Source organism: Phoenix dactylifera, chromosome 15 (genome assembly GCF_009389715.1).
Source record: "Phoenix dactylifera cultivar Barhee BC4 chromosome 15, palm_55x_up_171113_PBpolish2nd_filt_p, whole genome shotgun sequence".
NCBI lineage: Eukaryota > Viridiplantae > Streptophyta > Magnoliopsida > Arecales > Arecaceae > Phoenix > Phoenix dactylifera.
In genome coordinates this window covers 5,448,018-5,558,523 of record NC_052406.1, presented here as the reverse complement: position 1 = coordinate 5,558,523, position 110,506 = coordinate 5,448,018, and the positions used below count along the sequence as shown (strand labels likewise).

At 39.0% G+C, this 110,506-nt stretch overlaps 8 protein-coding genes across 19 annotated transcripts; 4 read left to right on the top strand and 4 right to left on the bottom strand.

The window, feature by feature from the left end:
- The first annotated feature begins 1,734 nt into the window (after positions 1-1,734).
- Positions 1,735-14,349, top strand: LOC103712012 (SUN domain-containing protein 4-like). Of its 2 annotated transcripts, none has more exons than XM_039134192.1 (5): positions 1,735-2,074; positions 3,960-4,147; positions 5,189-6,483; positions 6,581-6,666; positions 7,323-8,973. In XM_039134192.1, the coding sequence occupies exons 2-5, from the start codon at positions 3,982-3,984 to the stop codon at positions 7,549-7,551; spliced, it is 1,776 nt and encodes a 591-aa protein (XP_038990120.1). In that variant the 5' UTR covers positions 1,735-2,074; positions 3,960-3,981; the 3' UTR covers positions 7,552-8,973. The 2 variants fall into 2 exon arrangements, with proteins under 2 accessions (XP_038990120.1, XP_038990121.1); XM_039134193.1 differs by lacking the exon at positions 7,323-8,973 and adding an exon at positions 11,549-14,349 and having other exon boundaries at positions 1,737-2,074.
- Positions 14,350-16,728: 2,379 nt separating this feature from the next.
- Positions 16,729-33,134, top strand: LOC103711990 (peptidyl-prolyl cis-trans isomerase CYP40-like). 3 transcript variants are annotated; one of them, XR_604872.4, is made up of 10 exons: positions 16,729-17,044; positions 21,368-21,868; positions 22,187-22,274; positions 22,405-22,457; positions 25,122-25,226; positions 32,082-32,157; positions 32,242-32,279; positions 32,362-32,442; positions 32,553-32,626; positions 32,739-33,134. XR_604872.4 is itself a non-coding variant. In XM_008798353.4 (9 exons), the coding sequence occupies exons 1-9, from the start codon at positions 16,850-16,852 to the stop codon at positions 32,754-32,756; spliced, it is 1,155 nt and encodes a 384-aa protein (XP_008796575.1). In that variant the 5' UTR covers positions 16,729-16,849; the 3' UTR covers positions 32,757-33,134. The 3 variants fall into 3 exon arrangements, 1 of the variants encoding a protein (XP_008796575.1); XR_005515121.1 differs by having other exon boundaries at positions 32,553-32,647; XM_008798353.4 differs by lacking the exon at positions 32,553-32,626.
- A 4,310-nt stretch (positions 33,135-37,444) lies between these two features.
- Positions 37,445-38,642, bottom strand: LOC103711992 (protein MIZU-KUSSEI 1). Its single transcript, XM_008798354.4, has one exon. The coding sequence runs from the start codon at positions 38,350-38,352 to the stop codon at positions 37,690-37,692; it is 663 nt and encodes a 220-aa protein (XP_008796576.2). The 5' UTR covers positions 38,353-38,642; the 3' UTR covers positions 37,445-37,689.
- Positions 38,643-44,191: 5,549 nt separating this feature from the next.
- Positions 44,192-50,573, top strand: LOC103712011 (pentatricopeptide repeat-containing protein At1g52620). 4 transcript variants are annotated; one of them, XM_026806553.2, is made up of 5 exons: positions 44,192-47,069; positions 47,596-47,735; positions 48,948-48,977; positions 49,418-49,491; positions 50,052-50,573. In XM_026806553.2, the coding sequence occupies exon 1, from the start codon at positions 44,206-44,208 to the stop codon at positions 46,759-46,761; it is 2,556 nt and encodes an 851-aa protein (XP_026662354.2). In that variant the 5' UTR covers positions 44,192-44,205; the 3' UTR covers positions 46,762-47,069; positions 47,596-47,735; positions 48,948-48,977; positions 49,418-49,491; positions 50,052-50,573. The 4 variants fall into 4 exon arrangements, with proteins under 4 accessions (XP_026662354.2, XP_008796595.2, XP_017699492.2 ...); XM_008798373.4 differs by lacking the exon at positions 48,948-48,977; XM_017844003.3 differs by having other exon boundaries at positions 48,948-49,491.
- A 2,399-nt stretch (positions 50,574-52,972) lies between these two features.
- Positions 52,973-68,616, top strand: LOC103711989 (uncharacterized protein At4g29660). 2 transcript variants are annotated; one of them, XM_008798351.4, is made up of 5 exons: positions 52,973-53,088; positions 59,038-59,239; positions 60,917-61,689; positions 62,397-63,223; positions 67,849-68,616. In XM_008798351.4, the coding sequence occupies exons 2-3, from the start codon at positions 59,057-59,059 to the stop codon at positions 61,016-61,018; spliced, it is 285 nt and encodes a 94-aa protein (XP_008796573.1). In that variant the 5' UTR covers positions 52,973-53,088; positions 59,038-59,056; the 3' UTR covers positions 61,019-61,689; positions 62,397-63,223; positions 67,849-68,616. The 2 variants fall into 2 exon arrangements, with proteins under 2 accessions (XP_008796573.1, XP_008796574.1); XM_008798352.4 differs by lacking the exon at positions 52,973-53,088 and adding an exon at positions 54,791-56,424.
- A 645-nt stretch (positions 68,617-69,261) lies between these two features.
- On the bottom strand, positions 69,262-74,146 carry LOC103711987 (3-oxoacyl-[acyl-carrier-protein] reductase FabG). Of its 2 annotated transcripts, none has more exons than XM_008798350.4 (5): positions 73,570-74,146; positions 73,222-73,481; positions 73,001-73,094; positions 72,810-72,911; positions 69,262-72,034 (listed from the first exon to the last, which is right to left on the bottom strand). In XM_008798350.4, exons 1-5 carry the CDS (start codon positions 73,703-73,705, stop codon positions 72,009-72,011), a joined length of 618 nt encoding a protein of 205 aa, XP_008796572.2. In that variant the 5' UTR covers positions 73,706-74,146; the 3' UTR covers positions 69,262-72,008. The 2 variants fall into 2 exon arrangements, with proteins under 2 accessions (XP_008796572.2, XP_008796571.2); XM_008798349.4 differs by having other exon boundaries at positions 72,800-72,911; positions 73,570-74,038.
- Positions 74,147-81,073: 6,927 nt separating this feature from the next.
- Positions 81,074-82,642, bottom strand: LOC103711986. Its single transcript, XM_017844010.3, has one exon. It carries the CDS (start codon positions 82,484-82,486, stop codon positions 81,293-81,295), a length of 1,194 nt encoding a protein of 397 aa, XP_017699499.2. The 5' UTR covers positions 82,487-82,642; the 3' UTR covers positions 81,074-81,292.
- An 8,020-nt stretch (positions 82,643-90,662) lies between these two features.
- On the bottom strand, positions 90,663-95,276 carry LOC103712010. 4 transcript variants are annotated; one of them, XM_039134187.1, is made up of 11 exons: positions 95,069-95,276; positions 94,739-94,863; positions 94,052-94,168; positions 93,803-93,919; positions 93,178-93,660; positions 92,705-93,063; positions 92,510-92,609; positions 92,044-92,103; positions 91,807-91,890; positions 91,613-91,732; positions 90,663-91,108 (listed from the first exon to the last, which is right to left on the bottom strand). In XM_039134187.1, the coding sequence occupies exons 1-11, from the start codon at positions 95,079-95,081 to the stop codon at positions 90,752-90,754; spliced, it is 1,935 nt and encodes a 644-aa protein (XP_038990115.1). In that variant the 5' UTR covers positions 95,082-95,276; the 3' UTR covers positions 90,663-90,751. The 4 variants fall into 4 exon arrangements, with proteins under 4 accessions (XP_038990115.1, XP_038990116.1, XP_017699495.2 ...); XM_039134188.1 differs by having other exon boundaries at positions 91,613-91,729; XM_017844006.2 differs by having other exon boundaries at positions 95,128-95,276.
- Positions 95,277-110,506: the final 15,230 nt, after the last annotated feature.

Here is a 110,506-nt window from a genome sequence, read left to right as displayed (position 1 = left end):
ACCTATTCTCTTTCCAAGGAGCCTATTCTCCTTATTTGAGAGGAAAACAACAGGGAATAAGGTTTTTTTGATTAAAAAGCTAGTGAACTCGAAGTTCAATAAAGAATGTTATATTGTCGAGCACTTGAACATGGTTTAAAGCATGATGAACTAGATAGCTACAATAAATATGGCCTTGGATGATGATCTGCAAGCTTTAATACTCTTGAGTTGTCCTTTGGATAGTTAGAAGATATTGGGAGTTAGAATCAAGTGACCAGTAGCTTGCTCAAGGAAGAAGCAAAAAGGAAGTGAGCTAACATTGATTCGCAAGTACATGTCCCCAAAAAAATTATGAGCGGAAGTAAGGGTAGAGAACTACATGGTTATGATAGATCCAAGGAACGGTTAGATTCAAGAGAGAAGATAAAGTATTTCTATTGTGGCAAGGAAGGGCATATAAAGAAAAATTGTCTTCCTAAATGGAAAGAACAAGACAAGGATGAGAAGAAAGATGTTGAGAAGAATACCACACAACTACCATGTCGGATAATTTGGCTGCTCTCTCCTTTAGACAAGAAGATTTGTTTGCATGCGGTAGACTAGGACATAGAGTGGGTAGAATAACATGGTCATTTCATATTACACACAGTCTAAAGAGGATCTCTTTAAGGGCTCGTTTGGTTCGCGGGAAGCATTTTCCCTCCTAGGAATATGATTTCTGGAAAACAAATTCCTAAGAAGAGGATGCCTAGGAAAGTACTTTTGGCATGTTTGGTTGACTATGGGAAAGTGACAAATTTCCAAAGTGCTTATGTTTGGTTGGCCATCCACTTTCCTAGGAAAGTTATGTATAATTCCTATTATGCCCTTAATAAAAATTAGGTTTTTAATATCTCTTTAATGCTTCTTTAATGCTGAAGGGTCTTTTTGGAAAAAAGTAAAAATGGAGTAATTCCTGCCTCATGGGAAAGTAACTTTCCCATGTTTCTCATGGGAAAGACTTTTCCATGAAATGTGGGAATCATATTTCCATGGGAATTCAACTTTTCCTTCTCTCTCCTTTGAAAACTCCAACCAAACAAGAGGCATCTCATTACTTTTCCGTTGACTACATTTTTTTCCCTTCTTTTCCCGCGAACCAAACGAGCCCTAAGGGACTTTGGCATCCTGAAGATGGGGAATACCAGCTACTCCAAGAGGAGGTGATGTTTGCATAGAAACTAATTGATGTAGGCCAAAAATGTACTGCCCTATAGCAGCAAGATCTTGGTCTCCCTCGCATAAAATTTAGTGACCAAAGAAGTCATTGGAGAAAGAAAATTGGTCAAGTATCATCAGTTTGAAATAAGGTTATATTAGCATAGAAAATTGGTCAACCTCCATTGTAAATATATATTAGCATATAATACTTTTATATTAGCTATAAGATTGTACAAGATAAAAAGATGCATTAATGATATTATTAATGTGGTATCCAAGCGGAGAAGACAGAGCTCCATATAAATGATACTATTAATGATATTATTAATATAAAATTTCTACTAGTTATCCAAAATAAAAAAATATATTAATAATATTATTAATATGGATGTCTTTTAAAATTAAAAAAAAACGATGGGATGTTTTCTTACCGAACAAATCGGCATCGCGGATCAAAGAAGTAACCATCGGAGGTGGACCCTGGCCGGCGTTAATTGCTTCCCGTCCTTGAGCGATGCGCCGATTTGCCGTTGGTGGCCCCGTTTCCAGCTAAGGGGGGCGCATGGCCGCGCACGCTCTTCCGCGTATTCCGTGAACATTCTCCCCGAATCGGCGTTTATTGTCTCGTGGGCCCGCAGGTTTATATACGCCGACTTGCCAAGGCGGACGAGCTCGACTGTTGCAAAAATTTCAATTTCCATGCCCCTCTCATTCTGAAGCCTCACTCCTCCTCCTACCGATCGTCTCCTCTTCCCCCTCTCCATTCCTCGCTCGAACTTTCATCATCCGCCACTCAACGATCCCAGCTTCGATCCGATCTTGGTCTGTGGAGGCAATCCGTCTTCGCCCCGGAGCCGATGCGATCTCGGCTAGGTGCTCCGATCCGCCGCCGGTGAGTTCGTTAACGGTTCTCACGTCGGAACCCGAACCCCGTCCGTACCCTTGTTTGAGGCCTCTGTCTCTCTCACCCTTCTTCTCTTTTGCCCTGATCTCAAGATCTTTGCCTCACCCTTGAGTTCTGATGCGATAGCTGCTTTATTTTTACGATCATTTTCTTTTATTTTTCCTGATTGATTTGAGATCAGGAATGTATTAAATCTCAGAGAATTTATAATTCTTTTCTTTTTGAGACGGATTCTCTCCTTGTTTTTGAATTTCAGATGCTGATATAGGCGATATTTTTTGGGGATTTTGGGCTTTTTGATTGAGATCTAGAGGAGTAATACTTGCTTGTTTAGGTAATCTATGGCATTGTTTTCTTTAATTTGATTCGAATCTTGTAGTTCAGATTAGAATATTTGAATTGTTGGAAATAGATAATTTTTTGAGATCGGCAATTTTACTAATGAATTTATTTTTTTAAATTTAAAATCTATTGATATATTTAATTTATACTCTACAAAAAAAACAATATAAAATAGATACATAGAACTATAAAGAAGAGGATGAATGATAACTACATTCGTCAATAGAAAATAGTTTACTGTTATTTGACCCAGTTACTGTTTCTAGTATGTATAACATGTTAAGCAAAAGCTCTAACCAAAAACCAACACAACGACTGTAGATAAAAGAAAAGTCACAGGAGAAATAATAATAACAAGATAAAATGAAAACAAACCTGAGCTTTTTCACTTTATTGGAACTTCGGATGGGGTTATACAGCAGCCAAAACCACATCGCCTCTTCCCATTTTTGGGTTATGCCCTTTACTCCATGATGGTTGCTAAGCTATGGATATTTTCAAGTACAAAACCAACAAATAAATAATACAAGGTCATGATTGGATTAAAAAAAGGAGAGAGAATAAAAGATATTAGAAAGGGCTAAAGATTTTTTTTTTCACAAAAATACTAAACTAGGTTGCCCGTCTCTTCTTCCACCAAAACACAAACACCCAAGCTCTTTCCCAGTATATATATATATATCATATTTTTCCCTGGTTCTTCATTGAGAAAGAACCAGTCAATCTTTCTGCCCATGAACCAAATGGCAAGCTCTATAGGTGAGCACGATATTTGTGGATCATGAATATTGAATTGACAATAACGATTTAAATAGAAAAGTTTCAACTAACTAAGAAACAAATATGTGGAGTGGCCACAGCTATTGCCGAAAAAAATGCTTGGTTGCAAAGCACAGGTGCGATCGAAATGGTTACCAATGATACAGAGTAACTCACTCTCTCACATATCTAATATTTCTGAAAGCCGGAGGGCAACTGCCACCTTAGCTCTGTCCATGCATAGATGACCAGTGGAAATGGATGATAACAGCCATCTGTTTTATTTTTATAATGTCTGGTATAATGGGATAACAACTAAATAGCAATTGTCATTTTACAGCTTGTACGTATATGTATAACATAACAAGAGGTTACCAAAACTGTTCTAATGCAAATGCAATTATAACCTTATAAAAGGTGTTAGTTTAAACCTTGGTTGTTACTAGATATATTGAAGGTGATCATGAATAAAGAAGTTGCGGTCAATAAGGTAGGGATCATCAAACCACCGAACCATCCAATGTAAATACAGTTGACGGTGCTGGTTTTCCAGTTGCAGAAGCGACCCCATAGGATTGTACTTTTGCATCTCTTTGTAGATTTATTTATTTACTAACTATCCTTTATTAGGAAAAAGATGGTAAACTTTATTCATCCTTTTCCTTACATTTCTCTTTCCCCCACTGATCACCTTTATGTATTCTGGATTTGGAAATTGAATTCAGTTCTAGTTCTTTTCTTATTTTATTGGATTTATGTTTCTCATATACAGCAGTGGACCGCATCAATGAGCAATGCAGAGATCGCGTAGAGCTCTTCTGCAAAGAAGAGCTGCTTTGGAGAAGAATGTCATTGCAGGGAGGAAAAGCCTCTACAAGGTGTCTTTGTCTGTGGTTATCCTTTCATGGGTGCTCTTGTTCCTTCTCAATTCCTTGATCAGCAATGGCAATGGCTATAAAGGTAATGCTCTCTCTCTCTAGATTGTGGAATAAATGCTAGAACTTAGGAAAAGAAAAAAGAAAGTGATGATGAAAAGTAGAGCTCTTTTTCATATGAATTCATGTTTGCTTTTTTGCATCAATAAGTCCGTTTTCTTGTTTATCAAAACATTAAGTCTGTTTTCTTTTTTCTTGTTTTATTATTCTGTTCATTTTGTTCTGCCTGGCTTATCAGCTGTTGTCAGATCCTTTTTAATTGTATATTTTTCTTGATTGCATCAATGGCTTAAAATTTTGTTTCCTATTTGTGTCTTTTATTTAGGATTTTGTCTCATTCTCATTTTAACCTACTGTTGTTGCATGTATTTTTGATATTGTGGTAAGCATCAAAATAATACTTTATCACATGATGGATGTCATATATTAGATAAACACTTCAATGATTTTCATTCAAACCTTGCATGAATTTGATATTTCTCATCTTTTTCTTTCCTTCTTTGCATTAGTGAATATCAAAAAAAACTTTTGAGAACAAAGAGGCCATTTTCCTTTCAATCGTGATTTTTGGATAGAGAAACTTATCTACTATGACTCTTCTTTTCATTCTCTCTTACTGGTTTGGTAGCTGTTTATGGTGTCAGATACATTGTTTTAATTCTTGAATTTTCTGCAGAAATTGATATAGATATACATTCCTTTGATTTGTTTTGGTGCTTTAATAGTTATATTTTGGGCTTTCTTTTTGTTCTTGTGGATTTCAAGTCACTTTTATGATCACAATTGGATGAGTGAATCACATTTGAGATTCGCACATGGGCCATTGAAATTAAATTTATTGTCAATGCATAATTCGTACATATTCATGATTCACACAAACAATCATATTCACCCATGTTATGTATTTCTTCAGTAGTGCTTGAAAATAATAACAGTTTTCTGCCCAAAATAACTTCACAAAGGTGGACTGACAAAGGAAAGAAGGGAGTTGAATTCTGATATTTGGATTTTGGTTCCCTTCCTTTACTGTTTGTGTGTATTAAATCATTCTTGCAATGGAATGCAGATGGAATGGGTGCTGTTGTTGGTGTATTTAGCTGGTATGAAGCTCCCCCAGATCCAGATGATGGCACAGACTCTAGGGACAGGTGGGCACAATCAGATGCCAATTCCGATAACAATGTTCAGGAAAGCCCCATTTCAGAGAGCGAGTCTGTAGGGAGTAGCATAGAAGTTTTAGTTAATAAAGATGATAGAGTATATTTATCAACTTTTGGAAAAGAACAGGGAGCTGAATCAGACATCAACATGGACAAGGAAGCTCCTCTAAAAAGTGATAGATTATCCCGTATTGCTCCTCCTGGTCTTGATGAGTTTAAAAGCAAAGCCATCACTGTAAAAGAGAAGCCTATTTCCAGCCAAGCAGGCAGTGTCATTCCCCGAGTCGAGCCTGGCGGGACAGAGTATAATTATGCCTCTGCTATTAAGGGTGCCAAGGTCTTAGATTTTAACAAGGAAGCTAAAGGTGCTTCCAGCATCTTAGACAAAGATAAGGACATGTATCTCCGAAATCCAGGCTCTGCAGAGAAATTTGTTGTTATAGAGCTTTCAGAAGAAACATTAGTTGATACCATTGAACTAGCAAATTTTGAGCACTACTCTTCTAATTTAAAAGATTTTGAACTGCTGAGTAGTTTAATTTATCCAACTGACAACTGGGTCAATCTTGGTAATTTTACTGCTGTGAATGTGAAACATGCCCAGAGGTTTTCTCTTCCAGAATCAAAGTGGGCGAGGTATCTAAAACTCAATTTGCTCAGCCATTATGGTTCAGAGTTCTACTGTACACTAAGTGTGGTGGAGGTGTATGGAGTGAATGCTGTTGAGAGGATGCTGGAGGATCTGATCTCTGTTGATCATAGACGGTTGGAGCCTGAAGAACGTAATGCTGAACAAATACCACTGCAAGAACCAGCTCATAGAGATGATACCTATGAAGAACTTACTACAGGAATTGATGATGAATCACCATTTGAAAGTCCAAAGACAAAACAGGAGTCATCGAAAAACAATGTGCCTGATCCAGTTGTTAAGACAAGGCCGCCACAATTTGATCAAAAAAAGGAGACAAAGCCACTGCAAGTTGGAAGGATGCCTGGAGATGCTGTTCTCAGAGTACTAATGCAGAAAGTCCATTCCCTCGACATGAATTTTTCTGTTTTGGAGCAGTACCTCAAGGAGTTGAACAGCAGATATGGACACATCTTTAAAGACTTTGATGATGATATTGCTGAGAAGGATCAGCTTCTGGAGAAAATCAAATTAGAGATAGAGAATCTTCAAAACAGTAAAGATGGTTTTGTACGTCAAATTTTCAATCTCATAGTTTTTTTTGGTGATTTGTTTAAATTTTAGCTATTCATTTTTTTTAATCTGAACTTGCATTCCTTGAATTCAGGCCAATAACATTGGAGAGCTGCTCACGTGGAAAATCCTTGTTTCCTCTCAATTGGACCAGGTGGTCAGAGATAGTGCAATGCTCAGGTTTGATTAATTCCTTGTTCTCTTTGGTGTTCATACTTCATACACATCTAGTATTGTTACTGGTTCTTTTTTTTTTTTTGTCATTTTCGTCAAGTAGGTTCCAAATCTTCACACATATAAGAAGCACATGCCAAACTTGTATGAACCAGCCTGCATTTTTTAGGGTCATTACATGCATATAATGTTAGTGGGAGGGTAGTATGTTTCTCAAAACAGGCACATCTATTCAGTTGTTTAGGGCTGTTCTAGTTGAGTGGAGAAGACAAGTCCACTGATAAACTTTGATTATGCCCCGCTAAAAGTATAGAACTATGGATCTTTTTATTAGATATAAGTTACTTGATTAATATCACTTTGGTTTTCTGGACTTGTAAGAGCCCTGGTGCCCCAATTGGAGAATGTTCTTTCTCATTTGGAAATAGGAAATCAGCCAGCTTGCTTATTACTGGCTTTTAACCTTCTATGAGTACATGTGTAGGACTATTGTAACCTTGAGCAGAAAAATCTGTCCCTCACATGATGCCCGGTACTGAAAAAGTTTGAACAAATGTACAGTAAAATAAATGAATCTTTGGTGTTATTATCAAACTGACAGTAAAATAAATCAATTCTTGGTGACAAATATACAGTATTCACAAGTTTCTGCTAATATGCAGATTAGAGATTGAAAGGGTTCGAGACCGTCAGTTTGACATGGAGAACAGGTGTCTCACCGTGATATTCATAAGTTTTGTATTTGGGTGTTTAACGGCTGCAAGGTTGGTTATAGGTATGCTTTCAAGTGTTTGTAAAATACATCATTCTGAAAAGTTTTGTAGGACAAGCTCTTGTTGGCTCATCTTGCTTCTGAGCGGTAGCATTATAGCTTCCATCCTGGTGTTATAATAATCGTATGCAATAAATTTTCATATAATATCAGCAAGGCATTACTCTCTAATGAGGTTTCATTTGGAACAAACTTTTGTGAGGCCTCTATAATCTTTGATTGAGGTTACTGGAAACCAGCATCACCAACCTTGCTGACCTAACTATTCTCTTTAAACGAAGAATTAAAAGACATAACTTACATTGTGGCATATAAGCCTACAAATATATAATGGGAGATTGGGAATGCGATAAAGATTTTTAAGAGGTTTTAAGAGAGAGCGCAAGCTGAATTTTATACCATTGCTTTTGGTAGGTGATGAGCCCCAGGGGAAAGAGTGGAGTAAGAAAATCTCATAAGATGCACCAATGCCAAAATTGCAAAATGCTACAATATGGTCATCATTTATGATCCCATTGCATATTTTCATAGATTTGTCATCCTACATGGTGCCATAAAATAATAGCAACCTTGAATATATTATTTCTTTATAGACCCATTAAATAGGGAATTCTTCCTTTACTCAAGCTAAGGGCCTGTTTGGTTGCCCGTAGTTGAGCATCCAAACTCAGTTCAGGCTAGAGGAGTCTACTTGAGGTGTTTGATTGGTCTGAAATGGAGATGAACTGAGTTCTGTGTGGCCCAATTTAAGGGAGAAAAAGCGTGAAGTGGTTTCAGTCCGGGGGAGCTGAAGCCACTTCAGTGATTTAGGCTCCTGCTTGGTCCACTTACACCAACCAAACAGGACCTAAGTCTGTAGATTCTAAAATATAAAGACTCTTTGGAGATGTGAATCTCAACTTATTTGTTCAAAATTAGCATAGAGCAAAGCAACAAAATTGATTTTTGTTAGCAAAAAAGAAAAGGAATCAGTAATTAATCTAGTAGCTCATGGTATAGATTTTTTTCAATATACACTGGTCAGGCTGCTTTGAAACTCATGTCAAATGTGTTCTTGGGCAGTTATGCCTGCAGGCTCTCAAGTCGAGAAAAAGAAAACGTCAAAATAAATAAATTTTGAGCATAAAATCTTTGATATCATTCTAGTTACACCTGGTGTAACTTTTATAGAGTTACACCTTTTTTGAATTGGGTTATGGGGATCCAATATAGATGATCCACGTTGTTGGATGTGATTGACTATCTCTAACTGCTTAAACAACAAAATTATGTCATTTGGAGACCTTTAGCTTATGCATCAAGTGGTCAAAAAATTGGATAGTTTAAATAACACGCAAAAATTGACGACTTGATGCCTAGGCTAGGGGTCTCCAAATCAGTGCATAAGCAGTTTAGAAGTAGTAGTTGCATCCAAAAGCTTGGATCACTGATGTGGGATCCATGTCATTTACTAATATGTATGCATGCATGTAAGCATGGATGTATGTATGCATGCATGTATTCATGGATGGATGGATGGATGGATGCATGGATGGATGCATGGATGCATGCATGCATGTATGGATGAATGGATAGATGGATGAATGCATGGATGTAGGCATGCATGCATATATGCATCTATGTTTGTACATGTGCATATGTACATATGCATGTATGTATATATAGATGGATGGACCGTTCAATCATTAGATTATTAGATATATAGGTAGATAGACAAACAGACAGATAGAGAAATTGCTGCCGGTTTATTAGGAAGATTCAAAACTATAGGCATTAGGATTTAGCACCAACAGGTAGATAGATGGATATACATGGATGGATCGTTTGATCATTAGATTATCAGATATATAGATAGCTAGAGAAACAGACAAATATAGATATTCCTACTGGTTTATTAGGAAGACTCAAAACTATAGGCATTAAGATTTAGCACCAGTCGTTCCAAAAATATGCACTGAATTAATGTTGAATTAAAAGGTCCACTGTTTGTATGTCCACAAAATTATGGAGGGTTGTCATCAGATAATTGGACATTATGAATCATTCGATTTGCTTAAGTGATACCAATGTACATCTCAATTATAGACAAAGTGCATATATCCATTTGATCTACATAGGTCATTGGATGAGTGAGGATTTGCGCAGAGCTGCACCTATACAAAACTATGATTATAAACAAGTTGGCCATGGTCCGAGTCCTTAGCTGCCGGTACTTGGATATCTGCATACCTGTGGGAGCATCACTGGAGATCCTTCATGTTCAAATTTTGGTTGAGGATGTACAAGGAGAGAGAGTAGAGGAAAATCTTGTTTCTCAGTGTTAACAATGAAAAGAAAGAAAATTTAGTCCATCATTTAGAAGGGGATGGGGCACTTTTGACAGCCACTGCATGCTAAAGGAGCTTTTGTTTGCTTCAAGTGCTCTGCTCTTCAGATCATTCACAACATCACATCAAATCTCTGTTGAGAGATTGGACTAAGGTGTCCCTGATAAATGAAAGAGCTTCAGCCTGTGCTTTAGAGTGTTCTCATTATCGGTGGATCCATGGTAGAGCACCTGCCTGTGGATGTTGATGTCTTCTACCCGGCTAGATGGTTATATTGTTTGTCGGATGTATCTACTGCCATTGTATTCTTCATTCTTTAGTTGATCGATGGGGGCCTCTCTCTCTCTCTAGATAGATGGACAGACAGATAGGAAAAAGAAGAATGAAGAAATAAATATACCAACCCAAATGGCATGAGGTATTATTTTTCCATCAACCTAGTGGAAGGTTCGCAGCACTTCTTACAGCCACCGAGTAAACCATCCCCGGGACCTGACAACTTTTTTTTGACTGTCCCAAAGCTCTAATACTGAAACAGGCCTCTCCAAAAAAGTTAGTTGCTGATGGAATCCAGTGACAACCCTATCCTCAGTGGTGAGATCGCAAATTCAACTCATACGTAGCAATACCACCATATTCTAGGTATATGGCTCCAAAATCCAAATGTATGCCAGTATCCCATGATAAATAACATGAGACCGCCTGATTGGGAGACTATTTAATGACCTTGAGCAATGCTATTTGCACAAACATACTTCAATAGAAGTTCAAACAAAAGAACATTTAATGACCTCAAGCAATCATTTGGCTGAGGGATTGGAATGATGAGAGCAACAAGTTTGAGTACCAACAGTGGGTCTTGAAGCCTTCCTTTTCCCTCAATTTCCCCCTCAGGTTTGTTGAAGCTATATTACAAACTTGGATTCAAAAATTTAGTTTTAGTAAGTCCACAAAAATACATGATCAGAGAAAGCTAATATAAGTTATATAGACCAACCTTGCAAGGAGTCAATGTCCAAAGAATTTCAGCAACATAATGCATGAGAGACACAAGTTCCTGAGACAAATATGCATTCAGATTCCATATCTGTATGTGCTAAACTTCTGAATGCAACAAGAATTAGGATCAATCAAGGATCTACCATGTCAATATTAAGTGAAAGAAGAACATTTATGGATGACCTTGAGGAACGAAATAAGCTCATATCTGAAAAAACTAAGTGAAGGGATCAAGCATAATCCAAGTCTCATTAGTGATCGAACGTCATTATTTGGCTCAACCAAGAACTGCACACATTGTTGCATTGCTGCTTTCCTGACTCGTGTTTTTTTGCATGCTTGCAAGGCTGAAATAATAATGCCAAAAAAATAGCATGGTTATAACTGGCTGCCATAATATGATGATGACACAGTGAACTTGATGATTACCAAAGATGTGTGGACAACAAATTTTTCACAAAAATGGTGGACCAAAGAATTCTAAATTGGTGGTTCGATAGCAAATATGTAGCAGAAAAGGAACAGGAAAATAAGGGGAGGAACCTAGTTTTCTATGTGCCCAATTGTGAAAATAGTACTGTAAACAGTGAATCTGCATATAGTCTGTTAGCTCGTGCTTTGTTATCAAAGTGGCCTTCCTCTTCAGGTATAGACTGCATAAATTCATCGTCTCATATTAAAATGGCCGGAGGCCTGTTGTTTATTACAACATTACTGAATAATACCAGGGTTCTGCAAAAGTATTCAATTATTTTTCTTCGATTTATCAGATTTTTTTTTCATGCAACAGGATGGAGTAGCATTGTATGAGTTAAATAAACCAAGATAGCACCATCTGAGCAGCTCGCCGACTTGTAGTGAGTGTAGGATGAGCATCAGATGATACTGGATTTTTGAATGCAAGAAAAATAGAATGAGGCAATGCTGCATCTACAAGTTCTGCAGATAAAAAACAATTTTAACAAGTAATATTTCAACCTATACTATAAATCTATAATTAGGCAGTGCAGACATGAAGTACCGATAGATCACAGGATGTAGAGAACCATTGTTCTCTTTTGAAAACTAGCATCATTTCTACATGTCTGTTTGCCGGATAATGACTGTGGATATGCTTCTCAATAAAAGTTGTTCAATTTGCCTGCCATGGTTTTGAATCTCGCCCACATTAACATGGTACTTAGAGATAATTTTTGATGTAATGGTGATTAGAGAGCGAGGGTGACGCAGTCGGCTGATCTGGTTGAATTGTTCTGTTTGAGAGATCAATTCAAACATATAACCCATATTTCTGTCTTGAGGTGAGACTCAGAATATTTTAAAAAAATTCAGTCTGATGCCGTGGAGTGAATTCCTACCACTTGCAGATGTTCAGCACTCATGGGGGATTGCATGAATGGCCGTGTTTGCAAGAGAAGAAGGCATTGATAGATCTTATATCCTGTATGAAATGCCCTCCCACTGCATGAATGGCTGTGTTTGCAAGAGAGGAAGGCATTGATTGCTGCAATATTCTGTATGAATGCCCTCCCACTGTTGGCTGGTGTACTTTTGTCTCCTGTACTCGAGCTGAGCCAAGTTTCAGCATGGTTGGACGACTAGGGGTTCCTTTATAATTGGTCGATATCTCTCCTAGTGAGTTATGGGGACAGCCCCATAGCAGTCCAGCTCAAGATGAAAGATTTATGACTCGCCTGAGCCTTTCATTGGTTGAAGAGAGTGGGGTAGGGTTGGTGGCAGATTGGTGGCCCTACGTTACCTACTGCCCCTAACACGCTACCAATGGGCTGCCTATTTCGCCTCCTATATTGGTATACCATCTCTAAAATGGAACGGGTGATAGGAGGACTGGGGGCAAGTTGTTCCGAGTAACAAGAGCATAGTTGATTTAGGAGGATTTTACTTTGGCCACTACGAGTAAGGCTGGATAGAGTTTAGAAGCAAGATCCGCCATATCAGAAAATTGAGTCGTGCCCAAAACTTCCGAAGGCCGCAACTTGGTGGTACGACGTTTGATTGACATGGTCGTTTTTTTTTTTTTAAATCGGGCAATTGTCAAGATCTTCTACATGATGCTACGCCTTTTAGAGAGCGAGGCCCCTAGTGATCGAGTACAAATTCTATCGTTTGAGATTTAAAACGGACCGGTCAAATCAAAAATTTCTTTTTCGGGTAAGACTTTAGTCGAACGTACATCTTTATCCAAGAAGAATTAGAAGATAGAGTTAATGTAGAAGTCAAGATCTACTTCTTCCATAATTTTAGCTTTTTGTAGAAGATTTCTACTAATGATATCTATTTTAGAAAATAAAGTCCTATTAAGATTAAAAAGGGGCATCCGACCCAAATCATATAAAGGCAGACTTCACTATTATAAATATAGATTATGTATTTTGATTTTTTAATCATTAATAAAAGAAAATGAGACTTAGGCCCTACTTTCGTAATTCTTCCATCTTGTTCTAGTTTTATTATGAAGATTCGAGTTGAACGACTTGAAGAAAATCTTTCTCTGATTGGATCAATAATGAGCCAAATAGCGACAACACGAAATCTGTGAGGGATTCCATGAGCTAGCCCAAGTATCAATCATTTGGAGCTAGACCATGGGATTTACTAGCATCTGGGTGATATCCAGACAGTGCCTTGCAATGAAGCCCCGGTTGGGTTACTGTTAATGCTGCAAGTTGAGCGCCTTTCTGAAATGCTAAGAGCTGTTGTATCAAAAAGTGCGGTCAGCATTGGCTCTATTTTTTTCCCCCGAGTGGAGGAAGACTGAAGTTCACATTACAGGCCTTGTAATTAGAATGGTCTCTCAGAAACAGATCAGTGGGCTTTGTTAGACAGGCACAGGCACTACAATATTCTATTCAAATCTTGACACCAGCATTGACAAGAAAGCTTTTTTTTTTTTGGATGAAGCATTGACAAGAAAGTTACAATGCTTGGTGACGTCTCTTGTAGATATGACCACCCTTGAGAAAGTGCCGGTATGATAGATTGGTCAGGTATAGTTCTACCATCACTGAATCAATGGTCACAGGGGCTTCTTGACATAAAGTCATGTTTATACTTTGTAGCAGATATCATTTGATGTAGAGAAAGCTTCTTCATCACCATATATGCACAACAAAGAAGCTGTCTGTAGACTGGGTGATGGTCTCCTTAATTATAAGAGGGTGGATCTGACAAGTGATGCTTGAAATAATAGAAGGAAAAATCCGAGGTCATGAAAAATCCCAGGCGTTAAAGGGGAGAATGGCAATGACATTGCTTGTGGAAAACAGGCCAACAAATAAACAAATGGGTTGAAGAGAAAGGGAAAGAGGTCCTACTCGAGATAAGGTACCCAAGTCCAGATATTGCAAATGAATGGAGAACCACCATTTCAATGAAAGGAGGGATTTGACCAAGGGCATCGCCTAGTTCACCAAGTACAATGCAAGGAAGTCAGAAAGTGTGTTTTTTATTTTCTTTGTTACCATTGAGACAAGTAGATATCTTAAAAGCAAAGAAGTAAATGTTATTTGAATTCATTTGTAGTATTTGATGTTCTCCTTTCCAAGTGAACTCACCATTGTTGTTTGTTGACATGCTATGTATTTATTGTTTTTGAAACTTTGAGCAACGAATTCACCATTCTTAGAACGAAAAAAATTTCGTCATATAAACAGAGCATATTGCTTGCTATCAGTAGACTCCGTCATGTGCATCGAGTTTTGGTCAGCGGCTATGGTTTTAGGAAAGGCAGCGCAACTTTACTTGAATGGTGCACCAAGACGTGAGTGGCAGGCTGGTGGAACCCAAGATGTGAGGCTGAGAGGTGGTATGCCTTCTCATCCGCAGAAGATTATGCTGTTTATGAATGACCCCACAGTGGAAACTTTCGATTGAAATTGTAAGCCATGAAATCAAAGCTATATAATATTGTTCAAGGTCAATAATGGTGCATGGTTTCATGCACGTATAAATTTAGAAGTCATCAGAGGGGGTACTGTTTTTTTATCCTACTTTTCTATTGGGGGGGGGGGGGGGGGGGGGGGGAAGGACCCTCCAGGGTAGGGGCGGAGGTGAATAAATGAATGAATAAAGATAGTATCCTCTTGGAAGGCGAATAGTGCTGCCGACTATATTGCACTTATGTTGCGCACCATTCAGAAAAGTTTCTCTAGAAGAGTCTTGAGTTTGTTTCTTCCTCCTTCCATCGACACTTTTTTTTTTTTTATCTTTCCGGATATACTCATGTTGGTGTGGGTTACCATTGTATCAAAAAAAAAAAGAAAAAAAAAAAGAGGATGCAAACCATAGAAACTGTTAACAAATTTGTAGCTTCTTTTGATCTTAGATTTGACGGTAAGCTTCCACCTTTTGCTGCACTAAAGAAAATATAAGAATGAAGATTTCTTATTAGGAGAGAGAGAGAAATGAGTGGTTGAGATTTGTTTAGAGCCTTTAGCTTTATGTTTAAGTAACTGTTAATGCCCCACAAGCCAATGACATGCACCCGGGTACTCCTCCCTCTTAATATCTACCCCGTAGATAGATATTTATAAGGATGGTGCATGCAAACTTTCTTGCATGTCCTTTCTCCATTTCCAACACCATATATTTTAGAGTGCCCAATACATTGGTTTCTTATTTTATCTTAAAAAATATTATGTAATAAATCTAATTATTATCTTTAGAATGAGTTATATTTATCGTGGCACGTATAATACCGTGACTAAATTGCATTTTTTTATTGCCGATCATTATGATGAGATACTTAAATAAATCGTACGGTTTTATTTTTTTAATATTTTATTTTTTAACTTTTAAAGCTATACTCATATTAGATTTATATTATTCATCCATTTTAACGCGCACACAAATAGAAAACCTAATCAGTAAATTACTTTTGCCAGTTTCATTCTGAAAGAGTACTAGAATTGCACAATAGCCCAGCAAACACGTTCTTCCTAATAAACAATATGCAGAGTTAGAGACTTGGATCTCCGTCTCTTACCAAGAAGGAAAAAAAAAACAAAAAATATCATATTTCATAGTGACAATGCTTATCCAACTAATCTATAATAAGACCAAACAAACTTCTAATAATTAACACCTTTCAAACTCGCATTGTATATAAGGATGCCACCTTCGTAAACCAAATGCCACGCAGGACCGTCCAAAAGTGCAACCCACCATCGATCGCAGCCCTGGACGCCACTCTCTGACACCCCAACGACCAATCCGGAAGGAGCCAAAAAAATCTTGTCCTCGCTGACTCATCACATCCAGTAAACAAACCCAGAAATGAAGAGCAGATAACATAATTAATCACACCCACGCAAGGAGTTGAGAGCACAATAACCCACCAAATGCCGCACTAGGGTTTGCGCACGCGTTATTTTATTATTATTATTATCATTATTGCTGCTGCTAAAGAGTGCGAGTCATACTGCATGGTACAAACATATTCAATAAAATCAGCAAACAAAATATCACGGAGTGCCTTAAGCAGCTCCTCCTCTCGAATATATAAAATACCATCAGAATGGCTGGCCACGTAAGTAGCTACTCAACCTATTGCCCCATTGGTCTCTTTAAATACATGCTTGGTCTATAAGACCTCCTCATTCTTATCCATCGTTCAGATGTCTCGAATCAAGAAATGATCTCCATACTGCTCGGGCTATTCTAGATTGAATTGATTACTGTGGCTGAGTCATTTTTTAGTATAATTAAGCTGGCCTGCAGGGCACATTGTGTATGGTGAAGATCTGCACAGGTAACTTGTAACTCAGTACCGATGGTGTCAAGATAGCTCATATGCGCCCACGTTTGGGCCAACATTCCACACCATTAATCCCCATCCAGTCTCGCAATAAATTGGGAAAAAAATTTAAAAAGAATTTATTTATGTCAACATATTATTAACCCATCGTGGGCATTATTAAAGGAAGGGGGGGAGTTTCGATTTGAATGTAAAGCGCTTCTCCTAAGGAGGCCACTGGTGCGCTCCAACGGAGAAGAAAATTTGAGGGAGATTAGGGTTTCTGAGGGCGGTTTATTGGGGGGGAAGAGAGAGAGAGTGAGTGAGTGTAGAGAGATGGAGGGAGGGGAGGAGAAGAGGGCGGCGAATCCGCGGTGCTACATGGATATCAGCATCGGAGGGGAGATGGAAGGGAGGATCGTGGTGGAGCTCTATGACGGGGTGGCGCCGAGGACGGCGGAGAACTTCAGGGCGCTGTGCACCGGGGAGAAAGGCATCGGGCCTAATACCGGCGTGCCGCTCCACTACAAGGTACCTCCTGTCGCTGTGTTTCTGGCTTGTTCGATTGTTTTTCTTTTATTTGCCCTTGGAGTTGGAGGAATTGTGGGGCGAAAGGCGGCTTCTTGTTCTGGTGTTTGAGGGTATCAGAGTCTTTTCCTTGGTTTTGGTCTTGGGTTCTTGTCCTCATGGGCTTGGTGTTGTCCTCACCTGGGGTTGTCCGCAGAGGAACATTCAGTCGTTGTGCATATCTTTTGTTGTTGTTTTTTTTTTGGTTCAATTATTTAGAAAGCGACTCAAGCGAGTCGACTGGTAATAAGAATCTTTAGGTGTCTCGTGCTATATAATATAGATGCTGGAACAACCAGTTTTCTACTGAGTCGACTTGCGTCACGAGTCGACCGAGTTGGAAGTTTGATGGTCTGGATGTGGGAAAAAGAAAAAGTATACATTGGCCATCTTTGTTGTTCTTTCAAAGTCTTAAAAAGATGAAAAAAAAAGATATTCTTGTGAGCATCTTACCATTTTCTTCCTATGCTTATGTTCTTGTCATGTTTAAATTTAAAAAATGAATTATTATTAAATGCATATTGCTTATTTATTTAGTAATAGTGTGGTTTGTGCCTATGAGACATGCAACCAATATGCACGCGGGTGTGCATATATAAATATATATATAGAGAGAGAGACCGGCATCCCCTGGCTTTTCCACCGTCTGGGCTAATATATATAGGGTTTGTATCAAGAGGAGTGCTACTGTTGCTGACAATATTATTTTGAAGGCGAACATGTTTTGCACATTGTGGAACTTATCTTTAGTAATGACCCTATTTCCCTTTGGCAATAGTTATTTGAATTTGATTAATGATTATTATTTTGTTCCCATCATTTCAAATTCTCAATGAAATGGTAGCGACTGTGCTACTGTTTTACTCAAAGAATAGCAATTATTTTGTACTCAAGTGTATGACTTCTGTGATAGTCCTAGTCAAGATGATTGCTGCTATTTATGTCACGCCTCGAACCTAGCACTCGGGTCCGGTACGCAACCAGCCGCATGAGCCCTAGAATAGTGCCCTAAAGATCATGCAAGGCCTAAGATGAACAAAAATTTAATAAATCCATAATTAATTAATTAATTTAAATAGACAAATCCAACATGTCCAGATAATCAAATTTGTTCAATTATAAGAACTTTCATTATTCATCGGTATCAATTAAATTATCTAACTAATTGATGACTCTGACACTCGCACTCCGCGCCCAACCCATCCATGCCTATACATCCTGCAACTCTGAAAAGGGAAAGAAGAAGGGAGGTGAGCTTTACAGTCTAGTAAGAATTCCTACACATCCATACCAATACAATAATAATATGAATTTGAAAACCACAAGAAATCGATGCACATATCATGAAATCATAAACCGGATATCAAGAGCCTCAAATAATCAATATAAGTATGTACGTCAAACATCAATAAAAATCTAGCCACACAAGAATAATATTGCGTATGATAGCTCATAAATCTTCATTACTGTTTTCAATGCTTTTTCTTTCAACTTGATCTGGATCAATTATTTTTCTAACTTTGGGCCACATTCCGGTCACGTTTTCAGCCCGTGACGGGGCAAACCAATAGTGTCACACTTAGAGCCTGTGACGGGCAAACCAATATTGTCACACTTAGAGCTTGTGATGAGCAAACCAATAGTATCACACTTAGCGCTTGTGATGGGCAAACCAATAGTGTCATACTTAGAGCCTGTGATAGACAAACGAATATTGTCACATTTAGAGCCTGTGACGGGCAAACTAATAGTGTCACACTTAGAGCCTATGACGGGTAAACCAATATTGTCACACTTAGAGCCTGTGACAGGCAAACCCATATTGTCACACTTAGAGCCTGTGACGGACAAACCAATAGTAACAAGACGACCCAAAGTCAATGTTTATTTACTCAATTTCACATCCACACATCAATCCTTTTTATTAATTTTCAGCTTTAGATTAACCACGGTCACGTTTCCAGCCCGCGACGGGCAATCAAATAATATCAAAGTTAGTCTATAGCACCACATCCATAAATTCAATTATGCAGGTGTAGGTTATGCGCATGCATGCATCCATTATGATACCAACCATAAGTGAATACGATCAAAATATAATTTAATATAAAATTATTCTTGCTTCTTACTTATCTGGATCATCGAATATCATACATAAACAGGTGTAAAAATATTTATATCATACAGGATTGGCGTACAAAGATTCTTACATTTTGTTGAAAAACTCAGACAGACTAATCATCCGCCCTCACAACGATCTATGAATTGAGATGCGCAGAACCCCGCTCAACATCCTCTTGTTCAACATATTGTTTTCCTACAGAACCAAGTCATCATTAAAAATTATCCAAGATATATGACCAGAACCCTCAAAACAATGATCTCCCCGGATCCAAGTTTAGAGAGAGAGAACCCCAACTAGAGAGAGAATCTAGAGCAAAAAATAATTCGGATAGAGAGAGAAAGTCTAGAGAGAGAAATTAAGAGAGAGGAGAGAAGAAATATGAGAAGAAGAAGAGAGTTGTGAGGCCCTCTCTTCTTCCCGAATAGGTGCTCGGCAGCGGCAGCTGCCTATGGTCAGCGACCCCTGGCGGCCGACGACCCATAGTGTCGCTGGCGGCACCGGGCCCATAAGATGAATAGGGGTTATGACCCCTTAAACCGTGGAACAAAGGCATCCCGTGGCCGGGACCTTGGCCATGGCCTCAGGCCACCGAGAGGAACTGGGGGAAGGGAGCCTCCGACCACCGAGAAGAGCAAGGGGAAGGCCCCGGCGACATGCGTCGGTGACGAATAGAGATTGAAGAAGACTTAGCTTCTGAAAACGGGGGATAACAGAGCTTCCCAAGCACTCTGTCCAAATCCGGCGACCTTCGGCCGGTCCATAGGCTCCAAAGAAACCAGAGAAACGAGAGAGAGGGTAGCTCAGGTCGTACCTCGGTCCTACGACGATTCGGCGAGGTTTTCCGGCGAGGAATCGAGGTGAAGGCTCGGAAAGGAATACTTGAAATCGGTGGCACCTTCTGGCGGTTCTAGTGGTGGAAATCAGAGGAGAAGAAAGGGAGATTTATAGGCGTGATCCTAGAGTTCGAATCGAACTCGGATCGGCCCTTGGGAGCTCTCGCCTCCGCCGGATTCGGGGGAGGAAGAAGACTCCCAGTCGGGGTCTTCTTCCCCTGTTTTCCCCCTTGGACAAGCGTGGATAGCCCTCGGGCCTGGCCCCTCCGGGCTGGCCCACATGCCCACAGGCGGGCTAGTCAGCGGTCGGGCTAGGCTTGGCCCCCTTCGGGCCGGTCCATGAGCCCTATTTTTTTTTTTTTTTGAGGTATTACAATTTATTTAGAAAAACAAATGAAAGTGTTATGTTGGAAATTAAGGTCTGATTTTCAGTTAGGGAAATTAAGGCAATTCCTACACCTGTCAGATAATCTGATGGTTAGTTACCTTATTGGAAGATATGAGAGGCTTTAATCTGCATCAGGACTCAGGATATTTTGAGGTCTTCAATATCCAATAGGCTAGACGAATGTATACCCATTCTCCCAATGCCCAATAGGTGAGGTATGCGATCCCCTTTGCTCTCCAATCCTGTGTAGAACTTGTTGATCTCACATTCCTTTCCATCTTAAACATACTGTTTTGTTTGTGGCACAATTGTGATTTGACATGCTTCACATTGGTTGTTTTTCCACTTAATACTTTGCATAGTGATGGAGTGGGGAGAGCAATGTGATAATGATCTGAATTTGTTTTAACTTCAAATTATTGACTGATCTCTTTTGGAGAAACTTGGATGGAGGTAGTGGGAAAAGCCCCTTACTGTTTTGTAGGTCTTGGTCTTCAATAGGAACTAATTTTGATGTGGGATCCACGAAGCTGATACTTAATTGATGATATGATGCTTGTTGTGGCTACGCTGGTTTTAATATTGTTTTTTCTCTATTCTTGGTCAACCATATCGAAACCCATTTTAGTTAGAACATGATGACAAGCAAAGTTTTTTTAACTTAGTCCCTCTGTCCTATTGGAAGGCGAAACTGATCTACATTCTTTATATCATTTGAAGAATTTTTTTTTGATTCCATAGTCAAAACATTTCTTTGATAAATTGAACTGAGTTAACATGCAGTTCTCCATTGAACTTTTTTTTCCTCAACTTGATCTATTGTATAATAATGAAAACAACAAAATGCGCATGACTGAACTCTACTGTCTTGCTGCTCTTCTGATTTATACAACAGTATAAAGCTATTTGGAGTATATGATACTTTTAACTGCTCATTTCAGGGTACATGTTTTCATCGTGTTATCAAAGGTTTTATGATACAAGGTGGAGATATATCCATGGGTGATGGAACTGGAGGAGAATCCATATATGGACTAAAATTTGAGGATGAGAACTTTTTATTGAAACATGAAAGAAAAGGAATGCTATCAATGGCCAATTCTGGCCCCAACACCAATGGCTCTCAGTTCTTTATTACTACCACTAGAACATCTCATCTAGATGGAAAACATGTTGTGTTTGGCAAGGTGGTTAAAGGTATGGGAATCATTTGGGCAGTTGAGCATACTCCTGTTGGAGATGGTGATTATCCCATTGTTGATGTAATAATTGCGGATTGTGGAGAACTTTCTGAAGGGGCTGATGATGGAGTTTCAGATTTTTTCAAAGATGGTGATATGTATCCAGATTGGCCCAACGACCTTGATGAGAAGCCAAGCAAGGTCTCATGGTGGATGAATGCTGTGGACTCTGCTAAGGCTTTTGGAAATGACTACTTCAAGGTGATTTTCTTAAACCTTGATCTCTGTTCGTGCTGCTATTTATTTTCTTTAATTGGATTATGTAGAATGTTCAGTTTTTAGATTTTGTTTTCATCATATTTGCTTTAATTGGTTTTCCAATGTGAAAGTAATTTAATGTGTTTTTATTTCTTACCCTTTTATATATATGTACATCTTACTATCTTCTGATTGTCTATGTCATCCTTGTATTGTTTCAAAAGAGTGGTACTTGTGTTGAAGGTTCTCTATCTTGTTTCACTTGGTTTTGTTAGATATCAGATTACTCATTCCGAATTTAAAATCTTTTGCTTCAAGCAGAAACAGGACTTTAAGATGGCTCTTAGAAAGTACCGTAAGGGTCTGCGCTACTTGGATGTTTGCTGGGACAAAGAAGAGATTGATGAAGGCAAGCATTATTTGCAATAATTGTAGTTGTTATCTACACATATATACGTACGTAGGCATGTACATACTTATGCATGCATGTATTTGGCAGTAATCTCTTTCTCTCTCTCCATCTTTTTGTGGTTTTGCAGAGAAGAGCTTGTTGTTGCGGAAGACAAAGTCTATTCTACTCACAAATAGCTCTGTAAGCCTTCGTAGTTTTTCACATAGATTTTTTTTACATGCTTATATTTATAATTCTGAATTGATTATTCAAAATGGAACATCCCTACTGTGTTAATCTGAGTAAGTTCCTTGACATCTAATGACCTTAAGCTCTATAAGAAAGTAGTATCCAATCTATATAGGGTTTACCTTTATGCATCAAAGTATTCATAGAGTTTTATAGATTACTCTCCAAGTAACATTAATGGCATTAACATCTTATGCATTGGTTTTGAATTGCTGACCACTTACTATGGGCAAGAGGGAATTGTCATGTACTTTAGGAGGCTAATTGGCGGTTAGACACTGTTTTGACCTACATGAGTTTGAAACAAATAGAAGTATTGATTTTAGTTGTGATGACCAACACTCAAAGCTTTGATTAATTTCATATATGCTTATTCAGCCCATGATGTGAATAAAGTTCGAAAGTTCTGGGAATCTACAGTTTTCATGTCATTTTTCACCAAAGAATTATTGAGATAAAAAAGCATTTCGTCAGATGAACAGGTCCACCCTTTTTATAGTTTGAATTTTGCTGATACAGTGAATCTAGTGGCAAGCATATATTTTGTTCTTTCTGCAAGTGTCACACTAATTAATGATTGTACTAACTCACAAAATTTTCATTGTAGGAATGTCTTTATGATATTTCTTGATCTTGCTGTTAAACTAGAAATTGTCTTTATGGTTAAACAATCTTAGCTCATGTAACCGGAGAGCAATCACAAGTTCTTTCTCACTTTGAAAAGAATCTAAATGTAACTGAAGTAACATGTGCCTCTTTTCTTTATTGTACTACTTTCATCAAGGCTGTCTTTTCTCACTCTTCATGCACTACAATATGTATCTTTAAGATTTTTAAACTTGATCTAGCATAGTATTTTTGATTTCCTTTCTTCTTTTCAGCCAATATATCACGTAGATAATTGAAAGCCAAGGAGTCAACCTTGTTTAACTTTTCCTGCATCCTTGTTATCTCTTTTGGATATTTCAAGATCCTTTTTTGTTTTCATCTCTCTTTAGATTCTCGTTTCCTTGACTGTCTTTTGAATGCCAGTTACCTTTAGGTTCTGTAAGGATTCTCTGCAATATATGTTGATGTAAGTTGCCATCCGAATCTAACATCATATATGGTGCACCTTTTAAGCTCCATTTCCATCCTTAATTTTTCTCTTACTCAGCTTATGTAGGGACTGATTTCTATTGGGGTTGACTGACCTAAATCAATGCAATGCTAAGCAACTCTAACCTCTGGGCCCTGTCATTACTTCATTCATTACTTGCTGTAATAAATATTAGGGTAACATCCCACAAAACCCTAATCCTGTTCCAGATAGAGTGACATGGTGGTGGAAGAGGGAGAGAACCCAAGCATGCTACCTTAGTTTATTGCTTGCTCCACTGTCTGTCAGGCATTGTCCACAGATTGCTTCCTGGTGCTCAGTTGTCAATTCTAGAGGAGAGAATATGGGTTGAAGAGGCTTTATCTGAGAGCAGAATATGAGGAACGAGAGTATATATATTGGGATTCCGGTTGTTCTAAATCTAGACTTGGCCTCTCTGTTCAACCTAGTCAATCCAATGGTACTCATACTAAATTATCGTTTTTTAAAGTTAATGCGCGACTTGTTGGAATTTAGGTTTATTTGTTGATAAGTCTTAATTCTGTGTATGTACGTTTGGAAAAGAGAGCACTATGGATTTATTATCAGCGCACATAAATTACAATTGTCAAAATAAACCAATACCAATAAGCTTAATGTTGATTGATATTGCACCCATCTCAATGCAAATGATTGCAAGCATGATTGCCCTACCAACACACTGCAATTTTCTGTCCTTGTAGACATGTGTCACCTTCTGATCTTGCAACTGCATCTTGTGGTGATGAAGTTTTTTGTGCCTTGGAGGTTTTTATTGTTATCTGATTATGTCCTCAAGATGCTAACAAATATGAAGTTTTTTGTGCCGGGGTGGAGGCTTTCATCATTATCTTGTTATGTCCTCAAGATGCTAACAATTCTGGTCCCGTAGAAACTGAAGCATGTAAAATACCAAACATCTCCTCCATAACATCCCCAGTCCATTTCGGTCAAGCTAGTTCAGCATGTTTTGGGTCTTGCCAGCGCAAACAACACCGGCTGATCCTGCTATCCCCCATGGGTTTTTTTGAAAATATTTATCTTTTAGAGCAAAAAAGAGCTACCCATAAATGATGTCTAGGAAGTTATTTTTGAAGGTCCTTCTGAATACAATTGCCAAGGTGGCCCAATTATGATAGGTAAGGAATACCTTAATCAGGACTATAAAGCTGATATTAGTGTTTTCTTTGGTTTGCTTCTGAGCAAGACAAGGGAATGCTGCTCAGCTGCAGCTTTGCTTACATATTTTCTGGTCTTAGATTGACCACCAGGTTCTACCAGGAAATTCATGACCAATATAACTAATTTATTTAGTTGAACGGCTGGAAGTGCTCATTTAACTGTCCTAGCTAAATATTTGCCTTCTTAGTTAATCGCATAAAATTGCAATCAATTTATTAAGGGGTGCATTCTGTTTATGTGGCTTCTTGGTAACTACAAATGTTTTGCAAGTTTAGTTCTAACAAATTGCTTTTATTTTCTTAAACTCTATGTTTCAGGCATGCAAATTGAAATTAGGAAATTCCAAGGGTGCCTTATTAGATGCTGACTTTGCATTGCGCGAAAGAGAGGGTAATGCCAAAGCATATTACCGCCAAGGCCAGGTTATTATCCTCGATCTGATGACTATTATATAGATTGAAGAAATGATATCTTTCTTCAGTCTGAGATTGTTTTGGTGGACTGAGCCTTATTTTGCACAATATTTAGAACCAGTGTTGTTGTAATATATCATCTTTTTTAAGTTAATACAATATTTATTTCCTACTTTCATGGGAAAGATTGTTTTGCAGGATTTTTGGACATCTTCTTTGGCTGCCATATCGAGGACAAATGATATAGGCCCCATTTGGGGGAGCTTTTGGAGGGCCAAAAAGCACTTTCTGGTCTCCAAAAGCACTTTTGGATGAAAAATGGCGTTTGGTAAAAATTTCGGAAAGCTGTTTTAGCTTTTTCAGAATGCTAAAAACAGCTTTTGGGAGAAGCTCCATTTTGGAGCTTTTCGAAAAAGCTGTTTTGAGTTTTGTTGAAAAGCTATTTTTTTTACCAAAATACCCATAATAAAATATAACAATTACATACTTTGTCCCTTTATAAACCTAAAAATCTGCTGGAGCCCTAACAAAGAACTCTAGCCATGGATCAGACTCCCTTCCGTGCAAGGAAAGGTATTCTTGTTAATATATTGTATTAAATAATTTAATATTATGTTATATTATGAAAAATTAATGTACGCTAATAATTATAATATTTTGTATCTTTATTATTGTATTATACTATAAATATAATATTATATTACATTATATCATAATACATTGATACGTTATGTTAAATAATTTAATATTATATTAAATTATTATGCTATAGTATACAATGTTATATTACTACATTATAATAATATTATATTATATTACAATAATTTTATATTATATCATATATTTATGTATTAATATATATTATGTTTTATTATGCTCTGTTGTATAATACTAATGCAATATTTTTTATGGTAATTTTGTTATACAAAAATACTTTCTTGGTTTGTTTACCAAACACATGTTAAAATGCCATAGCACTTTAGAAATGTAGTTACCAAACAGTAAACAGCTTTTTATAAAAGCTCTACTTCAAAAAGCTCTACTTCCAACAGCTCTATCTCTAAAAGTTTTACTACCAACAGCTCCCCCAAACAGGGTCATATTACTCCTAAGATATGGATTTCTCGTATCTACTTACTATAGTTGTCGCAAAGAAATTTTTGTAATGGTTTTTATGATTTGCCCAATGTATGTGCTACACTTCTATTGTAATCTAGAAATTATGGTATGTCGAACCGGCCCGAACTGCCCGGTTCGACCTGTACCGAGCCGATCCAGTAGAAAACCGGGTCGGTTTGTCTATTAAAGGTTTTGGCCCCAAACCGGCCGAAACGGATTTCGAACCGATCGGAACCGGCCATAAGTGGACCGAACTGGCCGAAATCGTTCGGAACCGGCTGATTTCGTTCAAACTCGATGCAAACCGGAGTCGACCCAGTTCAGATTGGGCCCCCTCCCCCTTCCTTTCTTTTGTTAAAAGGGGTTGGGAAGGCTTTCGGCCTTCCTAACATCTTCTTCTCTGTTTGGTTTAGACTTTAGTCTAAATGGCTCCCCTTTCCTCCTAATTTGTAAAATCATACCGATTCAGCGTGATTGAAGAAAGATTCGAGTCTAAATAAGTTATGCTTCCTCTCTCCTATCTCATTTTTTTTATTTTTTTGGCTCCAAAAAATAGCTCAAAATTTACAAAATAAGGAGAGATCGTGCCAAAATTTTTGATTGGGAATTGATTTCATGCTATGTTGTAGATCTATGGATGATCTATACGATGACATAAAATTTTTTATTTTTTAGATCATTTATAATTTTTAAAATTTAAAATATATTTTTGGATTAAAAAATAAAAAATAGATATATATATATAATTTTTTTTAAAAAAATAGTAAAATTAAAAATATATTTAGGAACATGCAAACAACTCTTTAGCAAAATTTGGTGTTCATTTATTCAAGTTTTGATACAATCATGTCTCGAGTCGGAACTATTGGAACTGTAACTGGTGCAACACAAAGTTCAAGGAAGGAGGGATAAGCAGGCTGAAGCAGCACTTAGTTGGTGATTACCTCGACGTATTTGTGTCGAAAATGTCCACAAGAGGTTCGTTAGCTGATGAAAAAGCACTTCACTTATTTCAGAGCAGCGAGTGAGAGGGTTCCAAAAAGAAGGTGGAGGACTCTTGAGCTGTAGAACCACTTTTCTATCACTTTAGGAAGTCAGAGGAGATGTCTGCTCTAGATGATAAGGAGGTATAGGTTCAGGCTGCTATGCAGACGAGCCTGGATGATCAGTGGTAACAAGATAAGGTGGCCAGGCATAGGGCACAATTTAGACCCTCATACTACGAGTCGGGCTCTGGTTCTACGAGCAACAGGGCAAATCTAGAGTTTAGAACAACCTCCTCGGTTAAGAAGGTCGTCAGTAGAGGCGGTGGCCGTATTGCATCTATGCTAGAGGCTTTTAGTAGCAAAAAGAAGTCATCCAGGAAGATTCTACCAGGAGCCACCATCCATGATTTAGATCCACATGCCTTTTTCGGTAGGAATTCGAAGCAGCAGAGGGTTGACACAATATTAAAAAATGATAAGAAGGATATGTGGCGAGCTATTGGATTCTGGTTTCACTTCAGCTACATTCCAGTGAATGTGGCAGACAATACGTACTATAGGTTGCCATATTTTTCATACAGGCTGTCAGTCTCGGTGTAGATCCTCGAGGACCGAAGGACATGTACGGTCAACTTTTAGACAATAATAAGGAGCTAAAGAAGTGGATTACCTCATACAAGAGTAAGTGGCCTGCATATGGACTGACGATGATGGGTGATTGTTGGGCTGGTCCTATCAGGCAGAGCATTATCAACTTCTTGACGTATTGTGATACAAGGATTTTCTTCCACAAGTCAGTTAATTCTTCCGATCAGGTGCACGACGCCACGTGCATCCTCATATTGATGGAGGTGATTGATTAGGTAGAAGAGGAGAATGTCGTGCAGGTCATCACTGATAGTGGACCATAATATAAGGCATCCAGAAAAATCTTGATAGAGTGGTGACCAGATTTTCTGGACTCTATGTGCTGCACATTGTATCGATCTCATGTTGATGGTCATTGCATAGATTTGTAAGGTGTAACGAACAATGGAGATAGCTCAAACCATCACCAGATATATTTATAATAGTACATGAGTCCTTGTATTGATAAAGAGTTATGTAGGGGGAGAGATTTTTGATATCAGAAGTCACACGATTTGCTACCACTTGGGTTGCACTTGATAGCCTTCTTGAGTGGAAAACAGCCCTACGTCAGATGTTTGTTAGTCTTGAGTAGCAGAAAAATACATTTACGAGGGTCAGCACTGGAGGAAGTATTGTCGAGGACTTGGTGATAAGGTAGACATTCTGGCAGCGGATCAAGAAGATAGTGAAGGCTATCATACCATTGTATGAAGTGCTTTAGGTCGTGGACAGCGAGAGATACTCCCAGATGGGCTTCTTGTATCATATGATGGAGAGGGCAAAGATTTAGATCAAGAAGGTACATCTGACTTATGTCTAGGAGTACATTGATATTATTAAGTGGCGGTGGGACTACTAGATGGATAGGGACTTGCATCTAGTAGATAAGTAAGAACATCGAAAATTAGACTGCTTCTGTACTTGTATAATTTTACTAAGACAATAACGAACTTTATCTGCACTATACTATCTGAACCCAAAGTTTCAGCATACCATAACTGAAAGCGATATCGATGATGAACTTCTATTCGCTCTGCGTAATGTGATTTAAAAGATGGAGCCTGATCCAAAAGTCGCAGCTATATGTCTAAAAGAGATAAGTTAACTTAAGTGACATGTGTAAGTTAATTGGTATTTTCAATTATTAACATATTATAATATGGTTCTTTTTACAGACCAAAATATTTAGAGAGGACATCGACAGCTTTGGAGTCTCGATAGCTGTCGTACGTAAGAAAAGTATAAATCCAGATGTAGTACACATCAGGAGGATATTTACTTGACGTTAGATGGTTACTAATATGATACGATCTTATACGTAATTTTTCTCAATATTTTTGCAGTTGAATAGTGGATTCATTTTGGTTTGTCTGCAAAAAATTTTAAGCGACTAGTTATCCAGATTCTCTTCCAGATGGTCTTCTCGAGTGGCTGTGAGCATAATTAGTCCACCTTTGCTATCATCCACAACAAACAGAGGAACTATTTGACACAAAAGTGTCTCAAAATCTTGTATATGTTCACTATAATATGAGGTCGAGGTTGAAGTGCATTCAGAAGAAAGTAGAGCTAAAGTACACAGATTCGATCAGTAGTGCTTTCATTGATGATGAGGATGATCCTATGATCGGATGGTTTGTGGGTCAGTAGCAAAAATCGGAGCTTGATGAGCGATGATCACCTTCACGATCGGCCAGTTTCATAGCCAGTGACGCTAGGGCCGATGCAGGGCAATGGATAGAGAGCAATATTCCATACATCTTTTCAGCTGATCAGCCACAGCCACGGAGAGCCGGTCACCATGACTCCTTGTTCGAGATATTTTCTTAGAGATATGATCGAGAGATGCTTAGACGAGGCCACTACACTACCCGATCGATTTGGTTAGGAGGGCGACATACATCCTTCCAACATAGCCTAGTAGGAAAGGGTACGAAGGGTAAGTAGGCAGCGAGTGGCACGAAGGGTAAGCAGGCAGCGAGTGGCACGAAGGGTAAGCAGGCAGCGAGTGGCACGAAGGGTAAGCAGGCAGCGAGTGACACGAAGGATAAGCAGACAGCGAGTGGCACGAAAGGTAAGTAGGCAGTTGCCAACACACCAAAAAAGGAAAACAAAAGGCACATGCAATCCTAATGGAGAGTGTGGAGGAGCCAGTTCACTCAGATTCAGAGATCAGAAGTAGCAGTTCTGCTGGTCATGGTTCTATTAACCAACAGAGAGTGGAGGATATGAGACCATCGTTTATGAGATACAGCTGTAGGGTGGTCTTTGATTCACAGATGAGTTTCAGTTTACACATGCTACACAGGATACGGACCACGATACACAATTTGGTAAAACTCGTGAGGATACGATTGCATATAGAAGATGGACTCCTCGAGATTATTCAGGCAGACACGATGCAACTGTAGATGACCTCACACGTGAAGTAGAATCCATAAACGTATCATATTTCGGGCCATATACTGGATCCTATTATCTGCAGTCACATGCAGCCTATGACCCATACGAATATGGATATGAATATGGTGCATGGTCTGCTGTACCGGTCGGTACGGGCCGGTACCGGCCGATACATATCGGTACCGGACCCTACCGGTACGGTACAGCTACAAATTTCGGTACCGAACCGTACCGGCCCGTACCGACCGGTACCGACGCGTACCGGCCCGTACCGACCGGTACCGACGCGTACCGGCCCGTACCGACCGGTACCGACCCATACCGACTCGGTACCAGCCCGTCCCGAATCGGTACCGGCCCGAACCGACCAGTCCGTACCGGCTCCAATTTTTTTTTGCTTTTAACCCCATCGGTACAGTACCGGTTCGGCTCGGTTTGGTTCGGTACCGTATCGGTACCGATGCCCACCGGTACGTCGGTACAGTCGGTACCGCGTACCATTATGGTGTGTCTAAAATATCTTTTGGTAGCTACTATCCGACGCAATCCGAAGCATCTTATAGGTCGGATTTTGTTGTCGGCTTATTCGTATGGGCCCTTTCACAATCATTTTATCAGCCATTTTATCGGTTAGAGGATACCTCTCAGAGCTACAACTTCAGCAAAAGATCCAAAAGTGCTTATAATCTAAAGCGTGTTCCTTATAAGATGAACATACAAGACTACAACGTCGCTTGGTTAGAAGGGTGAGCTGATCTGCCTCCTGACTATGCTAATAATTCGGATATCTACGAGAGGCTTCGCCACTTAACGAGATTTTAGATATTAGTATGTATGTTATACTTTAAATATATGTAATTAATTGTATTATTTTATATTTTTTACCTCATTACTTGATTTGAGGATATTTCATGTAGCTTCTTGTAGTGTGCAACATCTCACTAATCATTTTATATTTTTATCATTTAAAAACAATAAGATGCATCATTTAGGTTAAACCGGGATCATAAAAACATCAAAATATATATATATATAAAATCAAATTAGACTTAAAATTATTGAAAAAGTTGAAAAGATTGATTATTAATTAATTGAATTTAAAAAACTCAAAAAAGAAAGGGGCATGCCAGTTCGGAACTGGCACGCCCAAGCGTACCGTATGTTGGTATAGTACCGAACAGCTACTATACCAACCCGTTCGCTGATCGGTATGGGCCTCGGAACTGGTTCGGCAGATCTTGCTAGAAATAAATATTTTTGTCAATAGCAGCACTCCGCCTGTAAGTCAACACCTTGTTTTTGCAATGAAAACATGGTCCGATATTTGTGAGAGAATCAGGGATTGGCTCACACCAAAATTTGACCTGGACATGAACCTGATAAGTCCCAATGCAACTCGATACATTTTGTTTTTTTTTTCTTGTTTTGGATCCTGATTCACACCAGATCTCTGCTGTTGTTGGGATATGGTTCGTATATGATGCAGCACATTCATGCATCTGACAATGACAGATTGCAGACTGCCATGATATCTTGTTTTTCATGTACATGTAGTTAAATTTAAGAGACTTCACTCAACAGACTACTGCACTTGGTTGTGGATGGTTATCATGTTTCTCATGATTTTCTGGATGCTTTTTTTTTCATTATTATTTTGTTTCTGCTGCTGTTTTTGTTTGTTTGCAAGTCATGGATGGCGTAAGTTATTCCTTTGTAAATTGATCAGGCACACATGTCACTTAATGATGTGGATGCTGCAGTGGAAAGTTTCAAGAAGGCACTAGAGTTAGAGCCAAATGATGGTTTGGGCTTTTCTTTAATTTGTTTACTTTCAGTTGGATATATGCAATTGATAAGCTGTTGATTTGATTTGCGGTATTTATTAGGAGGCATAAAGAAAGAGCTTGCTGCTGCAAAGAAGAAGGTGAGAATAATATTATCAAGTGCACTTCATTCCAGTGTGCTGATAATTCTAGATATATATGAATATTTAAAACTGTTCGCAGATTGCTGATAGACGGGATCAAGAACGAAAGGCTTATTCCAGAATGTTCCAAGTCTCAGTAAAATCAGATGCAAATAATGAGGTTGTGATATCTTGATTCCTTAAGTTCAGAAAAAAGCTTCTTAATATTCTTAGGTGTACAAGTATTTGCAGTAGCAGACTTCGTGTCTTTGGGTGTTTTCTTCTTTGCAGGGGAGACGTTGCTGAAAAAATTCAGGTCTAAAAAATTTAGTGGAAATCTTTTGACAAGTGTGTAGATATATCAGGTTCTCATTTAACATAGAAAGGTTCCGGTATTTATTGTTTCATTCGCTAAAGTTGCTTTGCATTATTTGATACAACTAGAAGATCATACCTTTTTTTTGGTGTTTACTGCAGGTATATAATTGGGACTGAAGAAAAAAAAAAGTCCCGATCCCTTGAGATGGATGTATACAGAAAAGGATAAAGAAGTTTAAGCCATTTTTTCTCAAAAATAGTTGGTGTTGCATCAGGATATTGTAGTAATAGGCTGTTTAGATGAGGGATGTTTAGACTACTACAAATATTCCATTTGGCTCTCCACATAAACTCTCATACTTTTTATGAATTGGATGATTTATTCTTGACATTTTACTCATTCCTTTGACTTATCTATCTCACCTTTTTTCCTAATCCTTTATATTACTGGTAGATTTTATAATTCTCACCTAGCTGGGTTTAATGCTTCCACAAAGCTTAAGCTTTTGTAATTTTGTATGGCATATTTATGGTTCTCAACTGCTTTTCTTGGTTGCTCCGATCTTGTGCCTTCGCAGTCATGTCTCTCTTGATTGATTTGTTGTTGCCCATTTTTGCAGTTCTAAATGAGGTGCTTCCAGGGCAGTTCACCGTTTTCCCAGCACGTAATATCTATCAGATAATTTTCTGAGTTCCAATCCTGTCCCTTGCATATCAACCCTTTTGATGCTGTTCAAGTTTTTATATATGCTTGTGACTGGAAATGGGGTTTGGAACTTACAAGATGGCAGTAACTGCAGTCTTTTTTAAAACTGAAAGGCAGTAGATGCAGTCATACACGCACAACGCACACATAGATAAAAAATTAAAGTTAGACATTAATTATATAATATATGGATAACTTTAGTTGGTTCTCCAGTCATAAGTTTGGTGTAAGTAGCACTTTTGAATAATGTGTTAGTTCTATTTCTAGCCATTATCTTGACCTCCATAAATATTGTATACCATCTGCAACAGTTTTAAAACTCATTGTTACAAAGTCCATCTTCTGTTGCGGCTATAAAGAACCATTGCCATGCATAAACTTCTAACAACATATACAAGTAGCAGCAGCAATATTATATACTTGTGAGTTGTGACAGTTCTTAAAACCAACAGTATTAGCTATCATTTACTCTAATGGTTACAGGGTTACCATCCGCAACGAAAACTTTCAGTATAATTCATGAACAACCGCCATAATATTTATATACTTTCATGGCAGCTTTTTTAAAATAGTCATTATAAAGTACTATTTTTTTTGCAGCAAGTAGAGGGTACCATTGTTATGTAACATTTTTTTTTTAAGTATGTAACAATTATAAGCAACGGCTGGAAGTTTGGTGGTTACCGGTCCGACCGTGATCGCCCGTCAAATCTCTAACCCCTGCATCTTGCATCAATGTCCAACTTCTCCCTTCTCGTCTTCGATCCCTCCGCAACCATCCTCTACGTGTATCGCCTCCATCCCCCCTCATGCAAATTTATATGTATTGTTTCACGATCGAATTGAATCATGAGCTCAGCAGTGGATCGAATTGATTCATGAGCTCAGCAGTGGATCTTATCCAATCAATAATTAGTACCAAATATGGCCTCATGCCTCATCTAGCCCATTTGCCATTACCTTATTATGCTTTGGCTTGACCTCCTTCATAACCCATTGCCTCAACGACCATTCTTACTGCATTACGCACCAGCTATGGATAGACTTTCAACCCATTACCCAAATTGATTCGCTACCTTTGGTCCAGGAAGAGGGTATGGCTCCGGCATTTCATCGAGCATTTTTTTTCTTTTCCATTGTCCGATCAGTAAAGTCTGGCCATAGGATCACCATCTGATGCAGCGTCTCCTCAGAATTCTATCCCTCGTTTTTCTTGGCCTACTGAGGAGGATAAAGGTATGGGGCTACCCCTATCAGGGAAATCTTCTTGTTCATTGGCTCAATTTAGGTTGATCGAGTTGTTGTCCATGGCGGCTTGTCGGGTGAACTGTTCAGGTCAACAAGTCAAGCAAGTTTTCATAAATCACGAAATATAACCCCATTCGTTATTGCTGGGGGGCAATAGGACTGGATTCACTTAATTGACCCGCCCGAGTCTCAAAAACATTAGCCTTTGTAACCCTTCTCCAACTACCATCTCCTTCAAGAACTACTTCCATACTCAGAGAGGAGACACTCAATGAGGTCCAGCGGATTTGTACGCATAACATCCTAGTTGACAAGGCAATTAAACTCGCTAGCTTTATCCTTGCCTTGCCAGCTAATCCATCTAGGCACAACTTGTAGATGGCCATGTAATTTCAAGGCAATGCGAAGATGACAACATTAAGGGCACATTTCGTTCCTGACCGAAATTGAAATCAAAATCAGAATTGGAATCGGATTGGATTAGAATGGAAATAGGAATAGCCATATCCTCCTACATGTTTGGTTTGTGACTAGAATCGGAATGAAATTTGAGTACTAGGGAAAAGTAGGGTTGGGTTTGGGGCATTTCTTTTTTTTTTTTTGGAATCGAAATTGGAATGGGACTCCCTCCAACCAAACAGTTGGAATAAAAGTTATTCATTCTTATTTCCATTCTAGGGTCCACCTCCTCTCAACCAAATGTGCCCTAAGAATAGTGAGACACCTTTCGAAAGAAAGTTCCTCTTCCAAGGTGCATGCTAGCGCTCTATGCCGCCACGAGGGGATGAGATGGTCCCTCCTTGTAAGTTTGTGATTGCTAAGGTAGTCCCAAGTACATAGAAGGACTAAGTTTGCGGTGTAGTAGTTTAGCAAGTGAGACCACTTCATCTCTCTCTATGTTGACGTAGAACTTTGAGATTGGACATGATTCCGAAGCTCACGAGATATCTCTTAAATAGCAACTAGGTAAGGTTAGAATGCCGCAATTTATGCGACTGGATCGCAACTTGCTTTAATCTTCATGTGATGTCTGGCGCTTTTTTTCTCGAACGTTTGGTGATCGAAGGCAATGATGGAGGTTGGCCAAGGGGCCGACTGGTTATGGGGGATGGCTGCTCCCGAGGAGAGTTGAGACCAACTCCTTGTGGTTGGTGATGGGCTAGGCACCCTCCTGGCAGCCGGTGTGGACCAACTACAAGATATCGGAGGAGCTGAGCACCTCCAATGACACTTCATGGAGGCCCTCGATTTGCTATCGGAATGTGTTAAGACATCTAGAAAAACATGGAGCTCAACGATGGTGATTGTGCGAAGCCTTGGCCGGAAAGTACCAGCAGAGTGGATTGCCTGGAGTTGCGATTCAAGGAAAAGTTGGACTACAATGTTGAATCTTTTTCGATGGCGGAGGAACCCCACACCTTCCACTTCAAGAACGAAGATAATAGGAACACGACGCTAGCCAATGGTCCTTAGCTGGTGGCGGGCCAGCATTAAAATGAATAAATAATGTGATTGCACGTGCAAGGTCCATGGATGTAAAATTAAGCTCGTATTATACTATTCCTAAAGGCATGCAACAATGGAAGCATCATCATGGAATGGTATAATTATGCTTTTCTTTAGGATGAAAACCCTAGGTGCAGTCAGGACCAAATGGCAGGCAATACAATTCCCATGCCGGGTACTTTCTTTTAAATCAGCTTTTACAAGCATAATACATAGGGCATGATGGCCCATTTTCTTTGCAGGATGGTCCCTCGAAAAAGAGACGGGGCCTCAAGGCCAGGCCCACTTGATGGTAGACCCCTACCTAAGTTCATACTTTTCTAACGTACCATGCTAATGTGAGCTGGATCTAGCCTACTTGATGCTGATTGATGGATAGACTTCTTTTCCGTATCCATTGTGAGGGAAATCTAAGGCCCATTCTTCTTTGGAGTTTGTTGATACGCTTTCATCAGCCCTACGAGTGCTTCCCTTGATGTGGAGCCTCCACATGCCCATCAGCTTAAGGTGGGCCCCCCTGGGCCACTACTCGGCCCAAAAAGCATTGAAGGCATGGGTGATCCCGTGCTGTTTCTTGCGTACAAACTCTTGTACATTATAGAGGGGACCATTTAAAATACACGAAAACCGGCTAACGTGCCATAGAGTCGGTGGAAGCAATCAGATGTTTGCTGTTTTGTTCCCCCACGCTTTTGACAAGGTCATCCGGTTCTTCCCTACCATCATAAAGCCGACCTCCTGCTATGTCCTTAGATGTCCAATGCACTGAATGGAGCTGCTCTCATTTTGCGACATGCACTTTATCTTGGAATATCTTAAACATCTTATAGTGAGAATCATTCAAATTGCATCTCTTAAACAATTTGTGTGTATCTAATGTAACATACATGCTACAAACTCTTTATATAAGTGTTTTTTTTTTCCTTTCCAAAAAAAATTAAAGGAGGTGCATGCATAGCTCCCCCAAACTTCATCAAGAACTTTATAAAAGATTGTTAAACTAATAATAGCAAAATGAGATCCGTATAGGTAACTCAAGTGGTAGTATATATAAGTAGCCAAACATGATAAGGTTTTACCTAACTTGAAAGATACAGTGAGGGACCAGCTTCAAGGAAATCATTAATTTTGCAGTTGTTCTCCTAGAGAATTCATGAGAAGGTATCACAAGACCAAGCTTCAAGGAAATCATTAATTCTGAAGAAAGTAAAAAAAAATAAAAATATTTAGTGCAAGGAGGTACTTTTGCACAGGCATCACAAACACAACTTCTAACACTCATTGAGGACTAGAAGTGCCATCAGATCATGGATTCATGGATATAATTATCAGGACCCTTACCATGCCTAAGTTCTTCAAAATCCCATAAGTTTGATCACAAATTGTTTTTTTTTAGGTTAAATCATCATCCAATCAATGTTAAAATATTATTCAAAATGGGAATACTAGTAGGCTGTCTTCAACTGCTCTCCGCAGTTCCCACCACCATTGTGGCATCCATCATAACCGGCAAGTTATCCACAGTCTGTATAAAGTTAAAAGGTTGCAGAAAGCAAGTAAAAGATGGAAGAGAGGGACTGGAAGAGAATTTTCTCTACAAAGACAAAGAGACCTATGTACACACAAGAAGCAGAGAAAGCAATAGTAATTTCACTTGACCCTCACAAGAAAGATGCTCAACTCCGGCCCGCCGGTGCCGTCGGGGTTGATCATATACATCGCCTCGGAGTCCTTCGATCCCACCACCCTCTCGAATCGGGCTCTCATGTAGGTCAGCTCCCCCTCTGCCGTCTCCTTCTCGCATGGCAAGACCCCTGCACCCATGGAGACGCCCCTGAGAAGCTGCATGACATGTCGCTCGTCGTCGGAGGTATGCTTCCTCCTTATCGAGTATCCCGACTTCCGGCCATTGCAGTAAACAGCCCAGACGTATTCCTCCGTGAGCTTCTTCTTGTGGGTCCTCGTCTCGCTCTCGAGCGCAATCTTCACCAATCCGGATGCCATTTCTTTGTGGAGAGAGCTCGTGAGCATGGGGAGCTCTATAAGAAAGATGGGTGGAGACCTGGGGTCTTCTTGAATGGCTAAGCTCACCCTTCCTCTCCTATATCCAAATAACGTAATGGTGGTAGCCTTGTCGGAGAGCAATCCTTTGCTTGGCCTGCCTAAGAGCGCAACCATCTTGCAACCAGAGGTAAGCATGGGAAGCAGCTTGAACATCCGAAAGATACCCCCTCCGCCCATCTTGGTCCGACGGTCTTCGGTGGTGTGCCGGAGCAACGACACCAACCCCGGCGTCTCCATTACTGGTGGCATTGGTGGAGAGTATGGTCTCAAGACTTTGGCTTGGAAGGTGGTGGTTGGGAAGCTGACAGAGGGAAAGGTGGGGAGTTAATTTGATTCAAGTGTTTTCTCGAAGCAAGAGAGGGCCTTCGGTCCCAAGTTATATTGGGTGGGAGGGAGAGGAGGAGGTCGGAAGGTGGTTGCCTTGGGAATCTTTTTCCTCTTTTCAGAGTGGGGGAGGGGCACTTCCCTGGTTGGGTTTGATCCAACCAAGGTTAGTGATGGAAATATTGGGAGAATAGGATAAGGCGTGGGAGGCCGGACCACTTCGGAAAACAGAGGGAAGAGGAAAAGGGACCCTTCGCGCTTTGCTAGTTTGGCATGTGCCTCTCTGATCATTACATGGGTGTTGCCATAATGGGCTTCGTGCCTGGCCTTCCATCCATCCACCAAACTAATAATTGAGGCCATCTTTTCTCAAAAATCTATTTCCATTTCATGGCGTTAAGTAGCTTTTGTCCCAAGTCATTCTCCTCTTGTGATTCAGATAAAGCACAGCAATCCATGTTCACTGTTGTGCTGATGCTGCAACAGTTCATCTTTAGAAGAAAGTGGAGCAAGAAAAATATGAACTTGAACTTAATTTCCATTACTGCTGATGGATCTTATCTAGGTTTGGAATCACATGAAAGTTAAATTTTAGCTCCCAACCTTTTGCCATCATGAGAGATTGCTTTAATGGTGGATAGGAGAGTTGTTATGATCCACAGTCCTCCATGTATTGCAGTGTTGTTGTGCTACAATGAACGCCACCGAAGCCATTAATGACCATTGCAATGACTATAATGACTGCTATTCTCCTCAAAATTGCGCTTTTAGATTAATATTAAAATAATAATTATATTAGCTGTTATAATATTAAAAACTCTTCCGTAACCTCAACTGTTCATTATTTCTACCCCATCTTGCAACCCAATCAGCAACTGCATTAACCTTTCGGTGAAGTAGAGATATATGGAACCCTTCAGAATGACTACTTGGTCAATAAAACTTCTTTGAGTGGAAATGCCATATCAGCTGGCCAGGAAGTACTTCTAATTAAATTGACATTGCATCAAGTCTCAGAGGAGGTCCACAATCATTAAAATGGCTGTTGGAACATTATGGCAGCTGCTATTTAAACCTTGGTTCTAAGAATTATGCATCTTAAGAATGCTCTCCCATCTGCTAGAAGACCATCTATTAAGATTGCAAAAGATTGCTACCTGAACTGGTTCCCTTGAGGTGCTAAGAGCCCCTTTGAGCAGAGCAAAACAGCTGACTGTAGCAGGACAACTCCAGAAACTTGTGACATTTTATAGACTCTTCAAGAGGTCTCAAAACTCAAGTGCAAATCATGAAAAAATTTTGTGTGAATCATGCAGAGATGCTGTGTTCAGGAAGCAATACCCTGGTGCTTATATATGGCAAGTAATTCGTCGAGAGAAGATGTCAAAGAGGATGCACCATTATTAACTTAGCCTCTGGCAATTAGTGTTTCTCGCCGAAATTGTTTAATGTGCTTTGATCATACTATTGTTCACTATGGAGTTGGTATGTGCCATATTCCAAAACTGGATAAGCTAGATACATAGATGCCAAGTCAAAAATCACTGTAAAGTAAGGATGCCACAATCTGAATTGAATCCTAATGTGATCTGGTGACATGATAGAAAATGATCCATCAGGACAAGCCAAATTGATGCGACAGAGACTAGCTCGATCGTTATGGTAGATTGTGATTAAGCCTGTTAATTAATTGGAACATAAATAGTAGCGATCATCTAATGTCATCGTTCGTGCTGCCTGTCAATAATGCAAGTAGCTAGCACTTAAAGATTAATTGCTGCCCAAAAATCTCTTTAGGTATTGTTGTCGAATTGTTCTAGTGGACAACGAGGGAACACAAAGTTAAACATTGTTTCGTAAGTTCTCTGTCAGACGACAATGGAGCAAGAAAGTGAGCTGTTAAGCATAAACCTTTGAGTGGGCATGACTCATTGTCTCAGATCACTTTGCCTTGCATTCACATTTGAGGGACACATCTTATTGACGGGTCTCTCTTTTAGGTCTGTTTGCTATCAATCACCAGTTCATCTGATTTACATGCTAGGTATTTGACTGGATTTGTAATTGTTAGTTCATGCACTAAGGCTTCTCTCATACTACAAGATGCATCTGAATTGACATGGTTTTACCTGCTTTCACTTCCATTTTCTTCTTAACATTCTCATGCGTCAGATTCATTAGGCTTAAAAATCATTAAAATGGACTTTTCTTGAGCAAAAAGAATGTAGTGGACAAAGATATCTCATCTATGGCTGAGCACTTGCAGTGATAGGTTTGTTTCTCCTTCCCGTTCTACTTTGCCTGGCGTGGGTTCTTTAAATTGGGAACATCACATGAAGAAGGCTCCAGATGAGAAAGACTTAACAAGATTTTGTTTCATGAGTGGCTCTTAATATGGGGCCACCACCTGATAAGAGGGAGCAAGCTTGCGTAGTGATGAAGCTCACTGGAAAACTGCTATCAGATCGAAGATGCGACTCTGCAGTGGCCCCAAAACCATGTGATGCTTTCCCCTCTCTTTAAAGGGTTTGCCCTCCTTGCTGTCCCACTGCTTCCTTCTTTTTGAAATCTTTGGCCATGGTCATGTACTAAGGTTAAACTTTCCACTGCTTGGTGGTGTAAATGAGAAACACTTCAAGTTATGATGACACTCTCTGCTTATGTCTTGCTTAGATTATATTTGTTGCACCGCTGGGTCTTCCACATTACTGATCATAGTTGCCAATATGGATAACAGATGGAGAGAAAGATATATTAGCAGTGAGTGAAAATTATGGATTATAAAGTCATATGGATATTTCCTTAAAAAAAGTTATAAGAAAGATGAAATGGTCAGCTAAAAAAATGTCAAAATAAACTTTCTTTCATAAAAATGTCAGATAAATTTGTGGAAATGATCGGAAGGTGTCGAAGTGTATATTTAGACGACACTGCTAATAAACTCAAAATGGAAATACTTAGAGCAAATCTATTTACATTAGACCGTATTAGTGCTTAGGCCTAGAATTGCAATAAGGGCTCCCCATCTTCTTTTGTTTTCAGAAAAAAAGGAAAAGAAGAGGAAAAAAGAGACCAGATGATAGACAATGACCATAACCACTAAACCTTGTCCTAATTATTTAGTTTCAATTAATTAAACTGCACCTCTCTCTCTCTCTCTCTCTGTGTGTGTGTGTGTGTGTGTGTGTGTGTGTGTAAATAAAATAATATGAGTGAAGACACAAAAATGTGCCTTCGGAATAGCAAATACTTAGGGACTGGCATGTTGAAGAAGCTGTAATTCTGGCTTTGATGCATAGATACTTGAAGCATTTATGCTTATTATTGCTTGGATATAGAAAATGACTAGCTTGGATATTTGAGCTCAATTTCACAAGAGTAGAAAGGAGATTGTTTTGATCGCTACTTGACTTGGAATCAAAATTACCGTGCCTAAAGCACGAAATTTGGACCCCAGATTATCCTAAAAGCAAACCAAAATCCCTCGAAGTCGAAATTGACGAGACTAAAACTGCTCGAAAGTCTGGTTTTACTCATTGAATTTAAACCCAATATAAACCCACCTCTAGTTGGACTTGACCTGACCAATCCAGGCTAGCTAATTGTTGCGCAAGTCTGATTCATGCTGTCCCACTTACAATTGCTTGGCCTTGGTAAGTGATTTTTAAAGCCTTTCGCAGAAAAGCAACATCAAGCATAAGCTCAACTGTGGTATCCTTCATAGATGCTTGTTAAGTTCTTCAGCTTATGTGGTGTTTCCATGAATTCCTGTTGAGTAATTGATTGGTAATCAATTTGCAGTTTGCTTTTCTTATGCCTGCCTCTGCAAATCCTGTCAATCTGTTGCTGTAATTGCATTTCCAATTACACCCAGAAATTTTGTCTGCTCATACTCAGCTTTTCTGCCATGCTGATGTTTAGAACAACTTCATATCAGGAGTTGATTTCTTAGAGCAATATTTTGTTGCATGCAATGTCGCATTCCGCGAAAATAATGAGATATTGGGCATCCTTTTCATTTGTTTTATTTGCTTGGCAGGAGCAAGAGTGGTTTGTAGTGCATCATGGTGGTGTCCTGAGAGAACTGTGCAAGCTTGCTGCCCCAACAGGATCAATCAATGGGGGCATACAGAACACATGGGGAGACATAAATAATCTTCAAGAAATATATGAAGCCATTCCCCCAAGGAAGAAATACGGCATCACATATAGTAATATATTTGACAATGTTATGTTGCTCAATCTCATTTCAACAAGAGTTATATGACCAAGATCTGTATTTCTTTGATCTGAGAATAGCTACATTTATGTGCGATTTTTTCCTTTACTATTCCGGTGATTGGAATTTCCACAATGTTTGTCTCCTTTCATTTGGGAATGGCTATTCTGGCTCGGAGTGCTATTGTCTTCACCACCTGTAATATTACCTGCAATAGTAATATTTTTTGGTTAGTCTTTTTAGGTAAGGACATGGATGTTACATACATTATTTTTTTGTCGGTGTTCATTCTTTTGTTTCTCTCTTAGAAAAAGTTGCAATATGGTGTACTAATTAGAGACAAGTGCTGGTTACGTATGTTGTATTTCAGAGGTGTATGGATAAGTCCTTTTGAGCTGAGCCACATCAGATCTTCAATGCATGGGAGAGGTGTGTCACTCAAAGCCTCTTTCGTATATCATAATTTTATTTAATAGTAGAGCTTAAAATAAGTATCCAGAGCTTTCAATGCAACTTTGTTCTCTCCCTCTTGCGTGGTATGGGATAGGGATCAGATTTTCCATGCTTTTTTTTTTAAACACACACACACACACATTATATGTATATACATGAATACATACATACATACATATGTACATACACACACACATATATATATATGTATATATATGTATGTGTGTGTGTATGTATGTATGTATGCATGTATGTGTACACATATAAATATATAATGACCTCTCTATGCATGTTAGGCTTTCTTCACTAGACAATAAATATCCTCTCCTAATTGACATATATATATATATATATATATATATATATATATATATAGGGTGATGGCTATCCACTTTTCACCCATATTAATGCAGGACAGAAAAAGAAGGAGAGGAGGGAAGAGAAGAGAAGAGGAAAAGAAGTTAGAGGGAAAGAACATTTTAATATTTCATATTATTGAAGCTCAACAATATAAATTGTATTCTCAATTATATAATAATGAATTTATAAAGATAATCCAAAATTTTAGTAAGATTCCGTATAAAATAAAATATTAAAATTCTCATAAAATTCTAATTCTTGAAGCCACATAAAAAATAAAAATTTCTAATTTCTATATTTACACCTAATAGAAGTGCACTCCTCCATCATATGCAAATACTTATTTTAGATTTTTTTCGTGGAACTAATTATCTTAGAAAAGTTATTTAGATAAGTTTTCATATGAAAAAGAATACAAGTAATCACGAGAACAAGAGATAGAAGTTTCCTTTTGAATATCTTATAAATTCATATAAGGACTAAGATGAATACTCAAGATATATTAATTCAAATCAGAATGAAGTTGGCGCATTTACCTTTTTTTTTTTTATAATCTAGTTCTTATCTTTGATTTGGCTCATTCTATCATGCTTTCTCATTTTTTGTTAGTAGATTTTAAATTTTCTTCATTGAGATGCGTGAAAGAATCAGAGAAATCATCTACTTAATCCAAATCACCTTCAACGATGAGAAAAAAATAAAACAAGCAATAACTTGAATAAATTACTTGATGGCTCATAACAAATATGAGATTCTCGGAGGTGGTTAATATACACAAGCGGCAGCTGCTGCTGCTCTTCTCTCGCTCATTCAGTCCTCCGTGCCCAAACTTGTTTCATATGTCCAAACTCTTTCTTCTCCCTCCCATCAAAAAGCCCCGCCAAAACCCCTTCAAATTTTTCCTCAGCTCCCGCCTCCGCCGCGTCGCCGACTCGATCGCCCAAATCCTTCGCACCCGCGAGACCAATCCCCACTGGGAGCGAGCCCTCGACGATGCCTTCTCCCTCGAGGAAGAAGAAGAGGAAGCGATTGCTCCCGTCCTCGCGCGCCTCCCCGACCCCGACTCCGCCCTCGCCTTCTTCGACTGGGCCCGCCGACGCCGCCCGCCGTGGGCCGACCCGCCGGACTCCCTATCCTATTCGACGCTCCTCCGGATCCTGGCCAAAGCCCGCCGGTTTCCGGAGATTGAGCTCGTGCTTCAGACCATGAGGAGCGAGGAACGAACCCCGACTCGGGAGGCCTTGGGCGCTCTCGTCGCCGCATATTCTGATTCTGGACTTGAAGAGGAGGCTTTGGATGTCTACAGAACTATGAGAGATCAGCTTGGTTCTTTTCCTGATGTGTCTGACTGCAATTGTTTGCTCAAGTTGCTTGTAGAGCGGCGCCATTGTGATCTGGCCCGTCAGGTGTATGATGAAATGCTTAAGCGAGATGGTGGGGCGGATAACTACAGCACGGGTATAATGGTCAGGGGTTTGTGTATTGAAGGGAGGATGGACGAGGCCAAGAACTTGATTGAACATAGATGGGGAGCCGGGTGTACCCCGAATGTCGTCTTCTATAACACTCTTCTTGATGGGTATTGCAGGAATGGTGACATGAAGAGGGGCTTAGAGCTTTTTAGGGAGATGAAATTGAAGGGATTCCTGCCGACATTGGTATCTTATGGTATTGTTATTAATGGGTTCTGCAAGAAGGGGAACTTTGTCGAGATAAATAAATTTTTTTCGGAGATGAAAGCACGGGGATTGTGGCCGAATGTGCAAATTTACAATAATGTGATTGATGCTTGGTGTAAGCATGGCTCAGTTGTTAAGGCAAAAGCAGTTCTGAGGCAGATGATTGGAAGTGGGTGTGAACCGGATATTGTAACATATAATATTTTAATTTCTGGGCTTTGTCAGGGTGGAAATGTTGGAGAGGCTGAGCTTCTTCTGAGGGAGGCCATTAAGAGGAGGTTGGATCTGAATAAATTTAGTTATACTCCTATCATTCATGGGTATTGCCAAAATGGGGAGGTTGCTATGGCATCGAATTTGTTCATTGAGATGATGGAGAAAGGACATAAGCCTGACCTGGTAATTTATGCAGCTCTAATTCATGGACTTGTTCTCATGCAGGAGATAAATGATGCATTGGCAATTCGAGAGAAGATGATAGAGAAGGGAGTAACTCTAGATGCTGGAATTCACAATATTCTAATAAGTGGACTTTGCAAGAAAGGGATGCTTGCCTCTGCCAAAAAGCTGCTTGCTGAGATGCTCGATCAAAATATCCTCCCAGATGAGTTTGTTTATGCTACATTGATTGATGGGTTCATCAGAAATGAGGATTTGAGCGAGGCAAAGAAGGTGTTTGAGTTCATGGGACAGAAGGGCATTAGACATGGGGTTGTTGGCTACAATGCTATGATCAAAGGGTATTGTAAATTTGGAATGATGAATGATGCAATTTTATGCATCAATAGCATGAGGAGGGATGGATATTGCCCAGATGAATTCACATATACCACAGTTATAGATGGCTATGCGAAACAAAGTGATTTGGATGGGGCTTTAAGTGTATTTGGTGACATGATGAAGCGGAGATGCAAACCAAATGTAGTCACATATTCTGCTTTAATCAATGGGTATTGTCGAAAAGGGGATATTGATACTGCAGAAATTCTCTTTAATAATATGCAGTCTCATGGTCTTATTCCTAATGTTGTCACGTATAGTATTCTGATTGGCAGCTTTTGTAAAAATAAACAAATCACCAGAGCTGTTGCATTCTTTGAAGAAATGTTATCTAATAAATGCCCTCCTAATGATGTTACATTCCATTATTTAATTAATGGTCTTATTAATAGTACTCCATATCTTGATTCCACTTGTGCTACTGATCTTCAAGGCAACAGCAAGATTGCATTCTTAGACATCTTTGTGAATATGATATCTGATGGATGGGATCGCAGGAGTGCAGCATATAATGCTATAATTTTCTGTCTTTGCAAACATCAAATGGTCACAAAGGCATTGGAGTTGAGAGGCAAGATGGTTGCCAAAGGCTGTTTGCCCAATTCCATCACATTTCTTTTCCTTCTCCATGGAATTTGTGCAGAAGGAAAGTCAGCAGAGTGGAAGAGCATTCTTTCTTGCCATTTTCAGCAGAATGAACTTGAGATAGCTTTTAAATACACAAGATTGTTAGATCAACACTTACATAATGGAACAACTTCTAAGGCCTCTTGGATTTTGCAATCATTGCTTGAAGAGAGCATACATTTACTGGGAATGGAACACGGAGCTGCTAGTCGTTGACACCAAGCTATCAACACTTCTATTGAGATAACAAGTGTCATTGTTCTGATGCAGAGTAAAGAACACTGCTATGAAAAAAGTTGCTTTTGCAGTATAAAATCTTTTGGAAAAAAAAACCGAAATAAGAGGGGCGGCAAGGATTAGTTCATTTTTTGTTGCTTCTAAGCCTAAAAATAGAGCTATGGTGGTATGGCATGTTACCAGGATTGTACCTCCTTGCCTTATTTCTCATCATCATGGAAAATATGAAGGCAATATGAAGCAATACATCATGGACTATGTAGTTTGTGGCAATTCTACAATATGAGGTAAATGCATTATTTCTCAGACACTTAAGGCAAATGTGAAGCAATACATCATGGACTATGTAGTTTGTGCCGAATCTACAATATGAGCTAAATTAGTTAACCTCATATTACTATTTTCTAAATAGATGCACAACAGCACAAGTCATATTACTCTTGGTTTTATGACAAACACTACAATTCAATAGCATTTTCCAAGGCATGGTTTAAAAAATTGCCGACAAGGGACAGTATGGCAGATAATATACTGTTCTAGCTTGAAACTAGCACTAGTGTAGGAGCCAGTATGTTGAAATAGCTGTATTAGTATGGAGCCATACCTGTGTATGTAGGTCCATATCGGTGCACACTAGCAGTACCATACCAGTGTACTGGTCGGTACTAAAAGTTTTTCAATTATTTAGAATCTTTCAGTTTCGATATGTAGTTCCGATACTGTATTGTTTCGAGGAGACAAACAGTACAGAATTCAGCATTGATCTTTAAAACCTTGTTCCAAGGACTATCATTATTCTAACAAATTTTGCAGGTGAACATAGTTAGCGAGCAAATTGAGAAGTCAATATCTGCAAATCCTATTAAATGAAGCTGGTTTGAACAGCATTATTATGTGGACTATGGAAAAAGGACAGAATAGTTCCAAACTATGTGATGGGAGTGGGCACCATGGTGAGAAATCTATGTATTTGCAAGATATTGATTAGTATGATAGACTTTTCATTTATAATATCTTGTACTTGGCTAAGTTATTCGCATAAATGCTATGTCTACTAAGCTATCAAAGTATGCCAATCAAATCCAAACATAAATAAATTTGTCTTAAAGTGCACTATTTACAATTTTACACCTTGAGTAAGTTGCATCATTTTTGATCATTCTATTCAGCTAAAAAAATATGGGTTTGATGCTGGCAAAACTCATCATCTTCTTGATAGTGAGGAAACTACATTGAGACTCTAGATTTGCATTAGTGGCATGTGTAAAGGAATGACAAGCTAAGTTTAATGTATTGTTATTGGTACCAGAATCTGTAAATTTTAAATTGACCGCACCAAGTTCTATTGTATTGAGCCAAGTGCTTGGATGCACTAGCACAAAATGTTGCAAAATTTTTAAGACGTTAAGCTGAAGTTGCATCAAGATAGGTCATGAAGCCTCTCTTTCTTGTTAGAACTAGTGGAAGACCTAATCTACTGCATCTATTGTTAGTTGAGAATTACAAAGGCATCTACGAATCCCAGCATTAAGAATGCATGCAATGAAAAATGAGAAGCATGACCTAAGTATCATGCAAGGTTTGCCGAACCCAAAATGGCCACAACATATTGTTATGTACTGTACCTAATGCAGATATGCTTTATCATTAAGTGGTACTGAATATGACAACAACATGTGCCAAATCAATTGAAAGATGGGTTGAAAAAGCTCGGAATAGTTAAGACTTCAGAAGAAGTTTCCCTCTTTTATTGATTTACTTTTAATGTTGCAGAACTGGAGCATTTAAAGAACATTCTTTCATAATGAAATCTTTCATCCCAGTTATGCAGGTATACATATAAGTGATGATAAAATTATAGGATATAATAGATTATATTAACTATTTAAGCTCATGAGGGAGGAAAAAAAGATAAAAAATATACAATCTTAAATATATAATAAAGTGGATATCAATTTAATGTTACTTAAATTTCCATGAATTTCTAAAGAATGTCTTTTCTTAGCCTGATTAATTAGTTTAGAACAAGAATAGGTATACTTATGAATTGAAACCAAAAACTATAAACATAAAACCATATTTATTTGTTAAAAACTTCAATTGACACTGTCAGATAAGTTTTATTCTGCATATCTGTTTGACAGTTTCACTTGTTTCTTATACAGAATTGTGGTGGAAGGATTTTGAGAAGAAGGGTAACCTTTTACACAGGTTTTTCTGTTTTTGTTTAAGAATCAACTTTATTAAATGTTCCACCACAATATAATCATTGTGCTTCAATGGACATTTTACAGCCCAATATTTTGAGCCCCAAGATGCTACTGAATATGTGAAACATTGGTAACACAAGCAAATATATATGTTGGTTGATATGGCATTGTATAAATGATATGTCAAGCCCTTGGCAATTGGCAAGTCGATATTAGGAAGGGGGAGTTCTTTGTGATGATTCCTCTCTTTTACTAATATGGAAATTTTCAGGCATTGAACCAATGTATTTCAAATCTGCAGGACCGAAATATTCTTTTTTTTGGTTTAATTACTATAGCTTGGGACTTCAGTAGATGCTTGAGAAATGTTAATCTTTCTTAGAGCTGATTATTTTCCTCGTTGTTTCCTGTGGAATCAAATAAAGGCTGACAAGGAATCAGGCAATAAGGAATTGGATTTGCAGCTTACTGATGCTTATTTTCTGATGATTATGTGGAGGTGAGGATGCAAAGTTTGTCAATAAATTTTCGAGCATCTAAGTGCTGGGATTTTGCCTATTGCTAATGACCTCTTCCAAACTACTTGAACTTCAGTCTTGATTGCAGCTTCCTGCATACGTGCCTGATCATGAGTTTTGATACTATAAAGCTATATTATTTTTCCAGTCACATGTGTATGTCTGATTTTCAGCATTTCCAATTTGGTAGCGAATTTGATAAGCAGGTTCTGTCTGATTGCCAATCTATGGTAGATGACTGAAGTTATAGGCTGGTTGTAAATCTATAGATAACTTTACAGTTATAAGCCTAGAACAAATGCTAAAACAATTGATTTTCTTCGTTCTTGAAATTCTACTAGACTGATTATATAATTTCCAGATATCTGGGTTTTTATATCATGTTTAATTGGACAAATGATCTGTTAGTTGATCATGAACTAGCAAATTTGTAGCAGTACACAGCAGCTAATTATATGGGTTCTTTGCCAGAACTAATTTGCATGTAATACATGGTTTTTCGTTAATAGTCATCTGATGGATACAATTTTTCCAATGCCAGGATGAAGTTGAAGAAGCTGATCTTGAAACATATGGCAGTGGTGATGAGGATGATGGTGATGCTTCTGCAGAAGGGTTCTGAGTTCCGAAAGGAATGTTTGTAGGGTACACCCGAGTTGGTGCTGCCTCATAACTTGTTAGCAAACTAGCACATGATGCATATTGCTTGCTCATGTGAGCAACTGAGTGAATAAAATAAAATCCCAACTGTTAAATAGCTCGTCTTGCTAACTCATGGGGCAAACCATAAGCATGGTACTTGGATCCACAATGTTGAAGATGCCAAACTAGAGAAGAGGGACGTCTCTCTAGTAGAATTTTCAATATCCAATCTTTAGCTTTGTTGATTCTGTTGCAAAGCATGCCGTATTTGTGGCTTCTAGCGATTGTTGTCTACTTTTATCTTATTTTCCTATAGCAAATGTCTGTAATGTCACCTACAGAATCGTTGTCTCCTGTCTAGCTTCCGGATTGATATTTTTATTTATTTTTGGATATGATAAATTCAAGATCATTTTAATTCTATAACGAGGCATGGAAATCTAATTCCATTGGATTTATTTTGACAGTGATACTGTTTGGAAGTATCATAGGTGGTTGTTGCTTCTACTAGTTCTTGCAAGCTAATAAACGTTTAAAATCATAGTGCGGTATTTTTTGCAGGTATTTTTGTGCTCTTGATGTAAGGCAAACATTCGCTTTTCTTTATCGAAAAAGTGTTTTTGCTTCTTCTTCTTCTAATTATTATTATATAAACAACTGAGTTATAATCACTTCAATCAGTATAGGACCAATATCTTCGCAAAAATTCTTCTACTCCAATATTGAAATTTATGATTAAATTAATCTTTTATTCCATCTATTGTTATTGGCCAAGATATTCAACCTGATATCCTGGTAATTTTGTTACCAGTTGTCCACCACCTGGATAGCTGAGATACCGAAGAACCTCAAAGCATGCGCATGAGTCACCGGGCTGTACATATACGAGGCAAAATGACCATAATTACAATGTTCTCTGAATCATTAATGAAATTTATGATTAAATCGATCTTTTATTCTGTCTATAGCTATTGGCCAAGATATTCTACCTGATATCCTGTTAATTTTTGTACCAGTAGTCCGCCACCTGGATAGCTGAGTACCGAAGGATCTGTAAACCATATGGACGTGTCACCAGGCTATACATATCAGAGGCAAAATGACTATGATTACAATATTCTCTGAATCGTTAAATAATTCTTAAATATTCTAGATTTTCTCATGGTTCAATGATTTTTTTGAACCATCTCCAAAAACAAATAAGCTTCAGAGCTACTCAATTATTCTTGAATTATACATAAATTTTGCAATCTAATTGCTAGTAATTCATGACAAATTTAATAAATTTTATGTTTACAAATTAATGATACCATATATTATTTTTAGGAGTGATGCTTTCTGCCATTATTTGTTATCCTTGGCTCTTCTATATTAAAAATTAAATAGATAAATGCATAAATAAATCAGAAAGCTTATATTTTTCAGTTTTATTATTCTGTTATTAATCTTTGGTTATTCGAACTTTTGATGAACTTGTCAAATTTTCTCCAAATTCCAAATCATCATCTCTAGCTAAATCAATTGTTATCTTAGATTACAGTTTTAATATGTCAACTGAGATTTCTTTTATTATTTCTATTGCTATGTTGTAATGCATATTTCAGATTTTAGAAATTTAAATTAATGTTGAAAACAGTGACGTGGGTTTATAATGAAATAACAATTCCTAGGCTGAATCTAGCCTGAAATTAAGCTCGGAATCAAGCCCGAGGCCCCATCGGAGCCTAAATCTAACTAGACCCTAAGCTAGTTTGAGTTTGGACTCGGACCGAGCGGCGCTTCGGTTTTGGTTGGTGAACCCGAGCCGGAACCAAGCCGTTCGCCCGATCGGATCCATCCGTGATTTCCCCCCGATCGGTCGATCCTCAGCCCTTCAATTTCCATTCCTAATTTCCCTCGGCTTTGAGACCCTTCTATCCTTCGGCTCGCCGCCGCCGCCTCCGCCTGTCCAGTCCCCGCTTACTTCTTTCCAACCCGAATCCGGCATCTGAGGTAATAGAGAGATCTTTTATAAAAAGTGGGGGAAAAACTGAGAGTTATAGTCCAAGATAGAGTAAAAAAAAATTTGTGAGCTGCAGTACTATAGAAGTGAGGATGGCTAAGTAGTTGTTGCTTTTGCATCACTTTCCCACCACCCCGATCAATGAATTGGTTTCTCTAGAGAGCATAACCAAATTTTCAAATGCAACTCAACCCTTCAACATTCAGTCTACCTCCCAGCAACTCAAGCTGATGATCTTTGTCATAGAATGGCCAACCTTTCTAATATTCACCATCCATTGGCTGACGTGACCAAGGAAATAGATGCCATAACTACTTCCACCGATGATCTAGAAGTCAAGATTTCTTCCTTTGAAGAAGAAGTTAAGCTTGCCCTGGATGCATGTATGTCAGTCCAGGATAAATTGCAAGCCTAGAAGGACTAGATAGCATTCCTTGAAGTCGAGTGCCTGACATCTACAAAGAAGTACAACTCCTGGAAGAAGAGTAAGCGAAGCTGGAATACAATAATAATAATCTTTGGTTGGAGATGCAACTAGAGATGCATGCAACCAAACAGCCTGTTGTTTGACATGTAACCAATCCAAATTAGCTAACTCTAGGACTCGGATTTCAAATTTATGCAGAAATACCATTGTCCATTAGATGGGCCTTACGTGACATGTGGGTCTTGTGTTGGGTCCGGTCGGGACAGCAGGACTGATTCAGGACTCCGTGCAACCTGGCCAAATGGGTTTGCTGTGTTCAGGCTCGGGATTCGGGTCGGGTCCGACGATCAGGGTTATTTTGGTAATTTCGACCTGCCTGAGTATATCTTCTTATACACCCGGGTCGCCCACCGACGCGTTGTTGCTGGAAGCGAGCTTCTGCTCTTGCGGCGTCGTTCCCCTTCGCCATCTTCTTTCCTCTCCTATCAATCCTTGAAATCGCCGAAGGTATTCTCTCTTCTTCTTCTTCTCCTCTCGGTTATGTCTATCAGCAATAGGCTATTCTATTTTTTTTCCTTTTACCCCTTTCCCTCTCTAGTCGGTGATATTAGGGTTTAGGGATTCTCATTGAAAGGGTTTTAGGGTTCTGTGGCTTTTCCTAAACGAACTGGATTCTAGGTTAGGTCTTGGTAGATCCTGTTGGTTGTCTAAAGTGGAAGGGTTTGCTTCCATCTAGGGTTGCTCTCTGGTACTTGGGTTCGCCAGGGGAATTCGGTTTTTTTTTTCTTTTTATGCTCTCTATTTAGATATTTATATGATCTTGTTTCATCTTGAAGTTTTATTTGTGGATAATATGTTCGGATGCAAGCTTAAGCTTATTATGAAATAGAGTACTAAAAATGCTTTTTTACTTGTGAATTAAAATTCTAAAACTAACGCTTTATGTTTTTATTGTTTTCCAGCTAAGCGTGTAGAAGTGACTGTGTGTAAGGACTTTGCTAGTTTCAATTACTCTTTATGGTTGTGTTACATGGTGATTTTTAACATAATAGATAGCTATGACTGATTGATGAGTTCATGATATAAAAACCTCTCCTTTTTAATGGTAGCTTGCTGGACCTGAACATTACACGCCTCAGAGTCATAGAGGAGAAGGTCGTGGTCCATGAGCTGCTAGATTGATTCCACGCTAAGAAACATGCACATGCTCAACTACATGGTCTTATTCTTCATTTCTATAATAAAATTTAACCAAGTGAAGATCCTATCAACTTATCCATGTCAGATAACGTGAATACGAAGTTGAATGATCGTCCATACAAATTCAGCTCTAACAACTGCCTGATGTCCTGAATTTCTACGTATCAGAAAATCTTCTATGGTTTCAAAAAACTTGCAATTTGCAGGCACTTTGGTTGGGAATATATCCTCAGCTATTACCCCCCATTGCATGAATACGTACATATATGTAATTATTTTTTCTAGAACTTGACATTTAGCGAACATGAGGCAGTGAAAAAGTGCACTTTTGTCAACAATGGATCACTATTTTCCCAATTATGGTCAGATTTATCCTACTTATAATGAACCAGTTGTATATGAAATGCCCATCTTGTGTCCAACACTAACAAACATCCTGAGTAAAATAAGGGGGGCTCCTCAGCGGTCCTGGATACTAGCAATAGCATAATCTGGAGCTACTTTATAGACCTTGAAAGAAGTGCTGAAAGGCTGTAAGCGAACGCGTTGTGTCTGATTATGACCATACTTGCATTATACTTGCTCACACTGAGGATTAGAATAATCTTTGAGAGTAGCTGGTTGCATTTATCTCCCAATCCTAGGGTAGATTACTTGCCTGATGGGGACATCAGAGCCCTTCATCCAGATGATCCTGAGCCTCCGGATTGAGCCAGACTCGTTTATTTGCATATTTATTTTATTTATTTTATTTCTGGGCTTGTTTGCATTTTAGGGCTTATTTGTGTTATTTGTGGGTTTATTAGGATTTATTTCTGTGTAAGGGGATTTATGCAAATTGTGTATTTTGGCCCTATATATAGGGATCTATTTTCATGATTAGGGTTTAATGAAAGTTTAAGAAATTTTCTCCCCCACGTATCCTCCTCCTCTCTTCTTCTCTTCTCCTTCTTCTCCTCCTCTTCCTCCTCTTCTCCCTCTTCTTCTGGAATAGGTTCTACATCAACTTGGTATCAGAGCCTCGGCTTTGCCACTGCTGCCAAAGCCACGATCCAGCGTTCCCTTTTTTTTTCCCTCTTTCTCGGTGTTCACCAGGCCCTCCCTCCCCTCTGTCGGTTTTCACCAGAGAAAAAAAAAAGGAATCTCTCTCTTTCTCTCTCGGTTCAAACCAGAGGAGAAAGGAAAACCCCTTTGCAGGTACCCTGTTCCCGTGGCCACCCGTCACCGCGCTCGCGGCCACCGCTTCTATCCCTCACCGCCGACAACACCAGCGCCGCCGCTTTGATTCGCTGCCGGAGGTCACCGTGACCCCACGGAAACCCGCCGTCCTGGCGTCAACCGTGTGGCAACCGTCCTGACGGAGGAAGTTTTCGGCCGCGACCCCTGTGGCCACCGTCCGTGGCCAGATCCGGGAGTGGGACACCGCTCTTCCTCTCCGTCGCCGTCCTAACGCCTCCCTCCGCCGCTACAACCCGAGTCGCCCGCGTCTGCCGCCAATCGCCTGCATCGGGCCCACAGAGGAGACCGCCGCCGGGAAACCCGAGATCGGCTGCCACCGTTGCCGCCGAGCCGCGGCCGCGACCTCCGCCCCGCCTGCAGCCGCCGCCGTGAAGATCGACGCCCTCCCGAATTCGTCGGGAGGTTGAAGAAAGAATCAGGGTAACGGGTAAGTTCTCAACCCGTTAACCCACAACCCGGTAACCCGGGTCCAAAAAAAAAACCGTGCACGTGAACTGCACGTGCTGACGTTAACGGGTATCGGAGCGGGTTGCGTTCTAAAAACCCGAATCCGATGACCCGAACCCGAAAGGGTTCCAAAAAAAAAAAGCAAAAAGGAAAGGGTACCTGTTCATCTTCCCCGATCGTCTGCCCGCCGCTGTTGTCGTCGCCCCGCCGCCGCTGCCGCTGTCGTGGCTCCTCCGCCGCCGTCTTCGCCGAACCGCTGAGGTGTCGCCGCTCCCTCACGGTGCTTCCCCGTCGCCGAGCGCCGTCGTCTCCGAGCCCCTCCTTCTCCTCCGTCGTCCACCGCCCGAGCCGCCGGTGCCCGAGCCGACGCCACCATCCCGCCGGGGCCCGAGCCGACGCCACCATCCTGCCGGGGCTCGAGCTGACGCCGACGGCCTCCTCATACATCCCCTCCCATTTTCCTCACCACCGGCCGACTCCACAGGCCGCACGCCGCCCTCCTTCCGCCGCCCACTCCTCCTCACGGTCCGACTGCCCCGCCGTGTACCTCTCCCCATCTTTTGCACCGCTGCCGCACCCCTCCACCACTCACCACCGCCTCCTCATCCACAGCTCACCGCCCTCCCTTTCCCCCTCATCCCTTTTCTTCTTCGCCCATTGCAACTCACCCGAGCACCTCTCTATCGACCCCAGACAGGCCCCTTTTGGGCCGGGCCACCCACTGCCTCCTCACAGGCCCAAGCCAGCAGGCCCTAACTACAGAGGCCTGATCCCATCTCACAAACTCAGCAGGTCCACTCTCCTCCATTTTACAAGCCCAGCAGACTAGCCAAAGTGCTGTGATCAGATCCAAATAGAAGCCAATTGAAGCCAATTGAAAAGATCCATCAGCTGCAACCGCGCACCGATCGTCGCCCAGCCCACGAGCACACATCCTGGTCGCCTACTTCACGACAGGTAATAAGGTTTCTACTTTTTTTGGGCTTGTTTATTTAATTATGTTATGGTTCTCTTGCATGATAGCCACATTTTGAAAACTTACTTTTGTTGTCAAAATTTAGAACATAGAACCCCTACTTTCAAACCCATTCTATTCGCCTTTTTAAAATCTAGATATTAAATTAGCACACCTTAGTAACAGGACGTTTCTCGATATTATTCGATCAGATTACTTTAGGATCAGAACAACTGTACTACTTGATTGCAATCTAACTTCTTAAATTGAATAATCTTAATCCTTAATTCTGAATAACCGAAGTAAAAATCAGCAACATTTAAATTTAAAGTTATTATTATGAAGACTTGCTGATTTCTGAAATCATAATAGATTGCATTAGTAGGTTGTCCTGCATCAAATTTGGTCCTACATTATAGTTATTAGGGTTTCATTAGTGACACTGCATTTCACATCATCACCCAGTGTCATCATTGCATGCCAACCTGTAGTGATATGAAGTACTATCTCAGTCAACCTAAAACCCCTGTAGCTACCATGAATTTCGACATTTTGAGGTCTATCAAGGAACAGATCATTGCCATGCGGGCTGGATACAAGGAATTCACACAAGAGATCCATGAGCTCATGCAAAATTCTAGAACCCCTACACCGCTAACCCCTGTTGCAGCCCAACCTAAAATCGGTTTAGTTGCACCACCTGTAATCCTTCCCCATTTTCTTGGGCACCAAATCCAATGCTCAAGATGTCAACAATTCGACCACATAGCATCCCAATGTTCCATTAGGACCTACCTGATTACTGAACCAGAAGCTAGGAGCCAAGAGGTCGAATATGTCGAAAAAGTCTATGAACCAAATATAGAAAACTATGAAGAAGACTTTGAAGACGAACCTATAGAATTAGATTTTGTTCAAAACGATTTGCCAAGAAAACTATTGATCTAAGTACAACCAAGCCACTTCACATCACTACTGTGGAAGAGGTAGTGATAGATATTGAGAGCCAGCCACCTGAATTGGCACTTGTAGCTAGAGATACCCATGTGGAGTCCAATCTTGAACATTCCCCTATAGTAGTTTCCCTTCTAGAGGAGTTTAATGATGTAGTCCCTGATGATCTTTCGGATGCACTTTCTCCGATGCGTGATATCCAACATGCAATTGATCTAGTTTCCGGAGTATTTCTGCCTAACCTTCCACATCATAGGCTCAACCCAAATGCATATGCTAGGACCTTGGATTTAATATTATCGACAGTTGAATTTGCATATCATAGTTCGGTTAACAAGTCCATAGGTATGAGTCCATTCGAAGTGGTGCATGATTACAAACCTAGGCAACCCATAGACTTATTTTTCATGTCTCATCAGTATAGAGTCGTTGAGTCTGCATAATCAATTGCATCACATCCATATTCATTGCATCAAGAAATCAGCAATTGTAGTCACTTAAATAACTTAAAATATAAATCCCTTGCTGATTTATACAAACGTTATAAAGAGTTAAGTGAAAAAGATTACGTCATGATAAGAATTAGGCTTGAACGATTTTCTTCAGATACGTTTAAGAAATTGCAAACTTGTAGTGCAGAACCGTTCAAAATCTTAAAGAAAATTAGTTCGAATGCATATGTTGTGGATCTTCCTGATGACTATGGGATTAGTGCGACATTTAATATTGAAGATTTAGTCCCATACAAAAAGATAATATTCATGCCTTCTGACCCCTTTATTGATATACCTGCCCATGTTGGACACCCTGACCTATTACCTGCTGTTGAGCCACCACCTCCCAAATTTCATGCACGCAGAGAACAAATAGAACATATATTGGATGAGCAGGTTATTTCAACCAGGAACGGTGGTTACGAACGTTACCTTGTTCGGTGGAAAGGTCGACCAAAGTCTGATGTAACGTGGATTTACAGAGCACAGTTGCAGCGCCTTGACCCCGATCTTCTGGAGCAGTACGACAGCCAGCCAGACTTGTACTCGATGGGGTCGAGTTTTTCTCACCCGGGAGGAGTTGATGGGGACATCAGAGCCCTTCATCCAGATGATCCTGAGCCCCCGGATTGAGCCAGACTCGTTTATTTGCATATTTATTTTATTTATTTTATTTCTGGGCTTGTTTGCATTTTAGGGCTTATTTGTGTTATTTGTAGGTTTATTAGGATTTATTTCTGTGTAAGAGGATTTATGCAAATTGTGTATTTTGGCCCTATATATAGGGATCTATTTTCATGATTAGGGTTTAATGAAAGTTTAAGAAATTTTCTCCCCCACGTATCCTCCTCCTCTCTTCTTCTCTTCTCCTTCTCCTCCTCCTCTTCCTCCTTCTCTTCTCCCTCTTCTTCTGGAATAGGTTCTACATCATTGCCACCTCGAGATCTCAACCATGGTTACAATTTAACTCAGTTACCTCATCGTTTCCACGCCCCCCCCCCCCCCCCCCCCCCCCCCCCCCCGTTTTTGGCACAGAAGAGAACTTAGAGAAGTCCTGGATTTCCATCTCTTGGTCGATCGTGGAATTCGAATCACTAATCCATTTAGGGTATAAACGGCGAGTGGGCAGGTTGCCTAAAACTTTCATCTTTCTTTGATTCTTTGAAGGAATTCTTTCTTTCCACGGATGACAACTAGATTTTGGAGGTGGTATGCCGATAGGCTGTTCTACAAGTGGGAAAAGACTGTTCTTTGGGATATGGTGGAGCCCTACAGGCGCCCGAGATCCTTCACACCTCTTATAACGGTCTATGCAGCTGCCTTCTACACTGGCGTTGTAGGATCCGCAATAACGGAGCAACTGTATAAGGTACACACGAACTCATGCAGTCCTCATTTGTTTGCCCCTGCCTCTAGTTCGTCAATTTCTGATTTTTTTTTTTTGGCTTAAAGATTTACTCTAGATGGTGCTTAAGATGATAAACGATCATTTGTTTCTTGATTTTTATGTAATTTGAAAGAATTTAATTTAAAGGCTATACTCCATGTTCAAGTGTTATCTTTTTGTACTTCTTGATGAAAGAAATAATGGTCTGTGCATTGAAAGGGATTGTCTTCTTGTATATGATGTGTAGAGTAATGAGGAGACTAGTTCTCTACTATAATTTAGTTTTTGGAACTTCATGCTATTTTTCTTGTAATGAACAATTCCTACCTGAGACTTCTCCTCGTTCTTTGTACTTCGAGGTCACTATATTGAAGCAATTCAGATGTGTCTGTAATTATGTTTCTTGCTTTGCATATTTTTCATAAGAGCATAGGTTCCTAAATGCATAAGTTGATGCAGCATAAACGTGACATGCAGGTGCTCTTTCTCAAAAAAAGAAAGAAAGATACATGAGCTCATATCAAACAAATTCTTCTGCTTTTGATTCAATGAACCAGTTTATTATCTTGTACGATCCTAAAGTGTTGAAAGTAAGTGATTCTGAGAAGAAAGTTGAGGGGCATGTCAATCTTGAATTTTCCTCCGTATAACTTTCTTCATTGAAAGGTCATTTCTAGAATGATAGAGAAGAAGTATGCTTGTTACATATCAATTAATTTGATTTTCAGTTAAAAAAACACATTTTTATCTGTTTTGTTTTTTTTCCCTTTTTTTTTAAGGGGGGGGTGTGGTACAGTAGGAGGGCTATGGTTTTCCTGATGTCAGATAATGGCTATGGTGGCTGGGTAGTTTCTGAACTGGTGGAAGGGGGCATTTGAAGAAGGGGAGTGATTAGGGTAGATGCCACAAGAAGATTGCAAGGGATTGCCACCCCATTAATAGACGGCTGATATCTCCATTCCATGGGAAGTTACATTTTAGTCATTTTCACTATTCTTATCAAGAGGAATATGTTGATGCATGCCTGGTGTGAAAGGAGATCGGTGCCCCACCAGTGACTTCGCAGAGAAAGGAGTATTGGAAACTTATTGGTTGTTTTGTTTTGCCTCTCTTCCTGATGTCCCTAGTCAAGTTTTTCTGTGAAAACAAGTAGACTTTTTCTTCATATAAACATGGTAATTGGCAGACTGCTTGATCTTGTGTAGTGACAGTGTAGATGTTCTTTTGCAATGAGAAAAACAAGTGAAAGAAAATAGACAGAAAGAAAAGCAAAATTCTGTTGCTTTCCCAGTTTTGTGATATTTATTGTTGTGTCGATTGTTAGGAACAAAAATAGACATGGTTCTGTTGGCATATGCATTAAAAAGTTGCCTTAATTTATCCATGATATGTTTATAATGGCTGCCTTGATCCAAAGCTGATGTGAAAAGTCAGAATTGGCCTATGGAATCTTCGTTGTTGATAGGAATGGAGTATATCGAAGGCCAGCTGCATTATAGCTAATTATCTGCCTGTATACCCTAGATATGTCTTAAAATAACTTTGCTGCATCGTATATGTTCCCTGATGTCTTACTATGGCTGTTAACAAAAGTTTCAGCTAACCTTTAGGTCCTAGGTTTTAACTTTGTTTCTTCTTCTTCATGATGTTGTTGAACAGGAAAAATATTGGGAAGATCATCCAGGTGAAGCAGTACCTATTATGAAGCCAAAATTCTATTGGGGCCCTTGGAGGATAATGCAGGGAGATGTTCCAAAATAGTAAATGTTGTGGGAGAGCTGAAGTTCACCTTGATATCTAATGTGATCCCCTTTAAATGATAGAAGCCGATTGCAGTTGCAATATGGGAAACTACATTTTATTAAAATTGTCAAAAAAAAGGGTATTATGAGTCTTTTGTTTTCTCTTTGCTGATATGAAAATAATGGTTAACTACATTTTTTGAAAATTGTCAAGGCCCTTGTCTTCATTTTTTTCTGATTGTCTGTATTGTTCGGAGCAATCTCTCCTTTCTATGATGACTGGTATTACCCATGTTTTGGATGGACATGCTGCTTTCTCCACCCTTGCTAATGCTCGGATCATGGGATTGATTTTTAATGGGAATTCCAGGGATCTTGTAAGTTAACTAGGAGCAACAGAACCAATATTGGTAAATTATTATATTATGGAGCACTTTAGTATGCTGAGCAGCATTATTTGATATAGAGGTGAAAGATGTATCCAAGAATTGGACTTCTGATTATCTGTGGGCAAAGAGTGGTGCAATTGTGAACAGTTAAGTCTCCAGTGAAAAAATCTTGGTGGAATTTAGAGCTGAAAGTTGGGGAGGTTGAGACACGCCTGAACATACCAATGGAGGCAGTACTTTCAATTATTTGACTCTAGTGATGCCTCAACGTACCCACAGTGCTATCCGATTGTCCTAGCAGGTATTTAATGCAGCTTCAATGTAAATTGAGAAACCTATTCTATTAACATTAAGTTTGTCATTGCAGGACTCAACTGCTTATGTTTTCTTCATTTCTTGATGAATGACCAGTAGGGTGCAATATTGTCAAGCAATTAAGAGGGCATTTGATTATTCTTGCTTTTTCAGCTTGTTTGCTCAAATTTTCTCCATCTGTATGCTAACATGTTCTCAAAAAGTTCATCATATCCCTGCATCATTTTTCCATTTTACTGAATAAAAATATATTGTCTCAAAGATGAACTGCAGAGGGGGATGGGTACAAAATTTAAGTTAGCTGTATTGCATTTCAGGATCCAGTTTGTGAAGATATTGCTGAAGCTTATCAGATTCTTGAAATTCTTTTTATGATAAATGCATGTGTCTTGTATCTCATCCACCTAGTTTTCAAGTTCTTGGAACCCCCACCTGATAAATTCTTGTATCTCATTCTAGTGGATGCATCTCCCTCTATCTCCCAATTCCCCTTCAAGTTCAAACCCCGACCTGCACCATCCACGGCCCCCAAAATTCTTCAGGCAATAGATCAAAGAAAATTATAAAGATCACAAAGGGCGTCTCTTGGCTATCAGTTTGATGAGGGCTCCACTTTGTTGAATTTCATATTCTTTTCCCTGATACTTTCTTATCTCAGTTTATAATTTAGCCTTATTCTTCTATAATCTGCAGATGAATTCATCAACTATATTTGGCACTCAAATATAGGAGGCCAATTGAACCAGGGATATTGTCGCTAAAAGAGATGTGTCATCGTGGATGTGCAAACTTTGACTTACAATCATTGCAGCTCCCAGAAATCACATTTTTTACACGGGCATCCTCCTCCGCCTCCGACGCCGACCTCCACTCCCCCCACCGCTCCTTCCCCTCCGTCCTCCTCCTGGTCGTCGCTGACCACCACCTCATCTTCTTGGATGCCTGCGTTCGCTCCCCACGCCGCCGCCAACCCCGTCTCCTACCTCTGCGACAGCCGCCTCTATCACCACCTTGCCTCCTCCGACATCCTCCACGACCCCGCCCCCCCCCTCCGCGGCGGGCTCCACCTCCGCCCCTTCCTCGCCGGCGACTCCTCCTTCCCCTTCCTCCCCTTTCTCCTCCGGCTCCTTCTCCTCCTCCTCCCCCAACCCCAACCCCGTCCATGACGCCTTTGACGCCGCCCTCGCCAAGCCCGTGCCATCTCCGTCGAGCTGGCGTCGCCCTCCTCAAGGGCCAGTGGAAGATCCTCCGCAACTTCAACGTCATGCTCGACCATGCCGCGCAGACCATCGTCGCTTGCGTCGTGCTGCACAACATGTGCCAGATTGCCGGGGAGCCCGAGGACGAGGGCAAGTACCTGTGGCAGGATCCGACGGAGGCCCCGCAGCCCGCCTAGCCGCTGGAGAGTGAGCGGTCTCTGTATTACCTTGGGGAGAGCCTGCGGCAAGCCTTGGTGGGTGATCTCTAGGAGAAGCAGCAGAGGTTGTCGGGGACGAGGTCACATCAGGATGTCAACTGAGGTGAGATGAAGGCTTTTCCACTTGTAGTTGATTTCAATTTACTTACTTGAATTTCTAGCTAACAATGCTAGGATACGGTTTTGGGTTTTGTTTGTAGGTTGTTGTGTTGAAAACTGTAGTGGACATTCCCATTTTCATCACTGGAAATAGTTGTTTGCAATTTTTTAGTTGTATATGAGCTGTAGGTTAATTGTATATGAGCTGTATTGTTAGCTGTATTCTTAGCTGTATATGAGCTGTATATGAACTGTACAGAGCCACCTTCTACTGTAAAAAGTAGGCTATGGCACTATTTGAGGTGTGGAATTAAGAGCAAATACTTCTCTCCTTTGATATTCTCTCCTCCCCTCTCTACATCTCTCTCTCCTCTCCTTTCTCACTTCACACAATTACATGCCAATGCTTCAATGTGGTTGAAAGTGTTCAAATTTTCCTTTTTTGGTTGATGTAAAAGACAACAACATGAATGGACATTCTTCATATTGTATGGACATTAGGTGCTTTGTGATACCTTTTATAATGAATGGATTAATGCTATCAGGATTCTCAAGGTTGACAGGTAACAACAGTGGACTCAAAGTTGTGCTGAACATTAGCATTTAAATATGAATGTATCTTAGGCTTTTAGAAAGAACCAGAGGTGATGGCTCTGTAAATAACTCCATGAGTAACTGAACATCTGAGCAGGAGTCTTTCTACCATTAGTATCGATTTACATATAAAGATTGAATTGTGATACAAAGGAACAAACTGACCAAGCATCATTTATTTTTAAGGGGAAAAAAACTAAACACTTTGTGAAACATGAGAGCTAATAGTGTTCTCTCGGGCTGAAGCTTGGTACTGCTGTTGATATTAATGGTCGTAAAGATCAGACTAGGACCAAACAATTTATCTATTCCATGTCTGTAAATTATAACCAACTTTAGCATTACTACTAGTCTAGACTAGATGACATGAAAAATTTCCAGAAATAAGTCATCCTTCAACTCCATTAGTTTCCATGCATTGGTCCCTTTTATCACAGCGGTCATGATAAAATCATGACAATCCATTTCATTATGAAAGAATCTGAGAAGGCCTGTTTAACAATATCTTGTGTGCCTTGCAACTCTCTGAAACTTCAGTTCATCTCTTATTTTTATTACAATTACATTTCTTCTGCTGTATACCAGTTTCTCCCCTAGCAGCGCTGGTGTAACATTATGGACCTACTCAAATTGGATTGTAGTGTAGCCTCCTGTTGATTAAAATATGAGGAGGCTAACAAATCAGACTATTAGCATTATTTTGAGATTTTATATGCTAGCTGTCTGTAAATCTTTGTGCATGTAGTTTTAGGCAATGCAGATTTTGATTAGGAATGATTAGTGATGGGTTTCTAGGGCTCCATTGGGGGGTAGGGAATGCATGCAAAATTGATACGCTGGCCCTTATTGGTTCGTAAAAGGGTTTATTTAGGGACCAAGGATTGGTTTGATGGCCAATCTGAGAGAACAACTGGTAACATAAGATAGCAAAAACCAGAAAAGGGGAATGACAACAAGAATAGAAGAAAAAGAAAGCATTTAGAGAGGAGAGTAGGAGATAAAAGAAAGAAGTGACGGTGAAACCTTAAGGAAAACAAACTGCAAATTTTCTTACATGACATTGGACCTCTATTGTGTATAGAATAGACGAGCAAAGTACCTCTCAAGGACTCCTGGAAGCATTGCATTTTTGAAGTCTTGCCCAAATGTTACTGAAGTAAGATCACCAATCTATCTTCCAAAAGCACCTAGACCTGAAGAAATTAATTGGACTCAGTTTGATTAGCAAGACATTCACCTAACATCCACTAAGAGTTTAAGAGCTTTTCAATAATCCTTCATATTACCCAAAACATCAAAAAGATCTCAAATATATCACAAGTCTCCTATTTATCCAATTGAAACTCATATCCTAGAATATCTCTTTGCAACTGGTTGCATCAGTTGCTTACACTTTGTGTAACTGTCTTCTGTGTTCATTATCTTTGCAAATTACGTCATTGATGGTGGAAAGGTCAAAATATCCCTCTTTCAGGTGATGAAATATGCATTTAATTTTTTTTTTTTCAAGTTAACCCAAAATTTTTTAGTTCATGTTCATGATCAGATGGATTGTTCAACAAAAATGAACTTTATGCTCTACGTTATAAACCATGTCCGTGAGACCTGGAGACAAACTGTGACTTAATAATTACAGGAAATAGAATAAAGAACAAGTTCATGCTGAATTCCATGCCATTGTCACGATCATAGTTTTTGCCACTTTTAACAAGTCTTCAGCGGAAGGGTCATAGCTCCTCTATTTTAATTCATTGTTTTTGAGGCATTGGAAAGCTTATTCATGCCACATCTAATAGTGTTAAATCAACTTCAAATTATTCATAGACCTTGATGAAGCTTGTTTTTGACCTTTATTACTATTGCCAATGATCTGTTGGCTGTAGTTTTGCTCTTAGAATTTGACTTGTTCCCATTGTTTGTTGCATTAGGAGAAAGTGAAAATTCCTTAAAGATTGTTCATTTTTGATGTCAAAGTTATAATCAAGTTTTGAGCGATTTACCTTCTATCTCTTGTTGATGCAATTTTTGTTCTACAAAAAAGCATTAAGATATGACATTTCCATAGCCTTGATTGTCAAAGATGATATCACTTTACTAATAATCTCATGGACGGGCAGCATTATTGAAGGCCAGTAATCTCATTTTTTTTTAACATATTCATTTCTTTAAGAGTAAACATGATTCTTCCCTAATCATGTTTTTCCATGCCTTAGTACTACCAATGACTTGAATGTAGAACTTAATGTCCACCACAGAGAGCACATGACCATGTATCAGTTCAAGAAGGTGTGTATTGTGCTTGTAATTTTAAAGTTTGGAGAAGATAACTTTTGTTTTGCTTAGCAACTTGTTGGTGATTGCTAGAGAAGGAGCAATAAGAGACTGCAGGCTGGCTTTTTAACTTTTTTCTTGTGTTTGAGAGTTCCTTGTTGCCCTAGCACCACACTTGAGGATAATATTTTTTTTCTTTAAAAAAAAACTTGTTACATATAATATAAACATGTGATGAAAAGATATATGATAAGATAAACAAATGATAGAATTATTTTACTGACTCCTGTTTTATCATTTATGTTCAAATTGATTTATTAGGATAAATTGTATCCTGTACAATCCACAAATCTTCTACTTACAACAGGCGATACCTCTATTTTCTTATAGTGCAACTAAAAGACTTCTGTAATTTTGCAATTCTTACATGCTTAGATGTTGTCCTTAACATACTGAATCAATTGTAACGTAAGTTGATATGATCTCCTGAAACTTTCTAGTGCCTTCAACCGCTACAACTTTCTAATACCATCACAAAACTATTTATTAGCAGAATTCGTACTATTTTAATTTGATTCAGCTTATTAGGTTGAAGCGATCACCCATGCAACAACCTAATATGAAGATATATCTGGAGACAAAATCTGCATAACTAAAAAAAGATGTTGAATAACTGAACCATAATTAGATTTATGTTGTTTAGAGTTTAGACGATTTCTCAATATAATATCAAATATTGTTGATAGAATCCCTATGGTTTCCACTTCAGCAACCTACAGCATAAGTAGGTTGAGTTACCAGTAACGATGGAGTACAGTACAGCATGTACTAACACAACAAAAATGAGGTGACATAGCATGTGTCAGCACAAGGTGATAAGGAGGGGCGTATTGATATTGATGCCTTACTAGTACGGTATGGTACTGGACATATGAATTGGTATGCACTTGTTGATCCTTAGTTCCATGAAAAAAGAAGTTTTTTTTTCTTTATTTTCTATCAGTTGAGTAATGCACACTCTATGAGTCCGATATTCATACTTTTATTGGTTGCATATTTATATTGCACTAGTGATCTTAATCTTCTGGAAGTGACCAGACTTTGTTTCTTACCAAGTGTTGGAATGTCTTTGGCATTATATATCATCTGCCAAGAGTTTTTATATGGGTCACACCTTATAAAAGTTCTTTTGGTTCTTCAATTTCTTTCGTTTTGTAACCAATGTAACTTGATACCTCATAATCATAGGCAATCTTTGGTGCACATAAATACATACATAGATATATATGTCTGTTTTTGTATGCATGTATGTGATTATGTTTTTGCATGAATGCATATATTTATATATACATGTATAGATATACCTATATGTACATATATAGGCTAGAAATCAAAGATTATGCATTTTTGAGATCTTTTACCCATTCATCAAATGAAAACCAAATTGACCATTTCAACCATATGATATCATGTTTTAATTTGATCTATAGTTAAGAAAATCCAAATTAGTTGAAATTTTATCTATATATGTTTTAAGAAATTTAGATCATGATCAATGGCTTGATATTACAAATTATATAGTTTATGTTATGTTTTTTTTTACTAGATATATTGCTGCCATTCATTTTCTGCCAACTTGATCTATTGCCAGGAGACCTCCACAGTAATTAAAAAAAACTGTTTCCAATTATTTTATATATTTTACATCATGACCTACTCTGCTGATTTTCATTTTTAAAAGATCCTTCATTTGCTTTTGACTAGGAAGTATTTGGGATCAAATGCTCTCAAAAGCATCTCAGCGTAACTCTCTCTCTATGTATATAAAGAGACGGAGAGGAAAGTGGTCCATTCGCAGAAGGAAAAAAGGAAATGAAGGCATAGAACATATATGCACACATGCCTGCATGCAAGAATTCATGTATCAGTGTATTGCTAAGAATGGAGCAAAAGACAATGAATTCATCTCAGATTTCATCTCATATGGGCATCTTGCGCATTTTCATTGAGCAGATAATCCATCACCATCATGCCAATTAGAAAGGGCTGAAGAAATGTGGGCTGGGCCAAGTTACTGATTCTGAAATTTATGCTGACCTGAGTATTGGCACCAATTGCTTGAAGATCTGCTCAACCAATTGCCAAGTTTAGATTTGTTCTTCTGACATGTGGATCTATGCATATCGACAGGCTGGTCCAGCAGCCTCTCTTTCGGCTAGATTGGGATTTCATTCTGTAGTCTTCCAGTGCAAGATTTAAATTCTCTAAATGAAAAAATGTTAACCCAACCTAGCCTAATCCTCTTGTCACTTTTATGATGGTGTGGTCGTAGGGTTACTGCAATAGTTATCATTAGTTTTGGTATGCATGCAAACCCTTAAATATCATCGTTTTGTTTTTGCTTACCACCTCAGAATTTGCTGGTTGATTTGAGAAAGCTGTTTTGCCATTGCAATGTGTTGCAGAGGATGTTGGCTGAGATTTGAACTTTCAAAAGAATGTCTTTATTTGATAGTGAAATACCAATAGCAAGTCCATGATTAGATTATTTATCTTCCTGGTGATTCTTAAAGCTAGATGGCGGATGTGAAACCCCAACAGGGATGTTGTCAACTGTCTCTGATGATGTTATTGGATAAATAAATAATCGTAAGCACGGCCATTTATAAGGAAAAAGGTATGATATTTAGTTGCTGAGGTGAAAATCTGAAGACAAAATAAAAGAAGATCAAAGGTTTTGAATAGTCCACGTTTGGAAGGTATTGTCCTTACCCAGCTGATCTTTTCTCTGAATGATTTGGTGTCTAATGAATTCAGCAATGATTTCTATATGGTCCTCGTATGTTTGGTGCCAGGTAACGAGTGTTATCATCATCTTGATGGAACAAGGAACTCCTTTCTGTCCTGGTAGGCCAGGCTTTGATGAGTCTGTGACAAAGACGAGATGAGACAATGACAAGGATATTGAAGCAGTTGGTAAGTCTCGATTTTACCTGTTCTCTTTAACGAAATATAAGAAATGGTGGAGAGATTTTACCACTACTTTTAGCCTCTTGGTCTGTCAAATTAGGTGATAGCTAAAGAATTATGGTCATAATATTGCACTATCTACATTGCTTTGGCTTGGTTCTGAATTTTATGGGCCAGTTTCAATCATTTGAGCTCTTTTGTATCTGGTTAAATCAATAGAGTACTTGCATGTTGGTCAAAATTTTCTTGAGTTAATCATATAATTAGGCTTGTGTGGAATCTGATCTAAACCATGGATGTTGAGATCATGACTTGTTCGGTCAAAATCAGGCTAGGTTTGGATTGCAAGTTTCATAATGTTCCATGACATGCTTTTTAGATCATCGGTGCTAAGTCAAATGAGTATTTATGTTGTTTCCTTCTCTCAAGTTGTCACTAATTTAGATTTATCACTCTTACCCTTCTATTTGCCTGCCAAAAACTAATGTTTACCTTTATAATCATAATGTTCACTTTGATCGGGTTGTTGGACGGTCCCTCGTTTTTATTGGATTAAATGCCTGCATCCAGAGATGCAATATCATTCATCCGGCCACACTGCACACTGCAATCTAACTGGTGACCCCGGTGTCCACTGAGGAAAGGATATATGGGACCATTTATTTGAAGAAGGTTTAAAAGCTTTAGTCTTTTCCATATGTTATGCTGATCTTGGTCCTCTCATCTTTTGTGCTATAAGCATTGCCAATCAGATTCTAACATCTTTCTGCTCCCATTTATCGGGGACAGCATTGTTGCTTCAATTATATATGGTATTGCTCCATTAGCGTAACAAGCAAGGACCTCATAAAAACTAACTAGAAAGTATTATGTGGGTTATTTGATCCTGTATAAGTATTCAAGATCTTTCTGGTGAGTAACTGATGTCGAAGTAAGCATATGCCTGCTCGAGTTTTTACATACTCCTCCTGTTTAAGTCTGGATGTTTTCGTTAGGCTTAGGATCCAAATCCATTCAAATTTAATTACAAGTACTACGATCAATCTATGGTCAACTTTAATGAGTCTGTGCTACAGCATCCTTATTCCACATAAGTCATAGACTGGGTTCGTTTTAATACTATAAAATATCACGTCCAAAATTTGGGACATAATATGACTATGCTATCAAGGGGTAACGCCCATGATAATATAAATCCAACAATCATAATTTGTATACAAATCCACCTCAAGTAAATGTATAACATAATGATCCAAATTCATTATTCATTAAATAATAAAGCAAACATCGATTCAGAGCGTTTAAATCTAAATAAGAATATTATAATCCGTAATTCTTAAAATTTAGAAAATCATTAACTATAAATTTAGTTAATTAAAATACTAAAATTTTTCTACAAAATAAATTTGCTAGCGCGAACTTTAAATCTGGATTTGATATCATTTGCAACAATTCATGACCTCATCCAAAAGCTAGCCAGAAAATATTATTTGAATTTTTTGATTTTATATAAGTACTCAAAATCTCTCCGATGAATAACTAATAAGGGTCACACGGATCCTCATATACCCATGAAATAATGCTATCAATGAGTCATCTTCTACCGCACTGTTCCTGAGTGATCTCTCAGTCTAGACAGGAAATGAGCATAATTTCTATCAATTTTTTGATGGTCTATATGACGTCACCACATTTGATAAGCTGGGGGAGGCCCCCTTTGGGCTCGGAGATTCTGACATCGACTTGATGGCGAATCTTAATGATTGGCGGTGACCTGAAAATTTTGTCTCTAACCAGAAGTGTGTAAGCCGTAGCCTCGCAAAATGATGGTGCTTTCCTTTTCCCTTAAAAGGTGAGTGCTTGGGAACTTCGGTGCTTTCAAAAATTTCGCCAAAGCATTTGTGAAAAATATCACCAATACAGTAGTCTCAAGTGGAATATTGCTTTCTCTAGTGGAATATTTGCTTTCTGTTCATTCAAAAAAAAGGAAAAAAAAGAAGAAGAAATTCTTCCAAGATTTTGCTGCATTGCCTCAATGAAGTTGCTTAGGCACTGTGATATTGTGCTTCAAATTCTTACTCAAAATTCCAGTGGAAAATCACAACTTCATCAGTTATAAATGCAATAACGAAAACACTTGTCGCAGGCCAGCTAAGATTTTCCTATATATACACTCTGTTAAACTATAAGTATCTTTAACAATCAGCTCCCAACATGGCATCAATCTTCTGTGCATGAATTTAGGGTAAATATTTGGATATTTATTGTTTTTAGATATGAAAACAAGTGTACTAGTATCACCTATCAATCTTAGCTCATTAATTTGGAAAGATATGTGTGGTAGCACCATCAAATATTTTTATCTAGATTAACGCTAACAAGGATCAACCCATAACCTCCTCATATATGGAGGATGGTTCCACTCATTAAAAAGATTCAACTTTTAAGGAAGGCTTCATTCTTTTTTGCTTACAAGTAAAATTTTCTCCTCCTTTAATAAAAAAAAGTCTTCTTTAAAAATAAATAGACAAAAGTAAAAATAAATTGCTATTCTTGCATAAAGAAGATGTAGAAAGATATAGTGTCAAGAACACTACAATTTGAGTGCATCCAAGAAGGACACGATTTTCTCCCCATAACCATATGCTTGGACATAATCGGACATAGTAATCAACCTCGGTGGACCCACCCTTGATTGCTACAAATTTATGGAATCCTTATAGCTGGAATCAAGTTACAAGAGCATCCACCAACCCCTACCTAAACAAACATGATAAAATGAATCATGACACCACCAAATCCCCTTATTTCAATCACTCACAGCAGTATTTTTGGTGCTTAAGGTATTTGGTTTGATGATGATCGTAGATTGATCTCCTGCGTCCACGCACTCTTATCTTGGTTGTGGATGTGCCAGTAAGTTTGTGCTAGTGCATCCGGATCCATTGTAAGGTCTACGCTTTGATCTCCTCGTGACGATCTGATTAAGCCTCATCAAAAGAACTCAAAAAATATCGTATTTTCAATGGCAAGTAATAATGTTTTCTCAAAAGGGAAAATCACTTATGAGAACTTGACTCCATTTACCTTTTAATTTTTTTTTTCAAAGACAAAAAGGGGAAGAGAGAGAGCCATTCTTGTATTCTAATTGCCTGGGTTCGAAATCTTAAGGATAGACAAATGTACAAACTCTACCTCTTAAGCAGGGGTTATGACCAAGGTAATTAATCTGATTACTAGGTTTCCCAATGATTGGCCAACAAGGACCTTGGTAGTTGGGTCGAGATTTATCCGTTATTGTTATAGTATAGGTTCTTGGATGGACAAAATACAACAGCTATGCTTTAAAATGCACATAATATATATATATATATATATATATATATATATATATATATATATATATATATATATATATATATATATATATATATATATATATATATATATATCTCTATCTGTGTGTGTGTGTGTGTAAACTATGAGAATGATCTAAAAAAAGGATATTGCATGCAAAATCTTGAGATACTATGAGATGGAAGCAGAGTGTTCTTCTTGCAATTTCTATTTGTGCACTTTTCGACCTAAGATGGAGGTCAGAATAAATACAATAATGATGAATGAAAAAAAGAAAAAATTTTAGTTGTTTCAGAACGAGAGAGTAGAGAAATTCGATCTGTTGTCTTAGAAAGAAAGGTGCTGAGGAGTGGAATTAGTTGCTTATGATTATATATAACTAACCAACCTGGGCATACCAATTACTCCATCGATGATAACATGAGCAACATGTACACCAGATGCTTGGAACTCTCCCGCTAGACATTGCGACAATCCCCTCAGAGCAAATTTCCCACAACCTATTCGTAAAGCGACTTAGCATTAGCCTTAATCTAGATTAACATACAATCTCATACAATAGAAAGTTTTGTTTGGAATAAGATCCTACTTAATTCACAGTTGCCTGCAAAGCCACTAAGAGAAGCCGAGGAGCCGGTGAAGATGATGGTGCCTCTGCCCCTCTCGACCATCCCAGGAATCACCTTGGAACAACATAAGCTACACATCGTTAGAATGAAAGCATTGGTACCAAACAATCCATGGTACTTGTCCAAGTGAAGGCCATGATCAGAATGCATGAACAAAGCTCAATTTTTTTCAGGTGCCTGCCTGCTGCGCACAATGGAATGGCCCCACTGTGGAGACCGCGAGAGATCGCTTGAAAGACTCGAGGCTAATGGCAGTGAATTTGGTGGGCTGGCAGGAGACAGGCTCGCTGGCATTGTAGACAAGAATCTCCACGAAACCGAGCGAAAGCACGCCTTCGAAGGCCTCGCGCACTGACTTGGAGTCGGAGCAGTCGATGCGGATAGCGAATACTTGAGCTTTGGCTTCCCTGGCGATCTCCTCGGCGAACCTCGATAGTTTGGCTGCAGGATAAACGCATATGCTGGAGATTGGAATCGATGATTATTGATGAGGGAAGAAGAATGAAATAAATGGATGGATGTTGCTTACCGAGGTCTCGTGCGAGGATGGCGACGGTGTAGCCTTCATAGGCGAACTTTCGAGCAATGGAGCAGCCGAGTTTGGGGCCGACGCCGACGATGGCAGCGATGCCTTTGGAGGAGCACGGGCTTGACATGGAGCGCATGTTTGGCAAGTTGTCAACCAAAGGAACAAGTCTTTATTCCGGAGGAGGTGGTGGGGAGAGAGACGGAGAGAGAAAGAGAAACAGATGAGATGTGTTTGGAGCTCCTTGGTTGCCCTTTTAGAGAGGTAATGGTGAAAAGCAATGGGCTGCCTTTTCATTTTATAGCAGCTGCAATGCAGCGATCTTTCTTTCTTTCTTTCTTTCTTTCTTATTGGGTTGTGTTAGAATCCATTGATTGATTCATGTAGTCTATACCGATATTTTTAAAAGGGAGAATCATAGACACGTCGCACATTCATACATACATATCTGAGAAGTTTTGTGTGGTAAAGGAATCAAGGTTCGATTGTGTCTGGATTCAAGCAACTAGTTAATGTATTACAAAATTAAGATTGCTAGGTGCTATGCACTCAAATCACCTATAAATTAATTATTTATCTAAGTAATGCGACCGTCATCTTACCCCTCCCCGTCTCTATCTCGTGATCAGACTTCATGTAAGGAGGCTTTAGGTTTTTGAGATGAGTGGTTGGTTAAGAGCACATGAAGCCTTGGGTTGTTTTGGTAAGCTGTTGGTTAAGAAATATGAGCCCAAAACACTGTGCCTAGACTTAATTCTTGTTGGGTTTAAGTCAAATCAACAGTTTCATATATTTGACCTATGGATTACTGAAGCATCACCGACAATGTATGCTATGCAGTCTTCGCCGACAATCAAAATATCTAAGCTAGATTTTCTCCTCATGTAAAATAAAACACTGTAATATTAGCTATCCATAAGAATCATGTGGGTCAATCGTATGGATTTGGTCGATTTGGAGGCTATGTCTTCTATAATGATGCCAACGAATCATTAGATTACATCTGTCTTAGATGCAGCTTCCTTAACCCTTTTCGTACTGTGATTGTTGCCAAATTAAACAGTGAGGACCTGCAGAAGAATTTCTCCTCTGTATTCTATGGACTGGCTTGGAAAGAAAGAATTACAAGAATATTCTTAAACATAGCTCCTTCAGCAGATGATTTTTTACAGTCCAGCATCCACCTCTTCAATGACTAGTCTATTTTGTGTAATCAAAAGCATCTCTCTGTTTTTCAAAGATTTGGTACAACATTAGGCAGGTAAATTGCTGATGTATCTGTCTCCTTTTGATTAGGCTCCGCCTAATCTTTTACTCCCCTTCTCATCTCTCCTCCATAGTTGTTTCCTCTCCTTCTGAATAAATTTCGGGTGGCTTTTCCTCCCTCCAAAAAAACAAAACCCTATGATTAGCTATATGTAGAAGGAAACATTCAGTATGTTAAGTTATCTTACACCTAGTTGATTTGTGGCATCATACAAACTATGCAACCTTGGCCCTCATCCAACTCACTAGGTGGTTGATTTTAGAAGAAAGAACAATATGAACAAGATCTCTTTGGCCTGCAAACAACTGCTGTATGTTACAAGTTATAGGAAAAAGTCCAGCAACATGGATATATAGGATCTAGTGGCCAAACCCATCACCTTGGCTGACTTGATGAGGCTTAGATTTGTTGCAAACAATCAGCTACTTAGATATTGGACAGAATTGGAATTAAACTTAACTTGGGCCTTATTGGATTAGGTCTGGTTAATTTCTTTCTATTAAAAGCAAATTAGACTCATCAAGAAAGCTGGGTCCATATTGTTCCAAACATCTCGAAATCTATTTGGGTCCTAGAAAGAGCTTAAATGACATCCTATTTCTAATAAGATGTAGAGTTCCCTTAGAAGATTCTCTCTGGTCGGTGAGAAGTAGACTTGATTTAGCCATTTCACTCAGCACTAGTAGATTGTCCTCAACCACTGTCCTCCGGGCCATCCATTTTGCCAGCATGCAAGAGTCAAGCAGATTCTCTGTCCATGAACAGGCATCCATGCACGAAAAAAAGTGGGGAGGCATCTTTGCTGGATCTGCATTGAAAAGTGGGGAGATTCTCTGTCTCGCAGCTTCTTGCATTGATATCTAGATATTTTTGTTATGTTATGTATACACATGGCTCAGTCTCGCAGCTTCTCGCATTGATATCTAGATATTTTGTCACAATCCAGAATCTCACCCCCCCCTCCCCCTCCCCCCCGCCCCAAAAAAAAAAAAGTTGGAAATATTATTTAGATTCTTTAGTTCTGTATAAGCATCCAAAATCTATTCATTGCATAACTGATATGAGACTAAATACTCGCCCGCATAGGTCCTCTCATTCCAAGCACCTAAAAGATAGAACAATTAGTTTATTGGTGTGCTGTAATTGTTTTACACACATCATGGGAACTGCAGACTAAGTTCTAGTAAAGACTACATATTGCAGATTATATTAACCAAACAACGTTTTGAACTCATGTGATCCATCAAGGTCATGCAAGTTAATTGGTTAGAATTTAATCCTAATTTAACCAATATCTGTTAAGAGAAATGACTAATCCATTAAAGTTGTTATAAAGATCTAAATCTAGTCGATCCATTTCTTATTATATATTAGAGATCTCACAGAAAATTCAGGGGGATCTTATTTTACTTTCTGGTGGATTCGTTATTAGGTTTATTTCTTTCAAATATTCAAATTGAATTTTAAAAGTTATATTGTCAAAAAAAAAACTTAACATTACTAATTGCAGAAGATATCTAATTCTTAATATATTGAATTTTAATTAATGTTTTGCTGGATTTCAACAGATTTTGTCACTATTTCTAGTTTCAAACGCAATCAGACATTGATGATCTTGTCTGAATTGCATTCGCATATAAGAAACTAACGGGGAAGAAAAGAGTAGGCTCTCAATGAAAATATTGTCATTCTTGTAATAGAGAGTTGTTGATAGTTCGCTACACATCATACTTTGCTAGAATTAATTGTTACAAACTGAAACGTGGTTATACCCATCTATTATCCAGGAATCAAAAATTCCAAGTTTGAATCTTCAGATCTAAGTAATTATAATGCTGGTGAGTTTCAACCAAGATTCTAGCATCTCTTGGACAACATTAGAAAAAAGGGTGGAGCAGGCTTTGCATGAACAGTGCCAAACAAGTAATGGTTTATCTTTCCCTTTGATACTTTTGGTTCAGGTCCAGGTTTGTCCCTTCTTTTCTTTTTTTTTTTTGGTTAAAAATGGCATTTCATATAGCTCTAACGTAAGTACATTCTGCCAAATCAAAAAAAAGTAAAACGTCCAAGTTTGTCTTTCCTTGCGTCAAGATTGCAATGACACCCAAATTCCTCAATTTGGGCATCCAAGTGGCCACTTGGGCTAACCATGTTCACCCACTTGATTAGACATCTTAATGAGAACCCCAAGAATCGAAGCCTGATCCATTCTTATCTACAACCACGCACACAGCTGCATCATGAACTGGTTTACGTTCCATCAAAATGTCACACCAAGTGATGCACTACTTTCCTTCATCCTTGATGATATTCATGGTTGTTTCACCTAGCTAGAACTAGAGTCTTGAAGATAAACTAGCATTTTGAAAAATCTGTTTTCCAAATGAATTCAGTTCATTTATCAAGAGAAATGAATTCAGTTCATTTATCAAGATAAATGAATTCATCTTTTGTTTCTATGATTGAAAAAATTTGGAGAACTATCTCATATAGAAAGGTCAAACATCGGTAGTCTAATTAACATATTCGTAGAATTATGAGCTAGATCCCGCAATCTTCTTTGCTTTATAGTTTTTTTCTTCTTAGGAAACTACCCAAAGAAGATTTAACTGATGTTAAAATTTGCAAAATGATGTTCTCATTGAGTTTAAATTATCATACGATTACTTTAGTTTTAATATAAGAACGTTGGATATTTTTCCTATAAAAATCATCATTTGTTCTATCTTTTTAAGAAAAAGAGAATAAGACCCATCCAAGCATGCACTATAATTACTTAAGCTTCGGTACCTGAGGATGCATCGCCAAAGATTTGGATCCAGAATCTCTGGTTAAACGAAAAGTATAACCACTGAGGGAGGACCATCTTGACCAAGTAGTTACTACTAAAATTTGGAGGCAAGTTAGAGTTTATTACTCAAAACTGTCTTGCCCATCTATGTAGGAATATAAATTAAAAAAAAGTCTGATTACTCAAGTTTTGGACACAAATCACATCATGCAGGTTATACAATTCGAGAAAATATCATTAGTTTATGAGTTTTTTCATACATATTCTTCTAAATATTGGAATTTGTGTGAATATCCTTCAAAAATTGATATTTGTATGTATACCCTCATCAAATACTTGTTGGGTATGTACACTCATGCCATCTAACGCCGTTAAGAAGTTATCGGTTTAAAATTAAAATAACGAAAATACCATTAATAGGTAAACATACAAAAAGAAACGTTCACGCAAAAAAAAATTCTTAGATTTTTGCATAAATACCCTTCTAAATATTAAAATTTGCACGAATACCCTCCAAATTGATATTTACTTGCCCGCCCTCACAAAACACTATTTTTGTATAAATATTTTTGACATAGCGATTCAGCTAACGTAATTAGCCAAAATTATATTCATTAAAATTAAAAATTAATTAAAATTATGAAAGTATCTTTTTATTTCTAAAGTGAGTAACAGGTCAACAAGTTAACAGGTCTCACTAAAAACTAAAACAGGTTGAAATAAAAAAAATAAAATTAGATTTTTTTGTGTAAACCCTCATGTATATGTAAAATTGTATAAATACCCTTACAAAATATTATTTGCAGATATGTTCTTATCAAATATTTTTTTATTTTTTTGTTAACTATACTTTCTTCCTCCTTTTTCCGCAAACCAAATATGACCTTTGTTCTTGAAGTTTCAACGGTGCCAAAACTAATTAGACTGACTTTTTAGAAGGAAATTCCAGGCCGGGTGACATAATACAGCACCAGGTTATAGACATTTTAGTAGAGACGTCATGTGAAATCTTAACACGAGCCTCCATCATCATTTTAATTCTTTAACCTACCATTCAATGGAAGATAGGCCTTGAACCTGTCCACGCAAAGATTGTTAGGAACCAAACCAATGGAGAAGTGGATCCAGGATCATTTGGCGTTATTATTCGTATTTAATGCTAGGGCCGAGCAAATACAATGTATTTTTTTTTTTGTTTAAGTTTTTATTTGGCAGAGCTTTGGGTGTGTCATGCCCCCGCCTCCGCGGAGCACATGCGGCACCCAGTGCCCACATGGGAGCCACATGAGGAGAGAATACGAGGCTCCCCTGCCAGATATTGTCCGGTTCCGGTGCCCGCACGCACTGCTCAGACCCCTTCTCGGTTTTGTTTTCTACCCAAAACGCGTCTGCAGGATTTGGAGACACCCACCTCATATGCTCAGGCTCTGGAACGTGTCTTTTCGATGTAGGACTATTGGACCTCACATCCTTTCCACCATCGAACAAGAGCTGTCCTCGGTTCTGATACCAAATGTCACGCCCCCGCCTTCTCGGGACACGTGCGGCACCCAGTGCCCACGTGGGGGCCACATGAGGGGGGAACACAGGGCTCCCCTGCCAGATATTGTCTGGTTTCGGGGCCCGCACGCGCGCCGTATGCACCGCTCAGATCTCTCTCCGGTTTTGTTTTCCATCCAAAATACGTCTGCAGGATTTGGACACCCGTCTCATGTGCCTAGGCTCTGGAACGAGTCTTTCCGATGTGAGACTATTGGGCCTCACAGGGTGGGCTAGAAAACACTTTCTAATCCTCCAAAAGTACTTTTGGATAGAATAAAAATGTTTGGTAAAAAAATCGGAAAGTTATTTTAGCTTTACCAGAAAACTAAAATAATAATGGAGCTTCGAAGCACTTTTAACATAGAAAGTTGTTTTGATTTATATTTTGTTTTTAGACCAAAATGCTTATAATAAAAATATTATAATTATAGAAAATATCTTTTTATATAGTGGGTCCAGAAAAATTAATACGGTAGAAGTATTGAGAGGCAGGGCTTTTTGGATAAATTTATTGAGTTGGTCCTTCGCATAAGATCGGTGTCCCGGTCTTTTCTATTATATATTTAGTAGATTTTGCGCTGTTGGACCTCTCAGGGATTCTAGTTTGCCAAGCAAGTCATCATGCACTCTATGAAAGCTCAACTTTGCATGTTGCTCTTACAAACCCCATTTTGAATGTGGAATACAGATTAACATTTCATGCGACTATATGTTTTGAACTTTATCATAATCAAAATCAATTCTTGCTATATTATAAAATTCAATAATATTCTTATTTTTTTATTAAATAATTATAATAATAAGATGATAATTATAATTGTAAAAGCAAATAGTTCATTGTTTTTAAGAGGATGATTATCTACAGGGTTATCATATTTCTTTCGGCCTCGTACAATCATACAGTTGTAACTGTATTTGTAACTTTTAATTATAAACAAGCAAACAAAAATAAGTTTTACATTTGCAATTCCGATTGCAGGCTGTGTTTGAATTATATGCAATTAAATTGCAGACAAGCGAAGGGTCCCATGATGTAGTAGATGTTGGATTCATATGCATCAAAGTCAAACCAGCCAGAGGATAACTAACAAATAGCGAGGGAGTCAAGAAGATTTAGTATTGCTCAATCAGTGGAAGTTTGAGAGAGACAATGAGCCAACAGCTGGTGCTCAAACGATCATGACACTGCTCTCTTTGGCTGTAAGTATAGGAGACTTGGTCTTAGCTTTAATCCCACGAGCCACAAAAATGCCACATGACTTTTGGCTACCATCTTCTTTCAGCTGTTAGTGTCATAGGAATCTTTATTACTCTGCTTCTCTTTGGGACTTTTCCTTCTCAAGTAGGAAACCAAGGTTCATGAGATCATGTCTATGTGGTTGATTTGATATTACCCGTCCCCAAGTGCAACTATGGTCTTGTCCCTCTTCAACCCAACCAAAGGAAACCCACTTGAATGGTTTTCAAGGACCAATACTAGCCAACCGATGGCTAGCCAACCAGAACAAGAGAAAGTCCTTCGCCATTATTATAGAGGGGCAGCTGGGGAAAAAACGATACAATGAGATCATCACAAGTGGCTTTAGAAAGCCAAGACATGTATATTGACTAAAGATCCACAGCATCCATGGCGGCCCCGTACTCTTTCTTCTCACCATTATATTTTTGCAAGCGAAGGCTCGATAAGCCAAGAAATGAGGTCTACTCAGCGTATGAGTTACGAGATATTCCACAAATACATCTAATCAGATCATTCCATGTGGAGTTCCAATGAATGATTATGCCCATCAAATTACAATACTAAGCTTCTCTGGCCTTCCATTCATATCAGCATTCATTTCCTTTCTCGATAGTTATGAACTCTTATATCGTTATCTGCGGAAAAGAATTCTCACAGTTTGAAGGCATTGGAGCAAGGAAAACCCTGTGTATATAAGCTCAAATCTTCTTATTACAAGATGTAACACACACCAAAAAAAAAAAAAAGAGGAAGGACATACGTACATAAACATACCATCAAAATTATGATCACATTCCCAATTCAGGAATAAGGGAAAAAGAAACAGGCTTTGCATGAATGCTGAAGAATAAATCTATAAGCGCACACAAGCAGTCATCTGGTTTCATTAGGATCGCCTGTGGGTGAACGAGCTGCCGAACCCCCTGGCAATCCTGTTGACGGCCGGGTTGAAGCGGAGGCAGCTGAAGAGATTCTGTCGGTAAGGCAGCGGTGTCTTCTTCTTCATCTCCTCTGTCGCAGCCCGGTTCACGGTGTAGTGCGTCTCATGTGCGGAGACTCCGGATTGGTTCCCCCTTCGCGTCGACCCATTGCTGTCAACCGACCTGAAGCTCGAATTCCTCAGGTCCTCTTCCCTACTTAAGACCTTCTTCTTAGATACCGGCGACGAAATGGATGAGGAGTTGGATGTGGATAGCAATATGTACTTTCGGAGAGGGTCCTTGCTCCTGTTTCCGGTGGCGCGTCCTTCTGACGCGCTGCGAAACAGGAGCAAGTCCCTCAGCCGCCACTTCTTGCTCCCACCACTCTTCGGCGTGTTGGTGGAAGAAGTGGCGGCGGTGGGAGGAGGAGAATTCAGAGGCTTTTGAAAGAAGCCTCCTCCTCCTCCTCCTCCTCCTCCTCCTCCCCTTAGGGGAGAGAGCGATCTCGACCCCTTCCTGCTTCTCGAGGAAGGGATAGCGAGAGAGGTGGGAGCTCTCTCCCTCCCTCTCTCTCTTGTTGCTTCCACCATCGCTGCGGTGAAGGGGTCAAACTCTTCTCCCTTTCCTCCCCTCCCTCGGTGGCGGGGAGACCAAAGCCCCTTGGACTTAGGGGACCGGGGCGATCGTAGAGAGGAAGCAGTAACGCTGCTCCTGTCATCCATGACTGGGTACTGGAGCCTAGGAGGAGGCTTAAGCGGACGTATCTTCCCCTCCTCAAAGAGCTCATCGGCTGCTGTTAATGCCGGCGGCATCCCTGCCTCGTCGAGCTGCCCGCTGAAATCAAAAGCAAAGTCGAAGTCATGATCGGTGTCGGCGGCGGCGGTGGAGCGGGCTTTCGGGGTGCCGGGCTTTTCCTCCCAATCAAAAGGGATCGCTGAAGGGGGGGAAGTCGATGAAAGGCGAAGGGAATTGTTGGCGGACATGGTGTTGAAGTGGGCGTAGATGGCGGCAGCGCGCGTCGGGCTGCTCGGAGCGCTGGTGTAGTGGCAGTAGAGGTCGAAGGGGTCGCCGAAGCGCTTCGGGCTCGACGGAGCACTAACATAGGGGGTGCTGCTCGTGCTATCGAAGTGGAAGTCCTGGAATCGCACCACCACCTCCATGTCCCACCTCCCCTATCTTCTCTTCTTCCTTCTCTCTTCTCTTCTTTGAGATTTGAGGAAATGTAATGAGAGTTGAATGGAGAAGGCAGGTGGTAATGGTGAGGGAGTTTAAATGGGAACAGTTGAAAGGATTGTGTGGAAGGTGGGAGGAAAGGAGGGCGACGGTTTGACTTTTGACCAACGAGAAGTGTTTGGAATGAAACAATAAAATGAGGAGCAGATAATAAGAGGCCAAGAGGGCGAGGTGGCGGAAGGAGACACAGCCGCCTTGGATTACTCGCAAGGGTTTTTTTGTTAAGGTTTTGAATTTTCTATAGTTTGTAACGTCGAACTAAAATAAGGGTAGATTGCGATTGGCTGATGAAGGGAGAGAAACATGTGGGCTATGTTACAGGCTTGGCTCTGGAAGGTGAGGAAACGTTCAAAAAACACGTGAGGTCTAAGATAATGATTGCTTCCTCTCTTGCTTTATGAAATTGGTCACGGTAGTCACCTTGCGAAAGTAGAGAGTTGTAGGGGCAGGAAGTCTCTCCGTGGGTCCCTCGGTTCCTCTTGGTGCAAATAAGTCGGGTGAGTGATTGCGACCCAATCTAATTTTTTATTCAAGTTCTAATTTTGGATCCAGATGGCATTGGATCAGTCAACCGTTACAATTTTTGATCCAATAAATCATTTGGGTCAGGTCAGATCTATGTATAACCCAGATTTAATTAAAAAAAATCGAGTCCAATTCGGATCTAAATCGGATATGGTTCGGATTAACCCATTCATGGTTTTAGAACTAGTATTTACATTCCATGGGTCGTAGTTTGTGGGCCCAAATAATTTTACAGATTCGGATCGAGTTGGATCGTAGAATTGAAAATCCAAAATTACTCAAATTTCAAATAAGATCTGAATTTAATAAATCCAGATCCGATTCGGCCCATGGATCCTCTAAAATAGGTTAGATCCGATCTAAACGGATCGGATTATGAGTCAACCCAACCATTTACAACTTACCTTTTATTGTTGGACCCAATACAGATTAAGAACCATATGGTATAAGGCTCGAGTTCGGGAGAGGGAATTTGTACCTGACCTCAAGCCATTTGGCTTGGAAGGACATGGTTCATAATTCTAGCAAATTAATTCCAAGCACCATGGCTACTTTTTTCCAACGTGAGCTTATAGATAGTTTCAAATAAGATAAATATATGTGTGCGTGTTTGTTTAGCGTACGGGATTTGAGTTGGCTTGGCTTAGCTTAGGTCCCGCTAACTCCTGAGGTTAATTTTATATTTCCAAAGGAAGGGTTTGATTCACGAGGTTGGATTCTTTCCTGAAGCTTCAGGATATGAAATGGACGGATGTCACATTGCCATTTATGACAACGGGTATCTTAATTGTTCTATATTGGCCTTTAAACGCTTTGACGAGTCCTTTGGCACGTTAGCTGATGGGCTGGGGGCACTAGTCTTTGACATCCCTTATCTTTTTTATTAACCACCAATTCCTTCTGATTTCGTGAAGCCGAGGTCAAAGTTCCCACGGAATTCAATGTACATTAATGCTCCAATAGATCCATGGACCCGGTCTACTGAAATTGAAAGGGAGAAGGAGTGGCTCTGGTCATTATCAACGACGAACGACGAACGACGAAGTACGACAAGAAGCATCCTACCACAAAATCTAGATATGGAAGCAAAGCAAGTGATTTATTGGGACCCGAGAGCAAGAAGACTAGAAATCATCTCCAAGTAGATGGTTTAATCACCGGATGAAAAAATAGATATTTTTTTACCTTTTATTCTGATTTAATAGGAGCTAAATTTTTTAAATAGAAAAAGCTCTGATCTAAGAGAATTTTCAGGCTCGATATAGATAATATTGGCTACTACGAGTAAAACTGAACAAGATCTAGAAGTAAGATCTATCATATTGGAAGCTGAATCTGGCAAACAAATATAAGTTTGTAAAAAAAATGTAAGTTTGTTTTTGAGTGATCTATTACTGTTCAAACAAATAACATTGATTGAGGAACTTAAATCGAACGTCTCTCTTTTTCCTTCTGTGTGAACGTAGGACGAGACCGCCTCTCTCTTTTCCTTCCGTGTGAACTCGCGACTCGCGGGAGTTTCGAACAGGCCAATGGCATAGGACGTGACCGCCTCTCTTTTTCTTCCGTGTGAACTCGTGGCTCGCGGGAGTTTCGAACAGCCTTCGGCATAAGGCGTTAAAGCCGGCGCAGATCCAAGAAATCTCTCGCTAATCCTCCCACTTGCTCCAATAAAAATATTTGTCACGCCATAGCAATGCCCCTGTACATAGATATCAAAGTCCGTTTGTCCTAATCCTGAGATCACCACCAAAACTTGTACCCTTTCCTTACTTAACCCTCTGTGTGATTTTATTGCTGATCTCAACCTGCAAGTGACCCCCTGTTTGTCGCATTATGTGGTTTCTATTGCCTTGGACTTCTTCCTTGGGGTTATTAGATGCTGGTGCCAACTGAAGTATGAAATATTTTAGCACTCCATCTAATTTTGGTTGTTTACTAAGTTCCGATGTCTTTGTGAGACCTGACAAGGGTTGGTTTGTTTCAGTGACCAGCTGGACATGGAAAGTGACACTAATTGCACCTCCAAGCGTTGAATTGAGTTGGGAACGAGGTTGTCACATCTAGTATGGTAATGTTAGGTGCTAACCTCATTGACGTTCTATAGGAAGACTGCATATAAGGTTCATTAACTTTATAATCACCGACAAGTGGATGATTAAAGATTAATGGAATAATAATAGTTTTGTAAAAATCTATGCAACTGTATATTTAGTCTCACATCATTTATTCGCTGGAGGGATCTTGGATACTTATACAGTTATACAGAACTAAAAAATCTAAAAAATACCTTCCGACTAATTATTTTGAATAAGGTCTTAGATTATTACAAATGGTATTAGAATAAACCCGACATATGACCTAAGTGGAATAGGAGATACTACAGCAAGAGCTTATTGAGATTGGCCACGAGTCGATCGTGGTGCTTGTGATTAGATTTGAATAGATTTAAACCCTTATGACATCCTGACGAGGATATCAGGACTTAAAAGGGAGAGTATAGGAAGATCGATAAGGGCATATATTTAGTCCTTGGTTATTTGCAGAAAAATTCCTTTCAGATAGTTATTTTGGATGAGGTCCTATATTATTACAAGTTTAACTATATATTCGCCAAATTTGGTGCCGGATATGTTCAACCTTTTCTTTCTCTCTTTCTTTCTTTCTTTTTTTATTTTTTGATATTTTTTTTATTCGTTTTGCAAGAAAAGAAGTGGTGGTACGCGTGTTCTCAATAAGAGCTAAATAAGGAGCGTGATAGTTAGGTACACATTCGGTTGACGTTAAATGAAAAACAATTATTCTGGCTAAAGGAACATATTCTGGCTCATGTTCTAAGCTCATTGGATCGATTCTTGGTGTTTTTTTGTCCTCTATTGTCAACAAGTACTAAAATATAAAACAACACTGAAGAAGTGTTGAAAAATTCTTTAAATATATAAAATTTGCCCACCAATAAAAATGTTATTTGATTTATAAACAAAACTTTAGCATGCAATGACCAACAATATCCATAATTTAAGAAATAAAAACATGCATATAACTGATCTAAATCTTTTGTCCTGCATCCAAATTCCATATTTGATGGGATGTTTCTAATGCCTCAAATTCTCACCATCCTAACTAACTTCTCTCTTGAACAAATTTATTTCTCCTCTATCTCTATCTCCCTCTCTCACAACCTTACCTCCAATATATACATACATACATATCATATTTTAACTTTTTTATATTTTAATTATTTTTATATATATTCAATATTATTTACTACTTCTTATCTAATTTACTTGGTTGTTACTGAACCTATATCGTACAATTACTGTTTGCTATTTTTAATTAAAACATGTTAGCTACTTGGTTAAATTGTTGATAAGGATATCCATAAGGCGAGCTAACTTCCCTCGTTGCCTTGATATATTAAAACCCAAGCATGAGTTCACAAATTTGGTCTCATGGAGCAAGTCTGATAGCGAATTTCGCTAGAATTTAATGATTTTTCGAACAAAGGGAGAATGTTTTTAAAATAATGCAGGTAGGACTTGAACCCAGGTCATCGCCAACAGCTCCAAATAATTTTATCAACCGAAGAAGTCAGCACTCAAATTTTTAAATTTTATATAAAATTTGTGGAAGCAGGAAGCATATGCTAACTATCTCTTCTTTTAACAAACATATCGGAGATTAATAATTTTGTGTGAGGCTTGACCAAACTACTCTGCTGGTTTGACTGATTTAATATTGGGAGGATCCATGCGGTATATGTTTATTTCCACATCAGCTATACACTGGATAAAAATTAGATACTTATATAAAGTTAGGGAACCCAAATAATGCCATTTGGTAGGCATTTTTGGATGAAGTCTTTGGTTCTTACAAATGGTCTCAAAGAGAACACAGCCTGCCTATGTAAATTAGAGAACATTACAACAAAATCCTATTGGCGTTGACCACGGGCCGATCGTGGTACTTGTGATTAGGTTTGAATAGATTTGGAACGGAAAGAGCACGTGAGAATCCATCTTGGTATGTGTTTAGTTCCACATCAGCTATGCACTAAATAGATTTTAGGTACTTATACAAAGCCAAGGAGCCTCAATAATATCTTCCAGGTAGTTTTTTTGGATGAAATTCTTGGTTGTTACAAATATTTGATTAAAACTTGCTATGAGATTTAGATTCAGTTCGGTGCATTGTAATGTTTCGGATCAATTGTTTGAGGACTAATTTCATGGGGTCTGATTGTTTGCCATCCTAATTCTCCATCTTATTGGAAAATCAGAATCAACTTTAAACGCAAACTGAAATCAAGATCCTAGATTACAGACTTGGAAATGTGTTTATATTTTATTGCATATATCTAATTAAATTATGTTTAACAAGATCAAAAATCAGATTCAAAATAGCATGCAAACTGAATCCATGGGCCCAGATACAAGCCCGTAATATCTTACCTCTCCATCTCATGTCTAATTGAACGCTATTTGACCCGCATGCGCCGTAAGTCTCATCTTAGATTAAAGCTCCGGAATGGGCCTGGGCCGAAATAGAGGAGAGCTTTAGAAATGAAGTTTGAGTTTGATATATGCCTTTTTTTAATGTTTCTTTCTTGCTCTTTTTTCCTTTTTTGTCGACATGAGTTGGGCTAACGGGGAAAGAAGTTTTTGTCAGGTTGAGGTCAAAGGGTCTTCATTCAATGGAGAAGAGAAGATTCCCGGCAAAAGTGTTAGTTCCAGTATTGGAGTTTGGAAAGCAAGGAAGTGAGCTCTAAGCGAGGTAAAGAAAGCAAAAAAGAAGCGTGCAGCAAGTCGATCAATCCAATTGTGAAAAACTTTATGGCAAGGTACTCTAATTGTCGAGACAAGAAAAGTGGAGGGAAACAGAATATCATCTAGTGGCCGAACCCTCCTTTCCTTCTCGCTATGCTCATGATTTTGATTATTAGTTTTTTTTTCACTTTTACCTTTTCTTGAAGAGCCTTTTCTTCGGCAAACAAGCTAAGGCTTTTCGAGAACAAAAGGAACAGCTTTCTCATCACTATGTATACCGTCTCCGGGATAAGTTAATTGTAGTCTTAATTGTATAGACCTGTTTAATTCATAAAATTTTTATTGCCAAATATATAGCAAATCATTTTTGTTGTGTAATTTTGGCGTGGCAGTATTTATAGATGACCAGAAGAAAGTTGAAGCCCAAGTTGAACCACTTCAAAAGCCTTCCGAACCCAACCCTACGCAATTATGAGATATCTTCGCACGCGGGCGATCGCGTGTTTGGCCGGGTCACGCGCGCACGCGCGTCTGGGTGGTTCACGCGCGCGCAAAATAAATAAAAAAATAAATGATTGGCTGGCAGACCTTTTACTGTCACCGGCTTGCTCGGGTATGGCCGTTTGTGTCCCTTGAACCTATTAAATTATTTATCTCTAGAAAAATTTCCATCATTATTAACCCATAGTTATATGTAAAAGTCTATTTGACCCACCCACTGGTAGCTAGGGAAATTTTTTAAATAACATCTCTCATCCTGCATTTTCTTAATAAATATCTTATTATTAAGAAGAAACCTAGCGATGATGCATCAGGGTTGAGCTAAACTAAAATCTATAATGAGTTACACCGCGAAGAGCAGAAAGCAAAATATTAGTAAATTTAGGCAGAACTAAGTTATGAGCGTCCATGCCGAAGTTCTCAGCAAAGACCCTCGTTGCTATCCGGTCAGCAACCCAGTTGTTTTCTTAATGAATATGGATAGCCTGGAATAAAAAGAATATATTCCCTCTTCCGCCGTAACATGTCTACCTCTTTTATTTAGGCACATGCAAAAATCCATAAGAAAATGATAGAAGTATCCTTTTCTAGCCAAACATGTGGTGCCTTAAACTGATAGACTACACATTGAATACCATTCCATGCAGTTACCAATTCTCCAAATGAAATAGAAAAGCAGGATAGGGTTCGACAAGCAGCCCACAACAAGCAACCAAACTGGCCTCTGATGACAAACCCTGATAGTAGGAGCTCCTCAGCCTTCGCCCTCGTCCTCATCTCCGGCCTTCCCATCTTCGGTTGGGCCATATCTATCCATAACATTCGGAAGGCTTTCATATCTAGTGGTCACGGATGGAGGAGAAATCTCCACCTCCTTCTTCTATCCACTACTTGCTTAAAGATCTGTGCCGGTGGAAGAATGATAGAGTGCTTTGAGATATATACCGAAGGTGATCCAACAATGGTTTCTTATGAAGGAAAGCAAGTCCTTTGCCTGAAAAATATAACTATGATCCGGCCTCTTTGAATCAAAGGTATTTGTGTCTATTTTTTTACTTTGTTAATAATGCCAGATTCTAAATAGACTACCGGGTCATATTGCAACGAGAACTAAAATTTGATGGCTGATTGAATTTTTCTAAAAAATTAGGGTTTAAATGTTTCTAGCGTAAATGTAAAAGAGTACCTCAGTAATTTTTTTCTTCAATTACCGAAAAACAATTATTGGGGAGCACACTTAATGAAGGTCAACAAGGACCAGTACGTGGCATGGATGTCCCTTTCAACCTGCCCCATGCAAGCTTGTAAATCCCAAGTTGGCAAGACGCCTCGCATTTGACAATTCAACAAGAAGACACCATGATAACAGAACCCCAGTGGCTACCTTGAATCAGATAGAGTACATTCCGCAGCTAATATCCAACCTTGACCCATCTGAGTGAAACTTGTGAAAAGGAGTTGAAGACTCGTGAAAAAAGGACTTTCAGTATCTATCAGAGATAAGGTTAAAGGATAGATGAACTGTCAGTTTACTAGGTGCCAAAGCCAGTTATGTCCTCGTAAGGCATCAAGTGAATTAACAAGGACCCTGTTTGGTCTCCTTAAGCGTCCTAACAAGTGAACTTCTAAATGCGGACACCTCATTAGAGTAGTGTTCTTACCATCTGTGACTTTCAGTGTAGGAATTGCTGATTACTGAGGTCAAGCAGTTGCCAGAGAGCAAACTTCAAACCTTATATATGTAAAGCCGCACCTCTGTAATACTGATCTCTTAGATAGCATATGCAGTTTATTATTTCTTACTCCGCTACATCTGAAACAGGAACTAGCAAGTAACAACAATTAGCCAATACATCTAAGATAACTAGATGAATATTTTAAGAGCAGAGAATATTGTTTTAAGTAATGTATATGTCACAATAATATTTGTCCTTTAACATATCCATGGCACTTTATAAGATAATTATAATTGGTAATAATCCATTTCAGAACCATATGTACTCATTGCATGATTAAGTCAGTAGTACTTCCGTGAAACCAAGCATATTGGCACTTCTTTTTGACAAGTTATCTTATGGAATAGTAAAGCTAGCACAAAAATTGCATTCCTGTTCAGTATTTTGTAGATAGTTGACAGATAAACTATCTCGAGTGCTTACGAATGCAATCTAATTAATTGCTGAGAGTACAAGATTTTCTGACACTTAATTACCTGAATTTCTTTCGACAATAGTTTAACCTCATTGATGGTATTTCTATATTTTCTACAGAAGGCAGCATTCCCGGAATGGGCATGCACAGAGAAATCTGAAGAGCAAAAACCTCATTTCCAGAATCAGACAAATAAATAATTTATTCATTTTCAACCTGTTTTATTACAAAGATGTGAATAAAAAACCTTCAGTGCATGGAATTTGGTGGACCACATGGTATTATTGAGGAGACAAAGAGAGGCTTCAATGGGGCCAGTAGGTACCTGAATTTGAATTCATATGGAAGGACTTGTATAGGCTGTGGAATCACACTTCTTCCCATTTCAAGGCATTTCACTGCATCATTTCTCAATTCACTTGGTAGCTGTAGGCAGATCCAGTCCATCAGTGACCCCACATCCTTTGCAAAATCGAGCAGGTACCAATCCAGCAGCTTTGGAATCGCCAACTTGTTTGGTGCACATACACCAACTGCTGCTTGTAAGTAATCCCTTTTGGCTATTTCCAACTCATTCTCGACTTGAGATGCAGTGTAAACTCTCACCTATATTACGACAATATCAAAAGCATCAGTGGAATAATTATAATAATCCCAGAGCTAAACTATTCCAGGATACTACAAAGAAATTGATTACGTGGCACAACATGAATCATATTAGTTTATTTTCTTCCCCTTTTTTTACTGTCTTGGATGACCCTTGTCATTGCATTTGTTTTATTAAGTGTAAAGAGAGAGAATATTAAATACATTGGGGCCACCAGGAGAAGCCAAATTAGAAGAGTCTGCACCAGCTGAAAAGATAATGACCTTCAACACCACATTGTCTTGCTATTAATTTGCAGTTTATAATACAAACTATTATGCCAACCACTTACATCAACTTGACAGTATAATGCATGTCGAGCATGAGTAAAAAGAACTGAACAATATATACACGAAGGGCATGCTGTCGCTCTAGCAACAGAACCATTATATGAAAAAAGCCATTGAAACAATTATAAAGCCATGCACGATTTATAACAATTCAATATGGCTAAAGAAACTTACAGCAGGGGAGGACCAACTGCCACAGGAGAGTGCAAATGTTACTAAGGGTTCAGGCCACTCCAAACCAAATAAGCCTCGTGCATTCATGTCGTCGCTCTTCGATCCCTTTGGGTAGGCCTGCTGGATTTGTGCAAGCATTGGTTAAAAAAAGAAGACTCGAGCCTTTAAAGAAACAGAAGAAGAGAACCACTTACATGTATCGGGTGATAGGGCAGCCTCAAAATGAAGTGTTCGATTGCCATTGCACTGAACAAGCGGCCACCCACATTAATCATTGCCTGAGATGATAATGATACAGAAAGATGGATTACAGAGTTGCTCATCATAGAGGGGCACTCCAAGCTAATCAATTATAGGTGACGTACCAGCTCCAAGTATGGATTTTAGAAATAGAAAAGAGGGAGGTAAAGAAGACAGTGAAAAAGTCGCACCTTCGACATCAGGGAGACAACCATCTGAGGACTAGTAGGTATCCCTTGCTCTAGAAATGCCTGAACAAAATAGTAATGAAAAAAAGAAGATGATCTATCAGACACTTTTTTCCTTCTGATAGCTACAGAGCTCTCATATAATTCACTAATGGAGATAAGCGGATGGTCAAGTATCTAATGAAGGCCTAAACAAGGAGGAAACCAGCATCTGCTGACAGGATTTGTTGACCAGATGTTACAATGTGCAGACATGCCTTTGTAACATAGAAATTTTACTCCTCTACCTCAACCACCAAACCATGTAATCCGAGCTATATGTCGTAGTATGGCAAAAGAACCAGCAAGCAATTATAAATTTCTACATGTACCGTCCCATAATTGAACAGGCCTTCAAACTTTAATACTAGAGAAAATATACTCGCAAGGTTACTTCAGATATTTAAAAAGATTTTTGCTAGCAGCTTACATTCATCATGCATGAATTATAAATGTTGATCCAGAAAGCAAGCTTCTGTTGATGGGTAAGCCCTGACAAGTCCACAAATGCAAGCTTTCTGAGTAAAAGCCTGAATTCAAACAAATCAAGAAGCAATTGTCACATATACCATGTCATCAAATTTAATAAAATGAGTGTTGAATCAAATTAAGTACAGAAACTCACTTTAGCCTCCGAGTAAGTAATGGAGCACCTGTAACAACATTTGGATCAATCGAGCTTGCTTCAGCTGCACGGCAGTGTTTATATGGGCCGATATCTCTTCTTCCAAATTCCAAACAGATACCATAAGGGTCTCGAAAACCAGCGTCCTCTGAACTTTCAGAAGAACCTGAAACACATGGAGACATCTCCTGCTCTTCCACTGTGTTCTTTGGTGAACTCATCCGTGAGAAAATACTTATAAGACACGTCAGGACATCCTCAGACAATTTGTTTGGGCTGCCGGACTCATCTGATGTTGCTTCATCTGAAGCACCACAGAAGCTCTCTTCCACTCCTCTACTCATTTCTTGGCACCCTGCCTGGAACCAAGCAATGGCATAATAGTTAGTAAAGACATCAGATTCACCAAAATTCAATAAGGAGTATTAGGAGACCATCTCGGGATAGAATTTTGAATTCAGAGAGTAATCCACCTTAGCATCTGGGCGCTTTTCCAGTGGTGCAAGCATTCTCATTTTTGAAACTCTTTTCACTGGTGATTGCTTGCAATTCCCAGCGGCGTTGGTATTCAGTTGATTCTCCTTTCCATGGCGATTCTCCAGCAAGGCCAAACGAGAATTTGGTTTCTTAGGCGTGCGCTCGCCATTGACGAACTGATTAGAGGAAGGCCCATCGGAATCTGCATCCGAAGACCACCTCATCGTGACCGAAGTCTTGCTGATGTTGGCAGTTTCAGAAGTAGCTGAGTGGGCACAATTTTTCGCCTGCTCAATGGTTTTGGAATTCTGACATTGGTTTGGATCGCAATATGAATCAGATGCACTTTCCTTGGTTTTCTTGGAGGATGAGATGTAGATGGCCTCCTGATAGAGGCCTTGCCGGAAGTTCACCACCTGTTCTTCGAGCCGAACCACTTCTTCTTCCAGAACAGCTACTTCAGCCAGAAGCTCTAGTGTCTTCAGTGAAAGGAAAAAGAAAACCAATTCACAATCAGATCTTTCTACGTCTATTAGAACGACCATTTTATGTGCTACAAGTTTCCATTATCATTACATAGACAACCGGAATATAGAGTGAGGGAGAGGAAAGTGTAATTACATATGAGGGAAGATATGGGGGAAGCCGAGGAAGAGCACCCAAAGGTCGAGTGAAAGCCCTCTCCAAAGCTCTGTGGAGATTCTCTTCATCTCTAAGCTTTTTTTTTAGCTTATCAACCTGCAAATAATATGAGAAGAGGAAGATGAATACAAGCAAAAGAAAGAAACAACTAATCAAATTCAGATACAACTTAATTGGATCAAGGAGAGCTGTAGCGCATCAAATTCAAATACAAGTAAGAAATGATACATCTTGCTGCAATGCAATCTTCCTCTCCCTTCTGGACTGGCATCGGTTTAGCCCCCTCCTTGCGTCCATTAATCTACTCCCCTGCACCTCAGTCTTCTTCTTCTCCTTCTCCATCTCCTTCACCAATAAAAGATTCATGAAGGAAAGAACAAATCAGGCTCATTTAATAGTGGGCTAGATAGACATAAAACTAGCAGTTCCCATTGGTTTTTCCAGCTTAAGATAGAATCTAGGTAAGGGGGAAAAAAGCCTATCCTTTTCGAAAAATCACAAGGTACCAATCTCGAATTACAATCCAAGGCGATTTCATTGCTCAAAGGAGCGGACTTTGCAATCGAAATCACGGAACCCATTTCGAATTTTGATCAAAACCGCCAACTCTTCAAACATCCAGACAAAAGCAGTGCCAGTCCCATCGAGACGTAGCCAAATTCTTCGGAAAAAGGGAAAAAAACATTTTTTCACAGTTCGAACGACAAAATCATTTTGTTTTTCTCGGTTCGTACTTCAGAAATAGATGCTTAGAATCTATATCCCACTAAGAAGAAATCGAATCTTTTTTTCAAAAAAAGAAGAATCAATGACCGAGAAAAAAACCCAGGGGAGGCCCCTCGATTTCACGAAAGGAGCCAACTTTTCGCGGCAAAACGCCACAAAACCCAAAGAAAAGAAAAGAGAGAAGCCTACTTTAACGTGCTTCGGTGGAGCTCTCATGCCTTGCACCGCCGTCCGGACTCTAGTATTCATTTCTTCCTCCTCTCCTACTCGCCTCTCTCTCTTCCCAGCCCCCGCCGCTGATCGCCAATTCCTCCCTGAAACAGAGAAAGTGTAAAAAGGCTGCACGCCTTAACAGCCCAACCTCCTCCTCACCCCCCAACGCCACAGAAGCTATATAAAAAACATGGCATCAAAGAAAGAGCTGCGAAATATTTAAACCTCGGGAGAGGTCTCATTCCCTCATGGGAGCGGGAAAATTGAATGCAATGGGCAAGAGGGTATCGAAGGAACCATCTTTACCTCCAGAATCCATTGAGAGAGCATAGAAGAAAGAGAAGAGAGAGGAAGAAAGGACTAACTGCTTGTCGTTCTTCTAGTGCCCTTCTTCTACTCTTCTAGGAGGCCATTGGGAAGGAGACACGGGAGAAAGATATGACAGTATCTTTCACTCGGAAAACGCTGCTCTCTCCCTCTCTCTCTCTCTTTCTGCGCTCTCGACCGAGCGTGGGCTGGCTGTCTATTTGTACCCTCTCTCTCTCTTCATTTTCCCCCTTACCGCGAAGGACCGGACCGGCAGAGGGAGTTTAAAAGTTACTCGCACCGGCGCACTGTAGCGTGGCTGGGGGTCCAGAGAGCGTGGGCCAGCGCGGCAGCGCCACGCGATTCATTATGAGCAAACATGCGCGTCCCCCCCATCTTCCCCAGCTGCTTTCCAGCTTCAGGGCCTTTTTTTTTCTTTTTTTTTTTTTTGATACAAAGGCCTTTTTTAAGCTTTCGTCAGCTGGAGTAGAATGAGCAAAATGTCCTTCTAAGATGCACACATTTTATTTAGTAACAACTTATAGGAATTTGTTGAAGTGTTTTGGTTGATGAACTGTATTTATCCAAGATTCAAGTAATCTATGCTTAGTGATATGATTGTAGCTCAATTATGAGTAATTCAATAATATTTTCATAATTTGAGAACTTTTAGTAATGGCAAATATTTGTTTTATGTTTGATATATCAGAAGGCAATGCTGTCCGTGCCAGCAAAATAGGATGGATACCAATGAAACAGGAGATCCATGTGGAAGGTGTGATAATAAATCCCACCTCTAAAAATGTAGTGCACCCGGCCAAAAAATATTATCTAGTATTCGAAATAATTACTCTAAATTTAGAAGAGTAGGATCCCTGGCCGCTGAAAACATGAGAAGAAACAAGTGGGGGAAAGGAAAAACACTGAAAAAATGCATTTTGTCGCGAGGCGGAGGAAACCACGAATCACCTCCTTCTGGGGCGCGCTTTTATCAAGATTATTTATCAGCAACTCACATTAAAACTACCTTAGCTACCACTACTTGAAACATTATAGATCCCCTGGACCGCCCGGAGGAAAAGAGTGACTAAGAGGCTTGGGATTAATTAACGGCATTGAAATGTTGCTGCATCCGGAATAGGGGTTCGGATACATATTCGGATATAGGTAAAAATTGAAGTATCCAACTAAAATCGATATTTATCTTCATATCTATCGAATAAAAATAGATATGGATAAAAATAATAACTATCTAATCTGTATCCGATTATCTGATTCTATTTATAACTCTATTTAATTTTACATAAACTCATGAACTTTTAATGAAAATATTTAATCATATTAATATGCTATTAACTTGATTTACTATTCACTTAGTAATATCTTTGATTCTGTAATCATAAAGTTCAATTATCCGACTTATATTCATTTTTATATCTATACTTTCAGTATCTATATTTATTTAAACCAAAAATTGATATAAATTTTTGTAACCGATGAATATCCCATATTTGTATTTGTGTTAAACAAAATAAATATGGATGTGGATATATACTGATATCCATCAATATTCGATTTGATTTCAACCCTTATATGGAAGGAAAAGAACTCCTTAGTATTCAAGCAAGTAGCAAACTCTCCATCGCGAATATTGGACAAAATAGTCTTCATGTTGTACGAAGGAAAGCTGAAACCATGCATCTTAGAGATAGTCGCAGCTCTTACAAGCATAGCAAGACTCTGAAGCGTTCTCCGAACTAAAGAGAGAGCAAACAGAACTCTCGAAGGCATCTTAACACTTATTCCTTATTTTTCTCCCACCAAGAAAATACAAAAGGTTTGGGGCCGAACCATCGGATTGGAATCGGCTTGTTTTCGGTCATCATGGTCACACCATGTAAAAATTTACCCATGCAAACAACCACTGTACAGATTTCACCATTAATAAATTCCAGGTAGTAATCAACCCCATTTTTTTATCAAAAAAAATTAGAAGAATGGATAAAAATAGAATAGAATGAGGCATTTCCATTACTGGATAAATATATTTATTTATTATTTTAAAGTTAAAATTTTAGCTAAATCAGGTTTTTTTTCTTACTTAAGTTAGAATATTTTTTCGTGCTTTGTAAATTTTTGTAAGATTGTATCAAAAAAAAGTTCCTCCTAGATCAATTTGTTGAAATTTAATTTGAGTACAAAGGCACTATTGCTATTATTTTTAGCTCTTAAATAGGTTGTTTACAACTTAATGACTAATATGCCTCAAAATCGACTCTGGTGACATGACAAACCGACTAATGAGAGTTTGCTACAAAGCCTCCAACTAGCCATTCAAGGCCCGCAGTATGGCTGACCTTAGATGCGTGTGGAGAGTTCTTCAAATTTCAAACTTTTCCCCAATTGTCGATAGCTCGCCTATGATTGTGAATGGCTTCCACATCCTCATGATGGACGTGTCAGATGCATGGACAAAATGCCCGCACGTGATCTTCGAGACATGCGATCGGTTACCAAAGACAGTCGATCCGTATGCCTGAAGCCTTCGGCGTGGGCATCAACCCTTATATATATATAAATCATTCTCGAGAGATCCTCGAGATAAATGCTCTAGAGCCCCTTTTTACGCCTTTGCACTATCATCTTGTTATTCTTATAACACCTCGGTTGTTCCCTGAGAGCTCGTCTGATTTAGGTATCGGACGATTCCTCATCAAACACTCTCCAGCAAAAACACTTTCCTATTTTGCCCTTTCAAGTTGGATCTGGTACCAAAGTAAAGGTCCGAGCGCAGTCTCCTAAGTCCAGCATCGCCTTGGAAACGATTGGCATCAGAGCCATCATCATCCGAGCTCAACGACCATTGTATCCCGATCTCGAACGTACATCACGATTTTCATCTGACCTCCACGACCTAAGCAACCGATCATCCAAGCAATCCAGCAACTCATCCAGCTCGGCATCTTGGTCGGGCCAATTTCCAGCAGCAATAATTACCAATACTAGTAGTAGCAGCTATTATGATCATGTGCATACAGGCCACAAATGTTTATATGATTATATGCTAGAACTCATATACGCAGAAAGGAGCGCATAAGAAACAGTTTACACTCATAAAAATTTTGCTTAATTCATTATTGCTTAAGAAACACTCTTGCAGTGCTTTATAAATCATTCTGTTACTCTGTAGTTCTTAGTCCTTTTCTCCCTTCCTTTTCCTATAGCAGAACCAAGATACATAGATATATGATTCAATCCAGCTCAGGAATATCAATCGGTCATTGATTGATATTAGCTATTAGTGCAGGTCCGGCAAGAATAAAAGAGACTTGCCTTGTTCTCCGTAAATTTTGGAAAGAGATAAGACCATTAATTATGATACTCAGATGCCAAAGACAACTACCAGCCACGTGAATATCTTTGCTGAGCAGTGCTCACAGATCCCTCTGCCACCTTTGCAAAAAAGCCGGCCACTGGAAGCTACGATTTCTGAAAAGAAAGTTAGCCGTTTGTGTTTGGATCCTTCTTTCCCTCTACTTTTCCTTTCTTCCAATCTTCCCAGCTTTGGAGAGAGAGAGAGAGAGAAGGGGGGGATCGCATGCAGATGCGCTTGTGGGTCGTGGACACGCTGCTATCAGACCTCGCTTTCCAGGCAAGTTAAGCTATGCCATCAGACTTTGTTACAAACATTGAGATCCCATGCACCACCGTCCACATGACATGGACAGCTTCGAAATATCACAATCCATCATAACAAACGTTATGTCATGGTGCTATACTTTCATATTTTGATTCGAGACCGGCCGCTTCTATCCTTTTTGGATTCATTATGGAGAAATTCTTATTGAATTCTAGCTACCACGCCAGGGTCCTTGCATTGCTCGGTTTGCAAGTTTTCAAGCTTACGCACATATGTTGTGCTGAAGGTGGCGAATGAGAGTCCAGCTTAGGAAAAATTTTCAAGCTCCAATTCGAAAGATAACACTTCCATTATCGTTCCCCATGGCAAACTCAAAAAAAAAAAAAAAAAGTTTCATTAGAAAGCTACATATCTTGGAGTTATTAGTGGTGTCAAAACCCAGGGGCGGCCCAAGCCTTAGGCGACCGAGGCGGCCGCCTAAGGCCTCGGCCTAAAGGAAGGCCTCCGGCCCTCCACTCTCTAGCCTGGGATAGCCTTATCGCCCCTCATCGCCATCCTGGGATCGCCATGAATTTGGCTATCAGCTCCAGCTACCCAGTGGCCAGTGCCCATGATGGGATATTAGGAATCATAGCTGGCTACCTGGCTGCTGCCCTGCCTTAGCTGCCTATGAAGTACGAACGATCCAGCCTTCAGCCTCCAGACATGGCCAACAAGCAACGGACAACGGGGCTATGGAGGGCCCTATGCCCCTATGATCCTCCATAGCCCGTCTTCTCCATCCGCCGGCCGTAGTCACCACTCACCAGTCCAAAATGGCAGAATCCCATCCGGCCATCCCAGATAAGAGAAAACCAGTAAACCAGAGAGAGTCCTCCTTCTAAACTTTTCTTTGGTTCTTCCTTCTTCCCTAGTTCCTCACTTCCTCCTGAGTCCTTACTCCTTAGTTCTTCAATCTTCGGTTCTTCCGAGTTCCGACTTCCGAGTTCTGTCCTTCGCCCATTTCCGGCCGTTCGCCACTCGCTCAGTCGCTCTCGCCGTCGTCGGTCCTCCCCGTCGGCACTCGGCCGAAGAGAGTGACAAGGGAATAAGGGAGGCGGCATCGCCGGCGTGACGGTGTCTCTTCTCCTTCAGTCCTTCTCGACCCAGCCCTCCATCCTCGCCACCGTCGCCTACTCGCCGGAGCCCGGAGGTGAGTTTCTGCCTTCCGAGAACGGCTTTAGGCCCTCTAGGGTGTTCTCTTTGTTGGGATACTTGGGTAATGGGAACAGACTACAGAGGAGGTATGAGAAAGAACCCAAGCATGACTTGTGTAACAAATTTAATGCTCAGGCACAGGGCCCAGCTCGATAACAAATTTAATGCTCATCCTTGATATCTTTCCTCCCTGAAACAGATTCAGAATCTGTTTGAAGAAATGCCAAAGCTAGTCTGAAAAATATGGGGGTCATTTATCACCTGAATCCTGCACAGCTTCTTCCAATTTAATTTCAAGATCAATTCTTTTAGCAATAAACTTCTGAATCTGAAGCTCCAACTCCTCAATCTTGGCCTGATATGTGCCAAGAGAAATCTTTGCAGCATCATTTGACTCTGCCTTTGGTCAAGTGACAGGCTCTTGAGTCTTGATGAGAATATGGTAGTCCTTTGCTCATCTGATTTTAAGAGAGCAGATATCAAGTATTCCTTTTCTTTAATAGTGGAGATTGCTTGTCTATATCTTTGTTCTGTTACTTCTGTACCAGACAATGCATGTTTAGTGGAGATTGCTAGACGAATTAATATTGGAGATTGCTAGACGAATTATTTCTAAATAAATTTTAAAGTATTTTATATTTATTAAAAAATTTTATTATTATTTTTTTAAAAAGGCCTTATTTAGTGAATTCGCCTTAGGCCTCCAAATGCATTGGGCCGCCCCTGTCAAAACCATTGCTTAAAATTGGGTAGAAGAGATCGATCAGTGTTTAGCCAAGTAGACACAAGGTATGTATGTACAAGGAACCCAAAAACCATTCCATGCAGAAGTAAATGATCTTAATCGGTAGACAAGGTATAGGGCCGGGCCTCAGGCCCTATCAAGTGGGGATAGTCTAAGTCCGGTACCTAAAAGGGTGTGCCATTTACTGTTCAAATTTCCACCTAAGCTGTCATTCGGGACTAGACAAGTTGACAACATAGCCTCTGCTTCAATGCGAGCGAAACAAACGAGATCATCCCAAGACTTGAGCAGTAAAAGCTGGTGCCCAGTGGTAGGTTATTTGCCTTAGGCGCCATTTACGTCAAAAAAAAAAAAAATCCCAAGATTTGAGGTAGTCGTCAAGTGGCTACACCTAACCCACCAACTTAATTGTTAGCACAATGGCTTGCATTGGATCCATGATCGTTAACTCGTGCACTCGTAGCCTACGTGCTTAATGTGTGCCAATTATTGCCACCTTTTAATAAGTGTAGTGGGACATGGGAAGAACTACCCGTACGTACTGCATGCCTTCAAAAGTTCAGCACTACGTGACCACACTATTACGACCGCGGCCACGCATGGATTCCTCGCAATTCTAGTTGAAAGAACTTATCTCAACTTTTATTGGAGGGAGATACACTCCAGCCTCTATGTATTTCAATTCACGCGTCGATCTCCCATTCAAATTGATGGTATCGTAGGAGAATCTCTCAAAAGTAGAATTTCATGGACACGGTGGGATAAATTAGAGATCATGGACCACTTATCATGGATGCGTGTCTCCCGCAATGGGCCACCAAAAAGTTTGCTCTCCGTCCTCTTCAGATGAGGGCATTCATGTTGTGTGGTGGGGCAATTTATTCTACCGCTGCTGAAAATGGATCTGATATTATGCATCCAAATTTATTTTTGCACGTAAATTTATTTAAATATAAATATAAATTTGAGTTTCCGACAAATATTTATATTAATATGTAAATATTCCGTTTACAATTATACAACCTATATAGTTTTGTATAACACTTATGAACTTAAAGAAAATAAATAACTATATTAATATGTTATTCACTTAGTTAATCTTCTATTCAGTAATTTTACGTCACAAAGTTTAACTAACTTAATATCTATATTGTTTATAAAAATTTGTATTTGTTTAAAATAAATATGATATGAACTTTCGTAGTCGATTAAATTTCATATTCATGTTCGTATTTGTCAAATATAAATAGATACGAGTAAGGATATACGGATATATAATTTGTAATCAGCTTTAATAGTGGGCATTGATTACAAAATAAATTTTGAGCAAACAAAAAAAAAACTTATTCGAATAATTTTGGGATGATCGAATTTGTTTGATGATTAAAATTTTTGTACATCCTGATAGAGGGATAAATATGCTTGCACTCAATGTGCATTGAATTTTTACAATGATTTAAGTTTTATCACAGGGATGAAATCGTTTTACTATTTTCTATATATTTAAGAAAAATAAATAATGGCAAAAATATAATTGAAGTAGAGTAACGTTTTTCTATTTTGCAGTATATAAGTCTATTCCACCAAAAGATGAAACAGAATTATACCCTCTCTCTCTCTCTCTCTCTCTCTCCCCTGCCTATCCATAATCAAGGTGTGATCCCCTTCCACTAGGCTTAAAAAGAATATTCGACAGTATAAATAAGAAAAAAAAAGAATCTTTTTCTGTCTCTATTCTGTCTTCCAACCAAGCCTTTATTGATTGAAACTAAGATTCCCAAGAATACACTATAAAAATGGAATGGATGGTGACAAATGATAAGCGGGTCATTCCACCTTCTCCAAGTCTCTATCCCTCCAAGCTCGAAAATCACTAGAGATTCTTTCTAAATATTTAATGGGAGACAAGTCCTTGGCACTGAAATAAGCCTGCGTACTCCCTTCTCTTGCTTATTTTCATGTAACTAAATTTTATATTCCGCCACCATTTTTTAAAAGAAAGGTTCCGAGAACAAATACGTATCTAATATATAGCATGGCTTGGCTTGCTCTGCTCATGGGGTAATAAAATGAATACTATAAGGAGGAGAGAAGCATTCATCCAATGCAACATATAATCTACACCTCCAAGAGCCCAAACTTTGGCTAGCATCTGAATGAACATCCATGAAAACCGTACACCATTAAACTGTTTCTTGTCACGTTCCTCTGGGACTTGTTTATATAGATTTCTATATCAAATTTGGGGAGGATAATGGTTTTAAGATCTTGATGGGGAAGAGAACATAATGGTGTTTTTTATATATGGGCATGTGATTGAACTGTGTTCATGCAATTAATTTAGAAAAAAATGTCAGTGTTCTACAGGCAATGTCCTTTTTAATATGGTAATATGCAGTAATTATTCGTCCTGAAATAAAGCAATGCAGAGAAGAGGGAGATGACTACCCAATAATTAACTCCCAATGGTTACACCCTGGCTACTCATATTGCCTATAAAGAAGCTAGGTCTGTGTAGTATCATTGCGCAATATGATATGACTGTGAGTCCCACCGTGGTTGCACTCATGACAAGGAGCTAACTAAATACATGGAACTTAAGGAGACATGAGGCTTGTCATGAAAACCCACAGAAAATGTCGATGCTAATGACCAAGAGACCATGTCTTCTGCACCAAGGACGCCTCAATAATAATAAATCAAGAAGGGATTATTATAATTTTAGGAGGCCTTGACCTAGTCAATGTTGTAGGAACTCGCAAAGACTACATTGATGTAGGAGATGTCATTTATAATTAGTTCATAATAAGCAAAAATATTCTTAATCCACTCATCCGAAGGCGAATTGGAAGAAGCTAATAAAAAAGGGAAAGAATGCAGTTTGGAGATTTATAATGGTTAGATTAATAAGAAAATTTTAAAAACAAATTTCTATCTAGAAGATTCAATTAATGTTAACACATTTTAAGTGATATTTTTAAGATAAAGCAATAGTGCCCTAAAGGAGAATTAGAAAAATGGGTCCATCCAACTATTTTTTTGGTAAACCAAAAGGAAAGAGGGGGGTGAGGAGAACCTCACCTGCGTAGCAATCCCCACTGAAGAATATTCGATGCGGATAGACAAATTTTACTCATATCCTCTCCGACCCGTGAAAAATCCACGGGTGAGTACGTCACACCAGCACCACGTAAACATCCAGCAGACCAGACAGCGACTTCACCGGGCAAACCAGGCAGGAGGCATCTGATCTCCATATTTAATCGATGCCCGTGCGTTTCGAATCTGGGCTAATCTGATGGAATCAAAACTCTGTTTCCACCATGCCACCACGGTGGTCCACTCAACTATTTGATGGACTGTGGTGATCACCATGGAGGAAAAGGTGGCATGGAGAGCACTAGTGGGCTAACAAGAATGGGGGCATTTGATGGTACGCAATAATGCCTTGGGGCAAGACAAGGAGGATTCCTTGCCTTCAAAAATGGAAGCACGCGGCCATCTCTCTTTGCCTTTGATAGGGTGGCGAATTCATCGTGGAGAATCGTGTGGGGAGAGCAAGCCCAGCCCTTAGCTTCTTCTATAAATTATCACCTCCATTTAGCTTCTTCTATAAATTATCACCTCTATATCATTACCCACCCTTGATTTGTTGACAATCATATATTCTAGTCTGAAGGTAATCAATCATGGATGCTTTGTGGATGCCAGTAGCCGAATGTCTGGTATCTCCAACAGGGGAGGGAAGTGAGAGAATGCAGAACAAAGGAAGAGTTGGAGAGTGAATCAGGCAGCTAATCCAAGTCGAGGTCCTCTTCTATTTGGGGTTAAACCGGAAATTTCGGTTCCAAGTTACCAATTGTTCATGTATTGTGCAACGGGTAGTGATTGACAAGAACTTGTAGCGTTCCATGCATTGCAAAATGTCTCGGTCTGGCTCGATCATGGATTGTTTAGTAGTACATCGGTCGATGGTGATTTGGAACTAACCTCTCCAATTCTTGCATAAGGTAGCCCCTATGCTAATCTTATTTGTATCATTTTCGTCACATTTGTGATCCGAGATCATAAACTCAGAGTCGTGGCAATTGCTGGACACTCATAAAAAACTATCTCTATAAGCATACAAGACATCTCATCAAGATATTATAATCAAGTAACGGAAATAATTTAAATAACAAATCCAACTATAAAATAAAAATTAAATCTCACAATTCTAATTAATCATGTTCTAAAGTAATACATCAATTTAAATAAACTTTAATCTAAGATAATATATCCGAAAGTCCTGTTATTCGGTCTTCTATATTGAAACCCCGATCAGGCTAATTCTCTGAATCTGTAAAAAAAAAAAGTCATATGATGAGCTAAACAACTCAGTAAACAATGATCACTTTATCTAAATAAATCAGACAACCAAATAGATAATAATTTATAAAAAATAAGCATATATACAGTACTAATATACGAATCAAATTTTTCTTTGAAAATTTTAGTTATTGTCATGGATTCAAATTTTTTTTTGATATCCAATTTTTCTTATCGATCATGAGCTATGACTACACATTCTTTGTAGTAGGGTTATAACATCACGCATTTTCTTGCGGTGAGCTGTACATTATCTTGCAGCAAAGTCCTTCAGAACTGTGTATTTGCTTGCGGTATGTTGTGCATCATCTTGCGACACAATCTTTAGGACAAATCATGTGCCAACGTATTAGCCCATATCAGCAAGGTCCTCAACATAGCGCAGCCGAAATTTAAATAGTTCTAGATTTTATATTTTAATTTTAAAATCATGCGGTGTCAAAATCAATCAATCATATCCATAATAAGATTATATCATTATAATATTTCAAAATAACATATTTCGTAATAATATACTATATATCAAATTCATGCACTCCTGAATAATACCACTCAAAAGCCATGAATATAATAATGTTGTAAATTACTGATAAATTTAGAAAAAGTAAAACATTACTTTGCGAGTGAATACAAAGTATCAGTCTAATCAATTTCAAAAACCATCTAAGATCCTGGTATTTAACAATTATATTTCCATCAAAACTTATCATAGTTATTTTAGAAATAAAAACCCTAAGTCCAACACTCTTATAGGGCTGACCTAGTGGGAGTGCCCGACACCCCCGGTCTATTCGATCAAAGCGGAATTCTTATGATCATGTTCAAACTAGAATAAAGGTGGTTCAGTAAAGATCGAGTGACCAATTCTAACAGTGTCTGGAAAGAGCCAAGGTGAGGGCTAGCATGCCACCAGCCGATTATGGATTAGGGCCCTTCACAAGATTGATCCATAATCATGAAGAGAGGAACCATACTAAATCCAACATCTCTAGAGAGAGTAAAGAGAGAATTTAGTAGAGAAAAAAAGAGAGAAACAATGGGGAAAGAGATAAAAGAGAGAGAAATGAAGCTTCTCTCTCTAACCAAGGAAGAAGAAGGAAGGGTGGCTGTGGGTGATGCCCGAGGTCAAGGACCCACGACTGGCCAACAGGCTGCTGGCGGCGATTGGCGGTTGGCAGTGCCAAAACCATTCAAGACAAGTGTTCCGACCGCTTTAACCTTGGAAATCAAGTATCCTAATAGTTGAAATTTTGGCCATGATCTCTTGCCACTACGAGAGATTGGAGAAAGACCCGGTGATGAGCACTAGCAACGAAAATAGTTAGAATCAAGAAAAATTAGGGCCAACCTATCAGAATAGGAAAAATAGGGTATCGCCATTTTCCACCAAAAATTCGGCAATCACCAGCCCAATCGAGGCTCCCAACAACCTTGAAAGAGTAGCTCAAAGGAGGCCAGGTCCTTACCTAGTTTCCAGCGAGAATTAGCCGCAACAAATGAGAGAAGGTGATTGACACTCGAAAAGAAGAATCAAGAAAAACGCCGGCGGCGAGATACGATCAAGGCCAATTCTCTAGCGAGCATGAGAGAAGAGTGGGGGAGGGCCTCTAAATAGGCTTGGCATAATCGAAATCCGACGACCTAGAGTTGGATTCCGTCAAGTGATTTGTAATGGAGGAGGAAGAAGATTTCGATCGAGAGTCCCTTCCCTCGAGGCACTTGCATGGCACGTGCCGATTTTTTTTTTATTTGGTTTGGGCCAAAAATGGTAGGGGCGGTGAAATGGTCCAGACCTAGTTTGCTGAGTTTTACATTTTCAATTTATCCGGTGTCTCTAAGGAGACATGACCTCTTCGATTCAACCTTGGAATAGAGAGATCCAAACCTGCCTCATTCTGCAATTTCTAGATTTTCTAAGGTATTAACATTTATCTTGCTGGAGAACTTGACATATTGACTTGCTAGGACTCAATAGGTAAACTTTTAGCCAGTAACCACTTTGAATGGAGAATGTATGCTTCCGACAAATGGTGACGTGGCCGGCGCATAATTATTCTGAATAGAGTAAAATATATGCACAGAATTTTTTCCAAGTATTGGATACGTAGTTGGAAGGTTGCTCTCCAAAAAACTAAACGCATGGTATCATGCCGTCTCATGCATTATTCTTCATCGAGCATCTCATTAGGTCAGTTTGGACATAGACTTGAACTCAACCTCAGCATGTCTTAGGGATGGAAACGGCTAAACTCGGGCCGAGACTGCCCAAACCTGTTCTAATATAATGACATAACAAATTTGAAGCTGGCCTAAGTTACGCATCTTTGTTAGACTAGTTCAAGCTTAAACTTGCCCATGATTTCTCAAAATTGGCCAAGCTTTTGCTTTTTTTTTTTTGGTACCTATAGCTCGCGCAAGTTCAGCTGGATTGTAAATTCTTAGACACAGGCTTTCCCCCAAAAGCCTAATTTTATGCAAGTTCAGATCCTTTTCCAGACTGGCCTTCAAGGGTGGTCGAGCGGCCCTGGCCCACTAATAATTTCAACAAATATCTTAGTAAATTGTCTTTTAGAAAAAACAAAGATTCATTTCAAATTCAAATACTTGAAAATACATCATCCAAAACGAAAGCATATAACCTTCTTCAAGGAGAGCAGGGCTGTGACTACTGGGGTACTGTCAAATGCCATGAACCCCAAAACACAATTACCATACATGGAGAATAAGAAAAGTAGATTCATAGCTCACAGCATATTTGTCTTCAAGAAAACATTGCTCAACGAATGCCATACTTATCTTCTAGCGGCCAAACCAAGGTGGCGGCCATCTTCAGAAAAAGCTTTTAGAAGCAGCTGTTGCATGGAACTCTGCTCCCTCGTGCAGTGCCCACCTCGAAGACAAGCACATACATGTGCCAAAAGACGTCCATTTTTCTCCTTTTCCAGGACGCTCAGAGGTGGGGAAATTGTACCCCAAAATAATGCAAATAAGTCCTCGGATCGTCCCACATGGGAGGACAGTAAAACGAAACGACGTCGAGAGGTCTCAATCGTACGGTCTGAGAGTGCTCTCCATGTGATGCCCAGTCTCCAGTGATTCGATAGGTAGTTGGGACATCAAATCTAGGTTTTCTGAAAAATAAATTTTATTCAAAGGTTTGGATAAGGGGACCATGTGGATTCTTATAAATTATTATTTCTTCTTCCGATACCAGGATTTTTTTTTTTTTTGAAATAATTTAGGCGCCAGGACGGTCATTTTTGAAAAAAGAAGACCAATGTTTACCATTTAGTTGGCTTCCACCACATTACCATAAAAAAAAATAAAGGAAGCATGCAGCATAACTACATTCATTGGCACAGCTATATTCCTATTAAACTTTTTTTATACTTGAATCAAGCATGGTATGTGTCAAATTTACCTGTGTTGGTTTACCTGATAAATAAGGGTGGGTGCCAATTAAATTAGATTAAACAAGATACAGATCGAAGTGGACACAAATAGATCAAAAATTTGTCGACTCGAAACCGACCTATTTATTAAATGGATCACAAATTTATTTTCAAATTTAACTATTTTATTCAACAAGTAATCTAACTCTATCTACAGCGAGTTGAAATAAGTTGAATGGATTAATCAGTTAAGCATTGCCACCAACATCAATGGGCATTTGAAACTATTTTTGGTTGTACCTTGAGCTAGATTTAAATTAAATTTCCTTCAATTGCTCTGCACAAACAACGCATTGCAAGGCCTAAGGTGGTCATATTCATTGTTACAACCTACAAAGGGAGTAGAATCTGCTGACATCCTAGGCTTCGGCAGTGCATGTTCTTTTGCTCCATTAAAGGTTTGGATTAGACATTGATAAGAGGATTTGCACCTGCATCCAATAATACAAGCCCCCTAAGACTTTTGGAAAGTGGGCAGTGGCTTCAGGACAAAGTGGACTTGTGGTTGGTAAGAGATGACTGAAAGAGATGGTGGTTGGTTTCTTTGGTACTACCAAAAATGAAACATCTGATGGTGTGCTCCATGTTGTTGCCCAATAGGTTTTAAGAGCTCCTTTTGCTAATGGAGCTTCTATAATTTGGAAAGCCATCTTAATTGACAGACAATGGTTGGTAGATTTGTTTAAGGCGCATGCATGAGATTGACATGTGATAATGAAATTGGAAAGCCATAATGTTGCTTTAGTTGTTTAGTAAAAAGTTACTTGTATTTGGTTGGTGGTTAAATTAACTTATGAGTTTAACCAACTAAACATCACTAAAGTAGTGGTGGATAAAGTTATTCAGTTAAAGGACGGAAAAGGTTTTTGTGTTGTCATCAAAAAGAAAAGGTTTTTTTTCAAAAAAGGATGTAAAGGTTATTTAAACCGGTTTCATTTAGCTTTTGTGCTGAGAGCTTTTCTTCATAAGAATTGCGTACATGTGAAAGCAATCTATCCGTGAAGGACAGTTAATGATAGTTGCATTCAAAAAAAGACAGTTAATGATAGATTTTCCCAGCGGCTACAATGATAAGTTTGATGTTGGGGAATAATTGGGCTGGATACAATAATCCAAAATCTGAAAAGGAATCTGAAAAAATCATCAAAGATTCAAATTAAATTCAGATAACAAAGAATTAGAAAAAATAACAAAATTAAAAACGTGAGTCTTTTAAAAAATTTATAAAATTATTTACTTAAAAATAAGTTTAGAAGAGGTGAAATTAATAAATGATAGAAAAAAACATCTCTAGCGACAATAATATATAGCATCATTAATTTATAATATATAAAAATTTCTTGAACTAGTCAGATCCATGAATAAATTATAAAATTTATGTATAATTATAAAATAATTGAATATTCTGGATTGTTCATGCTCAGAGAATAATTCAAAGAACCGAAAATCAAGAATATTTCAAGAAATTTTCAATAATTAGGATAATATTCTAACTATTTCTGTTTGCAGATGTGCTCCCGATAATGCCCTATAAACCCTAATATACTGGGTGAAGTTGCTCCCCATGACACCTGCATCAGTATCTAAGATCACCCAAAGGATCAAGGATCCTGATACGGAGAGAGATAAGGATCAAGAATTTCTTTCTTGTTCTCTTCTTAAACATAAATTATATCTACTAATAATTTTGATTTTTTTTTTCCATCTGCAGCTTGCTCCCAGTAAAACGGATATCAGTATCTGAAATCACCCAAAGGATCAAGAATCATAATAGTGAGAGAGATAAGAATCAAGGATCATGATCAACAGAGATGATATTAATTGTCACAAGGATCACCCTAAGAGAGATTAGGATCGTGCAGATGATACACATGAGAAAGACGAGACACATGGAAACACCGTATACCATGACTGATACTGGAGCTTAGTCACTGTTGTGGCTACAACCAGTGCCATCACAGTAAATATCGAAGGAAGAACATGAAAATATGCTTCAAATACTATAGACGATATGTGATAGAAATTGTATATGTTCT

Excerpts from the sequence above, each read along its gene's own strand:
- LOC103712011 (XM_026806554.2), top strand. The coding sequence starts at position 44,206 with ATGAGATTCTCGGAGGTGGTTAATATACACAAGCGGCAGCTGCTGCTG.
- LOC103712010 (XM_039134187.1), bottom strand. Across the intron at positions 93,920-94,051 it reads AGATTGCATTGCAGCAAGAT|GTTGATAAGCTAAAAAAAAA; the intron begins GTATCATTTCTT and ends TATTATTTGCAG. Across the intron at positions 92,104-92,509 it reads ATAATTCATGCATGATGAAT|GCATTTCTAGAGCAAGGGAT; the intron begins GTAAGCTGCTAG and ends TATTTTGTTCAG.
- LOC103711989 (XM_008798351.4), top strand. The coding sequence starts at position 59,057 with ATGACAACTAGATTTTGGAGGTGGTATGCCGATAGGCTGTTCTACAAG. Across the intron at positions 59,240-60,916 it reads TAACGGAGCAACTGTATAAG|GAAAAATATTGGGAAGATCA; the intron begins GTACACACGAAC and ends GTTGTTGAACAG.
- LOC103711990 (XM_008798353.4), top strand. The coding sequence starts at position 16,850 with ATGGAGGGAGGGGAGGAGAAGAGGGCGGCGAATCCGCGGTGCTACATG. Across the intron at positions 17,045-21,367 it reads GCGTGCCGCTCCACTACAAG|GGTACATGTTTTCATCGTGT; the intron begins GTACCTCCTGTC and ends TGCTCATTTCAG. Across the intron at positions 22,275-22,404 it reads CAAAGAAGAGATTGATGAAG|AGAAGAGCTTGTTGTTGCGG; the intron begins GCAAGCATTATT and ends GTGGTTTTGCAG.
- LOC103711987 (XM_008798349.4), bottom strand. The coding sequence starts at position 73,705 with ATGCGCTCCATGTCAAGCCCGTGCTCCTCCAAAGGCATCGCTGCCATC. Across the intron at positions 73,095-73,221 it reads CATTCCATTGTGCGCAGCAG|GTGATTCCTGGGATGGTCGA; the intron begins GCAGGCACCTGA and ends TGTTGTTCCAAG. Across the intron at positions 72,035-72,799 it reads GGAGTAATTGGTATGCCCAG|ATCGTCACGAGGAGATCAAA; the intron begins GTTGGTTAGTTA and ends AGGCTTAATCAG.
- LOC103711992 (XM_008798354.4), bottom strand. The coding sequence starts at position 38,352 with ATGCCACCAGTAATGGAGACGCCGGGGTTGGTGTCGTTGCTCCGGCAC.
- LOC103712012 (XM_039134192.1), top strand. The coding sequence starts at position 3,982 with ATGCAGAGATCGCGTAGAGCTCTTCTGCAAAGAAGAGCTGCTTTGGAG. Across the intron at positions 6,484-6,580 it reads AAAACAGTAAAGATGGTTTT|GCCAATAACATTGGAGAGCT; the intron begins GTACGTCAAATT and ends CCTTGAATTCAG. Across the intron at positions 6,667-7,322 it reads AGAGATAGTGCAATGCTCAG|ATTAGAGATTGAAAGGGTTC; the intron begins GTTTGATTAATT and ends GCTAATATGCAG.
- LOC103711986 (XM_017844010.3), bottom strand. The coding sequence starts at position 82,486 with ATGGAGGTGGTGGTGCGATTCCAGGACTTCCACTTCGATAGCACGAGC.